The 121,896-nt window shown below is 38.5% G+C and overlaps 1 protein-coding gene across 6 annotated transcripts; it reads left to right on the forward strand.

Annotated features, from left to right (window-relative positions):
* Positions 1–19,187: 19,187 nt before the first annotated feature.
* Positions 19,188–121,062, forward strand: dock10 (dedicator of cytokinesis 10). 6 transcript variants are annotated; one of them, XM_053227502.1, is made up of 56 exons: positions 19,188–19,459; positions 72,036–72,155; positions 75,175–75,264; positions 78,176–78,258; positions 81,483–81,555; positions 81,810–81,947; positions 84,866–85,000; positions 85,172–85,358; positions 86,651–86,736; positions 86,837–86,920; positions 87,146–87,298; positions 88,358–88,612; positions 88,753–88,875; positions 89,914–89,996; positions 90,217–90,339; positions 90,458–90,537; positions 91,949–92,136; positions 92,420–92,485; positions 92,577–92,669; positions 92,765–92,888; positions 92,991–93,112; positions 94,663–94,746; positions 94,841–94,933; positions 95,027–95,145; positions 95,402–95,471; positions 97,261–97,374; positions 97,486–97,557; positions 97,716–97,862; positions 98,262–98,345; positions 98,483–98,579; positions 98,693–98,725; positions 99,017–99,195; positions 101,189–101,305; positions 102,365–102,485; positions 103,760–103,881; positions 103,970–104,084; positions 104,276–104,342; positions 104,807–104,854; positions 107,334–107,435; positions 108,911–109,020; positions 109,274–109,389; positions 111,114–111,251; positions 111,478–111,660; positions 112,725–112,835; positions 112,923–113,138; positions 113,231–113,288; positions 113,720–113,818; positions 115,393–115,499; positions 115,585–115,707; positions 115,795–115,908; positions 116,782–116,928; positions 117,047–117,257; positions 117,702–117,892; positions 118,688–118,788; positions 120,002–120,140; positions 120,302–121,062. In XM_053227502.1, exons 1-56 carry the CDS (start codon positions 19,349–19,351, stop codon positions 120,347–120,349), a joined length of 6,513 nt encoding a protein of 2,170 aa, XP_053083477.1. In that variant the 5' UTR covers positions 19,188–19,348; the 3' UTR covers positions 120,350–121,062. The 6 variants fall into 6 exon arrangements, with proteins under 6 accessions (XP_053083477.1, XP_026796782.3, XP_026796788.3 ...); XM_026940981.3 differs by lacking the exon at positions 19,188–19,459 and adding an exon at positions 55,477–57,561; XM_053227503.1 differs by lacking the exon at positions 19,188–19,459 and adding an exon at positions 66,420–66,819.
* The last annotated feature ends 834 nt before the right edge of the window (positions 121,063–121,896 follow it).

The raw sequence follows: 121,896 nt of genomic DNA on the forward strand, positions 1-121,896 counted from the left end.
AACGCATCACTCCAAAATCTCCCATTGGTGTTCAACTGGGTTGAGATCTGGTGACTGTGAAGGTCATGTCATATGATTTACACCATTTTCATCCTCATCAAACCATTTAGCGCGGCCTTGTGTCCTGTGGATGAGGGTGGATTTATCCGGGAAGAGACCACGCCCATCAGGAGAGAAATGTTTCATCATAGGATAGAGGTGATCAGTCAAAGGAACTGCAGTTTTGATTTGCAGTGATGCTTCCCTCTAAGGGGACAAGTGGACTCAGACCTTGCCAGCAAAATATCTCCCACATAATAACACAATTTTTCCCTTTAATTTTTCACCTGTCTTTATTTTAAGATGGTTATTAAAGTATAGTCCATCAACTTAAAGCTCAAAGCTCACCTTGACCTACAGTAAAACTGATATGAAAGATATGCAGTTACGATGCCTTTCCATGCCATTCATGCCTTCACAGGTGAATGCATACAGGCAGTGTGGCTGGTATAAATGGTCTCAAATTTAAAAACTCATCAATATACAGTTACATTTTTGGCATCCACATCAGCTTATTTGCTGTTAATAGACATCTTAAGGTGGATTATTTTGGACTTTTGTGGAATCACGTGCAACAGCACCACCAATGGTTGTAAGAAAAATCAACATAATGGTATGAAGAAGCTGGGCTGGGGCTGATTTCTTTCTAGCCCAGACTGTAGATTCATGCAGGCCATCAGTGATAGTTGTGTCAGATGCTTACAAATCGCCAATGCGTCCAATCCCCAGTCCCAAAAAGATCTAAAGATTTGGGATCAGTGAAGTTTTCTGAGTGACTTTGGAATAAAAGGTCAGAGTTTGAAGTTGGAGTGTTATGATCTTTTTTTCTGATGCTCTCAGACACAATAAGAGTCTCCTGATTATTTGGGTTAACTACATATGCTATCAATGTAATGATCAGATTAAAGCTCAGATTAATTAGCCATGTATGGCTGAGCTTTTGGAAGAAGATCAAACGCTGAAGCCTTCACATTCAACTTTAATATAGACTGCGAAAGACATTGTCTGACGAGACTATTAATGTACAGTCTAGCCTCATGGTATACTGTATGAGCCTGTTAGACTTATTGTTTCTATTCAGCTCTGCTCTCCATTTAGGAAAAGAGTTATAACCATTTCACTTCTCTGCTTGTCTCACTCTCCTTATTTCTTCTCCTGTAGCTAGGCCATTTCCTCTCATTGTATTTCGCCACCCTAAGTCCTCCTCTGTTCTACACTTATTTCATCTCCGCTCTCCACCTGCTTGCCTTTAGAACCAAGGTTTAATGAAAGCAAAATAAACAACATCCTCCTCTCCTGAAAACAGCACTATTAGGATAAAAAGCCGGCTACAAGATTCATTAGGAGCAGGAAGTCTGATCTGCCTGAACAGATGTGGGAGAACTGACAGATTAGACAGAGTGATGGTGGAATGAAGGGATGGAAAGGGAAAGATGCAGAGAGTGAGTTAAGAAAAGAAACAAACTTAGCTTCACTAGAGTTCAACGATGATAAATTCGGTCTTCTGTATATGTGAGTTTATTTTCAATATACATACTTTGCTGTATGTGAGATCCAGGGATGGAAAAAGTACTGAGAAATTATACTTAAGTGAAACTTAACCTCATTTTGTCCTTGTAACTTGACCTTAATGCTTAAGTGAAAATATTAATGAATTCATCAGAAGTAAAATATCATGTTAATAACCAATATTTACCATTAGCAGGAATTTTGCTTGCTGCCTAGACAATTACGTTAGCTACTGGAACTGGTGTTAGTCTAACCCTGCGTTAGGAAAGAAAACAGCCTACAATAATATAGCCAGTTAATGTTAGCATAATTACTTCAAATTAGATGGTGTTCATGCCTTCTAGGAAAGAACAGGAGACACCTCATTTGTCTTTGAGTATGAGACTTTTCTTACCCCGGCATATTGAAACATTTTACTGAGGTCAAGCCAGCGATGCTCGTCCTCAATATCTACACTGCAGTTCAGTGGCTAAGCAATATAGCTATAGCGGATAGCTATAGAGTTAACTATATTGTGTGGCATGATAATAGCAAATGACAAATTTTGTTGATATTTTTATTTCAACGTTGATGAACTTGATTGGATGCTAAAATGTGTGGGAGCCCTTCCAATTGAAGTACAGCGTACATCTCAGTGGCTCGATTAGAGGAGAAGAGACCTTCGAGATTTTTAATGAGTGCTTCAAAGACTTTAAGTAAGAGTACAAGTATTCAATTTTAATAACGCTCAAATAAAGTATAATACACTAAAATAATGTCTAGTAATGAAGCACAATTATTTTCCACTCCTGGTGAGATCAATGCACTAGATTAATGCTAATTGGAAGCAACTTAGGATATAAATTAACTTTCACTTCACAATTTATATTTATATAACTATAACTTGGCCATTTAATCCTTTTATCCTAACACTGATTTTATTGTTTCTTTTTCACTTATGGTATACCTTTAAAAAATTACATTCTTACATTCTGAACTAATTAACCTTCATTTGTAAATCCCCACCAGTGTGTGTATGTGTGTTCATTTTAAATACAATGAAAAATAAAATCTAAGTGAATCTTATATATTCTTAAATCCCTACACAATAGGGATAATTCTGTATTGGTATGTGCAAAGCAAACAGTGTCTATGCGTGTGTATTTGTCAGTGTGTGCGTGTGTGCGTGTGTGTGTGTATGTGTGTGTGTCAGTGTTTTCTTTTCCATCCATTACCACATTTTGCGTGGTGTGATATTTTGATTTAGCCCTAATGAGCTGTAAGTGGCCAATACTTTCTTGTACAGGAAACTCGTGTCAAACTAATTAACTTTTAATGAGAAGGAAGCCACTGATTAGTGTGTTTTTGTTGGCACACGCCAGGATGGAGCAGAGAGTGCACCATGGTATGAACAGGCCTCTTTCTCGCCCTTGCTCCATCTCTCTCTCTCTATCTCTCTCAAAACACACACACACACACACACACACACACACACACAGGGAGGAGAAGCTTTTGTGTTTGGCCAGCTGTTGACCGTCTGTCTAAGTTTGAGATGTGAAAGTTAATGAGAGAGAGAGAGAGAGAGAGAGAGAGAGAGAGAGAGAGGATGTGTGATTTAATAACAGAGTGACACACTTTTTCAGATAAGACCACATCATATTTCACTTGTGAGGCCTCTAATGCAAGTCACATATTAACTAGATATATTGAACTATACAAACTATAAAGTCATGGCTTATTATTCAGTTATTCAGTTTAATGCATATTATTCAGTAACTACCATCCGGGTCTGGGAGGACTAGTGGTTAGGCCTCGGCACTCTCGTCATAGCAGCCCAGGTTCGAATCCTGGCCAGGGAACCGACTCCAGCCACTGGGGTTGCATAAGACCGTGCTATGATTATAACTGCTAACTGCTATGATTATAATGAAACTAATAGAAAATGGTATGTAGTTATAAGAGTGAGGAATCACTCATCACCTGGTGGGCCGCGGACTGGATATGAACCCAGCAAAGTATTTCAGTGGACCTAATCGATTGTAGTGGAACCAATGAATGTATTGATGCTCCATCCATTCATGTCAGGAAGTCCAAGAGAGCAAAGTTGGCTGTGTTGTCTTGGTGGGAGGAGTGACATTCTTTCTCTCCCCTGTCAATCGCAGTGATAATAGCCAATCGCGTTTATCTATGAGCTCATGTATTTGCAAGAGGATGGATATCGCTTTTTTCCGAGCATGTTATGCTGCCCTGTGATGCAGTATGAGCAGCAGTTTGAAAAGATGCAACTGACTGGCTTCATGTGTCTCAGAGGAAGCACATGTTAGCCTTCACCCTTCCTGGTTGGTAGCTGTCATATGATAGGTAGGTGAAGTGCCACTGCGAAAAAAACATAATCATTTCAAACTGATGTGTCTTATCTATAGCTATTAAGTGATAACTAATGGTTAAACAGTAATAGGTAGCTGTTGGTGGGATTCAGTCATGCTATTTTGTAAGCAAGTATTTTTATGTAAAAGAACATTTAGTTGAATACTTCATGCAAAATTATTAACCTAGGCTGATCACTAAATGGTAGAGAAAGCATCACAACATCAGAAAATCTCTACCAGTGAAGAAAATTCTAACTTTACACTGCTTTCAGAAAACTGAGCTCTGGTCAGTGGTGGAGTGTGAAGTCAGGAGAAGCGAGAGGATTCCCAGTAGGCCTGGTGATGGGGTCAGCTATAAATGAATTAGTGTGTAGGCTGGTTTTGCTCAGCGCTGGCCACATTTGTTCTCATTGCTTCACACACACACACAAACACACACATATACACTGCTACAGACATTCTGCCGAGGGTGAGAGTGCTCCACACTTTACTGTTTGACTCATGGTTCAATGGAGATGTGATGGTCTAAAGGGTTGAGAGAATTACTTGCCAATAAAGTTTTGCATCAGATTACTGTCTGTCTACAATTGTGTCTTCACTGTCTTCCAAAAAGTATATACAAACTCATATGCACTCACAAAATGTAAACACCACAACCAATTGTGTTGTAGTCATTTAGGGGAGTAAATGATTGACTCCGAACAGTACAGCCCTTGGCCTCCTTGGTGCTCTGTGCCTTAAGTTGGTCAGATAAGTCTCAGTGAAAGGGAAAAAGTTATTACATTCGAACCAGGCAGTATTTTCTTGAAGGAGCGCACACATGCAAGAGAAATACAGAGAGGACAACAGTGTTAAAAATTTAAAAAAATTACAAATCTACAAATAAATATTTAATGAAGAAAAGGAGGGAACGTGAAACACTTCGAATTTAATGTCCACTCAGTTATTTGTTACAGTGAGATAAAGCACTGACACCTATCGATACCCATGATACCCTGATACTTAGAAAAGTGTATCATGATGTTAATTAATATGGATGTCATATCAACAGATGGCCTAGCCCTAAGTCAAATGCATGATTATTTATGAATTATGAATTATGCATGAATAAAATAACAGTAGATATCATTATCCTTTTTCTCACACTGCCATCACATTGTACTCTCAACTCTCAATATCAGCAACAACAAAAGGAAGTCCTGCAGCTAGTTGAACATTTTGTGTGTCAGCGTTTAGATTTGGCTGTTGTTACTCCTTCCTCCCTCACCAGGCTGGACAGACCTGTGCCAGGCTACGTTCATGCCAGCATTGCTTTGCCGTCCTCCATGCCATCTGTTTGCTCTCAGGTGAACGTGTACAGATGAGTCTGGCACATGCACTCCCCTTGTGTATAAGGTGTATGCTTGGCACTAAGCTGTCTTTTAACATGGCAAACAATGCACTGCTATCAAGGCTAACTGAAAGCTGGTCTGTTAATGAGACTGTGAGAGCAGAAAATTTGTAGGAGCATATTTTTTCTTATTCTACCACATTACATTTTAGACAGTATCAAATCTAGTACCGTCTTAAAGAAAAAAGGACATTTTTGTGATGATCTGGGAAAACCTTCACATGGTCATATTTTGATATTTTCTACCATATATAGTACTGAAAGCTACAAGCTATCCTGAACTGCAATTAAAATGAAGCTATAACTGTATCATGCCGTAAGACATAAGATGCAAGTCATGGGGTCAAAATACATGCAGGCAACATCATACAAAGATAATCCATATTCAAAGTTGCAACAGGTGTAGCTCAAAACCAGGAAGTACTGTACAAGTGCACAATAAGGCTTCACAATGCTACAAAGAATCGGCAGAGTGTACATACCCAAATTAATCAAGAACACAGAACAGGTGAACACAATCAGGTAACAAACAAAAGACAGGACAGGGAAAGAGACATATTTAAAACAGAAACAAAGGTACACACAGGCAGAAAGCCAAGGCAACATAATAAAGTAACCTAAAACATTTTGTCATTTTGTTATATTTAGGTTTATGCTTTTTGGTGGATTTTCCCAGAATGGAAAAAGACTAGTTGGATGGTCCTGCTAAACATTGTGAGGTTTCTATTTCTACACTACCTTACTGCAATATATGTACATGTTCTTTTCTTTTCGAAGATACTCATTAGGAAATTGTAGTTACATCATGTAAATAAAACATTAGAAACTTCTGACACAACACATAGTAACTACTAAATAATAAACTAGAACTTAATGGGGATGAATATCAAAATGATCAAACTATAGTTTTAATATCTCTTTTCTTTCTATTTCCTTTTGCTGGAAATTGAATAGTAAAATTAAATATTGTGATATTGTGTATTGTCAAGTATTGTTATATGACACCACACCCTATTAAATTGTTATATGAAACCACACCCTATTAAATCACGCCTGAACTGACTGTTAAGTGACTATAAAAAGCATTGACACTTCAAATATTTCAGCAGCTTGCACTTTGAGAAGCAACTATGAATCATGAATGATAAAAAAATGAGGTAATCTTACAATGAAATTCATTTTTAAATTACTGTTCATCATGATGCAACACCTCAGGAGGTTCATTCCTGAATGTGTCTGTAAATTACTTAACATTATGATTATTATTAGTTCTTATTTCATATCTCCTAATGACAGCAACATATTTAAATGGCTTTAAATGGAAAGATATCAAATAATATGTTTCTTGACATTAAAAAGAAAATTAGTTTATTGAAAGCGCATCATGAGATAATTGCTATAATGTGTATAACTTGATGGGCTTTAGAAAATTGGACCAGTGGTTCTGTATCTTTTGACTGCTGTGACATTTTCATTCATTCATACTCAGCATCACAAAAAAATCCACATTTGTAATTATTGATTGTTCTTATTAATAATGCAGTCCAATTGGCAATTATCAAAAAAATTGAGGCCTTTTAGCAGTCTCTAAAGTTCTCATTGGGAGTGATCTGTGCCATAGTGTAGCTCGTTTGATGTTCCGAGTCCAATGAAAGCTCCCAGAGTCCGGACCTCGTCCGTTTCATCTCTCAATTACTAAATTAGTTTGTGGATGTTCTGCCTTCATCTGTCACAATATGGCTCTAGTTTGATGAAGTGAGAAAAAAGTCTGAAAAGAGAGGCAGAGGCAGCTGGTGGTGTTTCAAAGGCACTCAGGCCCTTAAAGATGATCTGTGTTTCGTTTCATGTGCCGTAGCCCAGGCTTATGAACCGGGCTCTGGGGTTTATGGTGCTTTTTTTTTCACACGAGAGAAAGAGAATCTGTTTGATTTGTCTGAAGTTCTGTAGATTAATATACAGCTGTCACGGGCCCAAGGATCCACACCTCATCAGAAGCCTTTCATCTGTGCAATAGCACCTCGGGCATCAGACAGGGCACACACACACACACACACACACACACACACACACGTATATACATACACACACACACAGGCACACACACATACACATACACAGATATGTAATCTATCTCTCTCTTTCACTGTCTGGGTCTCACTTTCACACACATTCATGTACTAAGTTCAATTTAAATTCAATTTATGCATGTGAATTGTGCATATCATATCTATGGGAATATGGTGATGGCTTTTGCTGTGATGATGGCCTATCGCGGCTCACTTTGTCCCCCTGTGTAACTGACAGTCATGTGTATTTAAAAGGCCATTTGCACTCGTGAGCTACTGAGAGATCACAGGTTCTGTGTTTCGTGCCTTTTAAATAACACTTTAGGTATGTTTAACATGCCAGCTGGTCCCACATAAGAGAGAGGGAGTGGCAGAGAGCACACGGAGTTCACTTGCGGATAACGTTTGCACCCGGTAAAGGCTGTTTAAGTGCTTTCTCTTTTGTTCATAGGTACAGTAAACTCCAGAATTTTTGGCACCCTTCAATAGAATGGGCTAAACTGATTGTATAAAATAAAAACTCGCAGGGTTACTCACAGTGAGACAAAATTTCTAATTAAGCAATTAGAAAATTAGTCACTTTATCCTTTACTATCTCATTTCTCTTTTTTTTCATAGTTGTAGTTGTTGTCATTGTTGTTATTGCCTTATTTTTTCATTTTTCCCCCTCTGTTGTACTTGTTGTCATTGTTATTCTTTTTCTTCGAAGTTTTAGTTTTTTTCCTCTCTTACATTTGTCATTGTTGTTATTGTCTTTTTTCTTTTTCGTTTTAGTTTTTTCCCCTCATTTTACTCGACATAGACTTAGCACTGGGGCTTAACAAAGACTTTATCATTACAACCTCAATCAAGGTATGTTTTTCTTAAACAAAATGCAATCTCTTAATAACATAGTATTTCTACTCAAAATTATTGACACTCCTGAAGTATATGCGAAATGAATGCAAAATATTTCTTGAAATCCTTAAAAAATAAATTACTTTTCAAACCGCGCTGAGTCTCACACAGACTCCTGTGATGTTTGACCAAATGTGAGATTGCACACGTAAAATCCTTTTTTCATCCAAAGAACTTTCAGCACAAAAGAGACAGATGGTTGTTGACTTCAACAGGTCAGGCGAAGGATATATGAAAAATTTTCAGTAATACTTTACTATAATGTCCACAAATATGCAATATATTACTACATATGTAATCCTTTTGTACTGATAGATGAATACATGCACTAATCTTTAGTGCATCAGGAAATAATAAAGAGTATATCACAACTTAGACACATGAGCAAACTGCCCCACAATTGTTATACACCCAGATCAATGTAGAAATAGCTGCAGGACTCAAAATCATAGTCTTGGAATGTCTGGATTTGAACATTAGTGGAAACCTGTGGTAATGCAACATCCCTTGTTTTCCACCCTTTAGACATTAGAGGTTCAGGCCACCAATAATGGGGGTGCCAATAATTTTGGAACCATTGTTTTGGACAAAAATGGAACTACCTAAGAAAAATTTCTTAATGAACTCTTTTTTCTTAAATAATTTAGAAAATAATATGTTATAATAAAACTATATACCATTCCTATACCTTTACGGTCAAAATATTACCAATTGCATGTTATATCTTTTACATACTTATTTTTAAGGAAGGGTGCCAATATTTTTGTAGATGAATTTAATGTATTTATGACAGAGCTCCCAAACCTTTTACGACTTTCATAAAAGTTCTAGCATTCAAGGTAGCTAGCATTAACAAGACATTAAAAATTAAACTGTTGTGGCCCAATTGAGTTGAAAAATAGGTATACATCAGTTATTTTTTAAAAGTACATCTTTAAGTTCTGATTAATGTATTCTTGCAAGAACACTTAGAAAACATAATACACATATTTAAATAATGGCATGTACTGTAAACTTGGCTAGTGCTACCCATTATAATAAATATTTTACTTTAACGACCCAGTTTCCATTCTAACTGATGTGCAGTAGGAACAATAACTCATTATAGTTAAAATAATCTGTCTGAATATATTATATAAGTCAAATAAATGGCATGTAAAGTGGACTTTCACAAATATTCACTAAATACACCCAAATCTTCTCCCTCCATTCCACTTCCTTGTGTCTTTACAAAATACAATGCAACTCAATAAAGATAATCAGTAAATCCAAGCTAATGACATGATCAAATTAAAATACTTCTGAAAATATTTCTTCCATAATTAAGAAGCAATAAACCACACAGCCATGCATTTTCTCAAATTAATGTACAGCAAAAAGACAATTTACTATGGAGTAACATGACCACAGTGGGGCGCTGTTCAGAGCACTTACTGTACACAGTATAATGTGTACAATATTCTCTGCAAGGTCAATATGTCAGGACTTAATGTTCAGCCTGAGTAAAGCATTCAGCCTTCGAATTTTTAGGTTTCAACCCTCTATGATGGTAATCCTTCATTTATGACATATGCAGAAGGCAGTAATCTTTGGAATAAAATTCAAATAGCAAATATTATTGGCACACTATATAAGATATTAATGTTTATATCTTAAATTAAATCTGGCCTATTGGCATGTTTTTTGTTGTTTACTTGTACTTTACTTGATTGCTCATATTTGTACAGCTCAAACATTCCTACAAATTCCATATCTTTTACTAAAAAAGATTTTCTAAAAGTCTTTTAGAAAAGACTCTTTTCTAGAATAAAATGCATTTATGTAATGAACCTTTTTTTTTTTTTTTTTTTAATGAAAGCCAGTGTTCATAGTTGAGTTTTGCTTGTATAAATAACAAAATTAACCTGATTTCATGGGATGTTCCTGTGAAGGAAATGTGGTTGGATTTTGTTGAAACTGTAAAATGGTAGGGACGTAACTTTAAAATTGGAGTTACAAACTTGCAAGTGTGAGATCATGTTGTACAAAATATCACTGGTTGACTGAAGTTTGTCAGAAATCTTTCCATCACTGCCTTTCACCGATGATTAAATACTGTCTTCTGCATAATGCTCAGAAGCAGATACTCACTTCACAGTTCAGTAGTGCATTAATATTCCTTTTTAATGCTAACAGGTTTCTCTTGTTACTAATCCTCCCCTATTACATGTGGTCTGTGGTACATGTCTTATAGGCTGTTTCAGCTGATTTATCAGCGGTGGTTCTCAGTTCCAGTCCTTGATGCCATGTTCTGCACATTTTGGTGTTTTTTTTCCCTTGTCTAACTTTGCAACAGCTTGTAAATACTTTAGGATTTAGGTATCAGCTTGTAAATACTTGAGGCTTAAATCTGTAGTTGCTGAGTTGAGTGTAGAGTAGGGAATCACAAAAACAATTATTTTATAATACTCTGGCTCCATCTAAGGACAGAGAAATGAAATGCAAGACTGTGCTGGTTGGGTGATTCCACTTTATCACATGCTTGTTGGACATGTAAGCTCTACCACTGCCTCATGGGCCTCATAGGACAATACATATAAGGTATGAGCAATTTGTGCAAGAAATGCTGCCATGTTCTTGAGTTGTTTATGTAGCTGGACTCTTTGTAGTTTATCGGAGGCAATAATAAATGAAAAAAAGAAAATATATATGGCAAAAACTTTTTTTTGCGCATATGCATCAGTTCAAAGTATTCAGCTTTCTTGGAAATGGTGCAGGTAGTCGAAGGGGTACAGCATACTGACTCCATTGTGTTACTGAGGGACGTCAGTGCTTATGTTGGGAATGACTGAGATGCTGGAGCTGAACCTGAGTGGTGAAATGTTATTGCACTTCTGTGTAAGCACTGGATTGTATACTTGGTACCGGAACACCTTGCTCCAAAGGTCAACAGTGATCAATTGTATCATCAGTATCATTGATACAATGATCAATTGTATCATCAGACATTAGGTCATATGTTTTACACCCAGGTAAAGAGAGGGACAAAGCTGTCAAATGATCACCGCTTGAGTGAGTCGGATTAATTGCACAGGGTGCCAGCCAGATTTACCTGGAAACCCAGGAGAGCCTTCTGGGTTGCTTGAGATCATCTGGCAGCTTGGGTGAGAGATGAATTTAACTCTGAAAGGACTTCTCCCTTGTAGCGAGTAAAGTCGGGGGCAATGGACTATGTTCAAGTGCTCAATCATAGAGTCAGCCAATGCCCAAGGTCTGCTGAGCAATTTCCAGGGAGTATTGACCTCTACTGAAGATATTGTTGAGCAAAGGATGGAGCACTGTGAGTGAAAAGGGGACCAAAGAGTGCGTAGCAATTATAGAGGAATCACACTTCTCAGCCTCCTGGGAAAAGTATTTATTTATTTATTTATTTATTTAAATACTTGTGTTACAGTGAGGGAGACAGGGAATCAGTGACAGATTAAAGAAAAGACAAAAAGATGAGATAAAAATTTCATTATGATTGTAGGTGTTAAAAGTGTTAATGCCAGGCCCAGGGCACATCCATCATCCAGGCCCAGGGCACATCCATCATCCACACCCCCTCCGGTCTCCCCCATCCCAGGCATGCCACCATCCGCACGTCATGCTTACCCTTTTCTTTTGTATTTTTCTGTTTGTGATTATATTAGAAGTTCACATGTCAGTACTCGACTAATGTGATGCATTAAAAGAAGCGAGTTGTACAATATGGAGTTGGTCCAGCCAGGGCAGAAGATCAAGGGGGCTCGAGGTGTGGGCATCCTCCTGGGAAAAGTTTATGTCAGGGTTCTGGGTTCCAGCCAGGCTGCAGGACAGTGTACCAACTCTTTACCTTTGCGCTGCTTTATGAGGGGTCATGGGAGTACACCAATTCAGACTACATCTGATTTGGGGATTTAGAGAAGGCCTGGGATTGTGTGCCTCAGCACTTGTTGTGGAAGGTACGGCAGGAGAGTGAGGTATCTGGGTCACTACTTCAGTCTGTGTGTGAATGAAGTGAGAGTTGTCTCTGCATCCTTGGCATTAAGTCAAAACCATTTAGGGTGGGTGTCAGACTCCATCATGCGTGTGCCTCTACACCTAGCGTATCAAGCTAGATGCAAAAGTGGCTGGGATGAAAATTAGCATCTCCATGTCTGAAGCCACGGCTCTCCCAAAATGTAACACTGACAAATGGCTTGAGTCAGCAGAAGCAGTGTTACAGCTGCTGTAATGATCTGATCTGTGGTGGTTAAGCAGAAGCTCAGTTTTTGGACAAACCTTTCTGTTTCTGTAAATCTACATCCCTATCCTCATTAGGGCTCTTATATTGTGTAGTGTGTTGCTTGCTAATCATGGATAGCACTTTCCATATTTTGAGCTGACTCTCACTTGTGTGCTAGATACTCCAGGATACGACAGGCAATTGCGACCCTTTAATTAATCCACTGAGCTGAATTCAATCAAACTAACTTCTGAACAAACTATGACTATGGTGAAAGCTCATGCTCATAGTGGTAAAACATGCTCATAGTGGTAAAATTTGTCTATAATTGTTAAAGTGGTCCAAATTCACTGCCTGGTGTTTCCCCTTGCCTAATAATTTGACAAATCCAATCCATTGTTGGCCTCTTTGGGGAGGTACGTTTCTTTGCTACAGTGCTTTTTACACAACAAATAAAAAAGTACTTTCCATTTAGCTTTATGCAAGCTCTTTTTGTACAACTACAATAAATGAATATAAAAATACAGGTACATCAGCCCATTTTAGCATACGTGGTCTCAGACCGATCGAGCAGCTTTTTTGTGCATCTGTGAACACAATAATGAACTCTACACTTCCCCTTTAGAGATTGTCTCAGTACAGTTTGTTGGTGGTTTATTTTGTGGTCCGCTTGATTTGTGTGAACAAAGTGCTCCCAGTTTGCTTTACGGCTAAAGAGCTCGCAGTCTTTATGTAGCTGTAGTTTTCTGTCACCTCACAGATAAAGTGAAAAACAATAATGGGTGCCCATGGGGTTGTGTGGTCCAGTGACAAAGTAAGCAGTGTTAGGTAGCAACATGACAGATGTCACAACATGACGTTATTCATAATTCAGTGTTACACAGCTGGGCTCTGAGTTCTCAAGAAGTTGTGGTCTGAGAGCACATTAATGGTAAAATGTCCAGACAAGGAACTGAGATCTCTTTTGATTCCAATTGTATTATGAACACCAAAAAACACTGAGGTCATTTGCAGATAGTTCCCTTTCGAGTCCACTTTAACATGACTGAGCATTCTTCAGAAATATGTACAGTATGTGTGAAAACACCAGTAGGTACTTCAAATCTTAACTCAACACTTCATCTAAGAACTTAGCTGATGTGAAAAAATACCATCATCTTCATCCAAGCATCTTCAGTAACCCCTTTATCCTGGTCAGGGTCATGATGCATTCCCTGTCCTGGGAATACTAGGCATGACACAGGAATACACACTGGATTAGATGCCAGTCCATTGCCAGGCACACACACTCATTCACATATATCAAATTCACAAGGGACACAAGTCACAAGTCACAGAGGGTCATTTCTTTAAAGCATTGTTTATATGCATTATAACTATATCACTTTCTGTACAAATATTTAATTGTTATATTATTATCTTACTCCACTTCATCTCAAATAAATTCCACTTGAGTGGATGTTGATCTGTCTGTCTGTTTATTTGCTGGTGTGTGTATATGTCTTTTGAGCTTTGTCTGGGTGTTGGTATCAATCTATCTCTGTCTATTCATCCATCTGTCTGTCTATCTTTCTTTCTTTGCTTTCTTTTTCTTTTTTCTTTTCTTTTAGCACTGTGCTGATATGGTACACACAATTATCATCTTTCTTTCTTTCTTTCTTTCTTTTTTGTGCTGGTACAGGGCAATTAACATTTCTCTTTTCTTTTCTTTGCTTTTTTCTTTTCCTTTCTTTGCTTTTTTCTTTTCTTTTATTTGCTTTTGCTTTTTTCCCCATGTTAGAGCACTGTATACTACAGGATATACACTTACAGCACTGAATACTACAAGATATACCCTTACACCACTGTTTACTACAAGATATACCCTTACAGCACTGTATACTACAAGATATACCCTTACACCACTGTTTACTACAAGATATACCCTTACAGCACTGTATACTACAAGATATACCCTTACAGCACTGTTTACTACAAGATATACCCTTACAGCACTGAATACTACAAGATATACCCTTACACCACTGTTTACTACAAGATATACCCTTACACCACTGTTTACTACAAGATATACCCTTACACCACTGTTTACTACAAGATATACCCTTACAGCACTGTATACTACAAGATATACCCTTATAGCACTGAATACTACAAGATATACCCTTATAGCACTGAATACGACAAGATATACCCTTATAGTACTGAATACTACAAGATATACCCTTACAGCACTGAATACTACAAGATATACCCTTACACCACTGTATACTACAAGATATACCCTTACAGCACTGTATACTACAAGATATACCCTTACAGCACTGTATACTACAAGATATACCCTTACAGCACTGTATACTACAAGATATACCCTTACAGCACTGAATACTACAAGATATACCCTTACACCACTGTATACTACAAGATATACCCTTACAGCACTGTATACTACAAGATATACCCTTACAGCACTGAATACTACAAGATATACCCTTACAGCACTGTATACTACAAGATATACCCTTACAGCACTGTATACTACAAGATATACCCTTACAGCACTGTATACTACAAGATATACCCTTACAGCACTGAATACTACAAGATATACCCTTACAGCACTGAATACTACAAGATATACCCTTACAGCACTGTATACTACAAGATATACCCTTACAGCACTGAATACTACAAGATATACCCTTATAGTACTGAATACTACAAGATATACCCTTACAGCACTGTATACTACAAGATATACCCTTACAGCACTGTATACTACAAGATATACCCTTACAGCACTGAATACTACAAGATATACCCTTACAGCACTGTATACTACAAGATATACCCTTACAGCACTGTATACTACAAGATATACCCTTACAGCACTGAATACTACAAGATATACCCTTACACCACTGAATACTACAAGATATACCCTTACAGCACTGTATACTACAAGATATACCCTTACAGCACTGAATACTACAAGATATACCCTTATAGTACTGAATACTACAAGATATACCCTTATAGTACTGAATACTACAAGATATACCCTTACAGCACTGTATACTACAAGATATACCCTTATAGCACTGAATACTACAGGATATACACTTAAAGCACTGTGATGATACAGGATATACACTTAAAGCACTGTGATGACACAGGATATAAACTTAAAGCACTTTGATGATACAGGATATACACTTAAAGCACTTTGATGATACAGGATATACACTTAAAGCACTGTGATGATACAGGATATACACTTAAAGCACTGTGATGACACAGGATATAAACTTAAAGCACTTTGATGATACAGGATATACACTTAAAGCACTTTGATGATACAGGATATACACTTAAAGCACTGTGATGACACAGGATATACACTTACAGGATATACACTTAGAGCACTGTATACTGCAGGATATACACTTAGAGCACTGTGATGACACAGGATATACACTTAGAGCACTGTGATGACACAGGATATACACTTACAGGATATACACTTAGAGCACTGTGATGACACAGGATATACACTTAGAGCACTGTGATGACACAGGATATACACTTAGAGCACTGTGATGACACAGGATATACACTTACAGGATATACACTTAGAGCAGTGTATACTACAGCATATACACTTAGAGCACTGTATACTAGAGCATATACACTTAGAGCACTGTATACTGCAGGATATACACTTAGAGCACTGTATACTGCAGGATATACACTTAGAACAGTGTATACTACAGCATATACACTTAGAGCAGTGTATACTACAGCATATACCCTTACAGCACTGTATACTACAAGATATACCCTTACAGCACTGAATACTACAAGATATACCCTTATAGTACTGAATACTACAAGATATACCCTTACAGCACTGAATACTACAAGATATACCCTTACACCACTGAATACTACAAGATATACCCTTACAGCACTGAATACTACAAGATATACCCTTACAGCACTGTATACTACAAGATATACCCTTACAGCACTGTATACTACAAGATATACCCTTACAGCACTGAATACTACAAGATATACCCTTATAGTACTGAATACTACAAGATATACCCTTACAGCACTGAATACTACAAGATATACCCTTACAGCACTGAATACTACAAGATATACCCTTACAGCACTGAATACTACAAGATATACCCTTACAGCACTGTATACTACAAGATATACCCTTATAGCACTGAATACTACAGGATATACACTTAAAGCACTGTGATGATACAGGATATAAACTTAAAGCACTTTGATGATACAGGATATACACTTAAAGCACTTTGATGATACAGGATATACACTTAAAGCACTGTGATGACACAGGATATACACTTACAGGATATACACTTAGAGCACTGTATACTGCAGGATATACACTTAGAGCACTGTGATGACACAGGATATACACTTAGAGCACTGTGATGAGACAGGATATACACTTACAGGATATACACTTAGAGCACTGTATACTGCAGGATATACACTTAGAGCACTGTGATGACACAGGATATACACTCACATGATATACACTTAGAGCACTGTGATGACACAGGATATACACTTAGAGCACTGTGATGACACAGGATATACACTTACAGGATATACACTTAGAGCACTGTATACTGCAGGATATACACTTAGAGCACTGTGATGACACAGGATATACACTTAGAGCACTGTGATGAGACAGGATATACACTTACAGGATATACACTTAGAGCAGTGTATACTACAGCATATACACTTAGAGCACTGTATACTAGAGCATATACACTTAGAGCACTGTATACTAGAGCATATACACTTAGAGCACTGTATACTGCAGCATATACACTTAGAGCACTGTATACTGCAGGATATACACTTAGAGCACTGTATACTGCAGGATATACACTTAGAGCACTGTATACTACAGCATATACACTTAGAGCAGTGTATACTACAGCATATACACTTAGAGCACTGTATACTACAGCATATACACTTAGAGCACTGTATACTACAGCATATACACTTACAGGATATACACTTAGAGCACTGTATACTACAGCATATACACTTACAGGATATACACTTAGAGCACTGTATACTACAGCATATACCCTTAGAGCACTGTATACTGCAGGATATACACTTACAGGATATACACTTAGAGCACTGTATACTGCAGCATATACCCTTAGAGCACTGTATACTGCAGGATATACACTTAGAGCACTGTATACTGCAGGATATACACTTAGAGCACTGTATACTGCAGCATATACACTTAGAGCACTGTATACTGCAGGATATACACTTAGAGCACTGTATACTACAGCATATACACTTAGAGCACTGTATACTGCAGGATATACACTTAGAGCACTGTATACTGCAGGATATACACTTAGAGCACTGTATACTGCAGCATATACACTTAGAGCACTGTATACTGCAGGATATACACTTAGAGCACTGTATACTACAGCATATACACTTAGAGCACTGTATACTGCAGGATATACACTTAGAGCACTGTATACTAGAGCATATACACTTAGAGCACTGTATACTGCAGGATATACACTTAGAGCACTGTATACTAGAGCATATACACTTAGAGCAGTGTATACTGCAGGATATACACTTAGAGCACTGTATACTGCAGGATATACACTTAGAGCACTGTATACTAGAGCATATACACTTAGAGCACTGTATACTGCAGGATATACACTTAGAGCACTGTATACTAGAGCATATACACTTAGAGCACTGTATACTGCAGGATATACACTTAGAGCACTGTATACTGCAGGATATACACTTAGAGCACTGTATACTAGAGCATATACACTTAGAGCACTGTATACTACAGCATATACACTTAGAGCACTGTATACTGCAGTAGTATTACATTCTAACTAGAAATAGCAGAAGGAGACTCTGATCACAGTAAAGCGTTTACTGAAGATGAAAATAAATACATTCGTGTTATATGAAGTGTATATGTTTCTTAACTCGGAAAATCCCCAGGCAGTGTTAGCACACGATGGCGCCAAAGCACCTCTCTCTCTCTCTCTCTCTCTCTCTGACACACTTCCTGCTAGAGCTACTCAGCAGCAGAGGGCGCTATATGACCATCATTTCGAAAGCAATGTTCACTTGAGTGCAAGAAAAAAAATGTTTATTCCAGAGCAAGATTGAAATCTCTTGAATTTTGGACACTAGATTTATTTATAACGCTTAAAAAAAAAAAAAAAAAAAAAGCTTACACCATATTAGGTCAATTTCAAGCAAGTGCACTGAAACCCTGATGAATCTGTTTGTGTGGAGAATAAACCATTAACACAATAAACACGTAGTTATGGCGCATGAAAGCATGGCACACAGCACTCATCTGTCAGGGTATTTAACTCAGTCTAACCCAATGTGCACTGTCGATTAATTTAACTGCTGAATGAACAGAGCAGAGCCCTGCCTGCAGAGAGAGAGAGAGAGAGACTGAGTGTATGTGTGTGTGTGAGAGAGAGAGAGAGAGAGAGACTGAGTGTATGTGTGTGTGTGAGAGAGAGAGAGAGAGAGAGACTGAGTGTATGTGTGTGTGAGAGAGAGAGAGAGACTGACAGAGAGAGAGAGAGAGACTGAGAGTGTGTGTGTGAGAGAGAGAGAGAGAGAGAGAGTGTGACAGACAGAGAGAGAGAGAGAGAGAGAGAGAGGCGCGCGCGCTGTCGCTGTCTGGAACAGCAGTCGCTTGCTTTAAGGTGATTTCTGACTGAAGGGATTTGTGTTTCTTTGCTGATCTGATCATTTGTCGGACTGCGCTGATGAACAAATGGCAGCGGAATCGTCGACTCGGAGATTCACCAAGAACCTGCTGAAGCCCGGCAGCGCCGCCGAAATCCGCCAAACAGCGTCCAGTGCGGTGAGGATCACTGCTCTCACGGTAAACTGCGCTCCAGCAGCACACCGGCACACACACCAGCATACACACACCAGCATACACACACTATACACACACTATACACACCAGTACACACACCAGCATACACACCAGCATACACACACACACACACTATACACACACTATACACACCAGTACACACACCAGCATACACACACTATACACACCAGTACACACACCACCATACACACACACTATACACACCAACATACACACCAGCATACACACACCAGCATACACACACTATACACACCAGTACACACACCAGCATACACACACCAATACACACACCAGCATACACACACACTATACACACCAGCATACACACCAGTATACACACACTATACACACCAGTACACACACCAGCATACACACCAGTACACACACCAGCATACACACCAGTACAAACACCAACATACACACCAATACACACACCAACATACACACACAATACACACCAGCATACACACACTATACACACCAGCATACACACCAATACACACACTATACACACGCTATACACACGCTATACACACCATGTACACATCAATACACACACTGTACACACCAATACACACGCTATACACACCAGCATACAAGCCAATACATATGCTATACACACCAGTATACACACCAATACACACCAACACACACCAGTATACACACCAATACACACAAGTATACACACCAACACACACCAATACACACCAACACACACCAGTATACACACCAGTATACACAGCAATACACACCAGTATACACATCAATACATACTAACACACACCAATATACATACCAGTATACACATCAGTATACACCAATACATACCAGTTTACACACCGGTACACGCCAATACACACTAGTACACACTAATATACACCAATATACTGTACACCTGTATGCACTGACATCCACCAATATACTGCACACCAGTACGCACTGATACACACCAGTCTACACTAACACACACTGACACACTGCGACTGGACGCTCATTTCTGACAGCTTTGGGCCAGTGCATCACAGAACCACCATCCCTGCTGCAGATACAACACACTGCGTTCATTTAGCCGCTTTGCAGCAATTTAACATGCTGTGTGTGTGTGTGTGTGTGTGTGTGTGTGTGTGTGTGGTACCACTGTCTGCACTGTCATGTGTATCCGTGCAAAGGATAATAATTTAAAGATTTTTGAGGGAAGCATATCTCTCTCTCTCTGTCTCTCTTTCTCTCTCTCTCTCTCTCTCTCTCTCTCTCTCTCTCTCTCTCTATCTACCTATCTATCTATCTATGAATCAGTATATCTGTCTTATTTGTGTCTGCCTGTAAATCTGCCTGTCTGCCTGTAAATCTCTCTCTCTCTCTGTTCTGTTTCTGTCTGTATGCATATCTCTTGCAGACTGATCTGTCTGTCCATCTTTCTATCTGTCTGTGTATCAGTATGTCTGTCTTATTTGTTTGCCTGTCAGCTTGTCCTTCTCAGTCTTTCGACCTGCCTGTCAGTCCGTTCTGCTGTTGTCCTCTGTATGCATACCTCTTTCAGAATCTATCTATCTATCTATCTATCTATCTATCTATCTATCTATCTATCTATCTATCTATCTATCTGTCTGTCTGTCTGTCTGTCTCACTGTCAATCTATCTGTCTATCTTTTCCATGCATCTATCTGTCTGTCTGTCTGCCTGCCTGTTTGTATGTCTCACTGTCTATCTATCTGTCTGTCTTTTTCATGCCATCTATCTATCTATCTATCTATCTATCTGTCTATCTGTCTGTTTGTCTGTCTATCTGTCAATCTATCTGTCTATCTTTTCCATGCATCTATCTGTCTGTCTGCCTGCCTGTTTGTATGTCTCACTGTCTATCTATCTGTCTGTCTTTTTCATGCCATCTATCTATCTATCTATCTATCTATCTATCTATCTATCTATCTATCTATCTATCTATCTATCTATCTGTCTGTTTGTCTGTCTATCTATCTGTCTATCTTTTCCATGCATCTATCTGTCTGTCTGCCTGCCTGTTTGTATGTCTCACTGTCTATCTATCTGTCTGTCTTTTTCATGCCATCTATCTATCTATCTATCTATCTATCTATCTATCTATCTATCTATCTCACTGTCTGTCTGTCTATCTATCTATCTATCTATCTATCTATCTTTGTCGAGACAGAATTACTGATAGTGAGCTGATTTGGTTGTAGTGCAGGAGCAGTGATAATTCAGTAATTTCGTTTCTCTCTGCACACACAGTTGATGTCTACATGTGGATGTGTTTAGCGTGTTTGCAGTGTTACCGCTGTAGGACGCCGCCGTCTGCCACACACAGCTTAATGTCCAAGTTACACACTTCACACCATGGTTTAGGGGACATAACGTTTTCCTTAAACTCCAAATGGTTGTTTTCAATATTTCAGTATCTTACTGTGGACTCACTTTGTGGATTTGTAGTTTGTGAATTGTCAACTGTCATTTGAAAAAAAAAACCCTCTCATATATTATTAATGTAGTATATTTGAGATCTGAGAACGTCATCCATATTGAGTGAAATGTACATTTCAGTGTTTTTATAGTGCCAAAAACTTTTATTTTAAGAAATGCCGTTCATACTGCAGCCTAATTGAGTGCATCCTTGACCTCGGGGTAATTACTGGTTTTACACAGATCTCTCCTGCTCTCGGTGCTTTGAGGTGGTTTGCTCGCTTGGATGTTTGCTTTGATCCTCTCACTCTCTCTCACTCTTTCCATCCTTCTCTGTCTCCCAGTTAAGTGGCATTGACTGGCACTCGGAGTGTTCATCTATTCCCGGGTTTATTATCAGCTTTTCAATGGGACTGTTGGCAGAAGCGTGTCACTGTTGAATGTCTGCATCTGTCACACACCCAGAGCTGTGTTGTTCTTACCAGCTATAGAGAAGAGCACAGGGGAAAACCCAATTTACTTCACTATATATAAAACTATATAATGTTCAGCAAGTACTGGGAGGGGAATTTTATTGTTTTCAAATGCTGTACTTTTGAGGTTGTGTTATTACACATGTATGGTTGTGACGTCTAAATGAAGACAGAACAACGTGAAACCTTGTTATAACGTGTGGACTTTTCATAGGTTTTCATATGCATGAGCAGCTCCAACTCCTGTGGTGATTTTCAAGTGAAGGTCAAGCCTCCTCATCAGGGAGGATTTAAGCCTCCTCAGGCAGATCAGATTGGTGTCAGTGGGTCACCAGCGTGTTTAGGTGTGAATAAATCGTTCGTTTGGTGACACGTTCGGTGCTCAGTTTTCCTCCACACAAGAATGAAGGCGTTGGTGGCTTTCGTTCTGTTGCGCTTCATTTTATTGTTCTATTTGCGAATTGAGTTTATATTAATGCACTTGTTTTAATATGGGTATTGATTCTATAGTAATAGCTTACACAGAGAAATTCCACATAAACAGGTTAATAAAAATGTCTGTAATTGTTGATGGGGTGAAATTTTCTGTAAGGAGATGTTTATTTATGATTTTTGGAAGGAGTCTCCAGTGTCAGTGCTTTGTAACAGTTACAGGTAAAGCAATTTCCTTAGGTTTTCTGACACAGGACCTTTATAGCCAGTTTTTCTTTAACAACAACATGTTTCTCAGACATTCCTCAACATTACATGTAACTGTAAATGGATAAAGAATGCAGAATAAAACACTGAAGAATGAAACACTGCCATTATGGGAAAATAATCAACATCACTGTTACTTTATTGTTAACCCAGGAATAAGTAGCATATTGGACAGCTGCTTTTTTCCTTGTTAAATGATTTATTTGTGTAGAAGTTGCATATTGCAGATAAAGTTTTTGGAATTTTTTTGTTAGCAATATTAAATATACTATATAATTTTTGCCCAGCATCTGAAATGGTTGATAAATGCTCCTACTTGTAGGATGGCTTATGTAATGATATTTGCTTAAATATTTGCTCATATGAGTGTACAAACTTAGTCAAACTGTAAATTCTCCATGACAACCATAAAAATAGTTTTTGAACTGGTGTTTAACTGTGTTGACAGTAAGAAAGATGATTTCATGGGAGAAATCTCTGTTTGATTATTTGGCTTCTTGTTTAAACTGTGATGTCCTGCGTCCATTAAATCGATTCCAGCCTTTGTATAAACAGAGAGCACATTATTGAGCAGTCTCAAATGTGTCAGAGATTCAAGAGAAGCACGTCATTTTGGAATATAAGACATTTTCTGGTTTCCGCTTTTTCTTGGACAGCGTCTGTGGGCTGTGCGAGTCTGAATGAGTCTCCCACTGACCTGAAGCCTGGACACAGTCAGATCCATCAAAATGATGTGTTGGGTTAATGCCCGTTTCCACAGGGGTGCAAGTGTGTATTTGTGTGTGTGTGTGTGCCACCCAGTGGCTTTTATTTACCTCTTCCCAATCACAGCTTCCGCATGTAACCAACCGAACATCCTTTCTCTATGCCCAGGCTTTGAATTTTCTGGAATGTTCTCCAGACCTTCAATCAGAATAAATGGAGAAAAGTCCTTTTGCAGATGTGCCACAGAACAGAGAAACTAACTTCTGTGTGTGTGTGTGTGTGTTTGTGTGAGTGTGATAACAGTAACCCTTCCACCCAGCATATTTATGAGTGAACAGAGGTTGTGATCTGAATATTAATGCAGACGTGAGGCAGTGAGCCATGGAAATCACGGCCATGTAAACCGCCTCAAAATTGCCTCCTTCTTCCTTAACTTCACTTTTATTAGTCTTTTAGTGTGCGTCAGTGCTTAGACTGTGTAAGAAAGAAATACTTTTTTTTAGTATTTCTTTTGAGCCTTGGGTTTAAATGCATGTATTTATGTTTGCATACTGCCTTTATCATTTACAAGTTTTATACATACTCAAGTGCTCTCAATACACAAAGAATGATTTTTAGATACACAGAAATGAGTCTCAACCACAGACGCTCTGCCCACAGGGTGTAGAGCATCTGCTAGGTTTTGTGCACTTTTCTGGCCAAAAGCTTCAGGATCTTAAAGGCTGCAATCTGATTGGCTTTCTACAAATCTGTGAATACATGTGCTCTGGTTTCCAATGGGGAGAAAAATGTAAAAAAAAAATTCAGAACAAAACTGTAAATGTTCACAGAATATTGAAAATTTTTTTGAATATTGAAAAAGTTTTGTTTGCTGATAGGCTGTAGGAAAAGGTCTGTGATTGGTCATCTACCATGTCAGAGGAATTGCTTCTTGTTGTTAAAGTAGGCCATTCTTGGCCACATTTTTCATCAAAACCTACCAGACTCTCTAGCGAAGCAAGACTACTCATAAATAGGAGTCTATAGACTTAAAGGTGCACTGGACAGCATTGTTGTTACAATTATTACCATTACCTGCAAAAAATCTGGGGACACAATAAACTATTTGTTAAAACACTGTGATCAAAGGAAAGGTATCATAAGAGCCTGAAGAGTATTGTAAGAGCCAATGAAAAAATATAATCTGTGGTAAGAGATGTAAAAATAATGAAATAAATAATAAATGATAAAAATAATAAAAAATAAAAAAAGAACTATAAATCTGCAAGTGAAGGGGATGAATTGTGGCTAAGTTACGTGATAATTAATCTTATAAACTGGTAAACAATTTGAAATAATGATTATAGTACCTAATTAGCAAGTTTTTCTTAATTATCTAAGTAGAATCAGATGAATAGAGCTTGTAAGATAAGATAAGATAAGATAAGATAATCCTTTATTCGTCCCCCAATGGGGAAATTTGCAAAAGGCATAGCTCTCGCACCAATGAAAGAGTCTTGCAACAGGCATTGCTGGGAAAGCTAGTCAGCCAGATTGGCGTAGGAAAGATAACTAGCTAAGTAGAATAAGACAATAGAAATGTATCTATCTACCAAATTAACATGGTTGATCTCCGCATGCCAGGATAGATTCTGGGATGTGGGATATTGTATAGATGGGCATGGATGGGATGTGTGATCAAGAAGTTGTAGTACACGCTTCCAGTACAGCCTAACTCTTACCATATTGTAACATTTGATCATAAATACTCATTCTCCCCTTGCTGTAGAGGAAAAAGTGCATGGGGATTTACAGACAGAAATATAACATGCATTATCCCTGCCAAGTGTGGCGGTGACTCCACTCGACCATGCGTGCCCGCTTCCAGTGGCTCTACCTGGCTTTCTGCCCAATCGACCAAGCCATTATGGAAATGCGTGTACTGAGACCCTGAGTGACTAGAGATCTGCACGTGTATGTTCTGGCTGCAGGTCAGACTCAGGAAGTATGCCACTATTACCAAAAAAAAAAAAAAAAATCTGTATTTTATTATAAGAAAAAGTCACATTGGTTTTCTTCCCTTTGTTTTGTTCTAGTCTCAGTGACGCCTTGCTGCAGGATAGCAGACTTTTTCTGTGTTTATACTTTCGCTTGTGAACTTTTTGATGCTTTTCCAGATCCACAATTATTACATAATTATTATTACATAATTGCAATATTATGAGTTAGATTAATTTATTATTATACCACAGCGCTGCTGAATTTTCGATTCGTATTGGTCAGAAGGTGATGATTAATTTTCTATTACAGCCGCTCTTACAGTAGCTGCAATGCTAAAGTTTTAACTAACAGTTATGTATTATTTATGTATTAAAATATGTATTTTTATTTCGTATTTTTATAGTAGTTGTATGACCAATGCTCCACATAAATATATTAAAAACATGTAATTGTTGATGTAGTGAAGTTTTATGTGAGATGATCAGATTTAGCATTTTTGGAAGGAGTCTCCAGTGTCGGTGCTTTGTAACAGGCAGAGGTAAAGCTGTAACTTAGTTTTCTGACATGGGAAAGTCTTCAGGACAGAGGAGTTTGCTCTTTGCGGTTTCTTAGTAAAGCCGTTGCGTTTATTGACTTGTTAATTTCAGTTTCAAGAAAAAATGAGAGTTTGGTGAGGGGAATAGCTGCTAAAACTCAAGTGATAAAAGAAACTAACTTGTTTCGTTCCACAACATTAATCATAGCTATAAACCAATAAAAAGTATGACGTGTCGTACATTAATGAATAGAATTTGTATTTGTTGGCAAATTGCTGTGGTATAAGGCTTATTCAGCTACATTTCTCTGAAAGGTGTAAAAACATCACAGTTCATATACATCTTAACTTTTTATTAAGTTGCACTCATGCCTTGCCACTCCCCCTCTCTTTTCTTCAGCATATTAAATCCATTTTGCTGTCCACTTATATCAGCTGCACTATTGCCTAGATAATCCAGGATAAAATATGGAATTACGCCATGAGCGCTTTCCATTTTCTTTTATTAGCACTTATAAGCTCCTTGTGCTTTCTCAGAGCGGGGGGTTTGATCTAGTGTGGTTTGGAAACCCCCAGGGATCTGTAATATATAGCCAGCAGGTCAGTGATTAAATAGAGGTGTGGTTTTTAACATAACTATAAATGGATAAAAAGTATGATTTTGTTAATACTATTTTGAATTGTAGGGAAATTGCTATGATATAAAAGGAATAAAATGCTTTAATTTAAAGATAATCAATTTCGGGGTGGTAATAATGACTCCACTTTGTGTTGAGCTGCATCATACTACCCTGTTGTTGATTGTTGTCTTATAATAGCATGCTCCAAGAGTTTTATATCCTATTTCTCAGTCAGTGGCTTTGTCGTGTCTTGTAGATAACAGAATTTACTGCAATAATACAGAATAGTGATTATTTATTTAATTTTTTTTTGCCATAGTACATTGTTTATAGTCCAGTAAACTTTTTGAGTATTTTTGTAATAAGCTTTATTCGTGTTCTTTCCTTTTTTAACATTTTTCATGCACTAAATATGTGGATAAAAGACCATGTATGTATATTATTACACTACTGCTATAATTATATTATGAAAGTGGCTTAAAGCAAACGGTTAAATCATTAATCACAATTATGTGTTACATTTAATCTTCAGCTGAAATTCCATAATTGTGACATGCCTTTTTCTTTATGCCTTTTTTATCTTTTGCATCTTTATCTACGTCTTTCATCTAGCGTGTGTGTGTGTGTGTGTGTGTGAGTGGTGTGTGCTCCTCCAAACTTCAGGCCTCCGTGCCACAAGGGAGCTCATGCGAAAGGTCAGAGGTCATTCGGTGAGGTTATATTTAGGGTTTTGTTGTGTTTCAATGTGTCATGGGGGATGGAATGCGAAGCGGGAATTTCTATTTGTTTTCCGTTTCTTTTACTATTGAAACTGACTCGTTCTTAATCTGTTTATCTTTTTCTTTTCCTTTTGCTGGCTTCATTTCACAAGGACATACATACAATCCATTTTACCACCTAAATATGGTCTTTCTTTCATCCCTGTTTGCATGTTCTATCTATTACTGTCTTTCCTCATTGCTGACTTCTTTTTCTGAATGATGACCAGAGAGAGCCAAAAGCTACAAAAGAGTCTCACAGAACTCAGTGCACCCCTCCTCCCTAACACACACACACACACACACACACACACACCCCCACACACGGCACCCCATCATCATTTAGAACAGGGTCAGCCTGGGTTACACCGTCTAGTGCTCAAGGTTTTCATTTGATTTTCTATTTCTGCAGCCATCTCTACGAGACGTTTTCTGATCATTTTGAATTTCCATTTCTTGCCTTGGTTTTTGGTTCAGTCACATTGTTCCGAATTAGATCATGTGGTTAATGTTTATATTTCTGAGGATATATGATTCTCCTGAGGATATGTACCCGTCAGCACCTTCGTAATTTGTATGCATACACAAATAGAAGCACTCAATTGAGAAGAGGAACCTTTCACCCTGTGATGATGTTCCTGAAGGAAATGCAAAATGAACAGCAGTGTTGCAAGCTTAAATAGATTACAAGTAATCTAATGAAGTGGGATGTATTATACTGCCAGTAATGAGAAATGAAGGTCTGCGGACTGCGTTATGTGGAAGTTTGCCTCACACGAGCTTTGTTAAAGTCTTTAAGTTGGACTTCAGAGAGCATTCGAGCTATACAACCCTGGTCATCATAAATCTGTGTTCACTCAATAGCGTGCATTTACATAGAGTCATTACGGAATATTTTTCAGTGCAAAGTGACTCACAAAGGAGGCAGAATTCAGTCATAACGCTGAGTAGTTAAGGATTATGGTTCTTGCTCTGCCTTCTCTGGCAGTTCTGGGATTTGAACTCACAACCTTCTGCTCACTGCATATGTGATATAACGATTTAATCCTCTCTACACGACTTTACACTACCACAACATCCAGTGACATTAACTTCAGTTATGTTACCAGATCTGCCAACCTTCATGCATTTTGCGTAGGAGTGTCGCATTTTAACGTTGCAGTATGCTAGTAAGTGTAAGTGTTATCATTCAGAAAACATCAAAATTTACCTAAAAAGATTAAATAGGCCTACACTGAAGTGTCTATCCTAACACGTTACAAATAATGTTAATGGTGCTGATAATTAGAAAGTGATTGAATACGTTGGTCTTTTTTGCTCACCTGAGACGGTTATCGCTCAGATGCATTCAAACACTTTGAGCAGCAAATGAACAGTGAAAAATCTCAGCTATGTGGACATTAGACAGCCAAAAGGAATATACTGAAAATGTACTATACTGTTTTTTTTTTTTTTTACTGATTTTTGCAGAATCGCCTAAAATGCACCATCCAGCTATGTTTCCACGATTGCCACTGCCTGCAAGCAGTTCCTGACTACAATAATACACCCTCCCTCCTGTACTCTCCTTAAACCTGGCATGGTGAAAAAGCTAGTTTTCCTGCCCTTTTATCTCTTCTGGACTATTAAATGATTTATTATGAGGAATCCAGGATAAAATATGGAATTACACCATAAGCACTTTTCATTTTCTTTTCATTAGTGCTTATAAGCTCTTTGTGCTTTCTCAGAGTGGGGGGGTTTGATCTAGGGTGGTTTGGAAACACCCAGGGATCTGTAATATATAACCAGCAGGTCAGTGATTAAATATTTTTTGCATTTTTACTTGCGTTCAGGTGGTTGAAATAATGCTCGACATTTACAGATATTGTTAAAAATGCTAACTAAACATCTTAGAAAACTCCACCATATCAGCAATTACAGTTTTTTTTTTTGTGTGCGTCTTTGTTCAGCAACGCAGCATTGAAAATCATGTAGCATTTGAAAGTGCCAAATAAACCAGAGCAGCTGTCATAATCTCTGAGCATCTCATCATGACAGATGTAGATTAGTTAAGTGTGTGTGTGTGTGTGTGTGTGTGTGTGTCTGTATGTCTGCATGGCCAGTTTCCTGCTTCTCAACCCTGTGCTTATAGTGCTGTGTGTCCTAGTTTTTGTGGCCCCCACCTAACCTCAACCATCAGCACCCCAAGAAGATGGTGGAAGATGACCTCCATATTCACAGAGAGTGTCTTTCTTTAAAAGTTGCTCTGTCCGTGCCATGCTCATATTCAAACACGGCTGTTCTTCTCCTGCCGTAAAGCATGTAAGAACAAGCGCAGGCTCTGTATCTGACTGATGTCAGTGTGCAGCAGAGAAAGGGTCGAATACATGACCAGTATCAGAGTTTCTGACACACACACACACACACACACACACACACGCAACTGTATGATCTCACACACAGATGACTGATGAATACTAACAGCTCTGCAGTCAAACAAAATGGTTTGAGTCAAGACAGCATCAGTGATATAGATCAGACATTATTTATGCTACTGTTTGTGGTAAGCCTGGTAACTCTGCCCACAAGCAGACTGTATGGTGCATATTCATTTCTAAAAGCAAGAGGGAAGAAAAGGACGAGAGTGAAACAAGCAGGACTGTAACCATCACAGAAAGCAATTCTGAGCTATCTTCGGTGTAGCTAGAAATAATGGGGTGCGTGCTGCTTTTTCTTCATCTCTAAAAGCACGGTAAGATAAGGTTTTGTGTCAGTGGGAAGCAAGGGTCATGAACGTAAATCAAAGAGACCAGACAACAGATTTGTCCTTTTTGATGCAAATGTATTGAAAAGTATAAGAAAAGCAGAGAATCGCCTGTGCAAAGGCACAAGTCTTTCCATCTTCAAGTCATTCCACAGGTTTTTGATAGGATTTAGATCTGGGATCTGACCGGGCCATTCCAAAACATTGATCTTCTTCTTCTGAAGCCGTTCCTTTGTTGACTTCGATCTGTGCTTTGGGTTGTTATTGTGCTAGAAAGTGAACTTTTTCGTCATTTTCAGCTATCTAACAGAGGCCTGCACGTTTTGTGCCAAAATAGATTGGTATTTGGAGCTACCCATAATTTCCTCTATCTTGACTAGAGCCTGAATTCCCATCTGAAGAGAATCAGCCCCATAGCATGATGCTGCCACCACCATGCTTCACCGCGGGTATGGTGTTCTTTGGATGATAAACTCTCTTGTTTTTGCACCAAACATATTTTTTTTTAAATTATGCCCACAAAGTTCTACCTTGGTCTCATCAGACCATAACACATTTTGCCACATGGTTTGGGGTGATTCAGGTGGGCTTGGATGTTTTTTTTTTTTTAATGAGAAAATTATGGGCTACCCTACAGTCCATACATGAAGAATATGAGAGATTGTTGTCACATGCAGGGCATGGCCAGTACTTGCCAGAGAGTTCTGCAGCTCCTTTAGTGTTCCTGTAGGTCTCTTGACAGCCTTCCTGACAAGTTTTTGTCTTGTTCTTTCATCAAGTTTTGATGGACGACCTGTTCTTGGTGACATCACTGTGGTGCCCTGTTTTCCTTACTTGTTGATGATGGCCTTCACAGTGTTTCATGGTACATCACAGATTCTTTTGTGCCCCTCTACAGATCGATACCTTTCAACAATGAGATCAAGTACATGCTTTGTAAGCTCTTTGCACACCATGGCTTCAGCAGTTGAATGAAACCAAGATGTCAAGAGATTCCTATAGAAACAGTTGATCTTTATTGGGGGTTAATCAGAATCATTTCATTGATGACTGGTTTATGATAATTACTTTTGAACATGAGTTTGAATATGATGGGTTGCACAGTCACATGCGCCATTATAAGAGGGTGTGCACACTTATGCAATCAGGTTATTGCAAGTTTTTTTTTTCTTTTTTTTCCTAAATGGTTTCTATTTGTTTTTCACTTGAACTTTGTTGGTTGCTATATCACATTAAAGGTAGAAAAAATTTTACATCACAAAAACCTGCAGTTTTAACAGGGATGTTTATATCCACTGTAAAAAAGTGGGTGTCGGCTGTTAATGAGACTGACATGATTGACGTAAATGTGCTGCCACTGATGCCAGCAGTCTCCTGCGTATATTCTTGTAAAGAGATGATGTTATTGCTGATCTGGCAATCCCCACATAGGATCTGGTTCTTTTCTGGGAACTCCTAAACAAGTAGTAGAGAAAGGGAGGGAGAGAGAGAGAGAGAGAGAGAGAGAGAGACTCACACACAGAGAAAGCCCATAATACGTCCAAGGACATAACACTTTGTTCTGTGTGAAAATGCATGATGATTATAAAATTATAGAAAATTATCGGTTGTTTCCTTCATGCTCATGTTATTCAAGTAGATGAGTGGAATTTCAAAAATAAGCCAAATTCTCCAGAATTCCACGGTGCAAAAGACTGCTAATCGTAGTTAAATGGAAATATGTTGGCATAAGTCAGATACCTATCTTTCATGCATTTTCAGATTGTGTGATTGGTCATGAACCCCTTCTTAATACCTACAGGTCATATTAAATGAAAAGTATCAAATTGCAAATGTTTGCCATATCTCATCAATCATCTTTCTCCCGTCGTCGCTCGTTCTCAATGACAATCTGGTATGATCTATTATACCATGATGTGAGGAGATAAAATTTAGCTCAGATCGGGCCCGCCTCCAGCTCAGAGTTGTTGGTGGTTCTACGTCTACGTCTATTTTTTGAAATACTCATTGTGTGTCTTTGGTTTATAATGATTGTGAGTTTAAACAGACAGAAAAAAAAATGAGCATTTTCTTCTGAGCATTCGCACATGCAAGAACGAAGGAGTGTGAAAAAGTTTGTGCCCACTTTCCCAATTGAGATGGGGGAGGGGGAAAATTATTTAATGGGAAAATGTCATAATATTCAATGTTTTTGGGACCCGGGTGGGCCAGTGTCATGATTGGGTGGGCCAGGACCCACTGGCCTCCTGTGGAGCCAGGCCCAGAAGATGAAATTATACCACAAAAAAAGTGGTGGTGTGATACAGCCTGACATTACTACAATGATTACAATTTTTATTTATTAAAGAATGACAAGTCATTTAAATTTAATTACATTTAATGTTGTGGAAGGTCTATGAAACAAGTTCATGTTACCACTTACGTTATAGCAACATTAACCAATCGTTCCCTCACATTCTCTTAAAGTTAAGAAAGTAGAAAATGACTATTCTGTGGTGGAAAACTAAATAAACTGCTTTACCTCTACCTGTTACAGAACACTGACACTGGACACTGACACAACCCGTTTTTAAAATTTGTATATTATTAGACTTAGATTATGCTGCCCTGAGAATTAGAAATGATACTATAGAAATGATAACGTATAAGGACGAGCACGCTAATATGAATGTAGATTTGAGATTTTAACAGCTCTCCATGTTATAACCATATTTAGTATTGATGGGAAAGGGTTTAAATTGGTGGCATTCTGCAGTGATTTTGTTGGTAAACAGAATGACGCAAATCCTCTCTGTCTCATTTTCTATCTTGAGAAAAGGATCTGTTTCCTGCTCCTCCCATCCTCAGAGGCAAGGCTTCCTCTTGGGATTCATCTTATGCCATTGAAAATGTGCTGATGCTCTTGTGTGCCTGTGTGCTGTGTGACCAGTGAGTCTGGCTCAGTGTTTATGATTATTATGATATCACAAAGGCTAAAATATGTCACAGCACTTGCACTTTTATTTTTATGACCACTGACGCAGGTGAAGCGCAACGTAAATGTAAACGGGGAGGAGTTTGAATGAATACAGGAGTAAGAGGTGTGGTTAGATGTCCAATTAGATTAGCTCCTCATTTTTGTAATGACAAATGAATAAATATCACTTATAGGTCTTACGTCTATGTGTAGTTGTGGACATTAATTACAGCAAAAGTGTTTTCTATTTTCTTGTATACTTTGATCGATGTCACTCACATGTGCCAATAGGTTGCCAAAACTTTTCCTATAACACCATGACTCAAAGTGTTTTATTCCACTTACGCCACAGCAATTTGCCAACGATTAAGGTTTTCTTTATTTATTGAAGAGCACATACTTTTTATCCATTTCTAGTTACATTTAATATTGTGGAACATACATGAAGCAAGTTAGTTTGTGCTATCTTTTACATTATAACAGCTATAAACAGTCTTTCCTTCATGAGCCTTTCTTTTTTCTTTCTCTTTAAGGTAATATATGACCAGAAATCTATGTCAGAAAACTTATTTATTATGTTTGCACTAAGCAGGGATGTTGTGAGGAGGTAATGCAAATGCAATTTGGAACCAGAATGGGTTTGGAAATCTCACTGCGCTGGCACATTGTGTTGGACTAACCACATCTGCTCATATTCTTTAATTATTATTATTAATTTTGTTTTTTTTACCACAAAAATAGTGACTAGAACAACAGCTAGGCACTGGTTTACACCTCATCAAATAATCAATACGCCATGATATAACATTATATCACTTCATTTCGCAGTACAACACACAGATTTAATTTTCTCTACACGTAAAGCATGAATTTTCATAAAGGCAAAATACGTTCTGAATTTCTTCTGCACTTTATCAATAAGATATATCTTTTTCACTCTACCAACCCAAAACCCAACCATGCTTGTCTTGCAGAACTTAAGCCACATGTTCATGCTCAGTACAGGAAGTTCATTTAGACAGGTTAGATAGCATTAGTCTCATCTCATCTGTGATCGCACCTCTTCTTGTAAGTTTCAACCACAGGATGTAAAGTGACATGAAAGATGATGATTATGAAAAACTGAAGAAGAGCACAGCGACAAGTGTGAGCTGATTATGATTGAGCACACCACCCAGTGATATAAATACACCATGGGAATGCTCTGAACACACCTTTTACCTTTATCTCAGGTCAGAGAGATGCATCACTAGATCATGAGAGAGTCTAAGATACGATCTTAGAAAACATCTGCAACACTGAAATGTCTCACTCATTATCTGTATTCAGAATCCAGATATAAAGTATGCAGTTTCAGAATGAAAGAAAAGCAAAAAAAAAAGCAAAAAGCAGCTCAGCCGAATTAAGGTTATAAATGACGCACAATGACATGAGGGAGAAAATCTCCTCTCCCAGCTGTACAAAAGCAAAGCACCAGTTTTATTTTCAGATGGAATATGCAATATGCATGAGCTGCATCATTGCCACCCGCTTCCATAAGACCTCATTTAGGACAACTAGAGCCAGTGTTTTATGTAACCATACAAAATAGCTTGACCACACGCACTGTTAGGTTTTAATTTCCAATCGTTTCTATTATATTTAGTCTTAAAATCCACATAAAAGATGATTGTAATGTCTATGAAAAGTTCAGATACAACAAAATGGGAGACGGTTAAGCCTCATAAGTCATCTGTTTGCAAATGACACTTTATAACGAAAACAATAGTTCACACGCAACCTTAAATGGTCAGTGTTTTTCACACTACGTCTGGCAACGTTATCTGATTGTGTCTTTGTAGACGAGCGTCTCTTCTTTGTTCTTTTCATGATATCATCTTTTCCGCACATAGCCAGACCCAGTTCGAAATCATTCGCCTTTTGAGCTGAAACAGCGTGAGTGTAAAGTCTAGCTCACCAAACAGTCCTCACTCGGCCAGTTAAAAATACAATCGTGTTATAAATGTCATCACGTCTCTTTTTCCTCATTTTCTGAAGGCTTTGATGCCTGATTGGTCAGTTACTGCTCAAGCCAGGGCCTCGTTTCTCCTCTTCGCTGTCAATGACATGAGCAGACATTTGTCTTTGAGAGCGTCTGTCTCTGGATAGCACTAAACAAAAAAGAGACTTTATATCTTGTATTGTGGGTTGATGTTTAAACTCTGGCCAGTCATATTCATCTTTATACTCTTTTATAATGGATGGGTTCTCAAACTAGGGGTCATGACTGCATGTGGAGTCAATCGAATTACAAATGGGGTCTCTCCTCTATTCTTTTATTTATTTATTTTTACTAATTTGCTAAATTAATATTATAAATATCAAACTAATTATGACGACAGTTTTATGTGCTACTGTTTGAACTGTTAATGGGAGTCGTGTAGAAACAAGCCGCGTTTAAGTAAAGAGTATAGAATTTTTCTTTTTCCCTATCCCGATATGCTGTACAGGAGTTGAGCAATAAAAAGGGCAACTTTCTCCATCCATCTACCTCCGCTAGTTCCTCGACTAGCTCATTGAGTAACTCTGACTCAGTGGAATAAGAGAAGTCAAGAAAACGAGCATGAAAGTATACCAAAAAAATTGACTGAATGTGGATTTACACGCATGACTGTAAATAAAGAGAAATCAAAATGCCAAGGGCTGGAGTCACAAAAATCTTCCCGCAAAAAAAAATCTGGCTCTAGACTGAGTGTATTAGGACTGTCAGAACACATTTTCACAATCTGAATGGGCTTTGAATTTTCATATTTTCACATTTGAATCCACAATTGAAAAATCCAGTGTTGCACTTTTAGTCTTTTGAAACATTTCCTAAACTTCATGGCATACTGTACTTTCATTTTTTTAAATTATGTATCAGTTTTCTCTCTAGGCTCTTCTGATCGAGTCATTTTTTTTCTAAGGCTAAAAGGCACATGTTCTGTTGACCACATAGTGCAACACAAAACTGTTGAATTCTCAACATTATCAACAACTTCTGATTAGTCAGAAGGACTTGATTCATTTCCTACTACAGCAGCTCTGACAGGAGTTCTGACTACCGAGTAAATCACTCCCTGTGATAGGTTATCGTTTCTATAGTAACAGCTCCACATAATGTAAAAAAATTCATTGTTGATATGGTGAAGTTTTCCATAAGAGGTTTATTTAACATTTTTGGAAGGAGTCTCCAGTGTCAGAGCTTTGTAACAGTCGGAGGTAAAGCTGTAACTTTTCAGACACAGTCAAAAGTCTTCTGGACTCTGTGGGACATTCACACGCAGACACATAAATATTAGTGGCACACATAAACACATGCATAAACATAGGGTACATACACGCGCGCACACACACACACACACACACACACACAACAACACACATTTACAGCATTTAGCAGACGCCCTTATCCAGAGCTGCTTACACAAGTGCTTTGTAGTCTATCAGAAACATCCTCATGCTGGTTCCAAAGGTCACACACACACACACACACATACACACACACACACTCTGCATCATCTTAAGTTAGCTGTGAGCCCATTTTGTTGTACTTGGGCTGGTGATGATGTCACTTGTGTTAGTACACGCACAACAACAGAATATTGTGACAGTGGTTTCTGTGTGTGTGTATGTGTGTGTATATGTGTGTGTGTGTGTGTGTGTGAATGACAGAGGGATGAATTGCTCCAGTGTTTGAATGCTGTGTGATCTCAGAGAGGGACTTGGTGCCTCACGCTCTCTCATGCCTCTTCGCTGCTCTTGCATATGTTGAGTATGTGTGTGTGTTTGTGTGTGTGTGTGTGTGTGTGTGTGTGAAGAGGTTGTAATGACATGTATATTTCGTTCTGTGTGGTTGTTTTTACTGTCAGTGATCCTCTGTTTCCTGTGCCCTGTCTCACACTGTAGCTTGTGTAGTGTGTGTAGTGTGTGTAATGTGTTTGTAATCTGTGTGTGTGTGCGTGTTAAGAGGTTCTAATGACATATATATTTCGTTCTATGTGGTTGTTTTAACTGTCAGTGATCTTCTATTTCCTGTGCCCTGTCTCACACTGTGGTTTGTGTAGTGTGTGTAATTTGTGGGGGTGAGTGTACCTTTATCTGACTGTGTATATCCTGGGCAAACTTGTACATGCTAATCCCTGTTACAGACTGGTGTGTGTTTCTGTGCAACACTTTCCTCACGACTGCGTGCACCAGATTTACGGATTAACGCGCTGATTCTGACAGACGGCAGGTTTAAAGCTTGTCTCTGGTGATGATTATTATAAAACAAGATGAGGACTCAAGAGAGGACGAATAACACTCAAATGCACATTTACTAACAGAACTGAAAGCTTCTTTTTTTTTATTCCACATGACTTTAACCTCATGTGATGGCCACCACACACACATACACACAGACACGCACACACACACCTACACTTAACCATGAGTACCGCGCTTTGTCCTCATGTTCGCATTCACAATAGCTAAAGTGGCTTCACAGGCTGAAGTGGTCTGTTGTACTCAGGGATGCCTGTTCCATCAAAATCAAGCTTTTACACTGATGAAACAAAGAACATCCCCTTAAGCTCCCCTAGCCACTTCTCTCTATTTTTCCTCGCTATTACACACACACACACACACACACACACACACAAAATCATATTTATTTCATCATATTTGTATTGAATCTTTGCAAGTACTGTGCATGTCATGAATTACTTTACTTTGGATGATACTATGTAATATGTAAGTAATAAAATAAGACAAGCTGTATTGTAAGGGGAAATAATCAATGATGGTGGGGGGGTATGTCATACTTTTTATCCATTTATAGTTACATTTAATGTTGTGGGATGTCCACAAAACAAGTTAGTTCCTGTTCATTTAGACTACAGCAGCTATAGACAGTTGTTTCCTATTTGTTTCCACTATTTCTTACTCCTCTTGAAGTTAATAAGTCAATAAAATGCAGCTTGTCATGTTACCGAGAAAGTGCAAAATGCTCTCCATCCTGAAGTCTTTCCCATGTCAGAAAACTTAAAGCATATACATTTACCTACATTTTTTTTTATTTATGTGGAGCATCCAGCATAGAATTCCCTCTGCTCCTAGCTGCTGCTATAATAAAGTATTAGAATGAGTGTGTTAATAGAATGTGTTTTGAGTTATAGCCGACATTATTGTGAGAGATGCTCTTATAGAAAATTAAGCAACCAATTGGATTGTTAGTTCGCAGGAAAAACACATGACTCAGGGCTTCTGGAAGGTCAAGATACACCACTGACTGCGTATGACATGAATACGGTCTAACCAATCACTGCCCTAGAGTTACACAATCACACTTTTTAAAAGAAATGGCAATCAATACCACTGTTAGTGTTGACACATTGATTTATTGTCAACACTAGCATATATATAGTTGCCTACATTATGAGTTTACTTAGGTTAGGTTAGTTTACTGATTCATGAGTTATGAGTTGACTGAGTTACGAGTTTACTGATTCATGAGTTATTTGTTTACTGAGGTTGCTTATTTCAGGTTTTACCTAGTGTGATTGAACACAACAGAAGCTGTCCACCAGCTGACACTTTTTTCCTAATGGTTGTGTTGAATTGTTGCAGTTTAATAGCACCGTCCTTGTTTCATTTGAATGTAATGTATGACGTCCTCACTGTGATCTGTTCACACACACACGTACGCGTACACTTATTCCTGTTAGGAAAAGCACTGAAAGCACTAGCTGTGTAGTGTGTGTGTGTGTGTGTGTGTGTGTGTGTGTTATTTAGGGGGATCTAAGGAGTGTATTAATAGTCTTACAGTCTCATAGCGCTCTTTAAACAAATTCCTCCGTTCTCTAAGGGCTTGCTGCATTCCTGAGTAGGAGGGCTCAATACGCTGCTACTGCCATTCCTCCCCCTTTTGCAGCCACTGTGGTGAATCTGTGATCAACAGACCTCACAAAACACACACACACACACACACACACACACACATATACACACACAGGCACACACATTTTAAAATACCCCCACATCCAAACATGCTGATTTATACCGCCGCCTGCTTGAATTATCATGTGATTAAAAAAAATCCAAGCTCCCCTTAAATTTGGTAAAATTGTGATGCTCCTTTGGGCTTTATGAATTTTACTGTTCTTTCTATCCATCTTTCCCCCCCTTTCACTCGGCTGTTCCAAGGTTAAACTGATAGCTCAGGGGAAATGTCTCACACCTGCAGTTTTGATGTCAAGGTCAAAGCGGAGTCTGATGACACACTGCGCTACATGAAGAAAAGCAGGCCAGTGTGTAGAGAGACAGACTGTGTGTGTGTGTGTGTGTGTGTGTGTGTGTGTGTGCGGGGAAGATGGAGCTATGCCCAGTTATACCAGCATTCACATGGGGAATACAGGGGGATAGCTGTACAGACACACACTGACATGGTTTCTATTTGTGTGTGTATGTGGGTCAGTGTGTGTTTGTGCATGTACTAGGGATGGGGACGGAGTTACAGCAATATAGACTTTAGATTTGCTCAGATTTTATGTACCATTTTCCTTTATATAGATCTGTATGGTTGTATCTTAATAGCTAAAAAAGAATATTAGTTATTTTCCTTAATATTGAAACAGTTGTTTAAAACAATTACTATTATTATTATTATTATTATTGTTATTAGGCCAAAAAGTTTTAATTTATCATTTTCAATAAACAGAAAGCTGCCTTCTTACACAATATACATTAAGTGATTGTATTTCTACAAATATATCAACCTTTGAACCAAAACAAAATTAAAATACAGTTAAACATTTGTGGGTATGTGATGTTTATTGCGTAAAGCAGCGCTATAATTAAAAACCCTGAAATTGATAATTTTTTAAATAACAGCGTATCCTGAAGTGTTTTCTTTTTCATACGTGAAAGCAATGTGCCAAAGATTACAATTTTTAATTGCTTAATGAACAAAGCATACAATTTATGCATTTATAATTATACTTAATTATACATTGTGGAATGTCTGTGAAATGTTAGCATCTGTTATCACTTACATAATAACGGCTACAAAGTCATTCCCTTTGTAGTGACTAGTGGCTTCATTCTCTTGAATTTGATAAGATAAACAAATGCAGCTTGTCATATTACCAAGAAACCAGAACGCACAAATTTCTCTGTCTTGAAAACTTCGAGTTACAAAGCGCTGAAACTGGAGACTCCTTTCAAAAATGTTAAATAAATATCTCCTTATAAAAAGCGCCACCATATCAACAATTACAGATTTTTCTTTGTTAAATAACAGCACATTTTTAAAATTCTTTTATTATTAGAATTAGATTGGTAGTTGCTATAGAAACCTCTAATCTAAACCTGTGGTTTGAATTACAAGTGGAACTATTGTCAGAGCTGCGGTTGTTGAAACTGAGTCAACACATCATGACCAGCCACATTTGAGAAATCTGTAGTATAAGTTTAATTAATTAAGAAAGCACAAATCTGTTAATTGTGATTAATAGGAATGAATTAAAAGAACTCTTAGAAGAATGTGCTTCAGCCATGGCTGTCAGATTCATAGCTTACAGCTCATGCCTGATGCATTTTCCAGAGTCCGGACTTGTCCTTTATATTTCACTTAATACACTGACACACTACCCAGGAGAGGTGCACTATAAATCAAGTCATATAAGAGAGCACTAACTGCTGAATTCTGTCTTCAGTGAACATGACAGGCACCCTTGACTCACACAAATCACTCTATATGGATGACGTGTAATGTGAAAATTTATCAGCAAGTTTGATCAGGGCTGTCTTTAGCATGCAGCGCTCTCGAATCTGCACTGTGGAGCTGAGACGCTGACCTTGGAGTAGCAGTACATGACCTGGACTAGAGTATAGAGGATAAGCTTTAATGTGCTAATACACACAGGCCCACAGGGCACTGGCTGCACATGGGCATCTAGGAGGGGGCACCATCTGCCTGCATTCTATCACTGGGTCAGCGTTAATCTTTCATACTTACACATTCACACATTCATTAAAACACTCCACAACGCCTCAAGAGCTTCTATAATAAGCAACACTTTCTGGGGTTGGCTGGTCAGATATAAAAGATACTGTGTATTTCACACTGTGTCTGTGTGTGTGTGTGTGTGTGTGTGTGTGCGTGTGTCTTGCACTCTCTGAAGCCTTAAACACAAGTTTGCCTTAAGTGATCGATCGATGAGATATAACCTGCACTGGTATGTTAATTTGTACAGTCTGTGTGTGAGCGTGTGTGTTGGACGTACCCAAGTGTGTATTGCAATCGTGCCGTGTGTGCTGCTCTCCTATAAACCCTTCTTACAAACAAACAGATTAAGGATTATAAACATTTCCAGTGTCTCAACCATCCTCATTCCCTGCCAGTAGACAACAGCGGCTGCGATGCCAATCACTGGCACCTGGGAAACGAATTTTAAAGAACGCTAAGCAAATCTTTTCAGAAGTTACACTAGCAATACGATGAACAAAAAGGAATGTTGTGTCTGCTTTTAGAAAAGGTTTGCGTATAGCTGGAGGGTTTGTGCGTGTGCTTGTGTTAGACTGTTGTCTGAGGATCTTTTGGCAGGCAGTACTCCATGTTGGCGAGCACTTAGCATGGATCTGTTAAAAGAATGAGAGCTAAAGGGAGGGGGTCAGATGAGGGAGGCCAGGAGGAAAAATGTAAGGAGAAAGGAAAGGAAGAAAATAATGTATCCCGAGGAAGCCATAAGGAAAGGTCTTCAGTGCAGCTGTGTCAACCCCCAGGGCTCTCTCAATCCCGGAAAGGGTTCTCTAGAGGTTGAGGAAACGTTTTGGAAATGTTTAGCTATTCCGTTAAGCTCCAGTATGAGGTTCTGGATAGCTTCAGTGACTTGGATTTTGTACTGTATCTGTATAATAGTCAGGGAGGTAGATGAAGGACGGAGGATGTTGATTGGTTGGAATTGCTGGATTTGATCAGTTGGGCTGGTGCTTGGAGATTCTGTCGAGGCTGTATTGGGTTTATGCTGTGGTTTTCTCTGCATCCAAATGTTGATGCTTGTAGTCTGGATTGTGAGAAGCACAGAGAAGTATTGGATGTTAGCAGGGCGCCAGGTTGGCGCTTGTTTCCATGAGAGAAAGTGTTCTGAACTGCTCCTGGATGAGACACACACTCTGTCAATTATATAAACTCTCATAGCTTTCATTACTCTCTACATATAAGGAAAATAGCTAACATTTGACTTAACTGTTGAAGTTGATGGTGCACAATTGTTAGGTTTCAGTGATTAACCTTGTTAGATATGAGCGTAGGAGGACAGTTCAATTGCTACCAAAATGATGGGCTAGTTAGTTCACATAGCTACATTTTCTAAGTTACTCTGGATACATTCTGAATCTCCAGAATTATTGGCACAATTCATAAAACTGAATAGGAGAAATATTCTCCTGTATAAAATATCCTATATAAAATAGGAGAGTAGGAGAAACTATTTATCTTTGTTCTAGCAAAAGAAATCATTTTCATTAGCGCTACTTTTTTAATTAATAGTACTTTCTCTTAAACATATTCACGCAAAAATTTTTACACCCCTTAGCCAAATTTAAAATAAATACAACAAATTGTAATGCCCATGCTCTTATTATGACATGTTTGTGTTTTCACTTCCTGGTCCTATCTCCACCTCTGTTTTGTCATTATTCAGTTTCCCATTGTGTTCATCTGTTTTTCGTTTAGCCTTTGATTGGTCTTCCTATTAATAGCCTTCTATGTGTTTGTATCTTGGCAAAGTCTCTCCAAGTTAGTGTGCATTACCGAGCCAGCGCTTTTCGTGTTCCGTTACTTTTGTTGTTATTATGGATTATCCGTTTCTGACATTGCCTGCCTGTTCAGTATTTCGACCATTGCTCCAGACTATGGAGATGATTTGTGGATTACTATAAATAAAGAAGCTACTTACTTTACACACTTGTGTCCTGCCTCTAAGTACCGCACGTTACAGGGAATTGTTGAAACAATTTGCTCTCAGTCTCCTTTATTCATTCCTTTCCCTGGGGTATAAATGTGAGGTTGCACACATGTAAAAAAAAAAAAAAAAAAAAAATCTCATTATCCATTATCATGGAGAAAAAAACAGAACTTTGAAAACAAAAGAGACAGACAGTTGTTGACCTGCACAAATCAAGTAATGAATATAATAAAAAATAAAATAAAAACAGTTAAAAATACCATTAAGCACAATAAGAGCCATATCAAAAAATTTCACATGGGTCCCCATACACAGTGAGGAAGTCAGTGAAGGAAGGGAAAAAAATCAATGATGATGGTTTTAGAATTGCACAGTTTAGTTAAGAAGAAGCCTTTATTCATCACATTATATTGAGTTTCTTTTCACTGTACCATACAGCTTTTGAGGAAGCTGAGGTCAGAGCATAGGGTCGATCACGAAATAGGGTGAAGGGCCTTGCCCAAGGGCTCAACAGTGGCAGCTTGGCAGCACTGGAGCTTGAACCCCTGACCTTCCGATCAGGAACCCACAGCCTTTAACCTTTGGTACACCACTGCCCTCACTCTTGTAGTTGACAAGTTTAAAAGTCAACTATTAAATGCCATATCCATAACAACCAGCTGAAAGCATTGCAAGGAAGAAGTCTTTCTTTGGAACGTCTCAAAAAATACAGCGTGTGGAGTTCACCAAGCATCGTTAGAATGACAATAGGCATAGTGTGATGTGGTCAGATGGAAAAGCTGTCATGGTCGGGTGGTCCATCAGAGCAAAATTCAAATTTTATTGGTCACAAACACAGCCATCCGCAGTACAACGTGCAGTGAAATGCTTTTCTCAACTGTCCGTGACATAAAAATAGAATGTACATAAACCAGATGCCATTGGCCATGGTGTCTGGGAGGGCGGGGTAGCATACTCTCACCCCTGTCAATCACAACAACACTAGCCAATCGTGGGTGTCATGTATGTGGAAGAGGGAAGATAGCGTGTTCGTCCGAGTGTGATACGCTGCCCTCTGAAGCCATAAGAGCAGCAGTTCGAAAAGATGCTGTTGGCTGGTTTCACGTGTCTTGGAGGAAGTACGTGTTAGCATTCACTCTCGCTGTTTGGTAGCTGTTGTATTATAGGGGAGAGCTGGTTGGCAGGTGGGCGGGAATTCACTCAAACTAAATTAGGGAGAAAATGGGGCAAAATACAAAGTAGACTGCACCTAAGAAATTAAAAGTCATTCTTTATTAACGTTAGCTAAATACTTTTTTTCTCAAGCTTAGCTAAATGCAATGTTTTAGACACGATTTAAGGTTAATGCCTCAACTTTTTACAGTGTCAGCTATTTTCATTATGTTAGTACTATGTCTTATAAAAGGTACCTGGAAGGTAAATGCATATTTGTGTTTTATAGTGGGAGAATGATTTGACTGACATGTTTAATAGTCACTTGGCTGGAAAGGAGAGGAATTGCTCCGGAACAAGAGTTCACTTACCAGATTCTCCTGATTATCCTTCTACTGCTGAACACACACACACACACACACACTTTCTCTCTCTTTCTGTATTTCATTTTAATTCCCCATTCCCCTTCATGTTCTGCTTTTATCTTTTCTGAGTCTGTTTCGTAAATCTCTTTCTCCCTCTCTATTCCTTACTGCCTTCTCAGCGTTTCTCCTTTTCTCCTTCCCCGTCCCCACTGGGTTCACTCTTTCATAGCAACAATGGCCATGTGCCCAATTGCAGCCGTCAGCTTGATTTTCAGTCTGGATCTAATTACCCAATTCCAAGAGTCAAAGAAGGACACAAAAGCTCTGCTAGTAACAAGCGTGCCTCTTTTTCACCATCTCCATCCTTTGGTTGGAGCTCATTGGTTGCTTGAAAGTAGTAAACTCATGTCATTTAGGACGTAACTGACACCAGAAAGTTGCCTGTTTACACGAGATCGCTTTAACACAAGCACTGAAAGTCATTTAGCTTTACAACCAATTCCGATCTTGTTAGCAAGACAAATGGCAAGAGATCACATGTCGTTTAAGCAACACCATAAATCACTGGTTGGATTTTTGGTCATATAAACTCGAGTCGTGGCTGAATTGTGGTTCTTATATATAGTCTCACACAGTTCATAGATCTTTTTGAGCAGTACAGTTCCCATTGGCTTTGTTTTTGGCTATTGTACCCAAGCCAGGTAATTAATAGAGATCATATAATAGGTTGAGGGATAGTCGAGGAAAAATTCAGTCCAGATAGAATGAAAGAAGAGTGAGTACTGTAGCTGCAGAGGAAAGAGAAATGAAAGAGAACAGGGGATTTTTTCAAAAGAAACAGAGAGTGTGAGGACGCTATATGACTACGCAAAAGCCAGATATGAGAAGGTATGAGTAAAATCACAGTCACGGTTTGAGACGTATGAGTGAGAAAATAGGCTGCATACATAAGAGCTATGCAGTGCTGTTGGTACAGTGAGTCGCAATTGGCGTAAAAAGTGTCATGTGACTCTGGGGTCAAAGAGGAAAGCTTGTATGCACGTGGGCTGATGGATGAATGGTGTTTGTGTGAGCTTTTCCCCCTTTCTTCTGTATTTCTCCTTCCCTCTTCCTCTGACTCTTTCTTTCTTTCGATCAAAAGATGATGGAAGCACAAGGACCCCTGCAAAGATTTAAGCCAGGGCTTCTGTAATCAAAAGTCTGCGTTTTTGTTGAAATGGAAATTTCAATTCCTAGCTCTTCTTTCATTTTCTTTTCATTCTTCATTTGGAAGTACATTTATTTCAAGTCTAATGTCTTGCCTAGAGGACGAGAAGTTCTCCTCAGTTCACTGATCTGGAGAGATGCAAGAGGAAAAAGGAAGCTCTTGACATCCTCCATTTTGTGTGTAAACCCCCCCAGGACTTTTAATTCCTCACTAAAGACACTTTAATAACTTCCTTTCATAAACAAACGCTTGCTGAGCCCGCCTCATTGGGACTGTAGGCATCTAAAGGTCACACTGCCATCTACAGGCAGCATTAGGAGCTCAGCGTACGCACACATACATGTAAAGCACGTTCCATACCCCCACTTTACACTCACACACACTAAGGATACATGATGCACAACTTTGCTTAGTTATGTACCACTTATCATTACATCATACACATTTATGTCATCTTGTAAAGCAATCTCACACAGTACTAGCATCATTAAGCTAAATTAACTTTTAAGCTGTTGGTGATGATGCTTGTTGTATAGATTGGCCATCACTAGATGGCACAGGAGGTGTAGGCTGGAGTTGAGTCCCTCACTAACCCCACACAATGCCCCCGTGCACACAGTGGTACTTCCTGCCCTTTATAATGTCCAAATATCTTTTACTGAACAGCCAGGAGTGTGATCTCTATTGTAAAAGTCAGTAAAGACTTAATCCACTAAAAGGAAAGCCCTCAGTTACTTTTATGTAGTTTATAAGTGTCATAACACTTGGTCTATTGACTACAGACTTTGTAAAACGTGCAGATTTTTTAATTTACAATGTAGAAAAATGTTAAGTTATAAAGTTTTATCTCACTGTGTTGTGGAATTCTCGAATCAGATTGGTCAGAAGGTGTGTGACATCATGACTCGGACAGTAGTTCAGGTTGCAAGGCAAATCCCAGATTTGTATGAATGCACTCGTTCATAGGGATTTGTATAATAAATTAATTTAAAAAAATGTGCTGTTATTTACTGATAAAAATGTGTAATTAAGCAATATCGCACAAGTAAGGGTGTGGTAATACTGCATATCGGGACGGTTTCCCTTGCAACATGACAACCTGCGTATTATTTTTGTCTTATTAAGTTCAAGAGAGAAAGAAAAAGAGAGAAAAAGAGATACTACTGTTTCACGGACATTCAACAAAATGAAATGTAATTGTAAAAAAAGATCACATACGGATAAAGTATAATACGCTGCTCATTAATAAGGGAAAAATAAGTAATAACTTATTCCTATGGATTCTTATTTCTTATAACTATGGAATAATAATCGGATTATTAGAGTTTGGAAGGTGCTGTGGTATAAGAGGAATAAAACACTTTGAGGTGTGCTGTTATAGGAAATAATCAACACTGGGGTGGTAACAGGAACTCCTCTTTGCATCTGCTTGGATCACAGCACCTTATCGTTAATGATTTTCCTATAACAGCCCCTGAGTGTCTTATTTCTCCCATATTTCAGTCCAGTGCACTTCAGTTTTATGTCTATAATTAGTTTGAGAAGCATCTTGTGAATTAAATACAATGTGATCTGCATACAAAGCTCACTGTCAAATCTTAGCAATAATTCCTCTATAACTTATGCATGCAGACCAACTACTTGCCTTCAGAATAATTGTTTTTTTTTCTGAAACCTGTACACCTTTTCCCAGTCAGCCTAACACCTTGTTATCATCACTCGTTTAATGCAGTTTGGTGTTCTGTTTCTCAGAAAATTGCTTAGGTGTGTGATATCCTGTTAGCTGAGGTTTTTGCACTCACAAACACACCACATTAACCTACTCTCCTGCCATAAGCTAGTAAGTAGTATTTTTACAGATGTAAGTGTGTGTATGTGTGTGTGTGTGTGTGTGTGTGTGTGTGTGTGTGTGCGTGTGTATACACCAGACTCATGTCCCTCCATTTGTTGTGGCATGTGTGATGATTGACATAGTAAGTCAAACATAAATTGCAGTCATAACAGAAGCTATTATAAATCTACACTCACTGTCCACTTTAATAGGAACACCTATACACCTGCAGTTGTCCAGTCACCCGATTGGCAGCAGCACAATGCATAAAATTATACAGATAGAGGTCAAGAGCTTTAGTTAATGTTCACATTAAATATCAGAACCTGTATCTGCATGATTTTAAGCACTGCGCTGCTGTCACTTGATTGGCTGATTGGAAAACTGTAAATGAGCAGAAGTACAGGTGTTCCTATTAAAGTGGACGGCGAGTGTATGTCTTGTCTAAAGTAGTCTGTATTATACATGCTGTGTTTTTGCATGTATGTATGTGTGCTCTATCTGCAGAGGATTTGTGCTAATCCTTGATATATCTTTGCTACAAGTCAGGAGTTTAGATTTCTGACTTCATATTGTGTAGGATGACGTGTAGCTTTCGGGGTTGCTCATCTAATTAAAAAAATTTGCAAGAAATGCAATCGATCAGTGCAGTTATCTGGAACGAAGCATTTATCATCATCATTTTAAAGCCCTTAAATTTTTTTTTTTTTATATTTCAGCCTCCGCAGGCTGTGTGTCTCGCCTGGGTGTGTGTGACCTCAGCTTGCCCTTGGTAATCCATCATTTTCACAGACCAGGTGGTGAATAGGAGTTTTGATTGACGGCACTTGGTAGCCATCTCCATAGCAACAGGCCAATGTTTCCTGCTTTGTCTAAGCTCAGGTTTATCAAACCGATCCAGCACAACCCACTCTGAAACCACTACAGAACGTTTTAGTAATGTCTGAACAAAACGAGCATACTGGAATGTGTAGAGAGCGAAAATTGTGATCTTAGGCAGACGTGGATGAGAATGGATCTAGCTCATCTCCTTCCTCTCCAGCTAAGCTTGGCATTTTTTCCATTAGCATGTGCAGATTTAGCGTGATGCTAGGGGAGGGGGTTGGGTTCTTCAAGAGGCTCACAGCTGTGAAATGTTAAATAAATCCACGCCAGACACAGGTCTGGCTCAGTAATGCTATGTCTGAGCTAATCTTTTGTCTCTGGTGCTGGGTTAATGATAGAATCTTTCTTATACGAACATTGGGAATGAAAGATGAGCCTGATAAATTCGAGAGGTTGCATGGCACACTTTCCTTGCTTCTGTGTTCTCTGTTTAATAGCAACCTAATTATATTCACTGCCCATTAGAAATCTTACATTGAGGTGAATGTATTCAGGAAGGATTGTGTTTCATGGTGTTAGCGGTTCAGGCTCTTGGCATGCACACACACGCACACACACACACACACACGCACACACGCACACACTGTCACTCTGGGTGGTAATAGAGCCTACAGCTGATGTGAAGATCTGTATGTCGATATATATATATATATATATATATATTTATATCAGTTCTATATATATCTATCTATATCTATCTATCTGTCTATCTATACTATATATATATATATATATATATATATATATACTGTATATCAGTTAGGTCAGGTATAAAGAATTTAGCAATTAATACTAATTTGGGTCATCACCAATTAAATTTAATTCAGTTCAATTTTATTTCTATAGCACTTTTAATAACAGACATTGTCACAAAGCAGCATACACTTGCATAAATCCAGATGTGGATTTAGATCCCTAATGACCAAGCCAGAGGTGACAGTGGCAAGAAAGAACTGCATGAGAAGACATGAGGAAGAAACCTCAAGAGAAACCAGCCTCAAAAGGGAAACCGTATACTTCTACATGACATCAGATAGTGGGATTATAAATCATTCCTCTTGTAATGATTATAGAACTGCATACTAAGTCACACAGTACTAATTTGTGTTTAAATGATGGGCAGTACGATCATCACAGTACTTATGATTACAGCAGCAGTTCAGGTCTACAGTATCCAGGTCAGATTATCCACTGAAGAAAGGCTGAGACTTGGGAATAAACTGTTTTTTGGAAGAGCACTCATTATGGCAGCCATGCACAAGAGCACAAAGTGAGTCACAAGTGCAGAATCTCGAAGCAAAAGAAGTACCAGGATGAATCAGGCAGGTCTCGAGGGCAAGAGTGGTTAGCATTCCTGGAAAAAGCTTTTATGGTAAAAAAGGAAGTTGCTCCACATTGAATGTTCCACATTCAAGCTTTGGGATGTTAGTTATTTAGGTGCTCAATTACTGTATCTCTTGTTTACTCTTTGAATACGTCACTGTCGGTTAGCTTAAACGTTTTCTTTAAAGCTCTGACAGTCTATCATGGATAGAGTTGGAGGTGGATCCAAGTGCAGATCATTTATTATGTAAAATGCAGGAATCATAAATATGAACTGTGAATAAAAGGTAAAAGACATAAAGACTATAAGCAATAATATGGCACACAAGACAACAAATGACAACTACAACAAAAGCTTGACAGTGAGACAATGAAAACTAGAACTTAAATAGTGGTGTGAAACAAGGCATAACGAGACACAAGTGAGAGTGATTATTGAGGCATGTGACTTGCTAGGGCTGATGGGTAGTGTAGTCATAACCTCAGGGTTTCATTCTGTTTATTGCTCTGCTTTGTCTGGCATCCCAAACAAGGACGCACTGAGATCCTGACCATGATAAAACAGTTACCGAAAATGAATGAAAGAATAAATTAATAATTTAATATATTCAGAAAAATAGTCATTATTAAAAAAATAATTGTTAGGTATAGCCCTAAGGGGAACATATTTACATATTTATTATTTATTTAGTATCATTATATCATGTGTAGATAATGAAAACACATTAGACTGTATTCTTGTACCGACACTGTTTACAGACACACACTTCCACAGTGTAGCTGTCCTTTAAGAGTCTGGTTGGGAATGACTTCGGAAAAAAAAAAGACATGAAATAGAAAGTGCATGTGTGTTATATAGAAATCATGCTCTAAATTATACACTTAATATATAAGCTAAAAAGTAAAGCAAATGGTAATGTAATGATCATACAATGAGAGTGTACGATCCAGAGTTTATTGAACAGAACACAAAACAGGACAGGTCAAAACACAAAAATGGTAAATTAATCCAAAGAGGCGGGGAAAAAAAACAGCACAGTCAGAGGTTCTAAATACTCTCACAAAAAACAGATCAGAATTGCAGATGGTAAAGTAGGCAAGACTTCGCAAAAATGTATCTGGAAACTGGTGTGTATATAGTATCTATGAATGTGGAAGTGAGGAGAATCAGATGAGTTAGATAACCCAGAAGTGGGTTAGTACTCAGGTGATGAGGACCTCTAGTGGTGTGGATCATCAGGTGAGCCAGTAACAGGTAAAAGTAAAAGGTCAAATATCAAAAGATGGGATTTTTGAGTGGTGCAACAAAAAATGCTTGCCCTGTCATGAGGGACGGCGAGTTTGAATCCCAATGATATGACCAATGTTTGGAACCGAGGCCGTGAAATCATGCACTCTGGGCAGGAGGGATGGCATACATTTTCACCCCTGTCAATCATAGTGACACTAGCCAATCATGTGTGTCTTTGGAGTCTTGTATGCAGAAGAGGGCAGACAGTGCTTTCGTCCAAGTATGGTAGAGCAGCAGATCAAAAGGATATAGTTGGCTGGCTTCACATGTCACATGTCAGGAAGCATGTGTAGCCTTCACCCTCCCTGGTTGGTAGCTGTTAGGGGTGGGTGGGGATTGGCAGGTGAATAAAGTGGGGAGAAAAATGGGGAAAAATGACTAAATATTGTTAAAAGACTTGAATTGAGGGTCAGACAAATATCAAGTGGTTGGGAGTTTCAGAGATTTGGAGCATAAAAACAGCAATTTTCACCCATTTTCTTGGGACTTGAAGCAGAGCAGCAGTTAACAATCTCAGGCATTTAGAGATGCATGAAAGTACTGAAACTGTTAAAAGCTTTAAAAGCCAGTAACATGATTCTAGATGAAATTCTAGATGAACCAGGCAGGAAGTGCAATGATGCGAGAAAGATGGAATATTCTCCCAGTTTATGGTGTAACTCTGGCAGCAGCATTTGGAGCCAGGTTTAGTCTGTGTATATTTTCTAGCAATCCAGTGCACAATGCATTACAGTAATCTAAGCCAGAAAATATGAACATGAATCAGCTTCTTAGCAACCATGTCAAAATCCCACCAATGCCCAACTGACAGCTCTATGCTTCCTGATATAAAGGAGCCTCTCAAATATGACAGATAAGTTTCAATTTAAATGTCTCATCTTAAACCATATGTTCTGGTGCTTTAAATGCTTAAAATGAGTCTGCTTTCACGCTGGGCGTTAATAGGATTAGCCATATGAAATCTCCGATATATTGGAATTCAGCTCTGTCGTCTTGGCTACACAGATCCTGTCAGTGTATACTCTCGAGCCTGTTGGTATTTTGGTACAACTGTTTGCCATTTTAATAGGCAAAAGTTCAAAAAGGATATATGTGTGTGTGTCTGTAGACTGGAAAAGAACAGAACTGCAATCAAAGACATCTAAACATGTTAGATTTTAATATTTTTATCTCTTAGCCAAGGGGTTCCCAGCTTCACGTCTGGGATCCGGCACAGCTTTAAAGGAAAACTGCAGACTGAAACCCATTAAGCATGTTTATATTGAAATATCTGTGATGTGCTTAGCGATTCTGGTAGTAGTTTGCTGATTGGTGCTGTATTTTTGTTATTCCCTTGAGAAGTTAGCGGTTGTGTCACAGGGGAACACTACTAGCATATTTACAATGGATTTTAGTAGGAGAAAAATTTAAACCATCTCAAATTTCCATGTCCTAAAAACAAAAGAGCAAGAACTTCTTTTCTGACTCATCATTTTCCAGCAATGTTTAATGTCATATTAATGAGAAATCCAGCATAGGAATAGTGAAGAATAAATAGACTAAAGAACTAAAGCACTGCTGCATCAAACTCTTTAGGTAGAGGTGAAGTGAGGGCTAAATCCCATTAGCACCACTCTGAGTAGGTAGTTGAACTGTGGGTGACGTAATGAAAATAGACCAACATGGTCAATAGATGAAGTTTAAACTAAAAAAAGTCAAAGTAATTCAGTGATATGGTTAGTACTTATAATATATGAGTTGGCAATTATTTTAAAAGCAGGGAATGGCATAAAATCGAAGTAGTGCTTTTGTAGATGTAAACTACTGCATAATTTAAAAAGATTGAACAAAGATATATATATATATATATATATATATATATATATATATACAGTCAGGTCTGGAAGTATTTGGACAATGACAGAGTTTTTGTGATTTTGCCTTTATACACCACCACTATGGATTTGAAATAAAACAATCAAGATGTGATCGAAGTGTAGAGTTTCAGCTTTATTTTAAGAGGTTCCACAAAAATATGTCCTTTACCATTTAGGAATTGCAGCCATTTTCAACAAAGGACCTCCATTTTCAGGGGCTCAAAGGTATTTGGACAATTGACTGACAAGAAGTTAATTGACCAGGTGAAGTCCATTCCCTCTTTACTTCAAGACAAACAGAGGAGATAAAAAGGTCTGGAGTTGATATCAGGTACTGAGTTGGTATTCGGCAGCTGTTCGACTGGAGCTACCAATATGAAGTCCAAGGAGATCTCAATGCAAGTGAAGGAGGCCATCATTAGGCTGAAAAAACAACATAAATCTATAAGAGAGATAGCAAAAAAACCTTGACAGCTTCAATCATATGTGTATATATATATATATATATATATATATATATATATATATATATATATATATATATATATATATATATATATATGTGTGTGTGTGTGTATATATATATATATATATATATATATATATATGTAGAAATGTGTGTGTGTTTAACGAGTTAGATTTTAAGGATTATCCTTAATAACAAATAATTATTAATTAATAACAAAACTACCAAAATGCCTCAGAATTGATCCTTGATGTACATATTTAGTCACAAGTTCAGTTGCAAGACATTCAGCCCTCACACATTGCATTCTAAACTACTAAAAGTTAAGGGAACTTAATCTTCAGTTCCCTCAGCGTCGTCTCTCAGTGCTTTGTTTTTTGTTAAAACTGAGAATGTTAGCTTTGAGGTTACTACAAAGTCATGATTTCCAAGTGTCTGTATCTTTTGGAATCAGTGTAGAATCCGCACTCATGGAAAGAAGGATCATGTTTCAGATGGAGGCTAGTCATCTACTTCTCAAACCACACACTCGTAGAGATCCATGCAGGTAAAACAGGATTAATTGATGAGACTAAGGGTTTCTTGTATCACTTGGGGTCTGCTGTATCCTCTAATTAAATTGTACCAGATCCAGACATCATCGTGCAGCTCTTGACAGCTTCAATCAATTTTTAATAGGGATAGACAGTCAGGCACCCGAGGACCTGGAACCGATTCTAACCACATTCAGCAAAGTCTGCATTGCTGGATATCGGCACATGTCAGCTGGTTATAAAACTACTTTCATTCTTACTGATCTCTTATTGACAGGACTTCTGCAAAGAACAAGAATACAAACATTGTGTAGGGAAAATGCCTGGGTTTCTTTTTGCAGTTCAGTTTGTTTGTATCAGCGTTAAGGCTCTGGGTTACTGAGCAGAAGGTCGGGGATTCAAGCCCCAGTACTGCCAAGCTGCCACTGTTGGGCCCTTGAGCAAGGCCCTTAACCCTCTCTGCTCCAGGGGCACCGTATCATGGCTGACCCTGTGCTCTGACCCCAGTGTCCTAACATGCTGGGATATGTGAAGAACATTGATGTGCAGAACATTAGATCGTCTGTATCGTCTGCATAAAATTGCATTTGGTACATTTCAGGTTTATATAGTGGCTTGCATAAGCTTGTGATTGTATAAGCATTTACCTCATTGCTGTGAAATTCATAAATTAGCCCACATTAGAAGTCACATAATTAGAAATTAGTTCACCTGTGTGACGTGTCACAAGATCTGTTCCTAGAAGATCCTATGAGCTTGTTAAAGAACATGCCTAAACAAACAGCATCATAATGACCAAGGAGCACTCAAAATAGTCCAGGGCACGATATCAGTTTGGCTTTGGTTATTAAAAAAATATCCCTTTGATCACCAAACATCCTGTGGAGCACCATCAAGTCCACTGATAAAAAAATGGAAAGACTATGGCACAACCATGACTCTGCCAATAGGAGGCTGTCCAACAAAAGTCAGTGACTGGGTAAGAAGGGATTAGTCAGAGAAGCAACCAGTGGCCAGTTCGGTTTACAGTTTCAGGCTGTAAAACGACAAAATGTGGCACAGTGCAAGGGGTGTTAATACTTATGCAAGGCATTGTGTACTGTATATTATCGAAAATATATATATTGAAAAGGGCCCAGAATTTACACTTGAGGTACACCTTTCATGTACTTTTCACAAGAAAAGTGATCGACTTTGCCACTTATTGTGTAGTCGTTTAAAAGGCATCCATGATTACTATGAAATAAGATGAGATTATCTCAACTTTTAACTTTATATTTTTTGAGGGAAGCATATCTAATATTTATAACCAATTTAAATTTAAAACAGGCTCGGTAAGCTGTCACACAAGGACAGGAGACAGTTTAGACTGTATCACAGCATCTGTTGTCAGTGAGCCAGGGGAATATTATTGTCCAGTTTTTTCTTTTTTCTTTTTTTCCCTTATTTTCCTTTCTAAATTCAGAGCCAGTGGATTTCCTCAGAAAAGGAATGTGGCTTTAATAAATGGGTGTTATTCTCTTTTTACTTCTGTATCCTGCTTTGTGGTGTAATCGGAATTATCTTAACTTGTATCTTTCGAATGTGTTTATTATTTACTGACATTTCTGTACAGTAACTAACACTACACAGATGCCTACAGTTTGTCAGTCTGCATGAACTGGTTTTTATCAGAGTACATCCAGAACATCTGAGATTTCTGAGAAGTGCACACACGACATTGACACAACAGATCCATGCTCCATTATTCAGTAAATGAGCACACATTTTATGAATTAGGTTACTTGTAACGATGAATGCTTGGTTTCTGCATTTAGGGAAGGATATATTGCAGGCAGTTAGAGTGTTTTGCTTCCACTACACTTGATTGTGCAACCTTTCTTGCTTTCTCTTTTTTTTTCTGCCCTCCATCCCATTATAACTTTTGTTTTGCGGTCAGAGTTTAATGCTGATGCATGGACATTTATTGCATCAGTGGGATGTCTTATTTTTAGATGTGGTACCCAGATATAGATGGACATTTTAAACATTTAGAGGACTTATTGCAGTATTTTAGAGCACTCTTTTTGAAGCAAGCTGCAGGAAAGAAAGACAAATGTGCATGCCAGAATTTAGCAGTAAAAATGACATAGCTTCTGTGACAGCTTAACATACAGATGCACGCACTTAGAGTGCCTGTGAATACTTTGGTTTTGCTGCTCATATTTTCCAGGCGATAGGAGACGTTCTCGAGCAGTTACAAACATTTGTAAGTGTTTACACAAGAGAGGGCAGTTCAGAAGAAGGAGAGGTAAGGAAAAGTGGTGTCTGTGAGACAGCGAGTGTATGTTTGGTGTGTTTTGGCTATTTGATCCAGTCAGCTGATCGCAAGGGTGGTCTGTGATTGGAAGATCCAGTTGTGCACAGCTGCAGTGTAGGCAGATTTGCATGAGACAAGGCTGCCAGTGTCTCCTCCTCGACTCTACTCTGCCAGTGGCTGAGTGTGTGCGTGTGTGAGAGAGAGAGAGAGAGAGAGAGAGAGAGTGTGTGTCTGTGGAAGCCACAGCAGTGTTCCTCAGGCTCAGGCTCACCCTCAAGAAACCAGGGGAGAGAAGAGCTGCAAGATCTGGAGTTCCAGACTTTTCTGGAGATGATTGATGCTTACTTTGCTGGAGTTTCTGTGATAAAGGGACATGCTTTTTGCCATGCTGAGCCAATGATGGACAGTCCTTATGAAGGACTGACATTGTGAAGGTGTTGCTTCCCAAGCTGGAGTGTGAGCATGGTCTCCATTGAGGTGCATCCTGAGTGCTGGTCTCCACTAGTGTATATCCTGACTTGTTGTGTATTCTGGGTCTTGCTGTCCATCACGGTGCATCTTGAGAGGGGTCTCCATTGAGGTACTACCTAAGGGCTGATCTGCATTTGGATGCACCCTGAGTTCTGCATTCCATTGGAGTGCATCTTGAGAGGGACCGCCACTAGAAAAATATCCTGATCTGGTCTCCTCTGAGGAGTGTCCTCGGCTGGTCTCCATTGACGTGCCTCCTAAGAGCGGTCTCCATTCAGGTTTATCCCAAGGGCTGGTTTCCACTAGCGTGTTGTCTGGCCTCCACTGGGGTGCATCTTGTAAAGCTCCAGGTAAGGTTGCAGGGAAGGAGGCCGGTACACCAGGCATGGGTTGCACAGCCAGTGTGGTGCAGCTTCAGGCTCTCCGCTCATTGATGAGAGGCAACTGTGCTCGGACCTGCTCAAACCGACAGGAGCAGATATCGCTGGAGGTCCTACAATCATTGGACAGTGAGGTGGACAGCCGGCCACGCACCATCATTATCACGGTAATAAGAGTTTGCTCTTTTGTTGTTTGGCTTCATCAAGGAGGTACAGCCAAGATTTGCTCAAATTTTGCTGAACTTTTTGTGTCAGCAATTTCTGTAAGATTCATTTTTGCCATAAGCTTTCCTCCTGTACATCTTGTTGTTTTTTGCTTCTTGGACTATTCAGTGCTTGACTCACAAACTCAGTATCTATGTTAGCACTTGTTATTTTAGGAACTTAATTTAAGGTAGTTGTGCACCACAATTACCAAAGGAAAAGTGAAATGTGTAATATGGGGTTATATATTGGCTCCCATAGAGCGTATCTGGCTGGTTTCTGTGTTGGAGATCTGTTGAAGAAATATGGGGAGAGAGCGTAATGCATTATCCAGCACTCAGAGCTACTTCCGGCACAGCTGACAGAGAGAGAGAGAGAGAGGAGGGGGGGGGGAGAAATAATAAGGCATGGCCATAGGGGATTAGACTATGGGAATGTGGGGTTCTGTGGGAAAATGCTGCATCTGTGTTTGTGTGTTTTGTGAATGGGCTGCTCATCTGGGAGTCTGTGTGTGTGTGTGTGTGAGTGTGTGAGTGTGTGTGTGACTGACTGAATCATGCAGTGTCCCCACATTACACGCTGGTTGATGCGTCATGCGAACATACACACACAGACACAGACATACATACACACTTCAGTATCAATATTAGTTTTTCTTCAATGAGTAATTAGTTACTTAATCTCAATGAATCTCTTTAAATATAATATGAACACCAACATGTTGCTTTGTGTATTTAAAAAAAAAATCATAGTGAGGCTGTCTCAAACTGTACCACATAAATATTAAAGGAATTTGTTGTGAATAATGAAATTTACACAGTTTACACAATTAATATGGTTAAATCCATATTATAATTAAGGATGGCTGATTCCCAGTTATCAAAGAGCTCATGTGATGTCATTGAGATATAAATTGCGCATGTCGTGCAACTCTGTGTGTGCTGTCTGGGTTTTGTTTAACACATGGTGCTAATGTAGCTAACAAGTGAAGGAAGTCCATCCAGTCTTATGCAAATTCTTTTCCAAAGATAGATCACACAGACTTTCTGATGTGGTTTCATACACAGTATGACTTACTGTAGTCTATAAACATGAACAAAACTGTAGATAAACATTGGAATATTATAGTGGCAGGTATCTTGACTTACTTGTACCTCTGTCAGTCTAAACTTTATCCCTTTCTCCATCTATGTTATTCAACGAAGCGTAATCTTCTGTAAAAAGGGGTCAGACCTTTTAGGTTGCGTTTACATATTTTCCACTATGGCACTGGAGTGGTTAAGTGGAAAAATAGACACTCACTTTTTTTTTTTTTGGCAGGATGCTCCTCTACCTCCTTTTCCCTTCCCCTTGCATTTATTTGTCCTTGTACCTATTTAATCTTTCTTCATTGACCCATAGAGCGTGTTTTATTAGAAGAGTGTGGCTGGAAGGCTTCAATCCATAACCTCATATCTGCCTTAATCTTATTTGCAGCTATTCCAGATAGTACAGTGCAGTAGCCTGATTCCTGGTATTGAAAACTAAGCCCCAAAAATTGGATTGATTCCATAACAACAGCATTATAAAGAATGGATAATAAAGAACGCATCAAAGACGCACTTTAACAGCTCCAAACAGCTCGAACATTTCCAACTTCAAAGCTTTAAAAGCTTTACTGTGAATAATGAAAAGAAATAACTCGGTGCGTTATTGGGCAATATAATAAATCTGTGTATCATGTTTCACTAATTAAGGATGCACCAATTCTTAAAATGGCTCATTAGGATGCTCTGGTGGCTCAGCTGAAATGGTTGAGTCTGAAAGTGAAAGTGCGCAGCATGGAAGCTCATGTCCATCAACAGAGCCCTCCTTATAACTTACTGGCCAGACTTCCTTGGATGGAGAATGCTATGATTACAGCAGTTTCTGGGAGGGTTTTCCAGGTTAATAATGACCCAGGAGTTGAACCGCCATGTTCAGCTCTAGTCTCAGTAACGTCTGAAAATGAGTCTGGAATGGATACGATTGGTCAGAATTTGTTTCGGCGCTAGTGGGGCACTTCGTACAAAGTGATATCGGAGAGATAACGTTTCAGTAAAACCAAAGCAACATAAGAAAAGTCTTACACAATTTGAAGTTGACTCAAGAAGAGAGCAGATTTATGTGTGTGTGTATGTGTGTGTGTGAGAGAGAGTGAGAGAGAGAGAGAGAGAGAGAGAGAGAGAGAGAGAGAGAGACATATGTGTGCCTGGTTGTCACTTACAACACAGAGCAGTGCCAACTCCATATGCTTCCCATCCCTTATCATTCATTTCTCTCTCTCTCTCTCTCTCTCACTCTCTCTGTCTCTCCACCTCCATCTCTGTCTCTTCCACTGTATCTCTCTTCTCTGCTGCTGATGCTTATAGTCGATCAGGAGTGATGGAGAGCAGATGGTGCTTAATGCTCATTGTCACTGGTCTCACTCTCTCTCTTTCCCTCTCTCTCCTTCTTTCTCCCTCTCTCTCTCTCTCTCTCTCTCTCTCTCTCTCTCTCGTGTCAGCGTTTGATGAGTGTGACCATTAATCACACACCCCTCGGCTTCTATTTTGATCCCACACAGCTGTAGTTTGCAGACATAATCAGCGCTATCACTCCTCCTCCACAGCAGGGGGGCAGGATGAAGGGAATAAATAGAGTGAGCATGTAGATGCTGCCTAATGAACAGGAAGAGGGTAAAGGCTAGAATTTGAGAGGAGGTAGAGTTACGGAGTGATGGCAGAAGACATGTAAATGAAAATAAGCCAATGTGTAGGAGGCTTGTGTGTACAAGTGCTTGTTAGCACTATTTTTAGGTTAGCTTTCTAAGTAAATCATTAGCATTAACATGCTTGTTGTTGGTTGGTTTGGCTTTAATGGTTGTACAGTGAAATTCCACTACAATGTGTATGGATTTAGGGCTATTTTGGAATACATCCATTGTTTATTGTAATGTCCTGGATTATACTTATGAGCTATAGTAAAGTCTTGACTTTTTATGAAATTGAAACCATAAACGAATCCAATACACCAAATGGAATGCTACACTGGTGCTCAGGGATAGAACCAGGTGCTGAGATATGAGATATCGTCTAAACAAACCAAAAGTACATCAAGGGAAAAAAGTTTTGAAAAAAAAGAAAATCAGTCCTGTACAGTATATTTGGTTTATAAGTATAAATTCCTTGACTCATACAAGAATAAAAAAGAAATCATGGATAGCATTGCTTTTCTAAGTCACGTAACTTTTATTATTATTTTTGTTTATATTTTATGTAGTTTGAATGCACATCTGCCGTGTACATTATCTAAATATTTCATAGAAATGACATAGTAATAATCTTGCTATTAATTAAGTAATGAATAAAACTTGGGAGCATGCCATTATAGGAAAATAGTTAATGACACGGTGCCCAACACAAAGCTGTTACCATGGCAAAAAGTTGATTATTTTCCAATTATAGTGTTTTATTTCTCACTTATTTCATAACAAGATAATTTGCCAACACTAATCTTTTTTATTAACTAAAGAATGTCATACTTTTTTATCTATTTCTCTTAGAACAGCTATAAACAGTTGTTCACTCACCAGCCTGTCTTTGTCTCTCTCGTGCTTCATCAGTCCAAAAAAATGCAGCTGGTCATGTTACAGGAAAAAATGCCTCTCTTCTGAAGATTTTCTCATGTCTGAAAACCTTCGCTAACACTGGAGACTCCTTCCAAAAATGCTAAATAAACATCTCCTCATGGAAAACTTCACCATATCAACAATTATACATGTTTTATGAATCTGTTTATGAGGAATGTCCACCATACAAGCCTATGTGTAAATTGTTACTATAGAAAAGATAATGTATTCGAATGAGAGCGTTAATAAAAACTAGAGTTGCAATTATAGAAAATTAATCAACAATGAATCTCTCTGACCAATCCGTTTTTCAAGAATGTAACAGCGCTGTGGTATAAATCTGTCTAATCTCCAATTACGATATTCCGACGTCCATATTCCACGTCTGATAAATGTTGCTCAACCTTGAATTCATCTTAGTCATAGACTCATATGTAATCATAACCATGTTAAATCAATGTAGTTAGTTATATACAGGTAAATCTACATATTGTAGTGGGTATCATGAACAGTCTGGATTACTAGAGCAGCTGTCGTCTGAGGTAATCGACTCCCTTCTCAGAACACAATTTCACAGAGGGGGTGGAAACACCATTTTTCCCAGCTGTACTAACTGTACATTCCAGTCATGTGCATGGCTAATATGACATAACTGTAATTGGTTGTAGTTCTGTTTTATTTTTTTTTTCCAGCCAAGCAATGTCTGTGGTTATGTGCTAATGGTCCACTGTGATTGTCTCACTTGATTAACCCTGTGCTTAACCCTAAACAATTGATATTAGACATTATATCACTGGTGAAAATTAAACTGACTTAATGATCCCAGAATGTGTTTAGTTTATATAAGCCCTTTTCTGCATTACTTGCAAATATGCATCAATATGTCTTAGTATCAAATCAACCAATAAGCACACTGAGACAAAGTAATGATGAGAAAAAAAGAAATATATCTTTTATTGCGTGGGGGCATGGCGGCTTGGGGGTTCGAATCCTGTCTCCGCGCTGTGTGCATGGAGTTTGCATGTTCTCCCTGTGCTTTGGGGGTTTCCTCCCCCAGTCCAAAGACAGGCTCTGTAGGCTGATTGGCATTTCCAAATTCTCCGTACTGTGTGAATGGGTTTGTGAGTGTGTGTGTGTGTGTGGCTGTGCCATGCGATGAGTAGGCCCCCTGTCAAGCAGTAGAGAAAATGGATGGATGGATCTTTTATTGTCACATACCCAAGTACATCTTCCAGTTGAGGTCACAGCACCGGGTCAGCCATGATACGATAATTTAAATTCAAAACCTCCTGATCAATAGACCAGAACTTTAACCTTAACTACTAACCCACCACTGCCCCTGAATAAGCCTGTTCATCTTTTCAGAAGGTTGTTTTCAGAGCAATTATATTAAAATATCCAAAGAAATATTATGGTTGAAAGTGACAGGCAACTCTTTCACCTGATGCCTGTGCTCTGGTCCAACCAAAATGAGTTTAACTTGCACAACTAATAGCGAAATATTCCAGCGAAGTGTAATAATTCATTTCCATTTCATTTCCAAAGTGAAAATGTAATCATTTAAACGCTGCACGTTGCAAAATCTGATATCAGTATGCTGGATATGATGGAAATCACGCCTACAAAAGCTTCATGGTTGGCCAGTTTCATCTCTGCTGAGAGCAAAAGTCACCTCGTTCATGGATTAATGTGTTATCGATTTTTGGCAGTCACAAAGCAGATATGATTCCATATGGAAATAAAAGGTGAGATTGTAAATAAAACACATACAGTACTGTGCAAAAGTCTTAGGCACATGCAAAGAAATGCTGTAGAGCAAAGATGCCTTCAAAAATAATGAAACTAAATGTTTCCACATTTAAAAAAATACTATAAAGAGCAGTAAACAGTAATAAATGAAACAAAATCAATATTTGGTGTGACGATCCTTCACTTTAAAAAAAAATAGTAGTCTCAGGTACAGTGTCTGATACAAATACAGTTTTATAAGGAAATTAGCTGTACGTTTTACTGAGCCGAAGCAGCCACAGTTCTTCTGGAGACTTTGACTGTCGCATTTGCTTCTTATTTTTGCAGCAAAAAGCAGCAGCCTTCATTATGTTTTTTTGTCTGAAAAGTGTCTCTTACATAATATTCCGCTTTCTTTAGTGACATACAAACATTCTTTTGAAACATTTAATTTTGTATTGGAAAACTAATGTTTAGAAATCTAAAATGCTTTTGTAGTGACTTTGATTTTATGACTATAATGTAGAAGTCATAAAATAAATATCTATAATAAAGTCTGTACTAAAAAAATGCATGCCTAAGACTTTTGCCCAGTACTGTATGTAAATAGAAACTGACATCTGAAGCACAATTAAGTTATTATTTGCTATTATTATCTGTGTGTGTGTGTGTGTGTCATGTGTTTTCTTGGAATGTAGTGTTTGTATGGATATACATTCATTCTGAAACATGTGTGGTTTGTGGTCTAACAGAAAACTCAAACCACACAAGTTGGATGAAGACCAGGTAACGCTTTTCTAATCTTCAGCTGTCCAGTTTCGGGGAACCTGTGCCCACTGTACTGTCAGAGTCCTGTTCTTGACTGACAGGAGTGGAATCTGATGTGTTCTTCTGCTGTTTCAGCCCATCCCCCTCAAGGTTTGGCGTATTGTGCGTTCTGAGATTGATTTTCTGCTCACCACGGTTGTAAAGAGTTACTGTAGACTATCCTCTGACCTCTCTCATCAACAAGGCATTTCCGTCCGCAGAACTTCTGCTCACTGGATGTCTTTTTTTTCTCGCAGCATTCTGTCTAAACTGTAGTGCCTGTTGGAAGTGAAAATCCCAGGATATCAGCAGTTCTTGAAATATGCAAGCCAGCCCATTTGGCACCATCAACCATGCCACAGTCAAAGTCACTGAGATCACATTTTTCCTGAGATCACATTCCGATGATAGATGTGAACAGTAACTGAAGCTCTTGCCCTGTGTGTACATGAATTTATGCATTGTGCTGCTGCCACATGCTTAACTAGTTTGATAATAGCATGAATGTGCAGGTGTATGTGTTAGGAAAATATGAATGACTATGAAGTAAATGTGGGATTTTAGATGCAAATTGTTGATAATTCACTTTTTGCGCGTATTTTTGACTGAAATCCGTTACGTCCAATTGCGCTATTGCATTCTATTTAGTCACACGTTAAAAATTTTCAATCCATCTGGAGCTTCAGTCGAATCTGAAAATTCTGCATCCGCAGAGAGTCGGTGTTCCCCACAGCCCTGGGTAACTCCTCATTAAAAATGAATGACTCCCGGGCTGTCTTCTGTCATCTGAAGGAAGCAGTGAGAAGGAGGCATGAGCGACATGATGACAGAGCGACAAGCGACATTTGAATAAAGAATTTCTCCGATCCTACGGCTGTCTGTTTTCCCATCTCACACAACTTTAGTTCCTACCTATATTTTGACCTTCAGCTACATTTTACACACAAGAATGGAAGACAAGCAGTTGTCTTGTTTTGTCCAGGGTTTACCTACAATACTCACCACACGGCCACAATATTAAGTACTGAGAACGTGAGAAGACACAAAGAGCAAGCAAGGAAGCATTTGAGGATCTCGAGACATGTTAGTTTGTGCGTGTGGGCATGTTTTATAGCTTGGAGGGGGACGAAATCCTCACAACGTTAGGAATGTCTGGCAGTTTTGGCCATGTGGGGACATTTGGCTGGTCCCCACAAGGCTTTTTTGTTTGTTTGTTTGTTTGTTTTAAAATATGTAGCTTTTGTTTTAAAAAATTAAACGAGTCAAATGGTTTCCTTGTTGTTACTAAGGTTAAAGTTAGGGTTAGATTTAGGTGTAGATATAGCATTCATTAACTGCCTTACTCAATGTGTTATCAGAAGGTCCTCACATGGATAGTAAGAAAAGTGTGTGAGTGTGTATTTAGGATCTCAGTACAGTGTTCTTTCACTTCCATGTGTTAAATGGCCGTCTTTAGGTTCTCTTTCACAAGTAGCTTAGTGGCCTTACTGTTCGGTTTCTGCCATGGGACATGGCCATGTACTAATACGAGTCTTGGTGGGTAAATTATGTACATGTGGGCAAATTATCTGTAAGAAATTATACACAGCCAAAACCAAGCACTCTTCAATCCCTGTAATGGATATTAAACCAGTTTGCTAAGCCATTGCTGACTTTGTTTAGATGTCAAACACTGTTATCTGCTAACCGTTTGACATGCTCCCTGGCTGACTTCCTGTTTTAAAAGGAAATACATCAACAGACAAAATGAAATCACAACTCAAGTCATGCATAATCAGTTTCAAACAGCCAGTTGCAGCAGGAAAACACCTAACATGGCTTACATGACTTATCGTGAATTTAGTCATCACTAATTCCCACCCTGTGGCTCGGTTTCCCCTATCACTCCATCGACACCAGCTGCTACAGAACATGGCTTCTGGTTTTATTTAGTAGTTAGCCTAATGTTAGCTAGCTTGATACTACTTGGTTTCAGCTACTTACATGATAATCATGAGCAATCTTGTTAAAATACACTTGACTAGTTACTAATGTCAGATAGCTACCGCTGGTGTGGAAATGTTAGCTAACAGCTTTGGTAATATTGGCGCAATGCTGCGTTTAGGGAGCTGGTTAGCTTAGCTAATAGTACATTTAAGGGTGCAAATGTCAGCAAGGCAAATAGATATTCTTATAATGGACGTGATACAATTCACTTCTGACTTCTGATTATATAAGACATATAGTGATGTACTGTATATACAGAAATTATATAGTAAAATGTGATCATACATTTGAGGGATAATAGAAATATATAATTAAGTCATATTCTTGTATTGATTAGTATTAGTATAATTAAAGCTTCAGTATTTTCATTATTTAGCAAGGACTTGTGCTAATACTGTAACTGTCAGTGGATCAGAAATGTTCTGTCTCAAAAAATATTGCCACGTTTTTGTTTTTTTTTTCCTGGAAATAAAATGAAAGTTAACTATTGCACTATTTCTGAATTTTGTATTAGTGTTTTTGAGAGCTGTATTGTTTTTGTACTATTATGACTATTAAAAGTCGATAGCATGTGTGCACAAGGATAGGCGCACACACACACACACACACACACACACACACACACACAAAAAAAAAGGTTGGTGCAACAGAACCGGCCAATGTAACTATTGTTCAGAAGCTTGTTGTTGAGAACGTTCCTGTTTCTGTTCCTGTGTCTGTTCTACTTGAAGTAACTTTATCGTAACTTTAAAACAAAAATGGAATCTTATTAAGTGAAATGTGTACATACTCTGTCAGTGTCACTCTGTTAGTGACATCACGCCAGTTCAGACCTACTTCCTCTCCTGACCACATGAGCTGACAGGTTTCACATGTAGCACGGAAAGTTCTACTTCTCTTCTCTATAACGCGTTTACTCCCAGTCTTAAGTCGTGGATGTGTTCATCGGCCGTGTCTTTCTACATCTTGTGTGTACGGAGCGCTTGTCAGGATGAGTTTTCGAAGTAAAATCACCTTTCGGAAGAAGATGAAAACAAGACGAGCCCGAGCGGATTTCAGCCGAATAAGCTGTGTATGTACCTGTTTATGTGTCTCTCTATCTCTCCGTGCTTCATCCATACTCTGACAAACTTTCTTTTCTGTGCTCAGTGCTCATGAAACATATGTTGTATGATATGTGGGATTTGGAGTTTTTATTTCGTTAGTGAAAGAGATTCATAACTCCACAGATGTCTCGTGAAATAGTGATAGTGATGACCGCTTTTTAGAGCGTGGTACAGAAAATTAGGCTTTCTGTTTCTGCATTGTTTCCACTTTGCTATATAGCATATGAATTGTTCACTTCTTCTTGAACTTCCCTTTATGACATTCATAGCATTTGAAAACTTCCAGTTATTTATTTTTTTTAAAGCTTCTACCCTTCTGTACTTTACACTTACATTCTACACTTCTATATTTTCATTTGGATTCAGAGTAAGAGTGTGTGTTGTATTGTGTGTATGGTTCATTTGGGTTAAACACATGTTGGCACATGTGACAAGTCGCCCTGCTCAGTATGGAAGTTTCACTTCATAGACACTCCATGCTGATGTAAAATAACACTCGTTCCCATGGAGACTGGGGATGTCCCCGAGAAGCTGGTGTGCGATCTTCCCCTTTACGACCGTTTGTGGGCACAGGAAAGTCTGTCAGAGCTATAGAACGTACAGCTGAGGGCAAAAGTTGGCATACTGTTAGAACAAAATGACAAAGAAGTATAATTAATAGCAATAAGACGTTTGGTGTGATAGGTTTCACACGTGTTTCTGTGTTACTGCATGTAACAAAAATAGAGTATGTTAATATATTTAATAGAGAAACTGTCGGTTCAGAAATTCGCATCTCACTTTTTGAACATAATATAAATAATCGAATAACTTTCATTCATATCCTCTAAACAACTAGATCCTCTAAGTGTCTATATGTTCTGACCCAGTCGTCTAGCCATCACAATTTGACCCTTGTCAAAGTTGCTCAGATCCTTACGCTTGCCCATTTTTCCTGCTTCCAACACATCAACTTCAAGAACTGACTGTACACTTGCTGTCTAATATATCGCACCCCTTGACAGGTGCCATTGTAATGAAATAATCAACGTTATTCATTTCGTATACATTGGTATATGTGACATAATTTTCTGTTGGTTTCTGCCTTATGTTTTGGATTGCTGTCTTGTTTCAGGACATACCCCTCATTTCATTTTTAACCTCCCAAATACTCGATTCTGATTGATCAGCAGCTTGGACATTAATACAAGTCACATGTTTATATTAATATGCTCAGTAACAATTCACAGTGGAACTAGTATGGCGGACACTCCATATAAACAGATTGATAAACTTGATAGATGGTGATGTTTTCAGTGAGATGTTTATTTAGCGTTTGTGGAAGGAGTCTACAGTGTCACTACTTTGTAACAATCAGAGGTAAAGCTGTAGCTTTAAGTATTCCAAGCCTTCACGACAGAGGGCTTTGCGCTTTCTCAGTAACATGCCAAGCTGCAATTTTTGTCTCATTAACATCAATAGAAAAAAAAAAGAAAGGATGGTGAGGGAACTACTGTTTACATCTGCTATAACGTAAGTGATAATAGTGTTCGTAACTTGTTTCACGGACGTTCCACACAATATCTTTTAATTAATAAAAATAAAAAAATAAAATAAAAATTTTGGTGCAACCTTCGGTAAATTGCTGTCTTATACGAGGAACAAAACACTTTGGAGTGGATTATTTGGAAATAATATTTTATTATAATATAATATATGTTATTGGCGAATAATCAACTTCAGGATGGGAACAGTAACTTTACTTCGCATCGGGCCGCATCACAGCACGACATCATTGATTATTTTCCTATAACAGCACGTCTCGTTATGATTTATTCTTACTTGTCTCCACTGCTTTCTGTATATTTTTTGATGCAATCTTGTTTGTGAAATCTAAGCACAGGGCTGTGGAACAGGGGTGTGTGTGTGTGTGTATGTGTGTGTGTGTGGTGTGTAGGACAGTACTTGTTGTGGGATGTGTTATATCCTGCTTTCTTAGTTATAAGACATGAAGAATTGCAGTTCTTCGATGTGGAAAGATCCGTGAAGGCCAACATGTGTGATCTCATCTGGGACATTTTTACCTCTAATGGAACATTTTTATAACTGACCAAACCTCAAGTTCACGTTAAATGTCTTAAAAAAAAGAAACACAGGACTTTTTCAAAGGCACAATCTTGAGGTTTTTTTTAAACGTGAGAAGAACGCAAAGTGCCATGCTAAGGGCTTTTGTCCTGGCTGTGTTTACAACGTCATCTTTTTTCAAAATATTAACTGATCCCAGTAGAAGTGGAGTGTACTGATTTAGAAACCTGCAGCATAAGAGTGTGAGTGGGATATTTCTGAAAAAGGAAGCACCATCGGTACCTTCCCTTGCAGGGGATTTTAACACTGTGCACTATAAAAGCTGCCATAGTGATTTAGTTGTACTTTTATTATATCATAAATCATCAATGTCCACAGTATTGCTTTACTTTCCAATACATCAAAAAAGGAACAGGGATTCACAGGTGATTTTTTTACCCATATTCATTCATGTTCATAATGTTCTAAACTGCCACTCAAACGTTTGGATACACTCAACTGAATATATATTTTTCATAGTCTTAAAAGCTCATGGTTGAAATATAAATAGTTAATGAAATGAATGCCTATTTACAGTATGAATACATTTCTGAATCAAATGTATTGTTTAAGTAAATTTTACTTAAAGTTCATTTTTTACCCAACTAAAGTAGTCTTCATTCCGAATTTAAGAGAAGCAGTGAGGTGTTCGGAGTATTTTGGGAACTCCTGGGTGAAGCCCCTCATTCAACTTGTTGTGAAGATGCCAAGTGTGTGCAAAAACGTCATCAAGAAAACTGTTATAAATAAAATAATTTTTTGGTTTGACACATTTCTTGTTCATAATTCCATATGTGTTACTTTATAGCATTAATGCCTTCATCATCATTTATTCTAAAAAAAAAAAAAAGTAGAAAATAGAAGAATGAAGAAAACCCTTTTGAGCATGTCCAGACTTCTCACTGGTACTGTACCTGTTACAATGTTATGCTGAATTTTGAAAATATTGCATAGTCTGTATGGCATGTGAGGCTCGTTTTCTGTGTAGGCTCTACCATTTTTTATTTAACATCAAAGACAATAGAGAAATTCTGGACCAGCTGTGTTAACAGGCAACGTCTATATTCTCATTGTGATCGAGTAACCGTGGAAACGATCTGGCAACATGCGGCACAATGTGGCACAGACATAGAAGCAACCTGGATTATTATTAATTCAACCCAGCATTCAGTATTTATTGTGAGAATTTGAATGAGGCTTACTGCATTTGGTAACAAGGTCATGCAACAGTAGGTCAAGATTTTGATGGCTCATGTAGATCACTGACCTTAAGTGTCCTCTGGAAATGGAAATGGAAGTGCAGTCTCTTCTGCTTGTGTTCTGAGTTGGACAGATTAGCCCTTACACAAGTAAAAGTAGTCTTACAAAAAAAACTGCTTGAGTGAGAAAGTATCTAGTTTAAAGGCTAGTCAGGTAGCATGTTACTCATTGTGTAGAATCAGGTGTATTTTAGAATAAGCAGTAATGATGATGATGATGATGATAGTGGTGGTGGTGGTGGACATTCATTCTTGACTTGAGGCTTTAATTTCATGCAGCCCCTAAACAGTTTTTACTTGTATAACGCCAACACATGGCTTGTGGTTGGGCACAAGCCAGTTTTCTCTGTCTGCACTCAGTCACTTTCTTGGGGGTGTGAAATCAACACCTATGCCCACCTAGTGAGGAAAATACAGAGAATATGTGCTGTGATCCATGCCTTACTTTTTTTTTTTTGAGAGTCTGAAGGAAAAAATACTCTTAGAGCATGCAGCCGCAGACATCTCTGATGAGTTCATGTATTTCAACCATCAACCTTGAGGTGAGAAATTTTGACTGATGTAAGGTGTGAACTCTTACTCGCCTTACAGCAGATGCACCAATGCTAACAGTTTAGACGGCTTTTGGCAGCTGAAGACTACATCTAATACAGAAGTGAGACCAAACACAAATTAAATTCAACTGGTGGAAAAGTCAATTCACCGAAGGGGAAAGGACAACGGATGTGAAAGATGCATTTGATTCTGGTAGTGGTTGCTTTCACTTTGTGCCGCATTTATCGAGGTACAGTTATTACTGTTGCTTTGTGCACGTCTGGGAAAAAATGTTACCCCATATTCTCTCCTAATTCACACCCATTGGGACTAGAATACTGGTAGTAGACTAGTAATTACTAGTTTACATGCTAGCAAAAATGTTTCATCTGAGTGGATCACCATCACACCCATATGTGGTTCTTTCCCAAACTGTTGCCACAAAGTTGGAAGCACACAATTGTATAAAATGTCTTTGTATGCTATAGCATTACAATTTCCCTTCACTGGAACTAAGGGCCTAAACCTGTTCCAGCAAGATAGTGCCCCTATGCACAAAGCATGCTCCATGAAGGCATGGTTGGAGGTTGGATTGGAAGAATGCAATTGGCCTAAATCTGGAATGGGATGTTCAACAAGCACATATGGCTGTTGTGGTCAGGTGTCCACAAACTTTTGGTCATATAGTGTATAAAAATGATATTAAGCATTCATCCTCTTTCAATAATAAACGCACAGGATTTAATATTTGCTTTCAGTATGTGGTTTGAGTATGTTGCCTTCCTTTTGGGGAGACAAGTTCTTTTATTTGTGTGATATTTTAATTTCATGTCCGTAATAAAAAGCATAAAGACCAATTTTGATACTGTACTGATGCTCAGTTCTAAAAATATCTACAAATACAGCAACTCAGCAAATCAACAATAAATATCACTACAGCCGGAGACATGGACTGCATAGCAGATATATATCTGTATTAATTTTGTAATAATTCTACAAAATAAGCATATACACTCCACTGGTTGCTTATAAATCTTAAATGATAGTTGATCAGAGATAAAAATGTGTCAGGCAGCTGATGAAAAATGAATTAATGTCAAATGATCACACCACACAGATCGTGAATCACATAAACAATGGGAATAATGTGGGAAGAACATGGACAAATATACTACTTTTACAAGTACAATTTATTCTGTTTCAGAAAACATTGTCTGTCGTCTGGAGTGTAACAAGGTGTTGGAAAGTTTGTGATTTTTTTCCCCTCTCTCTCTCTGTGCATACAGCAGGAGAAGCCGAAGCTTATCGATCCTCTGGACTATGAGGCTGTGATTTCTGAACTAGAGCCAGAGCTTAAGGAGGACCCGCTACAAGACCTGCTGCTCTTCCCAGACCATGATTTCACTGTGAGTACATCTGTGTGTGCACATGCATACATTTACAGTAACAAACAGCTGATTGAGAATTACAGCCTATTTTGGTATCGGTTCCACTGTGTTTTTTTTTCAGACTGCCAGGGTGGTTTCCTTCTGAAGTAGTGGAGTTTTCCCATTTGCTCATTTTCTTGCAAATGAGAAAACAGCATTAGTTACAAAGATACCTGCCATGGTGCTCATCCATCTAGTGATAGAATCAGCTACATATGTAACCTTCCGTTTTATATCATTATATCTGTTATTGGCTGACAGGTGTGGAACCTGATATGGTCTCCTGCTGTTGTAGCGCAGCAGCCGCAAAGTTTGATGTGTTGTGCTTGATGCATCTGAGATGCCTATTTGCTCACCATGGTTATAAAGAGTGGTTATTTGAGTTCCTCTTGCCTTCCTGTCAGCTCAAACCAGTCTGGCCATTCTCTTGTGACCTCCTCTCATCAACAAGGTGTATTCGTCTGCAGAACTGCCGCTCAGATGGATGTTTTTTTTCTTTTTCGCACCATTCTGTGTGAAGTCTAGCTACTATTGTATGTGAAAATCGTACGGGGTCGGCAGTTTCTGAAATACACAAACCAGCCTCTCTGGCACCAAAACCATGCCACGGTCAAAGTGAGAAAGAAGTGATCACATTTTTCCCCATTTTGATCTTTGATGTGAACATTAACTAAAGCTCTTGACCTGTATGTGCATGATTTTATGCATTGTGCTGCTGCCACATTGGATATTTGATTGGCTGATTGGATATTTGTATGAATGCCAGGGATATAGGTGTTCCTAATAAAGTGGCCTGGGAGTATATATCTCCACTGTGTTAGTGCTGCATGGACACGGTCACCAAACTGATCCATACAGAGACAAAAGTGTGCAGCTCAGTCTGGTGTGTGTACTGTCATTTTTAGCAATGTGTGTGCTTGTGAGATCAGCGTGCTGCACTTCTCCAGGCACGGCCCACTGAACACAGCCAGCAGGCAGAGGCCCAGTCGAGCAACCACATCCTCTTTCAAACACAGTTACAGACATAGCCACAGTTTGAAGCACAAGCATCACTGCATTCACACACAAGCAAAACATGCACACACACATCAGAAGCAACTTACACTGTGGATGAGCCACTCGGTCTGATCAGGCAGGAGGTAGTAGGGCGTGAGTATACTCCTGCCAAAAAAGGCACACAGCAACGTGTTGTCCCACTTTAACAAACACACATCCGCACAGCACTCCACATTCTGATCTCTTGATTTCGCCAGTGCTAATTAGCATGGATGTCTGCTCATTAGTGACTTCATTAGCTCACTAATGCACATCATTAGATCAGCGGTTCAAATGAAGTCTCTCTAATTGGATGTTTGGGATGTACCGCCTAAACAGGATGTACAGAGTTTAAATCATTCTTTTGATCACAGAGGATATGCGTGCTCTAGATTGCATAAACCCAACTGACGGTCATATGTGCTGACAGCTAGCGCTAATTCAGCACTTGCCTTTCAGCCATGTGATATGCAGCAGTCTGAAATTAAAACCTCACTCTATTTACTCTCGCTTGCTTTAAAGAATTTCCCCATTAATTATTATACATTTTTGCTAGGCAAGCAATAATTGAAATTACTCATCTTCGCTATAATTAAGGCAAAAACTGATTGACACTCTTTTTGGCAGTTAAACGCTGATAAACTACAGCAAAGAATGCCTCAAACTGCACTTCAGTTAACATCCATACACAGGCTACAGATTATATTTCCAGCTTCAATGCTTCTTTAGGTGACCAGTGACTATATTAGCTGACTAGCCTAAAATGTACGGTATATTCACTCAGTTTAATTATTGTCTCTCCCCACATGCTATACACCATTCTGGAAGCATGAGGGCTAACACATGCTAGCAAACCTGGCTACCGGCTTAGACAATGTCATATCTAGCATGCTAGACATCTCACAAGCCAGTCTTTTACCTTTTGTGAATAAACATGGCCAAGAACTGCCTACATTCACAGATCGAGCCAATTTGACTGTAGTCCTTTGGTAAACACGCAAAAATCTTATTTCTTACTTCACACAGAACTCTTTAATAAAAGATTCTGTGAACTATTTTCAATCCAGTGACTATATTTTTCTCTGAAAAATATTGTGTCGGTGGGTCACAGTGTTCAAAGTGTTTGTTTTCTCACTGAAAACTGTGCTACCTGACTAGCCACAGAGTGCCTGAGGCTGGGACTAGCTTGCTAGCAGCCTCCGCTTGCGGGTTTACACAATATAAGCTAGCTTGCTCTATATATAAGATAGCATAATGTGTAGCTAGCTTACTACTGCTTTACACTATATTGTATCATAAAGTTATCTAGGTTCTTAGCAAAGTTTGATAACTACTAATGTCAAATAGCTACTGCTAGAAAGGTAATGCTAGCTATGCTAAACTACTCCGCTGGCAGCATTAGAGCTGTGGAAATGCCTCACATTGCATTTTAATTAATCATACACAGACATGGACAGGATGTGTTAGTTTGCTCATTGGAAAGACTAAAATCGAACACAGACTAGCTTGCACGTGTTTTTGTGGTTATCAAGTTTTTATTTTTATCCACAGGCCTTTAGTAAATCAGAGTCTCTGTTTATCAAGCTGTTTTAAAAAATAGGCTAAATAAATATTAGGCTATATATTCCCTAGCATGTTTGCTAAATAATTAGACAACTATGTGCTTTATAATGGGCATATACATGGCTAGCAAAGCTGTGCTTATCTCAGGTAAATTAGCATGTCTGTAGTAATAATACAGCGTGAACATAGTGTTAGCTTGTTTAAATGAAAGACTTGAGAGTATTGAAAGTTACAGTATTGAATTGTTTGTCATCAAATAATAATTGAAAAAAGTGCATGTTCAGTCTGTGTATAACTTTTTCAGAATACACATGTTCAGAATGTGAAACTTTTTTTTTAAATTTGGTCTTTCTCTGTCTCACACACACACACACACACACACACACACACACACACACAGGTGTCTACCCTTCCTCAGGAGAGACGAACGCAGCAATCCACTGTGCCAGAGGGGGCAGAGGAACAGGCTGAAAGTCTGCTGGTCAGACAGGTGAGTTGATGCATATCCACACACAGGTGTGTGTGTGTGTGTATGTGTGTGTGTGTGTGTGTGTGTGTGTGCTGTGATGTAAGACAGCTGGTGTGATGTCAAGCTCGAGGTAAATCTAAAAGCTGTGTGCATGTTTATCTGTTTTTTGTGTTTGCTGCTATGGTGAACACTTGCCAAATGTAGGTTTGGTTGCCTGATGTACCTCCCAGCTTGATTACATCCAGCAGTTCTGGGAGGTTTGACCTAATTCCATGTGTGTGTGTGTGTGTGTGTGTGTGTGTGTGTGTGTATTAGTGTGTGTGTATTAGTGTGGTGATGTAGAGGAAATGGCTGCACACCATTACTGTTCCGTGGAGCGCACACACACACACCCACACACACACACACCCACCCACCCACTTGGGTCTGTAGCTTATACATAAAACATCCCAGTTAGATACAGGAGAAGAAATTGTAGTAGGGCTAGAACAGGGTTTTTTTGTTGTTCCTTAACTGATTGAGCATTTGGTCAGAAAGTGCACACACTTTGTGTGTGAGTAAAAGAGTAGAAGCGTGTGTGTGTGTGTGTGTGTGTGTGTGTGTGTGTGTGTGTGTGTGTGTGTTTCAGGAGGAAGTTTAAATTTCTCTTCAGTTCTGTCTGTCAGACATGTTCCAGAGCTCTGAGCAAGCACGGAAACAAACCAGACAACCATGTCACTACTTTACTTTGTGTGTGTGTGGGTTGGTCATTCCCTGTCAAATATCAATGGCTATGCCACCCATCAGTTTCATACTAGTAGTTTTCCTAGTTTTTCATTAGAACCATCCTGTGGATAATTATTCAATATTCTATATTTATACTTGGCTGTGAAAGACCACAAGCATGTAAATACTCTGGTGTACTCTAGCGTAAAGGTTATCTTGGTTATCTTGAATCTTCTTGACTTAGTCATGGGACAACCTGTCGCTGTGTCCCTGAGCTTCAGACAGAAACAAACAACATGTTCTTTCATCCCCTTGAGGGACAAAGTTAATCCGATTTTTCTGTGGTTTAATTACTTTTAATCATTAATCACATCTGGGAATCACGTAAGCCTCTCGTGCATTCAGAAAAGATTGAACTGTGCATAAAACTGATTTTATAATTCAACATCTGCACACACTCTTGACCACTCCAACGCAGTCACTGCAGTATTTTGTAATAAACTGGACTAATTCCCCCAAATATAAACAAATATTTATATAGGCCTGCTATAACTTTAAAAATTATAATAAATAATTATAATTATAATTATTAGTTGTGCTGATTAAGTGCATCTAGGTGAAATTTAACCCCCACAAACTCACCAACCTCGGACCGTAATTCAGTGGAAATCATTGTGGAACTGCTAATTAATGAAGAAAACATGGAGGGACATGCTGTTATGGGAAGATATTCAACTCCAAAGTTAGCATGTTATGGAGAACCCACAAATTTTCAAGTTGTTATAATGCCATTTCCCACCTCAGCACATTCAACGTGTGAAAAAAAACATAGTCTTTTGTTTGCTCTGTCAAAGCACATAAAGCTCATAAAAAGCTATTTAAGTGCACTTTTACAGTTACAGCTTTGAGTGGCTATTGGCACCATTCTACTCTAGTGAACTTCAAACATTCATACAACATTTTGGACTGAAATTGCAGCACAGCAACAACTCTAATGTAGATGGTTCTCAAAACAGTAATTAGTATGGTCAGTGTTATAGATTTAACCAAGTACTGTGTCTGTATATGAACTGATCTAAAGCCAATGCTGCTATAAACTAATTTAAAAGTAGAGAAGGGGCACTTTATACTGTTCACACTGTGCACGGCCATGTTGATTAGACATCAGTCTGTAGACAGGGAAGGAACAGGTAGTTGAGAAGACTAACTAAAGTTGACAAGTTGAAATTTCAAGATAAGGGGCACTTTCTGTTGTTTTTTCTGGTTGTAGGTGGGGAATTACAAATTGCAGCACATTTTAAATCCGTTTATTTTTACTCTTAGATTGTGTGAAGCATTCCGTCATACAAGTCCCTGTGAATGTGAAAAAAAAAAACAACAACTTGCCAACAAGCACCCTACATTTAGGTTCCTCAGGGTACCTTTGAATGGTTAACTGTTGGTTAAATGCGAAGGGCTCCATATAAACAGTTAACATTCCCTTCCAGAGTGACAAGTCAGAGCTTTAGGTTACTAGATGTCGTTTGAAGACTGTCTTCAAATGACGACTAAAGACTTGCCTCTTCATGAAGTACTTAAATTAGCACTTTATTTAAAGAAAAATGTTGTCCGTGTGCTTTTCTGACTATACTACCTCCCCAACAGGGTTTTTTAGACTGATAATACTCTTAGTCCCCTACCTAGTGAACCACTATCAGGATGTATTTATTGATAGAGACTTCAAAGCACTTCTTCAAAGCAAGTCGCTCTGGATAAGGGCATCTGCCAAATGCCATAAATGTAAATGTACTAGATGGGAGAGTGTAGCTGCACCAGCAAGGCCTGCTTTACACAAATATTACCAGACCAGCACAATCCAGTATAAACCATCTTGGAAAACCATAATATTTGCATATTTTTTTCATGAAGTACTTGTAATACTCATGAAGTACTGGCTTAGAAGCTGATTGGTTCTCTCCCACTCAAATGAAAGAAAGAGAAAAGTCACGGCGTGAGACAGTTAAGGTGTCACTTTCACATTAGGAGAGGCGCATATCCAAACATTAACACACACCCACAAGACAGATATGTGGACAGAAATGTTGACTCCAAGTACATGCAGACTTTATGCTCTGAACTGTTGTGAACCCAGTTTTTTTTTGTGCCCGTGTTTCCATCTTCCTCTGTCTGATAAGGTAGCAAGACGACTGTTGTTCTAACCCAATTTCCTCTGCCTTTTACTTTTCAGGCCTGCCAGTACTACAACTCCCAGCTGCATGTGGTCGAGTACACGTATCAGGAGTATGCAGGGGACTACCGCATGCTGCCCAGGTACCGGCCACTTTACTGATATATAAGTGTTTCCATCATGCTCCCAGTGGTGCAACAGAAATGCGTTCGCTCTGTCATCGGGAGATCGTTAGTTCAAATCATAACAACGCCTCAGGCATCCGTGGACGGGAGTCATGTGAGGGATGGCGTACTCTCTCTCCTGTCAGTCACAGCAACACTAGCCAATTCTGAGCTCATATATGCAGAAGAGGGCAGATAGGCTGCCTTGTGATGCAGCACGAGCAGCAGTTCAAAAAGATGCATTGTCTCGAAGGAAGTAACTGTCTGATTGGTAGCTGTCATATGAGAGGGAAAATCTGACTGGTGGATGGGAATTGGGGAGATCATGTGGGAAAATTGTAATAATAATAATAATAAACCTGTTTCTATCATTATAAGACAAGAGGACAGTCCATATAATCTAAGGTTAATAATAACTATAAAATGTGTTGTTATTTAACAAATAAAACAAGTATAATCATTGATTATGGTGAAGCTTTCTGTAAGAAGATGTTTATTTAACATTTATGGAATGTAAGGAGTCTGCAGTTATTCTATTAACTATTCTGCCTCTTGCTTTTCATGGACATTTCTTGACATTATGCATAACTACACAGTGGGGTCCAAAAGTTTGAGACCACATTGAAAATATAAGCTTTTTTCCATTTAAAACTGGAAGTAAACAGAAGGTTTTAGAATTTTGATTTTGATGTTGAATTTTGAAGATTTAAAACAAAGAAAGTCAATATTCAGTATCTTGAATAGTTAACATTCAAGATTCCACACTATTACTAGGTCCCTATTTAAATGCAAGAAAAAAATAGTGATATTCACCATGTTAACAGCTTTGCAATGTGTTCAGACGACACTCAGATGGAGTTGATCTAAAATAGATCGTAAGATTTTGCACAAACTTGCAGAGTCTGTGCCAGCTCAAGTGCACACAGTGACTAAAGCAAAAAAAAAGTGGGACATACAAAATATTAATAAACTCTGAAATTCATGTAAATATTTCCAAGATTGTACTTTTCTCTCCAGTTGTTGTCAGTAATAGAATTTGTAATTAAAATTGTATTAAATTAGAAAAGAATACAAAAAAAAGAAGCATTTTCACTAGTGCTCTCAGACTTTTGAACAAAAAGTATGCCATATTAACTCAGAGGCCCATGCTTAGTTATGCCTATATCTTGCCTGGTTTGAGAATATTTTTAAGGTGTGGTTTAAGACCAGCATGTGATATCGGCAGAAAGCCTGTGTGTGTGTGTACTGTGAGTGTGTGTACACGTGTATGGTAGACACTGAATTGTTAGCCGAGGTGTCTCCAGCTCCCTGGACACAAACAAAGCAGCCTGAATGCTGAGAGCGCTCAGGCAGGCATAGTGAAGGACACCTGAATGTGGGGTCCTGTCTGAGTGAGCGATGCTATAGGGAGAGGACAAATGATATAAAAGATGCAGGGGCATAGGGGGCATCAGGAGTCAAATCTAGTCAGTCAGCATAAAAAATGTTTGGTATGTTACAGGATTTTATCTTGTATGTTAATAATTGTTATCAGCTATTTTTTAAATAAAAATATTGCACGATAACTGTGCATTTGTAGCTTAAAAGCAATTATATATCAGAAATTGTTATAACAAATCAGTAATCATTTTAACCAGGTCATTTACTTTACCATGAGTAGTCATTTTGGTGTGATTCAGTATGGAGGAATTGATAATTAAAGTAATGTTTCACAAACTTGCACAACCATGACAGTAACTGTATAAGGTTAAGCTCATATATTTTATACTGATTTATGGATTCTGATTGGGCTGTAATTTTTTATAACAGCAGGTGTGACACTATTTCCCACTGCAAATCACAAGTTTATATTAATGTTCTCGTATTTGTATCGCTTGTGAGCATTCCACAGTTTTATTTTTATCTTATTATCTTATAGAGAGAGTCAAAGAGAAGCTGGTAATGGAACAGCTATTTATAGCTGCTATAACATAAGTGATAATAAGAATTGACTTTTTTTTTTCCCCAGACGTTCCACAACATTAAATGCTATAAACAGTTAAAAAGCATCATCAAGCATGTATCATTCTTTAATGACTTATGGTTATAATGGTAATAGTTAGCACATTGCTGTGGTTTAAGAGGAGTAAATCACTTCACAACATGCTGCTATAGGAAAATAACCAACTTCAGGGACTTAAGAGTAACTCTGCTTCATACTGGGCTGAATCACACCATGCCATCTCTTATTATTTTCCTATAACACCACACCCTGTTATGTTTTATTCCTTACATGATTCTACATGCTATGATTCTATTAGCTCTAAACAGAAAAGAATGAATGCAGAATGGTTAAAAAGAATAGTGCATGAAGAACCAGCGGGTTTGTTATGCAAGGAAACTTAACTGTTGTGACAGATTACAAACATCTGCGTAATACAAACATCTGCCTGTTAAAAAGACAACCCAAGTGATCAGATGCTGAAACATCTGGTCACCAGTGGTCCTATGGTGCTCTATTTCCATTGATTGATGGGATGTTAAATATACATTTGTTTAATAGTTATTTATTTAGAATATTCAGGTTATGTTTCATAATAGTACGATGAGTTAAAAAAAAAAAAAAAACACAACACAAAGTTGAAAAATGGCCCACAGTGACATGCCGAAGCTCTGATTCACTCCACGCCCTTTCAGCACATGGAAAATAACAGGCTGATATAATGGGAAATACAGTGGCTATATAATATGTAATAGAAAATGTAATCTTGCTGTTCTGTGCTGTCTTAATGGCTAAACGCAGTCCAACGCAGAGCCCGCAAATTGTACAGGTCAAATCAGGTTACGTGCTGTCCATTTATCAGCTCTCCAGCCATCAGGGAGAAGGAGCAATGGAAAGAAAGAGAGAGGAGAGGAGAAATTAAATCAAGAACAGGATTCAGAATGGTCAGCTTCATCAAGGAGGATGGGTTAGAAGGGTAAGATGTGGAGCGGTGGAAATGGTGCATGGCCGCTAATGTAATGGACGTCTTCCTCCCATCCTCTCTTGTCCTCCGTTCTCAGTCGCATCGCCTCTAAAAGACTAATGATGATGGATTACAGTACACTTTCTCCTTCTGTGCTGTTCAGTGTTAAACTTTTTCTAGGACAGTTGTTTTTTTCTAACCATCATCCTTTTGTGTGCGTTCTCTCTCTTTTTTTTTCTGTCTCTCTCTATCCAACAGGAAATTGTATAAGGCTCAGAAATTGCCCACCCACTCATTCGAGATCGACCATGAAGACGTAGATAAGGATGAGGTCAGTCCCAGCGTTGCACGTCCAGCACACATCCTTGTGTTTTCAGCATGCTTGCAAATCACTCCAGATCTCACAAGAACATGGAACACAAACCTCAGAAAGAAATGAATTCACTATAGATACTTTATTCAAGGCTTCAGTCTTTCTCACATGTCTTTGCCTTTCTGCATCTTGGCTCCAAGCAGATAACAGATCTCATGGTTTCCTGTGCACCAAGTCTGCAACGTTTGAAGCACTATCTGTCTTTTTCACAGGACACAACATCGCTGTCATCATCCAAAGGTGGAGGGACAGGTGGAGGCAGTGGAGGTGGAGGGACAGGTGTCTTTAAGTCTGGCTGGCTCTATAAAGGGAACTTCAACAGCACGGTCAACAACAGCATCACTGTTCGGGTAAGAGTGTGAGCCAGACACTTCATTCAGTGAGCTCTCTCTCAGCTGCTCTAACTAATCCCCTAATCAGGAAATATAATCAAGCTCAGAGTGAAAGTGCTTCTCTGACATCAGCACTCTTGTCCATATAATCATATTCAGTTGGATATGAAAGGCACAGATTGGCCTAAGATATAATAAACATAATTATAGCACAGCGCTGTTAAATTCTCTAATCTGATTGGTCAGAAGGTGTTATTAATTAATTCATTTCCTATAACAGCAGCTCTGACAGTAGTGCTGCAGGTTTATGTTAATGATCTCTTTCTAATACGTTATCGTTTCTATAGTAACAACTCATTCACAGACTTGTATGGCAGACATCAGAAATAATAATAATAATAATGATAATAATAATAAACAGATTTTAAAAATGAATATAGTCCTTGATGTGGTGAAGTTTTCTGTAAGGAGACATTTATTATCCTTAATGGAAGGAGTCTCCAGTGTCAGTGCTTCGTAAATGGACATTAAATGAAACTGTGAATGGATAAAATGCATGTAAAAAGTCATACATTAATTGAAATTTTTAATCTGTGGTTTAAAAGGAATAAAATATGCTGTTACAACATGACATGTTGTTATCGGAAACTACTCTTCTTTGAGATTGTAATGCATCACACCACCCCGTCAATGAGTATTTTTCTATAACTGCACACCTCCTTGTCATGTTTTATTCCTTACCTAGCCTAACTTTGGGTCTATTTGATCCAAATAGACTTGCTTTGCTGAGGCACAAATAGTAAAATAAAGGCTTAAGTAAGAAAACCATTCGAAACTGCAATGAAAAGCTTACATTGTAGCATAAACACTCCTAAAACATCAGGACATGGTTTTGATTAAGTTTACGTATAAATGTAATGAGAACCTCCGCATTACTCGGGTCACATGATCCACAAGCAGTCATTGTACTAATGCAGTTTAACTTTTGGCTTGTAAAAAGCACATTTATTTTTCCATTATGTCAGCAAGCTCGTTGTAGAAATCGTCGTCTTCCATTTCGGATTTCCATCTAATGTGATCTGGTACGTCGCTGTGGTTGGTTTACTAGAAATGCATTGCATTAAGTGTGGCTTTGTGTCTGAATTGTTATTGACGTATAAGAAACGTTGAAGAGTGCACAAACTTAGCTCATAGAACTCCTCCTCATATATAGGTAATGCAATTCATACGAGTAGTCTCACTGCACTTTTTTATTTTATTCCTCCTCCATAAACCAGCCTGGCTCTGAATATATTTACCACACAGCCAAACCACAGCTAAACTTAACTTTTGGTCTGCCATTGTTTCTCTAGTCTGGGATTATTTCATTGTTTTAGAATTTTGATTCCAGTCACGTTACACACTTTCTACAAAAGTGCAAGGGAGTAAACCAAAGCTTAAAGCACTTATTTTTGATTTAGGGTTAACACGTTTTATGGGCCGTGCATGCTGGTGTAGCGAGTTGATGGTCTTGCATGATTATTTTTAGGTGTGAATTTCTTGTGTAACGCACACACCTCACACTTAGCTTAAGCTACCTTGCAAAGTAAGTTGCTATAAGGACATGCTGTATCAATTCTCGTGTTCATAAACAAAAGCATATTTTGGTAAAAGTTGCAGCATGGCGATGCTAGCAGAAATTTGACTTTGCTAACTATCTACCTAACGGTCAAGCTGTCGTTAATATTTTAGGAAATTATTATTATTGTTATTATTATTATTATTATTATTATTATTATTATTTAGAAAAAAAAGGGTGGCAAAACATAGGCTTTTACTTTCCATACCAGCAGAAAGAGAAAATCAAAAGCTAGTGTTTGTCTTCTTGTGGGTATTATTAATTATTATTATAAGTTACCTTACAATATTTTTTTAGACAAACTAGCTGAGCAGCTTAATAGAAGATGGTTGTGCTACCTGGACTTTAACGCGTTAGCTAACAAGCTGTTAACATAAAGATTGTTTTCAATAGGGAAGGTACTGTATATCCTTAAACACTGGTTCCTGTCTTCTTTTAGGGATTAGCTGTCAGTCTATTATATAAGATTTTTCATATTTCAATCAAAAATGAGGCAACACATACCATTTTCGGAGGGAAAGTAAATAATTGAATAAAGCCTGAAAGAAAAGTGGAATTTGTGACACTTCATGTATCATTTTCATCTGCATTTAAAGGCCATATTGACGATACAGAGTGTTGAAATGCAGAAATAATTCACATCGTTTACATCTAGCCAGTTTCCACTGACATCATTTGAATGATTTTTCATGTCAGAAATGAATCAGCTGCATGTAGAGCACTTGATAAAGGACTAAACAAGGACTAAACAATATTTTATGTTATGCAAAATAACTGCTTAATGTTCTGCATTTTGCCTTTGTGTATTTGCCATGGGACTAATTAGTGAAAGAGTATGAAATTTTCTCTTTTTGTAATTAATGAGTTTAAGGAAGTTAGCATGAGGAACTGTGGAAGTGTATTAGCCACAGTTTGGCCTAAATACCATGTCTCTCTGTAAACTAGGTGGGATCAGCATTTTTACACTTAAAGTTCCCTTATAAAATCTGACCCGGGAGAAACTCCAGACAAGAAAACACTGAATGAAGCAGGTGTATTTGTGTGAATTTTGAGGTTCAGTACAACTAACTTCTGCTAACTCCCACCAAAATCACTGACTAAACTTTGACCTTTTAGTTACTGTGTTGAAACTTGTCTGCCCGTGGATAAAAACATTTAGTAAAAGTTTTTTTTTTTTTTTTTACCCAGTCATTTTAGAGCCTGTAACTTAAAGGTCTGTTGTTATATGGCAGCACTTCTGATTCGAACATTACAGAAGTGGTTTATAACTGCATGTGGTTTGTTGTTTATGCTTGTGCCTATACTTTTGTCTTTGCAGTCGTTCAAGAGGAGGTATTTCCAACTGACACAACTAACTGACAACTCTTACATCATGAACTTCTACAAAGATGAGAAAATCTCAAAGGAGCCTAAAGGTTGCATATTCCTGGACTCGTGCACAGGGGTAGTTCAGGTTAGTACTGAATACTTATTTGCAACACAACAAATAAAGTATAGACATACACAAAAAAGTATAGACAGTAAGAAAAATTTAAAAAAACACCACCAAGGCTTTTCTTTCTGCCAGTATTTTGCATTGGTAACCCAGACCAACCTGACAGTTGATCATTGTTTGTCCTTACAGAATAACCGATTGAGGAAGTACGCCTTTGAGCTGAAGATGAACGAGGTGACATACTTTGTGCTCGCAGCAGAGAGCGAGCAGGACATGGATGACTGGATCAACACATTAAATCGTATCCTCCAGATCAGCCCACCTGAGGGTCCGGCTATGGATCGTAAAAGCCAGGACCTGACAGACACCAGACACGGTGAGTCTAAAACTTGCAGCACCAAATTCATATCCTTTAAACTGTCAGATCTGTTAACAGTTATGAAGCAGCATTGAGTGGAGCAGCAAAGTTTGGAGCTGTATAATGCAGTGAAGTGAATGTTTCTTAGACGTAAGGCAGGTTTCGCATAAATAATGGTAAACCATTGACTATAAACTCAAATTTAACTGAATTTGGTTGCACTTTAGAACGCCTGTCATGTAGCCATGCTACTCTGAACCATGAACTCTAAATCACTGCCTCTCAATTCTTTTATTGAGGATTCTCTAATCTGATTCTATACATTCTCACCCTTACCTGTAAGTAAATATCGCATGCAAATACCTGCATTCATTATTAGCTCAACCACAACATTATTAGACTCTCCATTCTGATTGGTCAGAAGGTGTTGAAATTTTTTAATTTTTTTCCATAGCAGCAGCTCTGACAGTACGGCTAGCTGTAATTCAATTCACAGGTTTATATTAATAAATTATATATAATAAAGTATTATATTAATCAACGTGCTCATTTTAAAACTTCATTGTTCACAGGGACTTGCTCCATATCACAGGCAGATGCGTATAATTTAAGCCTAATAAAAATAAGGAGATGCATTTTGTTTTGTCAAGAAAGGGAAAAAGAGACGCTGAGCAGCGAACGACTGTTCATTGCTGCTGTAACAGGAACTAACCTGTTTCACTGATGTTCCACAACATGACAGGAGAAACAGTCTGGTGTATATGTAGTTGAAGTCCTTAGTTTAGAGTTCAAGGAGAAATGCTGCCTATTTTTTAACTGTGAGTTTCTTTTAGCAGAAAGAAAGTGAAAATGTTGATAAGTAGGGATAAAGAGGAGCTGAGTCAGTATGTGCTCTGGAGCAGAATGACTCCTTTTAGCCTCGTTCTGTCTCTGTCTTCTCTGCACAGCACAATTCCCAGCACTGAATGAACACCTACAATCCAACTGGACACAAATAAACACTGCAGGTGGTGATTCAGAGCTGTAGGTGTTCATTCAGCACTGTGGTTCTGCATACTCTCTCTTGAAGTGAACAAGCAAGTCTTTCTATTTGTAGCATCTCTTTGTTTGTGGTCTTGATACGTAGAAAGGTTAGACCTGTTTATATACCAGGCCTGAAATAGCAGATCTGAAAGTGAAAAATGACTGAATGCTAAATGCTCTGTCTGTATTTTTACTCTTAAGAGTAACAGCATGATCACAAAACGTATTTAAAGAATAGTGATTCAGATAACAATATGAATAATTCTGTTATTTTTATATCTTTTCAGATGTACTCGATCTGTCCTTGAATAACGGTTGTCTCACTGAAAATGAGGAAACGACGGAAAACGGAATCAATCCAGAATTAGCTAAGGTAACGTTTAGCTCCCCAGATATCTGCGCCAATCATCTTGGGAAGAATTCTTAATTTTAACATCACACCATTAAACAACCACCTCTTGTTGTTCTATCAGTACATCACTGAAACTGAAGAGATGGTGAGAGCAGCCAGACGAGAAGAGAGACTGAATTTGTTCTCCCTGGACCCTGATACTCCTGTACGGCTCCCATCACACACACACACACACACACACACACACCGCCAGTTAAATTAGAAACTCTGTCTGTGAAGGCCACAAAAAATCAGCTTTTACCTTTGAGAATCGTTTTCTGCAGTCTAGTCGAACGTGTCATACTGTATGGTTATAAAGTTGTGTTAATGTTTAATAAATTAATGTTTAGCACTAAATGCTGCTGCTAAAAATCAGAGGTGTGTGTTCTAGGTTTTGAGGAGTCCACGGGGGGATTGTGGGGAGCCACCGCCCATCAAACCTTTCGAGGAGAAGCTGGGAAAGAGACTAATGATTTACTGCCGCTCTCTCAACCTCACACTGCAGGGCTGTGTGAATGAGGCGGAGACGGAGCCTGTCACTAATGTAAGATCACACACACACACACACACACATGATCACAGAATATACTGTATACACGACTGTCAAAGTGAAAGGTACTTACATACGTGACATATTCAAAGGCAAGAAATCCACATTCTAGTCTTGTATCATGATTTGGGAGAATGGAGGTAAACAAATGCATCATTCTTGCTACAATTCAATTTCACATTTTTAAACAACTCCTGCATCTTAATAATGATAATACATATGATTAAGTAACAATTTACACCTCACTTATTAGAGTCACTCTTTTATTGTATGCTAAATATTAAATGGCATTTTATAGGGTTTAGTGCACTACGTAGATCCTTCAAATCTACGAGATGTTATACCCTACATATTGAGCATAGTAATTAGAAAGCCCTTTGTGTGTGATTTAGACTTCTGTATGATGACAAACTGAAGATGGTGGACTTTTACATGGATGCCTAAAAAGTTGAACAAAATATTTCTAAAGCATTACAATGGTAAATCGACTATTTATCATCGGTAAACACTTTATCCTAGCCATGGTAACAGTGGATCCGGAGCCTATTCCCGGGAATACACATTAGAGGGGATGCCAGTCCATCGCAGGCCACCATGCACTCACATTCACACACTCACTCACAGCAAGGGACAATTTAGAGTAGACAGTTCAACTAACAGCGTGGTTTTTGGGCGGTGGGAGGAATCCAGAGGACCAGAAGGAAACCCACTTTGCAAACTTCGCACAGACAATAAAGTGAACATAGGGTAGAAACATTAAACGTAAAGTTTGTTATAGTTATGTTATGATATGATGCCTTGTGATGTTGTCTGCTTATTAAATCAACAGTTTTCAGATTTATATGGTATGAATGAATAGCGTGCTACTACTGCTTATGTTCACTCTGTCTGTAGCAGTATAAAATCAGATGTTCATTAATATTTGCATATGAGTTTGATTGCTTAATTTGACAGCCCTACCATATATCATATACACTCATCATTTTTGAGAGTTCAAGGGTGTATTTATTGTTTTTCTCAGTATATCTCTAACTGGATGCTGTTTCTGTTTAGATCGAGCCTTTCTTTGTAACTGTGGCACTGCTGGACATGCGAGAGAACAGAAAGGTTTCGGCTGACTTCCACTTGGACCTCAACCATGAGATTGTACGGAAAATGCTCAGCGGCTCGGGGAGCCCCGGATCTCAGGGCACACCCGGAGGTCATGGCGGAGTGCAAGAGAATGGTCTGAAGTCCCCGACTGAGAAGAGAAGTGGCGATTGCCAGCTCAGTCAGGAACTGGAGAACTGGTTATGCTTCCCTAAACAGGTATCTGAGTCATTCGGGTGTAAGAGCTTGACTAAGTATAACACACACACACAGGAAATACTTTGGAGGCTTATCTTTCTATCTGAGACATTACATCTGTGTGGGTGTTTGCGTGTGTTTGTGTTTGTGGGTGGATTCAGGCTATCTTCTCCATCACAAATCCTCATACGGATATCGTCCTGGTGGCCCGAGTAGAGAAAGTGCTTATGGGTAATATTGCAAGTGGGACAGAGCCCTACATTAAGAACACAGACAACAGCAAGGTAACATTACATCTCTTTTTACTTATAGCTAATTTTTTTTTAATCATACATTAAACACTTCTCTTTCAGAAATATATGATTTTTATTATTGTAATAATTATTTTGTTGATTTGATTTGATCATCTAAGGAAATCCCAAGTAAAGAACCCAACAGTAATAATGTTTAGAATAAATGAAAGCTTGTAGAGACTAGTTATTAATGCAGTAGTGTCTTGATATAAGACCTCTCCTAAAGTATTGCTATCCTGTACTAGAATCCAGTACTGATATCCTGATTTGGTCCATCATGCAAATAATATGTGTTCATTGGAAGTCCTGTGGATGTCAGATCATGCCAAATTGTGCATAGTAACCCATGGATCAGTAAAACGTTACATTGCAGCTTGTTACACGGTCGATTTGCATGATAAACCTGTGACAGTACGTCTGTATCTTACCTGTCTGTATGCTGCTGGAGCATAGTTGTGGAAAATGAAAAAAAAGAGAAGAGGAGTCTCTGCAGCTTGGAAAATGTGTCCCAACTTTATTGCTTTCCCCTTTGGGGATTCATTCATTTCAACCGCATGATGTACGCTAGATTTCATGTTTCCTCCATATATTTCCCCTGGAACGATCCGTAAAGGCACTAATAATGATCCAGAACAGAAGTCTCTATTGTACTTACAAAGCCATACTACTGAAAACATGATCGTGTTTGTGCATTCCTTTTCCTCAAAGAGCTCCAGAAGAAACATCTCGTAAAGTACTATTTTAAGCGCTTCATCATTCAGAGTCCAGATGGTTTTAGAATTCCTCAAATTGACCTAAAATGCCCCCAGCCGCTTCACAGAAAATGGGGTCCCTAAACCTAAGCTTAGCCTAAATGGATCCCACGGGCTTTGTAGCAGCTTGCCAAAAATGAGGCACCTTTGATTTAAACTTGACCCATATATGGGTCAGAGCAAAATATGAGAATGTTCTGGTCATTTTTCACACATTATAAACACCAGGATATTTTCTTTGATTTCCACTTTTACAGTTCTATGTCTTTTTTTCTAGACCGTTCAAAAGATGCTGAAATCCAACAAGCAGTTCTGTAGCAAGCTGGGGAAATACCGCATGCCTTTTGCATGGTCGGTAAGGTGAGTGTAATCACCTTTTATTCACTCATAACATAAATAGTTTGTCCCAGACAGAGCAGTGATGCAAAAGTGCAACCTCTCAAACATAGCAATGTGGAAAATGTGACACGTTTTCACTTAGATATCTTGAATGCAGCCAACTCACACTGTTGTTATGTGGTCCAGAAATCACTAAATGACATCTCTCTTTCTCTCTGTCTTGATGTCTTCATTTACTCAGGTCAGTATTTAAGGATAACCAGGGCACGGTGGATCGGGAATCTCGGTTCTCTCCTCTCTTCAAACAGGAGAGCAACAAGATCTCCACCGAAGACCTGCTCAAGCTCATTACAGAGTACAGAAGGTACAGCAGAATTTTCAACACAAACAGCAAACACACATCCCTCAGTGTTCAATGGATACGTGACTCACAAATCTCTAATACAATTAGATTAAGTGAAATGGTGGTTTTTGTATTCCAGGGCAGAGAAGACCAGTAAACTCCAGACCATTCCTGGCAGCCTAGAGATCAGTGTGGACTGTGTTCCAATGGAGCATCCCAGTAAGACTTACTCATATAAACACTATCAAGAATATGAATCTGCTGGATATGTACTAAGTAGCATGCCTACGTAGTAAGGACACCGAAACTGTTCTTACATACTATTTGTATGGTAGTATACAGATTCGTGCCTCACAGTTTCTCAGTATTACAACAGTGTTATGAAATTGTCACAGCTGTGAATGTCATGGTTACTATGACTGCCTGATCAAGCAGCAATACACACACACTGTTTCTGCAGTAAGAGAGAGCTGACAAAAGAAACGAAAATGCAACTACTTATCCACTTTGTGACTATCGTGATAGTCCCTTTAACTTTGCTACTGGGTAATGACACAAATTCCACAGTGAGGATAAATCAGATGACTATCATTCAATAGCTTTCCACCTAATTAGAGAATAAATAAATGCCTTACGATTGATTTGATTGTATTGGACTTTCTCACTCACTCTTTCTCCTGATGGCTGATGGCTTTTGTCTGTCACTCTGTAAGCAGACCTCTTTCTGCCCAACGTTGGGGCATGATGTTCGACGTATCTGAGCTGATGAAAGATGTATGAGAACCAGTTCATACCCTGAAACTCCTAACACAGCATCTGTATATTACTATATATTACTGACTATATATTACTATTACAAGGAGACTTATAGCAGCACAGAAACATCATGGTGCAATAATGTTTTTGACCTTAATGGGTACAAATTTAGTTCTTACAAGTATTACCTGTAAGATACTACAAGTTACTATTACTTTGCAAGTTATAAGAACACTGTGGCTAGGATACACATTTGGATACAATATTATTGATTGCGATTTACTTTTAGGTAACACTAATAATTATATAACGTTACAAGCATTATTATACGTGCTATCTGTACATAAATTCTCTTTACTTTCTTAAAAGCAAGGATTTAATGAAGCATTTTGGTAATATTGACCAGTATTACATTATTTCCCAGATTAATTTCTGATATATGCCTGGTATTTCTCATTTAGTTACTAATTTAGTTATTTAGTTACTGTACTTGCTGATAAGTTGTTTAGCTGGTAAGTTACATTGCTACCTCTAATTACGTTAGTTGTGACACCAAGTAGTGCTGTACAAATCTAGTAGTACATCATGGCTCAATACTGAGGTTAAGATACAGTATATTGGGTATCTTTCCATACATTTTATAATCAACATCTTACTACAAAAATAAAAGAGATGGAACAGCCGTTGCTACAAAATGTACAGAACATTGCTTGCCATTTGTAACTGATAGTTAAGTGTGATCCTGCTCATTTGTTTTGCATTGCAACTATGCATTCTGTTAGATTAAATATTCACCTTTAAAATGCATCCACTAAGCTCTACTAAGAAGAAGCATGGCTGTCATTTTATAACACATGACCTTTGTACCCTTCAGACTCCGTGACATCATCATATGTTCCTGTGAAACCTTTTGATGACTGCAGTCTGCACGCTCCCACGGTGGAGGTCGACGAGTTCCTGCAAGATTCAGCCAAATTCGCTCAACCTTACAGAGTTTACAAGAACCACATTTACGTCTACCCCAAACACCTAAAATATGATAGCCAGAAAAGCTTTGCCAAGGTATGGCTGAAGTGAAAAAGAGACAAAAGTGATGACCAATTAAGATAATTTAAATAAAATATTTGCTGAGAGAACTATTGATTTATATAATCACTCTAAATAGACAGTAAATGACTTCTGTATATACTGTGTATAAATACTGCTTAAGTGCTTAACCATAACTGTACTTTATAAACTGTATTCTTCTAGTGTGTTTTTCATAGATAAAATATTCATCCCAGTGTGCACTTTGTATACTGTTGATATCTTGAAACATTTTATTACCTCCTTTTTTTCTTCACAGGCCCGGAATATCGCAGTGTATGTAGAGTTTCGAAACTCTGATGAAGAGCACGCCAAACCACTGAAGGTAAAGAGTCCAAAAGGTCCATCTCTTTTCTGTCGTTTTCATCAAGAGATGATCAGAAAAAGAGTTTTAGATGTCCATCCTGTTTCTACAGTGCATCTACGGAAAGCCGGGAGGTCCAGTTTTCACCACAGCTGCCTGCTCTACAGTTCTTCACCACTCGCAGAACCCAGACTTTTATGACGAGGTTCTTTCCTTTAGACACCGCCATAGTCTTTTGTTCTCTACAGACCCATTCTCGTTTTGTTTGAGGTTTCTGAGTTTCATTTGCTCTGATAATAGGTGAAGATTGAGCTGCCCACACAGCTCCATGAGAAACACCATCTCCTCTTCTCGTTTTTTCACGTGACGTGTGATATCAATGCAAAGACCAGCTCTAAGAAGAAAGAGGCTCTTGAAACTCCAGGTACAATTAATAGTCTACGTAAACAAGAACGCTATACGCTATTTTATATACAGCTATAAAATGTAAATGGTGTGTGTGTGTGTGTGTGTGTGTGTGAATCAGTGGGCTATGCATGGCTGCCACTTTTGAAGGATGGCCGTCTGACATCTCAGGAGTTTAATGTGCCAGTCTCATGCACTCTACCCAGTGGGTACCTGCTTATTAAAGAGCCTTCATCCAATAAGGTGAGAGCAAGAAGGAATGGTATTATGTGAATATAGAATGCTGATTCCCACTCATGGGATATCATTCTCATCTAAATTTCCTGTGCAGTTACAGACTTGGTGTCAAACGTTTGGTGTAAAAGCTGTATCAGGTGTAAAAGCGATGGTCTATGGTCCATCAGTCCAAACAGCAGACTGGGGTTCAGGAGAATCAAATGAGTTCGGGTGCAGAACATATGTGGAAGCTACCAGGGCTGAGTGTTGAATAACATGATTGGTTGAAATTATTTCCTGTTTCAGGTTTCTCAGTGCTAGGAAGGGGATGTTGTGATGTGCAGATATACCCAGGGTTAAATCTGGGGTCAATAAAGGTTCTTTGGATAGTTGTCCATTTAACTGAGTGTTTTCCTATTGGAAAGGATCCCAAGTAGATCCCTTGTAGGAAGCTAAGATCCCTTAACTATCCAAAAACTCTTAATGTCATGAGTTACCCTTCTTGGGACTGCGCCACACACTGCTTGCGCACGTTCTATGCCTGTCTCTGCCTCTGTCCTGTCATTGGATTGTTATCACACTGTGTTCACCTGTTTTGTATTAGCCCTGTATAATTAGTAGGTCTATATATAACCTGTTGTCTTTTATACAAATCCTATCATGCATTTTTGTAACTAATAAGTCTGATTCATGGTTCCTTATTTCCAAATTTGTTCCATTTTTTACTCTTATATTGACTATATTGACTTTTAATCACCTAGTTACCCTTGTGTGATGTTGTCTGACCCCTGCATGACAATGATGAGTTTATGTACTTGGGTTCTGCCTTCCCTAACCACACCCTAAACACAAGAACCTGAGAAAAGTACTTTTTTCTAAAACCGTAAGGACTGAAGAAGACATTCAAATGCAAGTGACTACAAATATTTCTGTAGATAAACAAGCAACTTTGACTAAGAGGCTTCACCCAAATGGTTATTTATGTTAAAGCAATATTATTATAATTGACTATTAAATGAATTAAACAAGAGCATTAATAGAGTAATCTACTATCTCCTATTTTGTAACTCACGATTTTCAATAGGCAAAAAGAGCGCAGTATTTGGCCAACGTAAACTAAAAGACTGTAACTGTAATTGACAATCTAATGACGTATCCATTCATGCATGACCTCAAATAAGGTACACTTGAGAATATCACTTTTAACCAGAATTCTGATTAGTGGACAGCACAGTAGCACAATAATGGTGTGTATGCGTGTGTGAATGTGTGTGCATAGTGCTCTCAGACTAGTACCCCATCCAGGGTATATTCCCGCCTCCCGCCTGTATTCCCAGGATAGGATCCAGATCCAGCAAGATCCTGACTGGGATAAAGTGATTACTCAACATGAAAGAAAGAATGACTGAATTTCTGATTAGCATGTCTGAAACCAATTAAATTCTCCTGCAGTTGATTCTTCCAGTGAAATTATATCATATCTTGGCACCAGTCAGAATCGCCAGAGCCAGGGTTTTGTGTGATATAAACATCAAAGCAGCATAAGTTAAATATCTGTTGAACTGTTCTTTTCCCAGAATGGATCAGATGTGAAATGGGTAGACGGAGGAAAGCCTATCTTCAAGGTGTCTACACTGGTGCTGTCCACAGTATACACTCAGGTAATAAAATAGGTAGCTTTTCTTTCATTTGCACTTAATATAACCACGTGTTGTCAGCATGAATACAGTTGGAATATTGTATGGAACTTTGCAGGACCCCCACCTTAACCGGTTCTTCCAGCAGTGCCAAAAACGAGAGACAGATCTCTCACAACCACCTACCTCAAACTTTGTCAACTGCCTAAAGGTAAAAGGATCATCTAGTGATTTTTCTCCAGCAATTCTCCACTAATAATTTCTTTCAAGTACAAATCTGATTCTGCTTGATTTCTCCTATCAGGGCCTCCTTAATATGGAGAGGAACCACGTAATTATTCGCTTCCTGCCCATCCTCTTTAACCAGCTGTTTAAAGTTCTCACCCAGAACGACTCAGATGAAGTCACCACTTCCACCACCAGGTATGGATGTCTATTAGAGAAGCCACAACTATCTATTTAAAGATGCATAAACATAGCTTAGAGATCATAGATCAAAATTGTAGATGATTATAGGAAACATGAAGCATCTGACATGTACTATGATGTATATGAAGTATTTTTATCATTTCACTTTATTAAATAAGGTTATATGTCTATCAGTGAGGCTCTGTTTCGCAGCTGGTGCCATCACCTCTGCTTCCTTTTTTCTAAGGCTGCTCTTTTTTGTTTTCTCCAGGGTCCTAGTTCACATCCTTGCCAAGTGCCATGAAGAAAACCTGGCCCACTATTTGCACTCCTACATAAAGGTGTGTACATCCCCCTCACCAAATGCTGCATGAGAATACTAAATAGTTCCATCTTCTTCACTCTGACTTGCATGACCTTTTAGAAAAATGTCATGCTCATGTGCTGTATTTACAGTTAGATCACATTTCCCCAAATACAAGTTTAATAGCATGATTGCAGATGCAGGTAGCAGTGAGACATGCTTGATTAAAGGCAGTTCATGGACCTACACACACATAGTTCTGAGTGACAATGTAAAGCGATTTCTTATGGTAGAGAGAGAGAGAGAGAGAGAGAGAGAGAGACAGAAAGCAAGAGAAAAAACAGGACCTATTTCATGTTCTGTGCAAACAACCAAGGAAGCACTCAATCTTTCGAGGACGCTGAGAGAGAGGAGAAAGGAGGGAGGAAAAGGGTAAACCGATGAGGAGGGCGGCGTAACCATGGCAACTGATTAGTATGGTGTCTGTGCTAGTAACCAGTCAAGAGGTTTTTGCTCTGCTAGTGCTCTGCATTGCAGGGTGTGTATCTGTGTGTGAATATACTGCGCATACATGTGCGTGTTGTGTTTCACAGGATCGCTATAACTCTCAGCAATGAATATTTACGCTTAACAAATATTAAGAGGATGTGAGGTGGGGCACAGAATAAAAACAGCAACCATCCAAAACAGCCACATCCTGCATCAATCGTGTGTGTGAGAGTGTGTGTGGGTATGTGTGTGGTTCTGCGTGTGTGTGTGTGCAGTGAAGGAAGAAATAGAGAGAGTGAGAGAAAGAGAGCACTGAGATTACGCACTCTGCTGTTATTGTGTCTTGTAAATGCTATACATAGCGTGTTGTTTACACACACACCAGAGAAGCTGCCATCCCACCTGCCACCCAGACTAAGAAAAATAGATTTCTTCTGGGAATAGAGCAGTTCCCTTTTAGAGTCGGCTTTAATTTAAACTGTTATAAAATATTATAAAAGGTTTTTAGGATTAAATCATTTTTAACCTACATTCATGCAGGATGTGTGCTCTCTAGGCTATAGCCCACTAAACAATTTATACACATCACTTTTGTTTTGTATTTTTACGTTTCATTTACATATTAAATGCTAGGCTTTGTACTAGCATTTTGTCAGACTAGCAAAGCCAGCTAACTGTACTAGCAACCTACACTCACCCGAGACACTAACGATCTCTGGTACTTCCTCCCAAGCTTTATTTTCCTTTGTAATGTATCTATGCATTTTTGTTCGTCAAACAGTTAATGGGAGCTATTTGAAAGATCAGACCACATGCGCCGTAAGACTGGTCTGAGGAATCATTCGGGTCAGTTGTTGACGCATGGCCTTGGGTTGTTTTGTGACTTACAACTGTGTATGTAGGGTTAAAGTGATTCATTTGAATCCACAGAGTCAGTTTAGTCACTTAAGCAGTTTTGCTGTATTCTGTGGTTGACTCCGCCTCCCCAGAGATTACTAGCCATTAGTAAGTTCTCAATGCAAAATCCAAGGTAGTATTGAACATGAGAGTATATTAGATTCCAATACGCAAATGTAGGCCATGCAACACCAGTTTACCACTGCAAATGGGCGGGGCATGCAGGGTTGAGGGCGTTTCCAATCTGCATGTTGACCGGATCAGAATTATGAATGTTGATTATGAAAGTTAAAGTGTAGGTGCTTCTGTGTATTTTACAGTGAAGATGCCACATCATGCAACACATAAAGCGAGACATACAATTTGCGCAACAGTTACTTTTAAATGTTTTTCTCCTCACACATCTTACGTAATTCAATTGTGTGTTTCTATTTAAACAGTTTGTGTTTAAGACTGAAGCACATGGATTCCGGACCGTGCATGAGGAGCTGGCAAAAGGCATGAACTCTGACCTGAAGACCAACGAGCAGTCGGCTGTGAAAAACATCCTCAAGGTGAGACAACACATCCCACTCTCCCTGCACTACACACTTGCACATACTGGGAAACTCTTAAGTAATGAGTATATCTGACATATGATTTCTTCCATTTCCTTCCTTGTACAGTTTTCTTGGTTCTTTCTGGAAATCATAGTGAAGTCCATGGCCCAGCACCTGGTCGATTCAGAAAAGCTAAAAGTAAACTTGCACCTTTCACATAATAAGCCTGTTTTCTTGGAGGCATAATATTCTTATCTAACAGAACTAGTTATATTGATTGCATCTTGTTTTCATTTCTTATCTCATGTTCACCCATTCTGACTTCAGTTGAAAAGGTTATCTGCGTATGTAAACAGGTTCCTCGGTCACAACGGTTCCCAGGCACCTTCCTGAGCCACTTGGAGACTCTCATCATGACGATGTCAGATCACATCTTCTGGAAGTGCAAAGATCTGCCTGAGGAGACTCGCAGTGCCAGCCAAGCTGTTGCTGCCTTCGTAAAAGTGAGTGCCTGTGCTTTACTGTATTTTAAGCCTTAATACTGAAGAGAAATATTCACTCCCAACAAAAGTTCAACTGAGCAAAGATTACCATTTAAAATACAAAAGCACAGCCTAAAAAAATATTGGCTTTCTTGTTGGATGCTGATGCCAGATATGAAGTTTACATGGAAGGATACTTGGAAAACAAGATGCCTGCAGGGACTGGTTTTATCTCAGATGTTTGGATGAAATTATTTATTCTGATGATTATTGGCTATGTAGATGTGGATTCACATGGACTGAGGGCTTTGATGCATTTTTCAGTCTTTTTCACAGGGTGTCATTATATGGTCTGTTTGCATGTGTGAGGTAGAGGTTAACAGTGTGTGTGTGTGTGTGTGTGTGTGTGTTCTTTCACAGCGCTGCTTCACTCTAATGGACAGAGGTTTTACCTTCAAACTCATCAGCAACTACATCAACATGATCACAAACAGTGACAACAAGGTAGCACAATCCGTAGAGAACTGCCAAAACTTTGTGTGTAAAATTGTAATCATAAATGCATGGTTGCAGCATGGCACTGACCTTCTATCCATAATCTGTGCCCAATCCTGACCTGTTTTGTTACTGTTTTTGCGCAGATGCTGTGCGAATTCAAGTTCGAGTTCCTGAGAGAAGTGTGCAACCACGAGCACTACATCCCTCTCAGCCTGCCCATCCCTTCTGCACGAATCACAGGTCAGCCAGCTCCAAAGCTCCAATGCCTTGTTCCAACCTCATTGGTCTTGTCCTCATTAACACAGACAACATCGCATTAACATTCTTTCCTCCATTTCTGTTCATCCCGTCAGATAAGGCCTCGCCGGAAACGCAAAGTGCTCAGGGTAATTATTAAACATTAAGTAAATATTGCATTTGTTGAATTTGTCTCTAGCATACAATGTTTCATGATGATTTATCCAAAAGAGAATATTATCTCAAATTAGGTCTTACATACTGTTAGGGTAAACATTTCACAATATCATGCATCCGTGGCTTCAGTTGTGAGTCTTGACTGTTTCAGCTCATCATCCCACCTTGATAGTGGCTGTGAATATCTGGTAATTTGGTTGATTTCCTCTAAATGTCTACCCTTTAAATGTCAAATGTCTATTTCTATATATATCATCCCCTAGTGGATATGCCAGAGTACAGCCTGACTGGGGAGTTCTGCAGGAAACATTTCCTGACAGGTCTGCTGCTGAGGGAACTCGGCTTGGCTCTCCAAGATGAGCAAGATATTAGGCACCTGGCTCTGGCCAGCCTGAAGAACCTGATGGCCAAGCACTCCCTGGATTCCCGTTACACCTTGAAGGTAACCCTAAAACCTTCTTAAAACTATCTTGCTCTGTATTTTCCCTGAGTAAAAAGGACATTGTGGTTTATTATTAATGATACCAGCAATTGTTAGTGCTTAGAAGCAAGAGGCTGTAACGGTTCTGTGTATTTGGTGTGTAAAGGCTGATATAATTGTGTTGATAGAGGGGATTTACAGGTAAATACCCAGAAATGGGGTGACGATCAGTTGTGAGTCTTCTTCTGCAGGTTTTATGAAGTGTTTCAAAGTCATATTTCTGAGAAAATACTACAGTCTGATTGCAAACATGGGATGGGCTTTGATGCAGTGCTATGCCAAGCACAAAGCAGCTGGAAAGTGCTGATGTACAGTGAAATAAGGGAAAGAGTGTGAAATACATGTTCACACATAGCTATATTTTATTTATATAGAGCTATATAAATATATATATTTATGTAGATATTATACTGTATGACTAAAAACAGTATTTCAGTTCATGTTCATGTGACAGATTGTATGTGAAACATGCAGTGTGTAGAAGCAGGACGCAAGTGCGCAAACTTGGTATGTGCTTTATTTAGAGCAACTCCAGCAATCCTAAGTCCATAGCAAGGGTCAAAACACTGGCAGAACGCATCAAACAAGGGCTATCAGTAATAGGAACTAGAGTCAAAACCAGGAAAATCGCAGAAGTAGGAAACATTTTGTGTACAAAAAAACAAGGCTTTGTGACAATAATGCATGATAAGACTTTGCAATGCTACAAGGACACACTCGAGTACCAGTGAAAAGATGGGGTGGGAACCGGACCAAAACAGAAAGAGGAACCAAAACTTGTCTCCATGGGAACTGCAACGTGGAGGGGGGAGTCCATGACAGTTTGCAGCAGGAGCTTATTCTATGTTCTCTTTTAATATTCAGTAGCTTTTTTTCATGGAGGAAATCTGGAAAATCCCAAACAGACCTCTATCTGCTCAAAGTACTCACATCCACTACTTTAGTTCTTCTCTATTCTTCATGCAGTGAAAAGTAAGACTTGCATTTAGTTTTCTGTCACCTAATGGACATGTTTGTGAATATTTATATTGGATTCTTATTGATATACATTTAATGTGTATTTAATTGGAATCCTTTGGTAACTTGGAAACTCTGAATATGGGATTTTAATGGGAGTTCATAGTTTATTATTATCTCACAGTCCAAATGGATTTTATTTTGGGTTACCCACTAGAATACGGTCTCATTTCTATGGGTTTTCGAATGGATTTTTGTGGAGTACCATCTGAATAGGATTTCCACAGGATTCCTATTGGATTTTTATGGGTTAGTTATTTGGGTGCGTACCATTAATTTTAGTGGCGTCTCATATACACGTTGTCACTTCCCATGACCATACTACAATATCTCATGCAAGGGAGCCATGGTGGTCCCTTAACTTTACATAGAGTTCCCATGGTGACCCATAAACTCCAATGGGAATCACATGGGAATTTTTCATCAGGGTCATTGACAGAATTCCTGTAAAGCTTTGCATATGCCAGAGACTGCTACCTCACACCACTTTTCTCTTGAAGAAAAGGCATTTGGTTTTATTATATAAGACAGATTTTCAGTGAAGCTAGTTTTCTGATCTTACGTTCTCAGCAGATTCAATCAAGCTATTATGTAGTACGGCACTTTAAAACCTGTGTGTGTATATGTGTGTGTGTGTGCATGTGTGTGTGTAGGGGGGAACAATGCTGGAAAGAAAAGCACCGAAACAGCAGGAAAATATTAAAGCTTGGTGCCTCCACCCATGTATGTGTAGAGGCTGGGACGTGTGTGTGTGTTTTTGGTGTGTGTGCGTGTATGAAATAAATGGTTTTGAAGCTGCAGCCCGGCTTACAGATTGCCCTGAGAATAAGTCCATACTAAAGTCAACATCATATATGCTGTCCCTAGTGTACCTATTGTTTTATACCTAATGTATTGCAGTTCTGTGTGTGAACATCAATTCTGTGTGTGTGTTCAGGAGAAGCAGGCCAAGATCGCGTCTCTGTATCTGCCCCTGTATGGTCTAATCCTGGACAATATGCCACGCTTCTTCCTCAGAGACCTCTTCCCCATCTACCTGACCTCCAGTGACCAGGTAAAACACACACAAACACGCACACACACATTTAGGAACGTGTAGAAGCCGTGATGTTTTTGGCTCTTAACTTTGAAGTACAGTAAAAATAACCAGTTTTCAATATCTGTCTTTTGCACAGATATAGTTTTCAAAGGACCAGAACATCCTTCACTGTTTCTAATTTATGATTGTAGCATATTCCAACAAAAATCCAGCCCAGAGTCCTTATTTATAAAGAAGTGGGTATAACAATTCTAAATGAGGATGCACTGTTGTTTCCTAAAAGTGTCTATGAATGACTTCCATACCCACAATAATAGTCCTATATCCTTTTTTTATTATTTAAAATTCATGCACATTATAAATGAACATATCATAGAAACTCTACATAGAAAATTCACATTGAATATTCTTATGTAGTGAGACACAGGCAAGGTTAATGTTTGATTATACCATAGAGCTGTTGAATTCTTAATTCTGTTGGGTCAAAAGCTGCAGGTTTCTATTGTAATATTTTATCATTTCAATAATATCAGCTTACACAAGGACTTGCAAGGTGGATGCTACACAGTAAAGTATTTAAAAATGTGAAGTTGATATAGTGAAGTTTTCTGTGAGAAGAATTTATTTAGTATTTTTGGAAGGAGTCTCCAGCGACAGCGCATTATAACATACAGTGGTAAAGCTGTAACTTTAGGTTTTCCGACAGAGGAAAGTCTTTGCGCTTTGAGGTTTAGCTCTGCGAGAAAAAACAGAGAGGCTGGTGAGGAAATTTATAACTGTTATAATATAAGTGATGATAGAAACTAACCTGATTTGTCGATGTTAAATGTAACATATACATAAATGGATAAAGAATATAATATGTCATTCTTTAATATACAATTAAATTGTATATATATGTGAACAAATTGCTGTTGTATAAGAGGAATAAAACATGACAGGGTGTGCAGTTAAGTAATAGGAAAATAATGAACTTCAGCAGTGACCTGACCTACCTGTGTACTTCTTTTCTTGCCACTTAAAAAAAAGCCTTTAGCAAAGCTTTCAAGTGTCTTAATTGCATTTTATTTATAGGGTTCCAAAGATGACGTGAGTGTAGGAGGGGGAGGACTGCCGGGTCATAGTGGTCACAGCACTCGTCATGGAAACTCAGTAGATGCCGCCTTGTCCAAGGAGGTGCTCAACTCAATTACAGGTGTGTGTAGGGTTATAACAGGTCAACTTCATGTCAGATCATCTCAATTCAGGCTATACAAGGTACAATGTTTTATATAAAGTATTGCAAATATTGTTATTTATTTTTATAGTATTGTTGTATGTTTTTGTACAGTAGTCATATACAGTCAAAACTCGGTTTAATAGGAACATCTGTACACCTGTACACCCAATCAGCCAATCACAGGAATGCCTGTACACCCAATCTGCCAATTACAGGAATGCCTGTACACCCAATCAGCCAATCACAGGAATGCCTGTACACCCAATCAGCCAATCACAGGAATGCCTGTACACCCAATCAGCCAATCACAGGAATGGTTGTACACCCACTCAGCCAATCACAGGAATACCTGTACACCCAATCAACCAATCACAGGAATACCTGTACACCCAATCAGCCAATCACAGGAATGCCTGTACACCCAATCAGCCAATCACAGGAATGCCTATACACCCACTCAGCCAATCACAGGAATACCTGTACACCCAATCAGCCACTCACAGGAATGCCTATACACCCAATCAACCAATCACAGGAATGCCTGTACACCCAATCAGCCAATCACAGGAATGCCTGTACACCCAATCAGCCAATCACAGGAATACCTGTACACCCAATCAGCCACTCACAGGAATGCCTATACACCCAATCAGCCAATCATAGGAATGCCTGTACACCCAATCAGCCAATCACAGAAATACCTGTTTCAGAAACCAAAACTGAGTATTTCAGAAACTTCTAGGATTTTCATGCACAACAGTTTCCAAAGTCTACACAGAATAGTGCAAAAAACAAAACATATCCAATGAGTGGCAGTACTGCAGGCAAAAACGGCTTGTTGGTGAGTGAGGTCAAAGGAGAATGACCAGACTGGTTCAAGCTGAAGTTTACAGTAAATCAGATACCAACCTTTACAACTGTGGTAAGAAGAAAAGCAGCTCATAAAGGCAACACATCGAACTGTAAGGTGGATGAACTACAACAGCAGAAGACCACATCAGCTTCCACACACATAAAAGGGTACTTGGACACCCCAGTATGCGACCTTACAGGCAAGCGAAAACGAGGACACCAGGAACACAAGTCTTTAACCGTGCATTATCCTAGCCAGTCAGAAATGCTCGTATGCTTTCATGCTCACAGTCACCACCCACACAACATGACTAAAACAGATCACATGATTGACATGTTTACAGAACATAACTATAGCAGGCAGACATCCATTCAGACATCTTTCTTTTTTCTTTTAGTGTTTTCATCACTTGCTGTATCAACGGCTAACAACACAGATTCACGAGGCTCGCTCATCAGCATTGAGTCCAACCCCAGCAATAGTGACCGCAACAGCGAGAAGATGGATGGATGTGAAAAGGTGAAGAGACATGAATTTTTGGATAACTCTCAGTATTATCACTGTACAGTAACACATTCCTAACATGATATTCATATGCTTTGTGCAGTTTGCCAGGCCGCAGTCCCTGATTGGTTATGGCTCACGCTTTGATAAACTGGACCAAGCAGAGACACGCAGTCTGCTTATGTGTTTCCTGCATATTATGAAAACCATATCAGAAGGTGAGAGATCAGGGCCTACATACAGTACAGTATACACACATAGACACCACTGAGACAATATCCCTTGATTTTCCAAGAACGTTTTTTTCCCCCACATTAGTTACTATCATTAACAGTTTTGACTAGTATATTTTTCGTGATGATTGATGTATGGTGATGTGAGTGGGCAAGCCTTGTGCTTTGTGTTACAGATGTAATGGTTGCATACTGGCAACGAGCCATTCACCAGGAGATTTCAGACTTCTTCAATATCTTAGAGTAAGTTTTCTTTGGTAAATGGTGAATTGGTATCTACAATAATCAGTGGATATAAGGATGGAAAGATGGATAGGATGACAAATTACGGGTGGATAGAAGGAGTGTGAGTGGTGAGGTCAATGGATTCAAGTGCGAGTAAGTGGAAAAAAATAGATTAAATGCAAAAATAAAAATAAAAAAAAGGAATCAACATAAAACTAACCACTTAAATTCTCAGGACTCTTCAAAGGGTCTGGTCTTGTGGAAAATCAGCCCTCTTATAACTTTATAACTTTTCCTATTAGTTTTAATAGACAAATATTTTTTGTAAGGAAATGTGTCACTACTAAGTATGTGAAGATCACTTAACATATTTCCATCTTTCACGGTGTTTCTCTGCACTGTTTCCTGTTCTCGGTACACTGCATATTCTGTTTGCATCTCAGCGTTCACTCCCTCTAATCTCTCCATCTCGTCCCTGACAGACTCTGTCTCCAGCACTTCAGGTTCTTGGGAAAGCGTCACATAGCCAGGTAAGTGCCTAAAACGGATCACTCACTTCTCTAAGGATCTTTTTTTTGTGTGTTTTTGGTCCATTTGAAAGCCAACAGGGTTTTCATAGCTTGTTTGTAAGCCATGTACCACCGAGCACCTGCACTGCATTACTTTCGGTAGTTTCTGTCTCTGTGTCTGTGTCCGTGTCTTTGTGTGAGGAGGAGGAGGGAAAAAAGAAGACAGAAAGAGAGAGAACATGTGAGACATCGGATTTCCAGCCAGACTGAGAGGAAAAAGGAATAGCACAGAGAACGAAAGATCTCCTGCTATGTGGAGCTTGGATTTGGAAAGAGGCAGGCGAGGATAGGTTTATTATTTATGGCACTTGGGATCTCATATGCTTTCTATCACAGTTTTTCATTGTCGTTATATAAGGCAATGACAAAGGATCATTTGAAATAACTCTCAAACACCAATATAGCTACTATCATGGTGCATTGGAAATGTAAAGATCTTGTTTCTTATTAACCCATCGCTGATTAATTTAGTTCCCACATCCTTTAACTATGAATAAGTGGTAATACTCCTCTTTTCCCAGGCCATCCTGTAGTAAAGTCAGGTATTAATGAAATGAAGAGGATAAGGATTTATAGGTGAGATGGGGCTGTTTAACACACGGCCCTATCACTGAGGATTCTCTCTCTCTTTCTCGAAAGCTTGAAAACAAGGCCTTTGATGTGAAACCGTAGTCTGCGTTTTTTTTTTTTTTTTTTTGGCTGTAAGGAAAGAGATTCCAGTAACATATTCTGTTTCAAAATCAGCCATTTCTCTCACTTCTTTCTTCCTCCCTCCTCTTTTTTCTTTCACCTCACAAAGCCCTGCCTGTTAGAGTGACTTGTAGCCATATTTGATTTTTTTTTTTTTCACAGCTACACTACCGTAAATGATCAGGCTATTGGAATTGGTGGACTATTAACCCAATACTAATCTCCTAATCATGATTTTAATGGACGAGTCTGTAGCTGCTATACACCAAAGCAGGCCGTTCAGTTGAATAAAGCTTTTTAAGGACAGAAACCTACTCTTTGTATGATACTGTCTTATGTTTCTAAGTTACAAAAAGAAAAAGCAGTGATATATATATATATATTAGATGGTTTCCTGTTCTGTGTTCTGCATCTACACTCCTAGTACTATTCAATTTATTGATGCAGTAATAGCTCTCTCTTATTCTCTCTTTCTATCTATCTCACTGAGATCTTATTGAGGTTTTTTTTTTTCATTTCCTGTTTCAATGCTTTCTACCTTTCTCTCTCTCTCTCTCTCTCTCTCTCTCTTTAATTAAAGGTGCATTGGGCAGTTTTTTAGTTTTAGTGGTCACAAGGTGAAATAGAAATAAATTACAATGATTTGTAGCTTTTTTTTGTCTTTTTTTTACCGCAACAATAGTATGAGGGCAGCATCATGGTACAGCAGGTTTTGTTTCCTCCCATCTCCCAAAAACATGCCAGTAGATGGATTAGCTGTACTAAATTGCCACTATGTGTGAATGAGGGTATGATTATGATGTATGATTGTGTGTGTGTGTGTGTGTGTGTGTGTGTGTATGGTGCGCTGTGATGGCTTGGCATGTATCCCCTACTCATGCCCAGCGTTCCCGGGATAGGCTCTGGATCCATTGCGACCCTGACCAGGATAAAACAGTTACTGGGATGAATGAATGAATGAATGAATGAATGAATGAATGAATGAACAATAGTATGGGGGCGTGTCTATAACCAAGGAGTCCAGTACAAAACTTGTGTTTTTTCAGGAACACATTGTTTAACAATTATTTTTCACATTATTTCTAATAGAAAGATAAGTAAAATATTGTCCAGTGCACCTTTAATCTTTAAGTATGGAGATGTTTAAGTACTTAATATTGCTCCAGTCAGTTAAGACAACATTGTTACGATAGCATTTATCACATTGATATATATCATATACACTGACAGATTGAAAACTGGCTTGCAGGGATGTGTAATGTAAATGTTAAAGCATCATTATACCTTCATGTAATTATGCTCCTGTTGGTTTGAATCTGTTTAATGTGTCTTGCTGTGTTTTTGTGTCTTGCCTGGCTTTGCTTTCTCATTTCCATCTCATGTTTAAGCAAGCATCAACCACTTAATTCTGCTCTTCATTCCATCTCTATCTCCATTATTGTCCCCTGGACTGCCTTCCAAAACAAATTCGCTTCATACCGTAGGACTCTTATTTGAAATTTAAATTCATTTGCTAGTACGCACATGCCAACAGGACATAACTAGCATCACATAAGGCGCTTGATATTTTTTACACTAACATTTGCAAGTTGAACTAGCTTGAACGCTGCCCTTCTTTGAATGCTGGCCTGCTAAATTAGCGCTAAGCTTTTCTTTCACCTGGCTGCTTCAAATGTGATGAAGAACGTGAGGATGATGGTAATGATAATGGTGCCCTTAACCCCTGCTGTGATTGGGTCGTTGTGCACAGGAAGTTAGCAGCTGCGGTTAAGCTGGCGCAGGCCACGCAGAACACTGGCACTCTGAAGGGTTCGAATGCTTCCACCCAGTCCTCAGGGCTTCTTCCCCAATGGTAAACACCCCAGAACTACATTCCCCATAGAGACTGGCTTATATTATGAGCAGAGTAACAGTATTAGCATTTCCAATTCCTGTTAGCTACAAATCTAGTAGAAGTTCTTTGTCACAGACGTAGCTACAACCATGCCCCAAACCAATTATTATTATTATTATTATTATCATTATTATTATTATTAATCCTGCCCCAGGCCTTTTCACTGTGTTAGAGTTATTAGCATTCCTAATAATTAGATATGTTGCTAACATTCCTGTTAGCAACATATCTAACAAAAGTTTCTATGCTTCTTCATAGATGTAACTGCCTGTTCCACAAAACGGAATAATAATATTCTTGGGGTTCCTGTCCAAATGATACATTGATCCCCAGGCCTATTTTTCTGATAAAGCCAAGCTTTATACCGAACACAACATGTCAGAGTTATTAGCATTTTCCTGTTAGCAACAAATCTAACAGATGCTGCGCGTTTTCACAGACATAGCCATAGGCATGACCAATATAAATGATCATTTTATTCTCAGGGCTCATGCCCCAGTGATATATCGATCCTTAGGCCTTACATTTTTCACCAAGCCAGAAAATGTTAGCCTTATTAGCATGTTCCTGTTATCTAGCAGAAGATGTCAGTTTTATTGATCTTGCCTCAGTCTTACCCTTAACTGAATTACAATATTACTGATTCCTGAAGAAATGAGAGAAAAAGTGTTATGTATGACATGTCAACCTTTTATACCCTTTTATAACTTTTCTTTCATACCGTTGCAAAATGCAACTTTGTAGCCTTTAATGCTAACATAACTAAAGGTACAGAATGAATTGTGGCCATAGCTCATGTATCCATCATTTGTCCAGTGTGAAAACATCTCAGTTCATCATTTTTCATCACGATTTCATGATGTGATACAGTACCAATATCCACTAATATACAGTGTTCTCCTGCGACACAGTGTGGCAGCCATTTTGTCTGTATCCAGCATGGCCGTCTCCCTTGACCTGCTGTCTGTGGTATTCTGTGAATGGCCGGTCTTTGTATTCCTTTTTTGTGTGTAAATAAACCCCTATTTATAATAAAACAGCTAATATGCTAAAACTATGTCTTTATTAACTGCTGTAGCTTGTGTGGGAGAAGAAAAATATAAAAGTTGCCTTACATATCTAGCTCTGAGGTAATTAAATGCTAGCTATCTCAGGCAAAATAAATGACACTTGAGATGTTTTGACAGTCTGTAAAAGACAAAAAGAGTAGAGACAAATAAAATATAACATCATAAGAAGAAAAATGACTAATATATATTACATTAGGGTTAAACAAATAGTCAAACCAGATATGCTAGTAAGCTAACAGTGAAGGAGAGTGCATAGCATTCAGCTCTATATGCTAGTGTTCTTAGCATTCATGCTTTTTAGAGTGAAATGAGCTGGTTTTTAAGGTCATAACCCACTCTACGTTCTTTATTCACAATAATCAGGATGCTGTCAGGTCAGGATGGGCACAGACACGCTCGTTCCCACACCATGCCCATTCTTCGGGGCAAGAATGCCCTTACCAACCCCAAACTGCTGCAGATGATGGAACCAGGTAATGACACCAGGACACACTAAACACCCATTAAACATCTTAGCCAGCTTACCTTTAAATACCTTAAGTTTTATGCTTGGAAATCAGAAAACTAAAGGTCTACATGGCGTTTACAGACTTAGTAAGTATACTGTATATACAAATCTTAGCAATTACAGTCTAAACTCTGGGTTTTCACTTAACGTGTTAATGTTCATGTGCAGTCTTATATGCTAATAGTGTGTTTGTGTGTGTGTGTGTGTGTGTGTATTAGATGGGAATTCAGGTGATAATGACAACTTGAGCCCGACAGACATCGAAGCCAATCTGTCCACAGAAGTGTCCCTCACTGTACTCGATGTCCTGGGACTATTCGTGCAGCACCACAAGGTCGGCAGGCGCTCATTCATTCTGTGTTGCTGTGCTAGTTTAATCAATAACCTGGTAGCTCTGGATTTATTTGTAAAGACAAGCTCTTTTTGATATGGCAGTGCCATCTGGTGGATAAAAAAACAACAGGGGTGTCAGTGAGATGCTACATTTATAAATTATTAATCATTTTTTAATGGGTAGCACCTAAGTCACATATTTGGTGGGCAGAAGATTCTCCAGAAGAGGAAGCTACCAATGCAGGCTTTACTCAATTCTGTTTTTACTGTACAAGTGAACAGCAATAATCACTTGATCAGAGTAGCCTAATGATAAAAGTATTCACCAAGCTACTTAGGACTAGTCTGTTAGGTCTAGAATCACTTTTGAATATAACACATATAATAGCAACATTTACTATTCATTCATTACTGAATGCCTACAACGTAGATAGTGTCTGAAATCACAGATAGGGAGCGATCAATAACCTCTGTACAGAAATATTTAATATGTTCGTTATTTTATTTCGTTTAATGAAAATAAGAAACATATATATATATATATGTGTGTGTGTGTGTGTGTGTGTGTATATATATATATATATATATATGTTTCTTATTTTCATTAAACGAAATAAAATAACGAACATATTTCTGTACAAAGGTTATTGATCGCTCCCTATCTGTGATTTCAGACATTATCTACGTATATATATATATATATATATATATATATATATATATATATATGTGTGTGTGTGTGTGTGTGTGTGTGTGTGTATAATATAAGAATAACACAAATAGAGCCAATTCCTGGCTGTTTTAACACCTTTGCAACTTTTTGTTATGGTCGTATTGTGTTAATTGTATTTCTAACTACTTATATATTTTAAATACAAAGTACCTTATTTGTGCAGATGATCAACCATCTGTCTGTTTTGTTTTGAAAGTTCTTTGTTCTTTCCCATGGTGATGGATGACAAAAGGATTTTACAAAGGATAATGTGATATTTATACCCCAGGACAAGATGACACAGAAAAAGGCAACAACAGAGTTCCTGGGAACTAAGAGCAAATTATAATAATGCTTTGGTGACACTTTCTATGAAGCCCATGCTCATAATGAATTATAGCCCCAGTTATAATTATTTATAAGCAAGTCTAACTGTTCTATAAATACATTTATAGAATGTATTAGAATGTATACATGTAATTATAACTGTTATTGTACTGAAGTATAGGCCTTGATATGTCTTTATAAATGTATTTATAGAACAGAAATACTTGCTTATAAATAATTATAAATGGAGCTATAATTCATTATGTGCATGGGCTTCATAGAAAGTTCTACCAATACTTTTTTTAAAGAATAACATTTTGCATTTATTTAATATATTCCTTATGGGTTTGACAATAGTTTTGGCACATATATTTTGGATAGAAAATGCTATTATTTACAAAAGTGCATCTAAGCAGAATGATTTTCTTAGAACACAGATAAATTGTTTCTCCTATAATGTAATATTTTGCTCATTATTATGAAGGGTGCCAATAATTCTGAAGGGCACTGTACTTTTGAACATGGGATGATATTTAGTAGTGGTATCAATGACACTGTGTCCTTGTTGTAACAATATATCAACGTAACCATATTTCATATTTCATATTTGGTAACCATATTTATTTTTTTAAAGGATGACTACAAAGGTTTATGTCCAATGCCTTCTCTCCTCTCCTCCTGTACAGAAACAGCTACAGCAGGATGAAGGTCAGAACTCTCTAATGAAGAAAGTGTTCGACACTTACCTGCTCTTCTTCCAAATCAATCAGTCTACTACCACTCTTAAACACGTCTTTGCTGCATTGCGCCTCTTCATACAGAAGGTACACACACACACACACACACACATGCATGTCCTACCTACACAGCTCATTTATTATAACAAATTTTGGTCTTATTACTGACTCATTTATCTTCATTAAAGCATTCTGGGTTTCTGAATAAGATAACAAATTGTGTATTTGTATGGAATTTTAAAAAGCCCCTCGCCTCTCACTCTCTCTCTCTCTCTCTCTCTCTCTCTCTCTCTCTCTCTCTCTCTCTCTGTAGTTCCCCTGTGTGTTTTTCCAGGGGAAGGCTGACCTGTGTGGCAGTCTGTGCTATGAGATTCTGAAATGCTGTAACCATCGCTCCAGTAGCACACAGACCGAGGCTGCTGCCCTTCTCTATTTCCTCATGAGGAAGAATTTTGAGTTCACCAAGGGCAAGTGTATCGTCCGTTCTCACCTCCAGGTTCGTCCGTTTGTGTTTGTGCACAACAGTCATTTTGAATGCCATCTTCCTCTTTAACAGAAAAGGAGAAGGACATATCCTGCTGTTTTGAGCTAGGTTCATGTTGCTGCTAATGCATTCAAAACCACATCTGAGTGACTGACATGAATAACTGCACTCACTTTCAGAATAATTGTTTGCCAGTTTAGTAAAGAATTACTGGCTCATCAATCATCTGTTTCTTTTCGCTCCACCGGTTTATCTCACAAGCTCATGTTGAATTTAGCATGCTGATTGGCTGATGGAGGGGGGTTGGACTCCTGCAGATGTTAATTAGGCTCTGTGCCAGAAGTATGTTGAGCTTTACTGCTGCAGTTCATCATTCCTTTAACAAGGAAGTGCTCCCTATATATACAGGCCTTCCCATGCACCCTGAAAAACATATTGACTACTTTTCCAGTCATAAAAAACAACTTGAAAACACAAATTGATTAAAAAAATGGTTTCCTGGTAGTGATGGGCATAGATGGCTTTTTTTTTCTTTTTTTTATCTCAGCTGACCTCATTTTTACATATTAAACCAGGCGTTTTAGCCAGGGCCTCCACATTCCAGTGTAAATTCCTAATGATCACAGCACAATTTATTTTATGAAATAATCAATAGGATATTAAAATATTCTACAATATAAAGTACTGGGCAAAAGTCTTGAAAAGGCACATGCAAATGCTGTAAAGCAAACATGCCTTCAAAAATTAAAGGTTTTTAATTAATTAAATTAAATTACAATATATTACTAATTACTATAAAGGGTGGTAAACAGTAATAAACTAAGGAGAGCTGATATTTGGTATGACAACCCTTTGCTCCAATTTGTGTAGTTTTACAAGGAAATAAACTGAGCATCTTGGAGAATCTGCTCAATAATACAGAAGTCATAAAATAAACATCTCCAACAAAATTTGCATTAAAAAAGCCATAGGGTGCCTAAGACTTTTGCACAGCACTGTATATATATATAGAATAAAGAGAATGTTTGTTTTTAGGAAATATGACTGTGTTTATTCCTATATTTTTAATCTTACAGGTCATTAAGGCTGTGAGTCAGCTGATTGCAGATGCAGCTTTAGGTGGCTCACGTTTCCAGCAGTCTCTGGCTATTATCAATAACTTCGCCAATGGCGATGCACCTCTTAAAGTAAGTGCCACACTTCTCTTCAGACGTGATTCAGAGGCTTCACTTTGTATTATCCGGAAAAGTACATTCATTTTTGTTTCCTGTCAGAACACAACATTACCAGCTGAGGTGAAGGACTTGACGAAGCGAATCCGTACCGTCCTGATGGCCACGTCGCAAATGAAGGAGCATGAGAAGGACCCGGAGATGCTGGTAGACTTGCAGTACAGCCTTGCCAACTCGTATGCCAGCACCCCTGAGCTCCGGCGTACCTGGCTAGAAAGCATGGCCAAGATCCACGTCCGCAATGGAGACCTGTCTGAGGTAAGAGGCAGTGAGTTATAAAGATTTAAACTATTGACAGGAAATTAGTGGTTACAAAAAAAAAAAAAATGTCTCATTGCTGTGTGTTTCAGGCTGCCATGTGCTACATCCATATCTCTGCCCTCATAGCAGAGTCACTGAAGAGGAGAGGTGAGTGCCCCCTGCTGGCCACAGACCTCCATGCACTGCCTGTTGCACCTTGCATGCGCGGTTCTGTTCTTCACAGCAGTAAGCTTGGTGAACTTTGAGCTGGAACATCTGTGGCATGGCTTATCACTAGATGCCTTTTTCTCAGCATAACCACTATCTTCTCTTTCCCTCTGCTTCTCTTTTTGCAAAAAATACTACATACTGTTGTAGTGCCTGTCGCCTGAAAAAATGGATTTTCATGGCTTCCCTAAGCCTCGTAGCTATAACGAGGCATCGGTGATTGTATGTGTGTGTGAGTGAGAATGAGTGCCACAGCTTCTATGCATGCTTCTGCTTTTTTCTCCATTTTTGCCTGTAGAAGCATGAATAGCTAAGAGCCCGAGCAACAGAAGTAAACCTGTGTTAAACCTCCTGCCCCTTTGCAATCACAGGTTACTGGAAGCCTGAAAAGGCACGGATCTCAAGCGTGGGCACAGAGGAGGCCAATGTAATTAACTGTTGCCCTTTACTAACCCCTCAAGAAGGAGAAAGTGAGTGTTCCTCCACTTGCAATGTCTTAAAAACTCTCCACTCTACTGAGTGCTGAATGTGCTCCTGGACTAAGATCTAACAGATATTCTTGAGTGTGAACTTTTATATTTGATGGTGAGTCCTGAGGCTCAAAATCTTGTTAAAATGAATGCCATTTTATATTTAAGCTCATTTTATAGATTCCAGTCTTCCAGAAAGGTACAATATAAAAGATTGAGTATATAAACAGGGGGATTAAGCTAAAATTTGTAAAGATCCAGTTACATAGAATTCCTTGTTTATAAAGGTTTGGATAAGCAACTAACATGACTGAATGGGATAACAGTTACCTTTTAATGCTTAATCATTAATGATAAGTTCATTGCTATAAACAAGACAATAAGATAATTCACAATGGTGCTTCACTTTACCACTTTCCACTAGTGCCAAAGACTCTGAAATAGAGATGTGCATGTACATTTTATTGTACTTGCTGGCGCCATTTTATATCAAATTGTGTTGGCTCTGTTTCCCAAAATGTAAACAAATGAGTAATTTAAACCACAGTAACTCTGACCAGGATAAAGCAGTTAATAAAGATGAATGAATGAATGAATGAATGCGGTAAATGTACAACCTCTATTGTCATGTTAATGAACATGGCCTTTCTTTGTTCCTTAAGCCTCATATCTGATGGCCTGTATTAAAATAATAACCACCCACATCTTTTTTTTGTCCCAATGCACACCTCTACTCTGCGCAGTCTATTTTTCTTCAAGCAGCGAGAATAAACACATACTTCTCTTTCCATTCATCATGTCATGTGATCACTTCACTAAGACCAGATAGTGTAAAAGAAATTACAAACTGACCTCTCTAGCTCTCTCTGTAGCCAGCTTCTGGTCCAGTGAGCTTCCTTTAGCGAAAGCCGAAACGAAGAATCTGTTACAGAAGTCGAGCTGCTCCATGTTTAGAAAACTGGAGTCATTCCACTGCGGTCATTTTTCTTCATACATCGATCAGTTCTGCTGCAGTATTTTTAGTGATTACTTCAGTCCACTGGTATACTTTACTGCTGGGTCCGCATCCAGACTGCGTTCCACCAGTTGATGAGCCCTGGTATACAGTAGACTCTAATGTTTATTTCATCTGCACACTATTATGTTTCAACTTGTGCTGTGGGGTTTGCTGTGTACAGTAAAAAAGTACTTTTGTGAAATAGTGGATGTGAAAGAAACTGTGTTGGCTGGTGTTCACAAACGCAGGTCACCATGCTGTCCACCCAGTGTGTGAACCGTGACTGCATGCTAGTCACAAATCACAAGCGCACCAAATATTTATAAAACTGTGCAATTATAAATATATTTATATAAAACTGTGCAATTTAGAGTTCTAAAAACTTGGAAATGCTTGAATGTGAGTGGACGGATGGTTGGATAGATAGAGTTATGCCTGAAGGGGTGAGTGGATGGTTGGATAAATAAGTGTATAAATAAGCAGATAGTTACGAGCAGATGTCTAAGTAAATCATTTTTTGCTCTTGCTTTTTTTTTTTTTTTGTTTAACCTGTGCGTTCTCTGGTTGGGAACTGCAGCGTCATTCAGTATGGGCTGGCCTGCATTTATGAACATCACCCCCAACGTGCAGGAGGAAGGAGCCATGAAGGAGGACGCTGGCACCCAGGATACACCTTACACTGAGGTACTGAACGAACTACGTTTTTCAGTAGCACTGTGGTATAATGGTATTTATTATTACTGATGATTTTTGGGTGTCTGTTTCATAGGACACACTGGTGGAGCAGCTCGAGCTGTGTGCGGATTATCTGTGGAAGTCTGAAAGGCATGAGCTCGTAGCAGATGTCAACAAGCCCGTCATCGCCGTCTTTGAGAAGAGACGAGATTTCAAGGTGAGTCTTAGACCTCTAGGTGAGCTTCCTACTGAGAACTCCTTCCTTTACAAAATGAACACAACGTGTGTGTGTGCATTTTTGCAGAGGCTGTCAGAACTGTACTATGACATTCATCGCTCATATCTGAAGGTGAACGAGGTTGTGAACTCAGAGAAGCGTCTGTTTGGCCGATACTACCGTGTGGCTTTCTACGGACAGGTAAGTCACGTGAAGATACGTGTAAGAAGGATAAGAATACGCACCTTCAGATTTGCAGTGCTGTTCATGACTCCAGTCTGAAAAAGACAAATTCCTCTTGGAGTAATGTAGCTTGATTTTACTGTACAGAAACAACGAACCCTTAAATGAGTAGCAAATTATAAAAATAATAATGCCCTTAACTGTATCATTGTATACTCTTCATTGTCGGTTTTGAGGATGATCTCATAGGATCATCTCTCACATTGTTTTCTTTAAATCCTTCGTCTGCTCTCTTCTTCCTTTTGGTTTTCTCTGTCAGGCAGTGGTAAGTTCGCTTTGTTTTGTTCACTTTCTGGCATTTTCTTCTCGTTTCCTGCTCTAAACAACTTAACCACACCTCTTTCTCCTACACAGCTAATATTTAAACATATTTTTACATACATACATATTTATGTATGGTATGTAACACTGTATTGTGGTGTATTTCTCCCATAAGTCTCCCTTATGTCTATGCCTAACTCTGAGTATGTGGAATATGAAGATATAACAGTGTTTTTTTAGATAATAAAGAAAGGTAAAGCTCTCAGGTCAGACAGAGGTATCTAAGTGTTTGGTTGGTTTAATCCATGCTGTTTCAATCCTTATAGCCTAACTAATAGCGATGTCTTGCAGTTGTATTAACTGCTTTAACGTTTGAGTCATGTGAGAGATGAGTGCTTTTGTGTTTCCATCAAAGTAATCACACATTACAGAGCCATGGCAACGAAGCATAATGCAGGATAGGCAGTTATTAACATTGCTGCCACATGAGGACAGTGTATACCAATGTTTAAAGCAGGATCTGTACACATACAGAACTGATAACACTACTAACATTGGCCTGTCTAATAGGGATTCTTTGAAGAGGAGGAGAGTAAGGAGTTTATCTACAAAGAGCCGAAGCTCACAGGCCTTTCGGAGATTTCTCAAAGACTCCTCAAACTCTACTCTGACAAGTTTGGAGCAGACAATGTCAAAATGATCCAGGACTCCAATAAGGTGCCTTCTTCTGCTCCTCCCCTCACTGATGTATATTTCTGTATCTCCAAACTCTTCTAAAAAGTTGGTTGCTTCTAAAACCTTGTCCCGTCTTTAATACCGTGTTTTCTGGGTCCAGGTGAACCCCAAAGACCTGGATCCTAGATTCGCCTACATTCAGGTCACATATGTGGTGCCGTACTTCGATGAGAAGGAGCAACAGGAAAAGAAGACCGATTTTGAGAGGAATCACAACATCAATCGCTTCGTCTTCGAGACGCCCTTTACTCTTTCTGGCAAGAAGCATGGCGACGTGGAGGAACAGTGCAAGAGGCGCACCATCCTGACCAGTGAGTTGGACTACATTTCTCACAATATCCACTGTTTTCATATGAAAATAGGCACTATTGGAAAAGCTTGGTTTTACATTTTTAAACTAGAAGACAATTAAAGCAGCCGTTTGTAAGATTTACCGCCTTGTGCTGAAAACAGACAAGACTTTCCCTTCCTTCCAACTGATCCCATCCATCTGTTAAAAAGGGTCAGAGCTCTGTTCTGGCTGGGGATGAAAAATGTAAACAGAAGCCTGAAATTTAGAAAATTTTCTGATCTATTGTATGGCAATGAAGCAAAACAAAAAAAAAAAAAAAACAAGGTATATATGAGAATATACAATTATTATCAGTCAGAATTCTAACAAAAATATTCCATATTATTTCTTTTTCTCCACTTATAAAAATTCTGAAATCATTTTTACATTGCTAATTGATTGATGATTGTTCATTGGTGAATAGCGAGCTCCATGTTCCCGTACCTGAAGAAGCGGATCCAGGTGGTGAAGCAGCAGAGCACAGAGATGAACCCCATCGAGGTGGCCATTGATGAGATGAGCCGCAAAGTGTCTGAACTCAACCAGCTCTGCAAGATGGACGAGGTGGACATGATCCGGCTGCAGCTAAAGCTTCAGGGCAGTGTCAGTGTGAAGGTACACACACGCATCCACACACACACATATCTCCTATCGATCTTGAAAATACAACTGCAGCAGCAGATTTCATATGTCATACCTTACTTACTTAAGCACTTTTGTCTGACCACAAAAATGACTTACACCAAAAGATTAACAGATTATATCTGCAAAGTATGCTTATGCCTGCCCAGAAATAATTCCTGAATTAAAGAATAAAACACAATAAAGCATCCTGTTTTATGTGCCTGAAGTTGCCAGCACATCCCGAAGTCATCTTAATCCACAGCAAATTGCCAATGATTAAATTATTTTATTTATTAGTGACGTGTAATTATTACCTGTTAATTCCTGTTATCACTTGTGTTATAGCAGCTATAAACAGTCTCACCCTTACCAGCTCTTCTTGTTTCTCCCACTCAAAGTTAAAAACACAAAAAAATACCACTTGTGTTACCAAAAAACCCACAAATCCCTCCATCCTGAAGACTTTCTGTGTTGTAAAACTTAAAGCTTTACCTCTGACTGTTACAAAGCAGTGGAGCACACTGGAGAATCCTTCAAAAATGCTAAATAAATGTCTCCCCCTTGAAAACATCACCAGAATTACAATTATTGTGAATATACAATAATATACAGTACATAGTATAGAAACAATAATGTATTGGAACGAGGTGCATGAAGATAAACCTGTGATTTGGCTTACAGTCAGCTACTGTCAGAGCTACTCTTACAGAAGATTAATCAACACCTTCTGACCAATCAGAAATGAGAATTTAATTGTGGTCTAAGTCTTGTGAACTTTTTCTGCAGGTAAATGCAGGACCAATGGCCTACGCTCGGGCATTTTTAGAGGAGAAAAATGCAAAGAAATACCCAGACAACCAGGTCAAGTTGCTCAAAGAGATCTTCAGGTACCTTTTTACCTCTGGTTATTATTGAATATGTACATTTACTGTGAACTGTGACGCTTCTCTCTATGCTACTGAGGTTTGGTGTTTGAGGTTTGAACTTAAATTCACGCACACTCTTCTCAAACCACGTTGAATTGTTTAGTAATGCGACGCTGCATGAAACACTGTTACCTGTAAAAATTGATAAAAGGACATCGCAAAGCTCAAAACAATCATAGCTGATCTTAAAGCCAAAACTGATCTCTTTCTCACTGCATATTTGCTGTATGACTTAATATTGTGTAAACTTAATTCATTCAATTTGGGCTAATTTTGTATATTACTTAGCCAGCGTGTTTTGAGTGAAGATTAGACATGCCGTCTACAAAAAAGCAAACTTTAGACACAACCATTCTTAGCTGATTGATTGCATTTGGTGCAAGAAGGAGATTTATGTAATTTAATGTAACGTAATTTCCAATTATTGTGCGATTCCTTCTCTTTTGCATCAGTGTTAATTTACTCGTACAGTTCTACTCTGTGTAAAGCCACTGTTTTTTTCACACCTATTAGTCCATTTTCTGAGTCTGAATCTGAGCGAAATTGATACTTTTGTTTGCTATTTGCTTTGATTTGGTTTGGTTTCATTAGTTGAGAGATGTGTAGGGCTGAAAATGTACTCATAAAACTCTTTCAATCATTGGTTATTGGAAATACGCCAATGGAAAATCATAAAACAAAACTTTGCCAAGTGTGTGTGTAAATAAATGCTTTTATAATTCTATAAATAAAGTGTTTAAAACGTCTGTACAGATATTCAGAATACATGGCATTTTTGCAGTTCTACAGCTCTGTCCTTTGGCTCAGTTTGCAAAAAAAATACTGCCCTGTATACTTGAAATCTTTGATTCACTTCCTGCACTTGGGTTGATTCAGAGTCGATTCTCTTTCTAAATACCACCAAACCTCACTAGAGTCTGCTTGAAGTGAGACTACCTCATCACTCAGATGCTTTTAATCTTTTTTTTTTTTTTTTTTTAACGTACCCATGTGTAATAGCTGTGTTCTCACCTGCCCAAACAAACCGCACAGAGAGGGCAAAGGTGATTCGATTCAAACAGAATAAACACCATGTTCTAAGACTGTTTTATATTTTTATACGTGTTAAGGATAGTATTTTAGGATAGTATTTTAGAAATTGAGTTATAATCCCAGTCTGCGTGTCCCCTTGCAGGCAGTTTGCGTACGCATGTGGTCAGGCTCTGGACGTGAACGAGCGGCTGATAAAGGAGGACCAGCTGGAGTACCAGGAGGAAATGAGAGCTCACTACAGAGACATGCTAAACGAGCTCTCGGCCATCATGAATGAACAGGTCTGTGATCTTGCTTAGAAGCCACGTAGTAGCTCAGGAGTTCACTTAGCTGATCCTGATACTCTGTTTTTACTTAGCAGTATAGTAAAGAGTACACAAAACACATTGTTGTGTCTGCTTTTTGTGGTTATTTATACGTTTTGTCTCTTTGGCATGTAAAGATCCCGCATGGAAGACAGTCAGTTATAGAACGACCCAATGCCTTCTGAGCTGCCATTCAGCATCCAGGAAGATGATTTTTTTTTACCCCAAGAACCTTGCCAGTGTTACTCTCAGTGTGAACCTTGAGGACGTTGAGAGGAAATAAACGAACTGAAAAATAGAAGCAGAAGAAAGGTTCAGTAAGACTGAAAGGTGTACAAGGTTACAGCCCTGTGGATGATACAGACCAGGCAGCTTCTCTGTTTTTGGTTGTGAAGGACACAGTATGACTTTTTTCCTGTACTTCCTGTACTACCACATGTACATGCACACACAGACACACTCCTCTTATATACACTCAAATTCACATATGCCTTCTCTTCTAGACCCTGTTCCTCTAGAAAACAGTGACCTTAATTAGCTCGAGGTGTGTTCAACTACGCAAGACTTTCTTACAATCTTATTAGAGGGCTTTTACATCACTCACTGAATTGAGTAGATTCCGAACATCTACTCCATAGATTATTGGCTGTTTTAGGAATTTAAGGATATCATTATTATCATGTTCCATTTTTCTAGTGTATCCCAGATAGTCTCGTTGAACACACCTCTAGTTTGTGTATGAATGTAGACATGCTTAAAATAGCAACATTGTAACCTAACAATCACAAATCTCGCAACTCTCACATTTTGGAAACAGAAATTTACTGTTTTATAACGTTTTTATGACTGAAAAATGTGTTATGTCATGTACTGTTTTAAATTTGTATATAAGAATTAATAATATTTAAAATGTTTTGTTTTATATATATATATATAAATATTAAAAAAAAACAATATATGAACTTTTGTTGTTTTGATAAATTAAAGAAAAATGAAAGAATTTGACTTTTATGTTTGTTTGAATAAATTATTGCATTTACTGAGAAACTATAACACGAAATTATAATATTTTTATAATTTTATATATTCTCTTCGCAATATTTGATATTTGATATAAAATAAGTGTTTTGGTGTAAAAATAAGATGCTTTATTAAGCATTTGGATAGTTTATATACTATGCAACAAAGCTTTTCTCAGTCTACATCATTGAAGTACGCTGTCTTTATAGCACACAGGTTTCAGATTGTCCAGAAGATGTTGATTCATTTTTTAAAATTTGATATAGTGCCAGCTGAAAGGGAAAGTTTTTCACATGTTTATATCAATATAAAAACTAACTCAAATGGCCTTGAGGGGACATGAACAGATTTTTAAAAATGCATGGAACTGTTTATACGGTGACATTTTCTGTAGGTAGATGTAGGTATTTAAGATTTATGGATGGAGTCTCCATTTTTTTGTTTTATATAAAAAGAAAGTTACAAAATCGAGACTTACAGAGATCCAGAAAGTTATTTATTAGTAATTTATTTTTTCTATCCTGTTTTCTTGAGATCACGAGAAAAAAAGTTGTGATCTCAAGAAAACAGGATAGAAAAGTTATTTTCCGAGATTACGTAGCGGTAGCGTAATAGCATTACATCTTTGTGGCCAGTGGCACAGTCATATACTGGTGTTACGGCGATTCTGTGAGCTGGAAACCATTTAGGTGGCATCTCTCAAACATCTCTC

The sequence above is a fragment of the Pangasianodon hypophthalmus genome, chromosome 21 (genome assembly GCF_027358585.1).
Source record: "Pangasianodon hypophthalmus isolate fPanHyp1 chromosome 21, fPanHyp1.pri, whole genome shotgun sequence".
NCBI classification, from domain to species: Eukaryota; Metazoa; Chordata; class Actinopteri; order Siluriformes; family Pangasiidae; genus Pangasianodon; species Pangasianodon hypophthalmus.

Excerpts from the sequence above, each read along its gene's own strand:
- dock10 (XM_026940981.3), top strand. The coding sequence starts at position 57,400 with ATGGGTTGCACAGCCAGTGTGGTGCAGCTTCAGGCTCTCCGCTCATTG. Across the intron at positions 109,021-109,273 it reads GCTGCAGATGATGGAACCAG|ATGGGAATTCAGGTGATAAT; the intron begins GTAATGACACCA and ends TGTGTGTATTAG. Across the intron at positions 115,500-115,584 it reads AGGATACACCTTACACTGAG|GACACACTGGTGGAGCAGCT; the intron begins GTACTGAACGAA and ends TCTGTTTCATAG.